General features: G+C 36.7%; 12 protein-coding genes across 17 annotated transcripts; 6 read left to right on the plus strand and 6 right to left on the minus strand.

Moving 5' to 3' along the window:
* Positions 1-14718: 14718 nt before the first annotated feature.
* LOC135724077 (natural killer cell receptor 2B4-like) lies at positions 14719-26985 on the plus strand. The gene is made up of 6 exons (XM_065244467.2): positions 14719-15176; positions 22960-23289; positions 24296-24598; positions 25219-25335; positions 25484-25581; positions 26023-26985. The coding sequence occupies exons 1-6, from the start codon at positions 15116-15118 to the stop codon at positions 26065-26067; spliced, it is 954 nt and encodes a 317-aa protein (XP_065100539.1). The 5' UTR covers positions 14719-15115; the 3' UTR covers positions 26068-26985.
* Positions 26986-40759: 13774 nt separating this feature from the next.
* Positions 40760-41777, plus strand: LOC135721062 (uncharacterized). Its single transcript, XM_065243187.2, has 2 exons — positions 40760-41057; positions 41455-41777. Exons 1-2 carry the CDS (start codon positions 40772-40774, stop codon positions 41775-41777), a joined length of 609 nt encoding a protein of 202 aa, XP_065099259.1. The 5' UTR covers positions 40760-40771.
* A 2794-nt stretch (positions 41778-44571) lies between these two features.
* Positions 44572-46046, minus strand: LOC135721069 (CD48 antigen-like). Its single transcript, XM_065243200.2, has 4 exons — positions 45774-46046; positions 45229-45561; positions 44849-45151; positions 44572-44738 (listed from the first exon to the last, which is right to left on the minus strand). The coding sequence occupies exons 1-4, from the start codon at positions 45817-45819 to the stop codon at positions 44572-44574; spliced, it is 849 nt and encodes a 282-aa protein (XP_065099272.1). The 5' UTR covers positions 45820-46046.
* A 9876-nt stretch (positions 46047-55922) lies between these two features.
* Positions 55923-57002, minus strand: LOC135721419 (uncharacterized). Its single transcript, XM_073813643.1, has 4 exons — positions 56660-57002; positions 56277-56582; positions 56037-56119; positions 55923-55934 (listed from the first exon to the last, which is right to left on the minus strand). The coding sequence occupies exons 1-4, from the start codon at positions 56946-56948 to the stop codon at positions 55923-55925; spliced, it is 690 nt and encodes a 229-aa protein (XP_073669744.1). The 5' UTR covers positions 56949-57002.
* A 747-nt stretch (positions 57003-57749) lies between these two features.
* On the minus strand, positions 57750-65855 carry gls2b (glutaminase 2b (liver, mitochondrial)). Its single transcript, XM_065244463.2, has 18 exons — positions 65536-65855; positions 63681-63783; positions 63017-63135; positions 62563-62692; positions 62293-62372; positions 62052-62215; positions 61873-61931; positions 60664-60696; positions 60451-60509; positions 60303-60369; positions 60124-60174; positions 59332-59508; positions 59128-59259; positions 58950-59042; positions 58753-58814; positions 58593-58669; positions 58151-58214; positions 57750-58060 (listed from the first exon to the last, which is right to left on the minus strand). The coding sequence occupies exons 1-18, from the start codon at positions 65715-65717 to the stop codon at positions 57898-57900; spliced, it is 1815 nt and encodes a 604-aa protein (XP_065100535.1). The 5' UTR covers positions 65718-65855; the 3' UTR covers positions 57750-57897.
* Positions 65856-66131: 276 nt separating this feature from the next.
* Positions 66132-75341, minus strand: rdh5 (retinol dehydrogenase 5 (11-cis/9-cis)). Of its 2 annotated transcripts, XM_065244483.2 has the most exons (6): positions 72777-75341; positions 71379-71444; positions 70960-71285; positions 70593-70851; positions 66776-66939; positions 66132-66636 (listed from the first exon to the last, which is right to left on the minus strand). In XM_065244483.2, exons 2-6 carry the CDS (start codon positions 71408-71410, stop codon positions 66416-66418), a joined length of 1002 nt encoding a protein of 333 aa, XP_065100555.1. In that variant the 5' UTR covers positions 71411-71444; positions 72777-75341; the 3' UTR covers positions 66132-66415. The 2 variants fall into 2 exon arrangements, with proteins under 2 accessions (XP_065100555.1, XP_073669625.1); XM_073813524.1 differs by having other exon boundaries at positions 71379-75341.
* Positions 75342-75486: 145 nt separating this feature from the next.
* Positions 75487-76860, minus strand: bloc1s1 (biogenesis of lysosomal organelles complex-1, subunit 1). Its single transcript, XM_065244484.2, has 4 exons — positions 76697-76860; positions 76259-76331; positions 75854-75986; positions 75487-75772 (listed from the first exon to the last, which is right to left on the minus strand). Exons 1-4 carry the CDS (start codon positions 76755-76757, stop codon positions 75662-75664), a joined length of 378 nt encoding a protein of 125 aa, XP_065100556.1. The 5' UTR covers positions 76758-76860; the 3' UTR covers positions 75487-75661.
* A 1254-nt stretch (positions 76861-78114) lies between these two features.
* On the plus strand, positions 78115-84994 carry tbc1d20 (TBC1 domain family, member 20). Its single transcript, XM_065244487.2, has 8 exons — positions 78115-78554; positions 80703-80888; positions 80976-81056; positions 81123-81309; positions 81402-81503; positions 81611-81752; positions 82811-82995; positions 83668-84994. The coding sequence occupies exons 1-8, from the start codon at positions 78491-78493 to the stop codon at positions 83930-83932; spliced, it is 1212 nt and encodes a 403-aa protein (XP_065100559.1). The 5' UTR covers positions 78115-78490; the 3' UTR covers positions 83933-84994.
* A 148-nt stretch (positions 84995-85142) lies between these two features.
* On the minus strand, positions 85143-93847 carry rbck1 (RanBP-type and C3HC4-type zinc finger containing 1). The gene is made up of 14 exons (XM_065244485.2): positions 93752-93847; positions 93414-93618; positions 93024-93068; positions 92790-92934; positions 92599-92695; positions 92323-92521; positions 92123-92208; positions 90593-90766; positions 89960-90120; positions 89761-89872; positions 87334-87513; positions 87156-87254; positions 86913-87056; positions 85143-86827 (listed from the first exon to the last, which is right to left on the minus strand). Exons 3-14 carry the CDS (start codon positions 93058-93060, stop codon positions 86747-86749), a joined length of 1515 nt encoding a protein of 504 aa, XP_065100557.1. The 5' UTR covers positions 93061-93068; positions 93414-93618; positions 93752-93847; the 3' UTR covers positions 85143-86746.
* An 89-nt stretch (positions 93848-93936) lies between these two features.
* On the plus strand, positions 93937-96542 carry rpp14 (ribonuclease P/MRP 14 subunit). 2 transcript variants are annotated; one of them, XM_065244489.2, is made up of 6 exons: positions 93937-94030; positions 94674-94804; positions 94892-94976; positions 95292-95368; positions 96156-96234; positions 96405-96542. In XM_065244489.2, the coding sequence occupies exons 2-6, from the start codon at positions 94731-94733 to the stop codon at positions 96498-96500; spliced, it is 411 nt and encodes a 136-aa protein (XP_065100561.1). In that variant the 5' UTR covers positions 93937-94030; positions 94674-94730; the 3' UTR covers positions 96501-96542. The 2 variants fall into 2 exon arrangements, with proteins under 2 accessions (XP_065100561.1, XP_065100562.1); XM_065244490.2 differs by lacking the exon at positions 93937-94030 and adding an exon at positions 94036-94148.
* LOC135724460 (hydroxyacyl-thioester dehydratase type 2, mitochondrial-like) lies at positions 96536-97204 on the plus strand. Its single transcript, XM_065244488.1, has one exon. The coding sequence runs from the start codon at positions 96536-96538 to the stop codon at positions 97001-97003; it is 468 nt and encodes a 155-aa protein (XP_065100560.1). The 3' UTR covers positions 97004-97204.
* An 873-nt stretch (positions 97205-98077) lies between these two features.
* On the plus strand, positions 98078-116737 carry pxk (PX domain containing serine/threonine kinase). Of its 4 annotated transcripts, none has more exons than XM_065244494.2 (19): positions 98078-98354; positions 101329-101379; positions 104006-104053; positions 104266-104449; positions 104541-104618; positions 105134-105207; positions 105654-105728; positions 107553-107657; positions 107870-107971; positions 108373-108534; positions 109464-109581; positions 109710-109788; positions 109952-110000; positions 110102-110179; positions 110384-110470; positions 110568-110631; positions 113426-113485; positions 113928-113955; positions 115049-115187. In XM_065244494.2, the coding sequence occupies exons 1-18, from the start codon at positions 98241-98243 to the stop codon at positions 113942-113944; spliced, it is 1545 nt and encodes a 514-aa protein (XP_065100566.1). In that variant the 5' UTR covers positions 98078-98240; the 3' UTR covers positions 113945-113955; positions 115049-115187. The 4 variants fall into 4 exon arrangements, with proteins under 4 accessions (XP_065100566.1, XP_065100565.1, XP_065100564.1 ...); XM_065244493.2 differs by having other exon boundaries at positions 98080-98354; positions 113423-113485; XM_065244492.2 differs by lacking the exon at positions 113928-113955 and having other exon boundaries at positions 98080-98354; positions 115049-116737.
* Positions 116738-117050: the final 313 nt, after the last annotated feature.

The raw sequence follows: 117050 nt of genomic DNA on the forward strand, positions 1-117050 counted from the left end.
ACACGTATACATCAGCAGTTCACTTTAAAATCCACTAAATATTATGGACAGGAAATTACAGTAAGACATTTGGATTGTCAGGATAACAACTTTTTGTCATCTCGAGATCACCAGAAAATTAAGTCATGATTAAGAGAAAACAAGCAAGCAAAAATAATAATAATGCATGGCCTCTCTCAGCTTCCATACAATTTAAACAAAAAAAGACAAATGATCATTTCAAATGAAGGCATTAATTTATTGAATTGTAATTGCAGTGTTTGAAAGTGAGATGGATTCATTCCTACCGAATGCTGTGTTGACCTGTGACTATGTCCTTGATATCGGACTTCCGTCAGAGGATGGGCGCACTGCCGGGGGTTTGAATCCAAGTGGAGGAGTAGAGGAGAAAATCCCAACAAGTAAGATGAAAATGAAAGCAAAATGTGGCTTTAATGCTGATAAGTTTACATACATTATTCTTAATGCACGTGCACAGATAGACACTAGGTGGTGCTTGTGTACCTTTACTCATTTTACTTTTCCTTTGGCACATGACATCACTTCTCACTTAAACATTTGCCAATACAGAAAGCCAAATTTTGACATACAGTTGACATATTTTATACAGTTGAATAAGCAATACATTGACATTAAGAGTTTTAGACACATATTGATCACTTCAGTTAAAGCATTAATTCCATAACATTATTTATTGAATTGCAGTGTTGGGATGGAGATGTGATGATTATGGTGGAATGGATTTCGTCCTTCCTAGCGCCGTCCCTGACATTGTCCCGAACAACGGACATTTGTTGGAGAGACGCGCCGGTTGTTCACATCCACGAGGAGGAGTAAAGGAGTTTACTCCTGCATTTGAGGAGGCGAACAGCCCCAAAGGTCAGATGGAAATTTTGTGTTCTTTACAATCTTTAAATCTGTGCCATGTTTGTTTCTCAAAAGTTTTATTGGCCCTTGCAGATACTGATATCTTATTTTCTAAACTCTTATTTTAACAGCATTATTAATCCAAAAATCATTTCTGTATTTTCAGGAAAAGAATTAGATACTCAATTACATATAGATATTTGATTAAATAGTATCTGGGTGGACAGTTTGTGTTTAATGTGTTTAAAATTTTGTATGTGTTTGTTAAATGTGTGTTAAGTATTGGTTCTTTGTCATTCTCTTTTGTCATAATGAATTTTCTAATAATTCATCATTTGTTTTACTTTTGATTTTTGTTGTAGAAAAATGCAAGAATAAAATCTTCAAATCAATAAAGAAGGCATGGAAGAATATAAAGCACCCATGCCTTCAGAACGATAAGGTGGAAACACTGATACCTTCAGAGGTTTGTTACATCATTACATTTACTACAACAATCTGTCCATTTATAGACATGTTTCCATCCAGGTTTTGTTATCGACCAAGTGAATGTGCGTAAAAAAGCTTTTCTATTCAAATGGCAATAAAATGGTGTCCGTGGTGATGTCACGAATGATGAAAGCGAATTGTCACATACGTTTTTGTGAATCGCAAAATTTGGCCGTGAGCAAATTATTTACCTAATCTGATTTGTGCTCTCTGTAATTTAAAATAAATGTGCTTTCACCAAAGGGACCCGATTATGGGATTTTTTTAAAAATATTTAAACATTAATAAACATGAATCATTTTATGGATAAGTGATTGACATTTCAGCACTTAATGAAGTGAGAGCGGCTTAAGTTTAAGTTCAGTGCAGCTTGTGTACCCTGCGTATAGGGAGGATCGACTCTGGTGGCGCATATCAAAACAGAAAGTTTCAGGCTGCAATAAGAGCGCCCAATGTTTGCTGTGATGTGCGTGATGAAGATCTATCATGTGACATCACATTAATTTGTGTTAAAGCTATTTAACGTAACGTTTTATTTGCGTTTATGCGCTAAAGCTTTTTTGCTAAAAAGCCTTGGATGGAAACATGGCTTCTAAACATATTTCTGTCTGTCTGATCCACCTCTGGTCTTCTCCACAGCTTAATTCGGATTCAGCTTATCCTAATCTAAAGGATGATGCTGGTCTGGCCAGCTCTGAATTAAACCCTGAAATCAAACCGGACAAACGAAAGGCTTTCTTTGGCTGTCTCTGGAGGGGCAAGGTGGAGTCAGTGCCGACTCCACAGCTTAAAGCCGATCCAGCTATCCCTGATGTTAGGGAAGTTGTTGATCCGGCATCTCAGTCAAAGACCTACGTTAGTCCGAAGAAACCGAAACAAAAGGCTTCAAAGAGCCGCAAATGTAACCTCCAGGGAGAAAAAGTGACTGTTGTGCCAACTCAACAGCCCAAGGCCATTTCAGATATTCCTGTTGGCATGGATGTTCCTGATCTGGCCGGCCCCCAATCTAAAACAAAGATTCATCCGGATAGTCGCAAGACATTGAAGCAACGCATCCTTGGATGCTTCCGGAGGGGCAAAGTGGAGTCAATGCCGATTTCACAGATTGAAGCCGATCCAGCTATCCCTGATGCCAGGGAAGTTAGAGATCAGGCAGATTCTCAATCAAGTGTTGGCGTAAAGAAACAAAAACAAAAGAGCCGCTTATTTCACAACCCTTGGAGAAAAAAAGGGAAGAAAGTGAAAAAAGATGCCGACAGTTTTGGTGCCATCGCTGCAGCCAATGCCAGGCTACAGAAAATAGGTGCCATTCCTGCCAATTTCGGGTTAAAAGGTGGCGGAAATCCCGACCCAAATAAAGCTTCTGGGTCAAAAGATCATAAGGTTGTTAGGCCAAAAGCTCTTGGAAAACCCAGAAAGCGCTGCCCAGAAGATGATAAAGTTGTCAGGCCAAAAGAAGGAAAGGACTTTCAACGAGCTGTTAAAGGACTTAGCAAGATGAAACTAGATGATCCAGTGCCTAAAGGTGAGTGTAGTGACTTCATTACTCCTAGGGTGGAAATGGTTTCTTCATCATATTCTGGAAATGTATGCTGTACCTTTCATCTGTGAATATATGAGTGTTAACATGTACTGTAACCTTATAATTTTTCTATGTGTTTTCAGAGACTTTATATTCTAATTATGAACTCTTGAAAAGTAAAGTGATTGGGCACGGTAGCAATGGCAAAGTCTACAAAGGGATCCGTAAATGGGATGGCAGTGAGGTAATGCACTTGTATTTATATCCAACACAATGTTTGCCTAAATTTGTATGTCTACTTGATCTAAATGATGTTTTAAAGTTTGTAGATTCTCAAACTTTAAAGTTATGTGTGCAGTGTCAGGTGAGCCGCTTCAGTCAGCTCAGGAGAAATTAACTAAGTGTTGTTTTTCTCTTTACAGGTTGCCATCAAGCAAATACACAAACATGCCAATGACAAAACTCTTAAAATTGTAAGTAATGAAGTGAACTAGACAGAAAATAGACACTATAGGTATAGTATTTGTTTTATCTAATTCACCATTTTTTCTCCAGCCTGGACACCCCGAACCGCTCATTACAGAAGTGGCGCTATTGCTGAAGTTAAAAGATTCCTTCTGCCCCAATGTCATACAGTTGTATGACTGGTACGAGACAAGAGAATTTTACAATCTCGTGTTGCAGTACCCTCTGGAAAGCGAATCCTTGGGGGATTTTGTTAAACGTCGAAAAAAACTATGTGAAGATACAGCAAGAGACCTCATGCGTCAGGCAGTACTGGCAGTAAAACACTGTCTGGATAATAGAGTTGTCCATACAGACCTCCACGCCAAGAACTTCCTGGTACAGGAATCAACAATGAGCCTGAAGTTAATTGACTTTGGGCTTGGACATCTTCTTAAACATGAAGGCTATAAGTCCTGCGACTTTAGAGGTGAGCTGAATTTTTTTATATAGCCGAGTATTGAAACCGGGTCACCTTTCTTACAAAATGACTCAACATGATGTTTTGTGTACAGGAGCTGCGTGTTGCATCCCGCCTGAGATCCTAACAGGCAGAGTCAATGCCATGCCAGCAAACGTCTGGGCCTTAGGTGCTTTGCTGTTCTTCATGGTGATTGGAACTTACCCCTTTCCTTTCAACAAGTTTTCTTTGGACATCCTGAAGAAAAAAAAGGAGTTATCGAAGGGTGAGTGAAATCGACTTATCAACATGCACACACAAAGTCTGTCTGGCAAGATGTTAGATTTTATTGTGTTTAGCGAAACATTTAGTATGTATTACATCACTGTGCCATCATCTTAACCTAAGGTACTGTCTGTCTGTGACCAGGGTCCCTTTAGATGATAGACAGACAGACTTTTTTGCATTTTTATTAAATGACAACAAAAGCGTCTCTTTATGATTATTATTGTCATGATGACTATCCAGCTCTCTCCTAAAACTTGTACAGAAATCTGTGATCTGTTAAGATGGTGCCTGGCCATGGATCCAAGTGAACGTCCGACCCTCAAGGAGATCTTAGATCATGACTGGTTTAGTCAATGAGTTATTCAGACTGATAAACCGAGTATGAAGAAGAAGAGCTGCTCTTACACAAAATGAGGTAACAGACCGAATAGAAAACGACATTTTGCAGATTACATGCTTTGTCTTTGTGTAGTTAGATTGTTTTAAATGTACATTTTCATCACTACAGGGCGCTAGACACATAAATATAAAAAGGATGAAGCTTAATGACTGAAGGAGAGGGGAATGATGGGAGATGCTGTTTTCACGGATGAGGTAATGAATGAATCTGTTTGATCACATTATTTAATGCCGTCATTGCAAGGCACAACAGCTGTGTGTTAGATGTTGTTTAACCAACACTTCTGCATTTGTCCTCTTGTGTCTCCCTAGTTTCTACAACCGGAAACCAAGAATAGCACAGACATTAAAAGGGCCACAATTACAAGAGAGACGAGCCACTATTTAAAAAAGGAACTTTCTGCATAATGTAAGTACACAACTGCATTTGTCTTTGGATATTCTATTACAAAAATCATACATATTGTGGCTTTAAGGTTCTAGATATACTATGAATATGATGACTACAAATTAAATGTTGACATTTCCTTTTATTCTCATCTTCAGGTTGTATTTCAGCCTCAGACGTCATGACCACAGACCGCTGGCTGAACGTCTGATGCAGATCTGTCTCGTCCTTGAACACATTAAATAAAAATGTTTTAATTCTTTTAATTCTTAATGTTGTTATTTTTTTAAAGTTGTATAATACAGTATCTAATATATAGTTTATCCTCTATAGAATCAGCTATGTCTGTCTCTCTCTCTCTAGGGTTTTATTTTCCTAGTTTAGGGACATTGGCTTAACTTAGATCTCTCCTCTATACATTACATTATCACAATGCTTGATAGTTCAGTTTAATCTGTACTTTGCAACTTTTGTTGCCCCTTTATTTTTATTTTTTTATTAATGTAAAGCTGCTTTGAAATAATTAAACAATTGTGAAAATTGCTACTACAGTATGTAAATAAAAATGAATTGAATTGAATATGGAAGACTTTTCTTTAACAGATGTTTTAATTTGCTTTTTTTACTTTTTTATTTGATCGAACTGATTAACTTGGATTACTTATATACATGTTTTTCATATGCAATATCAAACCCTTGACCTTGGTATAAAATACTGTTAATAAACTTAGTAAATCCAATCACACCCACTGTTAAAACTGATGTTGTTTTAAACCAAATAAATAAGTACACTTGACCTAAACTTTGAAATATACCCTTCATTACTCTGTGTTTTAGTTTAATGCACATTTAAATTTAAACTTAAGGCTACACTAGTTTTAATTTAAAACCATAGAGCAGCACTTTCTCGCTAATGTAAAAGTCTTGCAGTACTCTTTTTTTGCCGGTAGGTGCCCTCCTAAGCACAAACGTGCAACTCTGCTTAAGCTTTTGGCAGTGTTTTAATATTTTGAAACGTTGTGATATTATATCTCTATTGGTAATTTAGAAAGTGAATAAGTAAAGAACATAAGACTTACATCATTATGGGTTTTTTTTCACTGTGGGCATTGTGAAAATGTATTAATAAAACACAACAAGTATTTTACTAAACTATATCAAAACTTGCTGCATTTTCCAGGTTCTGCAGACATGATGATATATACAATAATACAGCTTTTGATAGACTCCAGACGAAATATGGGAAAAGGTGTTTTATAGATAGAAAACTTTGAACTAAACCGCATGCAATATGCCAACCGGAAGTGATGTATTTCATTGTATTCCAATCACAAACTGTGAGGTGAAAATAATTAATCCTTTGTGTTTAACTTTATTAGTAACACTTGAATCCTAAAAAAAAAACTTTTGATTACTGATAAGTAGTAGTATATTAATACGTTTATTTTAACATATAATAAAATAAGAAATATATATCTGACTACTGAACTCTTGAACAAATACCTCGTCGAAAATAACAAATGTTTTGTTTTCCCTTAGTAATATACGTGTTGTTTATTTTGCCTGTTATGTAAATAAAACTACTTTAAAAGGACTTGTTATTTATTTTTAGCGGAGTTTACCGGAAGTGGAAAGGCGGCTGCAGCCCCCGGAGGTCGCATATGCAGGCTGCATACGTCATCAAGTCTGGTTAATTTAATTTTAATGAGCATTACATTCGCAAGTCTTAAGCTTACTACAACAATTTACGATTAGCTTCAAATAACAGTCCACTTTATGATTGATAATATTCTGAAATAAGACTTGATGACGTATGCATAAGTCACGGACAGACGATCAGATAATGACGACTGAAAAATAGCCCTGTAAATAAACTCCATATTTATATTCTGTTGTAAAACCTTGAAGGCTTCATGTTTTTTGCGTTATTCATTTGACTTTGCATTTCTAGATATTTTTATAATAAACAGTTATGATATACATGATTCATGAAAATCCACGTTTTCTCAGTAGCTCATGTTAAACTAAGTGTTGTTTAATTGCAGATCCAGCAGATACAATTTTCCTGGAAATACACCTCGGCTCTCAGTCCCTTGTGTTTTGAAAACAAACACTGCATGTAAAAAATGACGTGGAGGAAGGGGTGAGGGCATATTATGTGTAATGTACAGTGTTGGTTATTGTTTCCTGGGTTGCAAGTTTAATCTTTGTAGGCCTAAAGTCAATCTAAAGTCAATATTAGTGGAGTAAAGGACGTGAAAGTCGAACGCTGTTCACTGGCACAGAAAGTGTGCCCTGGCTTCTGATGGTTTAAGTAGACAGGATGTGGTTTGGCAAGTGAAAAAGTGACAGACTGAGATACAAACATGAAACTCTTAAAATTGATGTGCAAGTGTGATGCATTTCGCCTACAGCACCTTACTTTTTCGTAGTATTACGTACAAAATTTCAACTGTTAAAAAAGAGGAACTAAAAATGTGAAAGAAGACTAGGAGGTGTTAAAAAGAGGAACTAGTTTATGGCCAAAGGTTACAATACTAACCACCTCAACCATAACATTTTGGTTGCTTTTTTGTTGTAATTGGTGTACATCAGAGACAACCGGGATTTCCAAAGGCTAAAATACAGTATAAGCCCTGCCCTATCCAAATGTTTGCTCTTTAAGGAACCAGATGCTCCGTACCGATTAAGTTACAGTCTCCTCCCTTCTGCCAATATCTAAACACATGCATTTGAGTGCAATGCATGTTGCGGATTACAGCTACTCCAGAAGTTTAAAAATAGAAACAACGTAAACAGGAAATGATTGTTAAGACTCTAAGCTATCCATGATAAATATGAAACTGTACTTAGTAGAGAAACAACATCCTCCCATCCTTCTTGATTCTCTTGACTGATGATTTCATATCAGACAATTATGAAAAAGAAAGAAGCATAGTCAGGAGTTCCTGGTGGCCAACGTGGATCTGTAACTTGGAAACGGTGACTATAACGACAAGCAAACCCACACACCTGTTCTGTTATAGATTAAAGCATGAGCAAACAAAAGATGAAGACAAAAAAGGATCATAGCCTTTCTGCTTGGGGAAAACACCCAAAGCACACTTGACAATGCTCCATACAGTATTCTTGTATGCAAACATGGGGTATTGCTCAGCGTAAATCTTTAACACTGCTGGGAAAAAACACGATCTTTCTGATCTGCAGGAAATCGTGGCCTACCAGAACCCCAACGTGTAAAAAAAAACTACAACCAAAAGAACATAACGGTGAGCCGTTTTCATAGCTATATCTTTCTTACAAGAACAGCGGCTATTGCGGCTTTAAGTGTGAGAAAGAGCCAATGTTGTCATTTAGGATGACTTGGTATAAAACACATGTACAGTATATAACCTTGGTGTTGTTATCAGATTTGATCATGGAAACAATGAGCGACTGTTAATTCAAAGTGTTGTGATGGGTTTTTTAACTCAATCTGTGTGGTTTTTCTGTTAATGATTATATTTCATCTGGGATGTTTCAGATGCCATGGCATCAATCCTTTGAGATCATGTTTAATAAACTTATGGTTAATTCACATCAATACATTCTCTATAACATTAATAGTTTTAGGGATTTACTAGTATTAAAGGTGCAGTGTGTAAATTTTAGCAGCATCTAGCTTTTGAAACGCATAGAGAAGCTACGGTAGCCGACACAGGACAAACATGTCATTGTTGGAGACAACTTAAAGGTGCTCTAAGCGAATTCACGCGTTTTAGACCATAAAATTTTTTTTGTTACATACAGCAAACATCTCCTCACTATCTGGTTGCTATCTGACTGCTGATCAAACTGTAAAAAAAAACGCAATCTCTGTAGATAGCCCAGGCTCCACAAACGGCAATAACAACACAGTGGCCAAACCTACACCACGAAACATAACAAAGTGTTCCAGCCAATAAACGACAAGAAGGATTTTGGGTTGTGGGGGTTGGGCACGTTCATGAAAGCACGGAAGGGAGAGGGAGGGGGAGGAGTAAGCTACGCTCCATTTGTTTGAAAACAGTTCAAACATCAACAAAAAGTGACGTCGCACAGATTCGCTTAGAGCGCCTTTAATAGAAAGGTTTGCCTGTTAAGAGCATCTGTAGAAACATGGCAGCACAAAATGGCGTCTTTCATGTAAGGGGACCCTCAGTGTATGTAGATAAAAACGTCTCATTCTAAGGTAATAAAAATATAACGGTTCTTTATGAAAGGTATTTATACACCCCTGATAATTTAGTTTTGTATATTATTTTGCATTTCTGTCAAGAGATCCTTTTAAAAATTACACACTGCACCTTTAAAGATCTCCTAATTTACTTTAATGACCGTGAAGTTGATTATTAATAACAAAATGGAAATTTTATACATACATGTCAATGCATGCTAAAGGACACAAGCATGCACGCTGCATTTTGGCTTTGTCTGATGTGCTTTAGAAGATTTGTATCTCAACAGGAAGTGGTGGTCATTTACCGAGCTGCAGCTGCTGACCTAATTACGTTTTTGTCCATGCTGATAATTTAGTAGACGTTACCTGTTTTAAAATGTTTTTGAGTCATACGCTCTTAAAAATAAAGATTAACATTAGACTCTAAATGGGGTTGAGCGTTTTACTATAGAAGGATATTTTTAATTTCCACAAAGAGCTTTAGAAGACCATTTAAGGTCTGTTTAAAAAAAAAAACTGAAACCATATATGTTAAACTGTTTATAATGTACCATCTTAAAAAAAAATGGAGATAAATAATTACCCAGAAAAAATACATTAGACCACACTAATGGAAACATTAAGCGCTGAAATACTTTGCAATAATGCATCGTTCTTTTGTGGCCTCTGATGTTCGAGTCAGATCATGGGCCTCAGTTTGCGTTGGTTGTTAAAGTAGAAAGGAAAATAAGAGAAAGGGGCTTTGAGTTCAGAGAAAAGCTGAAAACCACATTTAAGGTTAGAATGTAAAGTAAATTATTTTAAGTTGAATTATGATGACGACAGCACTGCACAAAGCAAAGTTTTACGCATGTGCTAGCTATGTAATGACACATCTGTTGGTTTGTTGTAATGTAGGTCAGGATACTGTACTGTTACAAATATAACTAAAGTGGTTTTGTAGTGGGCTCACGTAGCCTATTTGAGCACGAGCGTGCATGAGGAGGAGTGACTCATACTGCACCGTGTAAACTTTAACATAAAGTAGCCAAACATTTCCTTTTTTTAATTGACTTAAAGGTGCAGTGCGTAGATTTTTGAGACATCTAGCAGTGAGATTGTGAATTGCAACCAACGGCTCAGTCAACCGTTCACAGCAACACATAGAGAAGCTACGGTAGCCACCACAGGACAAAAATATTGTCGTCAAAGACAAAATACAGTACAGACAAAACGCGCTTCATAGAGCAGTTTGTCCATTTAGGGCTACTGTAGAAGCATGGCGGCGCAAAATGGCGACTTTCATGTTAGGGGACCGGTTGTCTATGTAGATAAAACGGCTCATTCTAAGGTAATAAAACCAATACAGGTCATTACTTAAGGTCTCTATACACCACTGATAATATTGTTATGTATATTATATTGCATTTCTGTCATTAGATTCTTCTGAAAGTTACACACTGCACCTTTAAGTCTTTCTTCAGAAAAAGCATTGTTTTTAAGACATATATCATATATCATCTGAAGCTCTGATTGTGAATAATAAAGGCTTTAGGACATAGGGATGATCTCGCATACAGGGTCATTTATTTGATACGTGGAAAGTATTCCTATTAGCAGTCATTAAAAATTATAGGCTTTCAAAAAAGATTCTTTGTAGTGAAAAGGGTCAGTAAGAAAGGGTAATAATGAAATAAAAGTTCATAACAGTGAAGTCTACACATGTTAGATCATCTTTGAACATATAGGAAAAACAAGCAGGGCAAGCATGTGACAAAAAGCATGCATGGTTGTGGAGAATGTGATGCTGAGAACGACAAAGTTGATAAATGAGAGAGATAGATTCTCAGTTGCCTGTAATGTGACACTGGGCTGAGGTTTTAAACTACTGTTTACTGTAATTACACACTGGAAAATCACCAAGATCTGCTCTCCCGTGTTATGAAGACAAACATTGCATGCATGAAAGGGCGGAGAGAGAGAAGAGATGCATAATAAACCTTTAGCATGCTTTAGTAGTGTGTTGCATGTTATCACAGTGAATGTGTGTATTATAAAGCAGTTAGAAAATGAGGAACTGAATGAAGTGAAAGAAAAGTAATGTATAAGTAATGTGGAGCTAGCAGATGGTTTATGGCCAAAAACACAACATCAAACACTTGTACCCCATAACATACTATGGTACACCATAACTGCTGTTTAACAGCAAGAGATACTTAGGATTCACAATTTATCCCAAAAGCAATAAAATTGAATATAAGCCCTTTCTTCAACCAAACAGAACTATGCAAATGCTTGTTTTTTTCCAAAGATGTTGATCGGGCAATAAGAGAAGACCATAAACCAGTGGTTCTCAAACTGGGGGCCGTGAGATGGTGCCAGGGGGGCCCCAGTTTTATGACATTTTATAAAATATATTCATTTATCATGAATTCTGTGTAATTAAACCTGAAAAAAATAAGGCCACTAACCAACAGCACTACTTTGTATAAATGTATGTTTTGTTTAATTTAAATGTTAAGTTATAGAACTGTTTTTTGTCATACATTTTCATTGGGGGGGGGCTGCGAAGGAGGGCACCATAGTGAAGGCCGCACAATGAAAATGTTTGAGAACCACTGCCATAAACCATCTGCTCAACACAGATCAAGTTACAGTCTCCGCTCTTCTTCCACACACTTCCTTTAATGGATGTTACAGCTTAAACAGGAAATGACTGTGAAGGCAGGCTTAGACTCTGAGGCTTTGCTGTCTATGATATAAATGATAATGTACTCAGTACAAAAAATACATCCTTCCTAATGGTTTCATGTCAGACAATATGGAAATGAAAGAAACATGGCACAAATGGCGGCCAGTGGGGAACTGTAAGTTTAACGACAGGCGCTAAAACACACAAACCTGTTTGCTTTGCTGCCTGTTATAAATTAAAGCATGAGCAAACAGATGATGAAGGAAACAAAGGATCAGAACAGGACTTGACTGTTAACCAGTGGCGCCTGTGGCTTATTTTCTGAGGGCGCTCGATGCGAAGCTCGTCACAACACATATGTACAGTAGCCCGTCATGTGTGTGGTTTATCATTTCAAAATATGTGTTCAGCGCATCATGTGAACCATGTGCATCATGCGTCTTGTCAAAATAAGTTCCTGCTCAGATGCCTCTAAAGAGTTTATGATAAAACTCTTATGACGCTTGCGCTTCGCCAGATACTGGCATAATCTCATGCGTATTCAGAGTTTACTTTTAGGGGCTGGACACACCAAAGCTTTTACGCCCGCGGCTGGCGCATGTTTTCAATTGTTTCCAATGGAAGCTCGGTGTTTTTCAAATAAGCCAGCAGCTAGCGGTTTTCTTCAGCGCTGAAAACCGGCGCACAGCGTTTTTTCCGCGCTCAGCGCTGAGCACCGAGAGTTGAAAAATGTTCAACTTTGGATGAAAAGCTCCGCTCGTCAATGTTAGTTCTCACGTGGCCGTCCAATCACAGTGCAGGAGGGGTGGGACAAGTATCACAGCAACCAACAGTCTCACAGCTGACGTATCAGAGCTACCAAAGCGCTTAGCTGAAGAAAGCTGGCACTCAGCTAAAAAACAGCTGGCGTTCGGCGTTTTCCAGGTGTTTTCAGCCACGTTTAAAAGTTTTGGTGTACACAACCCCTAAATGGAGTGTCTTGCGAGTGTTTTCTGAACGTGAGCATGTCTTCTATCTATCATAAAACGTTTCGATGGGTGTGCACTAGGCACTTATTTTGACAAGACGCATAATGCACATGGTTCACATGACGCAACAAATGCATATTTTGAAAACACAGGCAACACACATTACACGCCGAACACTTATAATTAATTTGCGCCCCTCAGAAGAGAAGTCACCGGCTGCCACTGCCGATAACATTTCCTTTCTGTTTGGGGGAAACACCCAAAGCACATAAACTTGACAGCTTCCTACATGAACACATGTGGTATTGCTCAGCGTATATCTGGGAAAAACACGTCTTTCTGATCTGCAGGAAATATTTGCCTACCAGAACCCCAAAGTGCAATTTGAAAGTGTGAACCAGTCTCACAGCTACGTATTATAAAGCTAGCACTTATATAGCGTGAGAAAAAGTGTTGTAGGCAGGATGGCTTGGCATCAAGGAAACCATGGAAACAGTGAGCGACTGTAAAGTTGTGAAGGGCTATTAAACTCAATCTGTGTAGTTTTTCTATCCGTTATATAATGTTTGATAAAGTTATGGTTAACTCAATGCTCTAAAGGAAAGCTTAGCCGGTCCTAGACTTCCGGGGGCCCTGCAAAACTTTGTGAGGGGGCCCTCTTGGGCACATTCATAAAAACCCATTCATTGCCTCTGCTTGAATGTATACATAAAATGGTACCTGACAACATAAGTTGTGTTATGTTATAGATGTGTGTTATGGTCATATGGACATAAATAACACCCTAGCATAGGGGGCCCTAGGTTAGGCGTCCTACGCAACCTTGTGTACTTCAGGGGGGATCGGCACTGCATCCACACATCACTGACCGTGCAGTTAATTATTAATAATGAAATGTACATTTTATACAGGGAATCAATTCATGCAAAAGGACACAAGCATGCAACTGCATTTGGTTTGATGTGCTTCTTAAGATTTGTATCTCAAGAGGAAGTGGTGGTCACTCACAGTCTGAGCAGGTGCTTCAGCTTTGACCTAATTACATTTTTGGCTGTCCTGATAACTTTTGTACACTGTAGCTTTGTATTTTAAAATGTATACGAGTTATGTGCTGCTAAAAATAAAGATTAAAATAAGAGCGTTTCTCTATAGAAGAATATTTCAACAAATTTAATTTAGAAGACCATTTATATACTGTTTTTACTGAAACGGGAGAATATAGTCTTTATAATGTAACATCAATAAAAAATAAAAAATAAATAATTATTAAAAATACATTAGACCACATAAATAGCAGCATTAAGCTCTCAAACACTTTGCACGTCATGAATGTGCATCTTTTCTCTATCATAAAGAGACCGCAGTGATCTCTGATCATGGGCCTCAGTTGCGTTGGTTGTTACAGAAGAAAGAAACATACGAGGAAGGGGCTATGAGTTCAGAGAAAAGCTGAAAACCACAAATGGTTAAAATGAAAAGTACATATCATTTTAAAAGTTAGATTGTCATGTGCACATCACATTATAACCACAGACATTAAATATATTGATGGAATAAGGAAGATAATGAATTACGCAAAGCGTAAGATATGCATTCTTATAAATATATGTAATGACATCTCTTTTGGTTTCTTAATGTAGGTCAGGACAATGTAATAAATGTCACAAAAAAAATGTGGCTTTCTAGTGGGTGCACGCACAACAACCCGAGCACGTGCGTGCATGAGGAGGAGTGACATTCATACTACACTATATAAACTTTAACATTAAGTAGTCAAACATTCAAGTTAAAAGAGAGCATAAAAGTCATATAATATTGAACAAATATGCATTTGAGGTTTTTAAGACATTCAAACTGCTTAAATATTGTCTATGAAGGTTCCTTTTTAAATGACTTAAGTCTTTCATCTTAAAAAAGCCTTGTTTTTGAGACACACCTAATCCTTTGAAGCTCTCACTGTGGATAATAACAGGGCATGATCTCACATCACCAGCAGTCATTTTAACAAAAGGTTATTTGTAGTGTAAAGGGTTCTTTACACTATTAAACGCTAAGAAAAAAACGAAAGTAATTATTTTTAAGGAACTTTGACTGAATAGTTTTGAGAAACCAAAAAAAACTCTTTTTTTATTAAGGAGTAGCCTATAGCTCAAAGTTATGGGCGGGACTATTGGGGTTGGACGACCTTGTCTGATGTTGATGCAAAGCTTGGTTCTCATTTTGCACACGAAATTTGCGATTATTTTTTTCAATAATTTGTTAATATTGTGGTAAATAAATATGATGTGTTTCGGTGCATCAATAGTTTTGATGCGGACGAGATTTTATTTATTTTTCTGACTTTTGTGCGATGCTTTGTCCGATGCTTTCAATCTCACTTGGATTTATCATAATGTGGAGATTATTTATCGTTGAGTCATAATGTTGAGCAATAAGACTCTTTACAGGATTACTTCATTATGTCTCTTATTGGTCGTGAATGGTAAGTGTAATGTTTTATTTGTGGCGTCACGTATTGTCGGGTTGTTCTTAAAACAAGTGCCTTATCTTTATCTTCCTCATCTCAATGAAATACCGCTCTTCTCGTCATATAGTTTCTTTTAAAATATGTCGGTTTACGACCCTAAATTACCGCGATAAACGTGATGTTGCGCTGGGAGTGTATCTTTCACTTATCACACGTTTCACACACATTGGTGCCTAATGCAATATAAGTTATTTGAGTAACGTTTTTAGTTTATAGGCTACTAAAACAAGATGCCCACACAGCATACAATAAAAAAATTGTAAAATAACCCATCATTGGCCGAAAAAGGGAGGAGTTTTTCCCTTTATGCTATTGCATAAAAATAACTTTAGTGTACGGTAGTTTGTCAATATGTTTAATCTGTTCTATATTAAATTATTTTGGACTGGTTTCACAGACAATGCTTAGTTAAATCCAGGACTAGACCTTAGTTAAAATAATATGGTTAAGCATCTTTTACAAATATGCTTCAGAAAAGACGTTACTGTATGTATCCAACCCATTCTCAAGAAGTGTGTATATAGCACGCAGTGTGAAAAGTTGTGCAACATATGCAAAATTCAAATTTTTGTGTATATGATATACGCCAGTCCTTCACAGAAATTCTAATGGTTTTCAATGAAATAGCAATAGGAACCCTTAACTTTCACCGTTTAAACCACTACAAAATTCCTTTTTTCTACATTAGGATTCCAGTAGGATTCAATGTTCCCACCAATAGAACCCAACACATACAAGTAGAGACCCACAAAGACCATTATAGTTTCCATTACAACCAAATTAATTCCCATTAAAACCATTAAATCCAATAGATTGTCAATCGACCTATTGTGTTTGACCCATCAAAACCCAATCGACAATGGTAAAGAAACTGAATCTAATAATAAAACAACAAAAAAAGTTCCACCTTATTAAGTGAGCGGGCCGGGAAGGACTGACGTATCGTACGCAAGCAAAATTGGAATTAGGGGTACATTATAAAATTACTTGCTTCCTTAAAAATTTTTGTTCAATCAACTCAGATTTAAAAGTCATTTTAACTTACTTTTATTTATCTTGACTTGTTGAAATAAGTCAACTTAATTTTATAAGTTGTAGCAGCTCATCTCTTGTCAAGATAAATAATAATAAGTTGAAATGACTTGTAAATCTGAGTTGATTGAACAAAAAAATTTAAGGCAGCAAATAATATTTTACAGTGTATGTATTGCACGACTTTCACAAATCATTGGCACTTGCATATTTTAAGATCTGTCAATGCAAGTTATTTTCAGTTGAGACAGCTTAAACATGTGTGTTGGTCTAGGACTATAGCTTTAAACCTTGTCTATGAAACCGGGGATTATATATTAAATTTAATTTGTTCTATATTAAATTGTTAAATCATTGAAATTATCAGTTTTTGTTTAAAAAAATAACGCATAAATCTATCAGTTTGCCTATAATCTATGTCACAATCAGCTGCAAAATAACTCCACATGATGTTTGGTGATAGATTGATATATAAAATGACCAATCATTATTCACATACAGTACTGTGAGATGTCAGATCCACATTAATTATGTCTTGTAAATATGTTTATAAAAGGTTATATAAATATTTAGCATACAAATTTTATATTTAGCTTCACCAATTTTCTGTTTGTAAAGTAAAATAAAATCAACAAGGAAAACAAAAAAGTTTTGAGTAGTCTATATCAAAAAAGTTGTTTTATCCATTGTGGCAGCCCTTGCTCACTAAAAAGGTTGGAGACCCCCGTTTTTAGTCATTTTGAAACCATATCATGATAAAAAATAACTCATAAATTGGCATGAAGTCATTACCCCCCTAGAAATTTTACGTTCCCATAACGTTCTCAGAACGACCCCGCTGGTGTTAAGGACGTTGCCCCGTAAAGTTCCCAGAACGTTATGAGACGGACGTGTTGTGGAGTTCCCTAAAGGGTTGGAGGACGTTATTTGGCAGACCTCCACGGAACATTCAGGACGTTCTGGAAATGTTAAGGGGACCATATTTTATGTACACTTTACATTCCCATAATGTTTTTAGAACGACCCCGCTGGTGTTAAGGACGTTGCCCAGTAAAGTTCCCAGAACGTTATGAGACGGACGTGTTGTGGAGTTCCCTAAAGGGCTGGAGGACGTTATTTGGCAGACCTCCACGGAACATTCAGGACGTTCTGGAAATGTTAAGGGGACCAAATTTTATGTACACCTTACGTTCCCATAATGTTCTTAGAACGACCCTGCTGGTGTTAAGGACGTTGCCCAGTAAAGTTCCCAGAACGTTATGAGACGGACGTGTTGTGGAGTTCCCTAAAGGGCTGGAGGACGTTATTTGGCAGACCTCCACGGAACATTCAGGACGTTCTGGAAATGTTAAGGGGACCATATTTTATGTACACTTTACGTTCCCATAATGTTCTTAGAACGACCCCACTGGTGTTAAGGACGTTGCCCAGTAAAGTTCCCAGAACATTCCGAGATGGACGTGATGTGGAGTTCTTTAAAAGGTTGAAGGACGTTATTTGGCAGACCTTCACGGAACATTCAGGACGTTCTGGAAATGTTAAGGGGACCATATTTTATGTACACTTTACGTTCCCATAATGTTCTTAGAACGACCCCACTAGTGTTAAGGACGTTGCCCAGTACAGTTCCCAGAACGTTATGAGACGGACGTGTTGTGGAGTTCTTTAAAAGGGTGAAGGACGTTATTTGGCAGACCTTCACGGAACATTTAGGACGTTCAGAAAATGTTAAGGGGACCAAATTTTATGTAGAAATTTTATGTTCCCGAAACGACCCCACTGGTGTTAAGGACATTGCCTAGTAAAGTTCCCAGAACATTTAAGACAGAAAATAGCCATAACTCAAACAATATATAATTATACTGTGAAATTGATACGGTTGGTGTGGTGGAAGATAAAGGAGGAGATGGAGATCATGATGAATCCAAAATGATAATCTTTAATTAATATAAAACAAGGAACATGGAAACTGGTACAGCAAAACACACAACACATCACTATAAACAAGAACTGACCTAGACAAACGGAAAAGTGGGGTATTTAGACAATGGAGTGATGAGGGGGATGACTGTCAGGTGAGGATAATAACAAACACAGTTCAGGTGAGAGAGTGAAAAGGATTATGGGAAATGAAGTCCAAATGGATGATGAACGGAAAAACATGGAGAAACAAGCAGGAACAAATTGGGACTGTGACAAAAATGTATCATTGAAAAAAACAGAAAATAATTGAAGTGAGATTACAGGAAAAACAAATAGAAGGTCAAAATCTGGCAAATTAACAGAAGGATAATAAAAACAAATAAATAGCCAAAAAATACAAGAATAACATAAAAGCTAACAAAAACCCACATTAATTAAATTGTTTAAAACAATAAAGATGCAATTAAAACAAAACATTTATCGTTGGAGTGCATAACATGTAATAACAGATTTTAATATACAACAACTGGTTAAATAAAATTTAAAAATAACCCACAAAATATTAAATTTATGTTTACAGATGTGCAAATGTGTATTAGATATATAAATGTAAAAAAATAACACCATGCAATAAGGTCACAAGCTTGATAAACATCAACCTTTAGGAACTTCAATCTCTAGGTCTGGAGCCTGCAGAATAAGAGCATACAAATACAAATCCAGTTAAAAATACATTTACATAAAATGCATAAGTAAGGGCAAAAACACATATTAGAAAACATCACAAATCCAAGAACTAAGATTTTTAACATTCAAATCAAGATAAGATAAAATATGTTGGAAGATGTCAGACTTCCAAAAATATTTTCAAATTACCAACTTAAAGAAAAAAGCAATTACAAACTACAAAAATGTTAAGCTCCAAAACTTGTTGGTCAAGTATTTTTTATTGCCTGCTTCATTATTTGCCATTATTCTTTACTACTTCAAACAATGCAAGCTCCAGTACCTGAAACATTTTTAAAACATGCTGTCACTTTTAAACCAAAACACTTGTGCTTTTGTATCTAATACTAATATTAGGCAAATTAACCCATACAAGAAATTACCTCATACAAAATTTAACAAATTCAATACATTCAATATTGTAATTTAAATCAAATTACACAAAGATAAATAATGAACATGACTGTTATGTTTTTAAATAGTGTATAAAAGTTACACCTTCTTTACCCAGATTGCAGGAAAATACACTTCTTCAGGTTTGACAATGTGTGGTACATGACTTCTGCAAACAAAGCACAATAATCATTACAATTTTTTTGTAAAAAAAGTAAAATAAATGGGTAAGACAAACACTAATTTATGATTCTTAGGTATTAAATTCCTTTACAAAAGTATTTCCAAAAAGTGTCGATTTTTTTGTTTTGTACACAAAACATTTGATCTTCGGTTGGCTTCTTTATGGGCTGAGCATTAATTGATTTTGTAAAGATCGAACATCTTAAAGATTTTTTTAACATCCTCTTTATTAAAATTGTTTAGCTCACTGTAAGCCTACATGTTTATCGTTATACTTTAAATGGCAAATAAGAATATAGCCTAACATAGAAATAAAAAACATCACAGAAAAGAATAGCAAATAAACAGAAAAAACATTCATGTAACTCGCTGTAGAACAACTAGTGAAATCTATGTAGGTTTAAAAAGAAAAGTATCTTAACTTACCTTACAGTATTATATAAAGACAAAACAAAGATCACGCGTCGTCAAGTGTGGCAGTTTGAATTTCATGCGACTTCTGGGTCCTCTTGTAAGCTGTAGCATTATGGGTAAGGTAGTCCTTTTCATAAAGCGGATTGAACGCTGTTGCTGGTAACTGACTACTGTTTCCAAGATGCATTGCATTCTACATCATCATGTTCAGAGAGTACAACATAATACATATTAGTATAGTATTACTTACTAGTATTTTTGTGCTTGTTAACACAATTTAATGTAAAGTCTTATTTAATTGCTATTTGTCTTTGTCTGATGTAGGATAGTGCAGACTGAATCACTCATTTATTTTTCTTCATTCTGAAATCATTTATTTATTACTTTGTTTGTATGGTCCACTGCACATTGACACATCCTTTGTATTAACTGCCTATAAAAATAAAATGCTCTAACTGTAATTTCATATTTTGTCCTCCTAGTGATATCAGGAACATTATTAAATGACCAACAGAGGACCATGTGAGAACATTCTATTAATGTTCCAAATGTCCTCTTTGTAACGTTGCCATGTGACCACAGAATAACCAATATGGAACGTCCCCCTAAAGTCATATCGGGAACATTATTATATGACCAACAGAGGACCATGTAGGATGGTTCTGTAAATGTTCCAAATGTCCTCTCTGTAACGTTCTTATGTGACCACAGGATAACCAATATGGGACGTCTTCCTACAGTCATATGAGGAACGTTTTTATCTGACCAAAATAGTACCATGTTGGAATGTTCTGTTAATGTTCCAAATGTCCTCTCTGTAACATTCTTATGTGACCACAGGATAACCAATATGGAACGTCTTCCTACAGTCATATCGGGAACGTTTTTATCTGACCAACATAGTACCATGTGGGAATGTTCTGTAAATGTTTCAGGTGTCCTCTCTGTAACGTTCTTATGTGACCACAGGATAACCAATATGGAACGTCTTCCTACAGTCATATCAGGAACGTTATGATATGACCAAAATAGTATCATGTGGGAATGTTCTGTTGAGGTTCCAAATGTCCTCTCTGTAACGTTCTTATGTGACCACAGGATAACCAATATGGAACGTCTTCCTACAGTCATATCGGGAACGTTTTTATCTGACCAAAATAGTACCATATGGGAATGTTTTGTTAATGTCTCAGGCGTCCCCCTAAAGTCACATAAGGAACCTTGAACTGCAAGACTTTTATTACCAACAAAGGACGTTTTAGGAAGGTACCTAATGTTCTCTAAAGGTTCAGGTCTTTTCATCCTCTTTAGAGAACTTTAAGGGAACCTTGCGAAAGGTCGCGAGAACGTCACCTTCTACGTGGGTATGCACAACAGTGGAGACCAAGCCTGTAGCAGTTTATGAGGCCAATAAAGTAATTATGAATTTGTGTTTAGTTTATGGAGTTAATCTCATCATTTTTAGGGGGGGGGGGGCTGTGCTGTGAAATTAGTACATTGAACCCAAAGGACCGGGGGTTAAATTGGGATTTGTTATGTGGGGGGGCTCTGCGGGGAGGGGTACTTCAAGGAGTAACATGTTTAATACTGATGATAGCAAAGCCACTGGTGTGTTTCAATGACATTCTGGACCTCTGATAGGATTTGATAAGTTTCAGCTTTAAAGCTGTGCCAGAGGTTGACCCCATATATTTTAAAAAGAGCATCTGAATTTTAAATGATGCAAATCTATGAGTTTGACACCCTATATCCATTTGTTGCACATGTCATTATGCACAATTGGTCAAACTTTAAAAGAAGAATCAACCTCCTTTAATAATTCTAGGCATAAGATAGGCTATCCCATAAGACTAAATTAACAAGAAAAGGTACAACACACAGTACTGTATCAGCAACATGTCTTAGAAATTAGCCATGGAGATTCCCTATGCTGGTCAGCAGCTAAAACAATCATATAGTTAGGTTTGATAATCATAATTTGAATAAAATAATGTATTTTAATTACACAAATCAAACTTTGATTTGTGTAATTAAAATACATTATTTTATTCAACTATACAATAGTTATATCCAGTGTTATCCTTAACATAATGTAATTAGATGAGTGACATACATACTTTAATCCTTTACACGTTTCTTGTCTTCTATGAAGTTTTCTCGACGTGGGCACCATTATTACCTCTCTCTCTCTGTCTCTCTCTCTGTCTCTCTCTCTGTCTCTCTCTGTCTCTCTCTCTGTCTCTCTCTCTGTCTCTCTCTGTCTCTCTCTCTCTCTCTCTCTCTCTCGTCAAATGATCCTGCGTGAGAGCGCGTTCTTGAAGTTCTGAGTTTTTTCGCTTGAGTTGCATAACTTGCGCGAAGACGCATTTAAAGGGAAAAGCGCGTGTTTTCGCGGCAATTGCGGCGCCCAATTCGCGTCATTTTCATCGCCCCGCGCGTGGACGCGCCTGGTTGCGTCTTTGCATTGACTTTGTATGTAATCTGCTCGCGCAAATCGTTGAATTTGCGTTGGTAAGTATGCCCCATAATGAATGAAAACACATTATTCCCTTCGCGTCAGTGCACACGCACCAGCGCACAGGCAAGAGCAGAGCGCGACCTTCAGCCTATGTGCCGGGGCTTAGCCCCGGACGGCCCCGGCCCAATTTAAACCCTGCAAAGGACTCCCTCTTCCTTGACTGGGATAGGTAGCATAAATGAGTGATGGGGCAAAACTGTCACAGGACAAAAAGCGAGAGACGACTACAAACCTCTTCTCACGCTGAGTGTTTGGATTGTATGGTCATGCTCCTCCTGCACCTTGTTTAATAAACCTCAGTAATTATAAAAAAAACCTTTCCAGTCAGCCCCACCTCTCTGTGAGGTAACAAGGAGTAGCTTCTCATCGCATAATGCACAGATGTTACAGCACATGTACAGTTTTTGTGTTTGTCAATTTATATTCAGAAGTGAAATCAAAGTGTGCTTTCAGACTAAATTAGGTCTGAGCCATTATGTTTCCATTACGAAACCCTCTTCACAACGCAATGCAGTTGATCTGATGGGAAAATTCTCAATTGTGTTTCAGGTGTGTTTGGTGTGGATGGAGATGAAGTGAAGTCAGTGTCAGTGATGGAGGGAGATTCTGTTACTCTACACACTGATATTACTGACATACAGACAGATGATCAGATACTGTGGATGTTTGGACCTCGAGAGACTCGTATAGCTGAAATCTATAAGAAAATCATTAATATGTTTGATAATAATGAGACATTTGGAGACAGACTGAAGCTGGACAGTCAGACTGGATCTCTCAACATCACAAACATCAACATCACAAACTCTGGACTTTACAAACGACAGATCCTCAGTAACAGTGGAACAACATATAAGAGATTCAAAGTCACTGTCTATGGTGAGTAAAGTGAATAAGTCTTATCATGTCTGAAATGTTCATTTATTTTAATTATCATTGAGAAATTAGATGTGTTTCTTATTCTGTAGTTTATACATCTCAGAACATTAGAGCTCGATATTATTTTGAGCACAGTGGTAAGCATTAGGCTAACGCTTCTGTATTGTTATCTGATGCTCAGATCTACATGCATTGATGTCCTTTAAAGGTCACGTTCTTCCTGATCCCATTTTTCAAACTTTAGTTAGTGTGTAATGTTGCTATCATAGCATAAATAATACCTGCAAAATGATAAAGCTCAAAGTTCACTGCCAGGTGATATATTTTCTTTAAAAAAATTCACTTTGCAAAGCCTACACCGGACGGACGGTTTGGACTGCAGTTCTCTACTTCCTGCTTTAATGACGTCAATATAAGAGTTTTTGACTAAACTCCGCCCACAGGAATATGTCAGTCACCAGCTAAGCTCAAATGGTTATGGCTATCCTAAGCTGCTGTCCAATCACAACACACTAAACAAACTACACAATCAGAACTTGATACGTATTTCTGAAGGAGAGACTTCATAGAACAAGGAAGACATCAGCCCGTTTTTAGCACAGCGAAAACAGCGCTATACAGATAAGTAAATTATGTGAAAAATACCACATGGTATCACCAGGGGGTGGTGAGAGACCCGGGTTCAAATCCACTGTGACACACCATTGTGTCCCTGAGCAAGACACTTAACCCCTAGTTGCTCCAGAGGCGTGCGACCTCTGACATATATAGCAATTGTAAGTCACTTTGGATAAAAGCATCATCTAAATGAATAAGTAAGTAAGTACGTTTTTTTACACGTGAAACATGAACACACGTTATATTGCGCACTGTAAACACAATTAAAGCTTCAAAAACACAGAAAGAACGGGACCTTTAAGAAGTGAATTCTGACAAATAGAGGGAATTTGCAAGAAAGTGAAACATTTTTATGATGATAAAACTTTACTTTTTCTCTGTTTTCCAGCTCACCTGCCCGTTCCTGTCATCATCAGAGACTCATCACAATGTTCTTCTTCATCATCATCATCGTCAAGTTCAAAATGTTTGTTGTTGTGTTCAGTGATGAATAAGAGAGATGTGAGTCTGTCCTGGTACAAAGGATTCAGTTTATTATCTAACATCAGTGTGTCTGATCTCAACATCAGACTCTCTCTACCTCTGGAGATTGAATATCATGACAACAACACATACAGGTGTGTGGTAAACAATCCCATCACAAACCAAACTCAACATCTCAACATCACTCATCTCTGTCAGACATGTTCAGGTATGTGATGTTCATCACTTGTATTCTATATCATATTAAATAAGTCTCTTGCAAAATAAATTGAGTATAATAATTATTTATTATATATTAGTATAGTAAGTATACTTTTATAATGTTTGTTATGTATGTTTACTGTATGTCCTGTTGGACCTGAGTTTAGCTGATTGCTATGGGTCTATTTATATTTATAGATCTTAATATTTATTTATCACTGCTAACGTTTTGAACAGTAGAACAGGATGACCTGTTATAGTTTTGCCCCTGTTTGTTAGTTTTTGGCATATTTCTATTATTAATTAATCTGTTCATTGTCTTCACCTGTTCCTCACATGTGTCTTGTTTAGTTTGCCCTCTATATACTCTGTCGTGTTTCTCAGTGTGCATGTTGTTTGAAGTTTATTATTTTATTATTAATCTTCTTTCTCATTTTTACTGACGACAGTGAAGACATATATTTACTCTGTTTATGGAAATGTTAAACAGAAGTTGATTTAATCAAGAACCGATATAATGTAGAAATATAAAATGCTTTTTATGTTACCTTAAATAATTCACTTTTTTAAATAAATATTTCTCTTTAAAGATTGATGTTAATTACTTTTTTATTTTTTATATTTTAGATCCTTCTCAAGTACATACATATCTTGCAGGAACTATAACTGCAGTACTTCTGACTGTACTAGCACTCTCTGTCATGTACATTTTCTTTAAGAAACACAAAAGAGACAAGCTAAAAGGCAAGTCATATTCACGTCATGCAAAAATCCTTAATATTCTGTATTAATGTTTAAACAGTAAAAATTTTATATCAGTTGTAGTTCATTTTTGTGTTTCATAGTTATGATTGTGAAAAAAGGATCTTAATTGCTTTACCCACTACTTTAGGAAATAGATTTGTACCAGCTGAACATGAAGTGGAAACAACAGAAGAAGAGGTACATTACGCTGATACAACATTTTGTCAGCAAAATCAACAAAAAAAGGTACGAAACACATCTGTACAGTATGTCAGTACATCACAAAGCACTGTACCCTGTAAACTGTGTGTACAGTACAAATGGTTACATTGATGTGACAACAGTAGTTATTGTGCCAATAAATAAAGACTCTGCTAATGGAAAATCCCCAAAACTCCAGAGCATCTCATGAGAATATGATACCCCAGATCTTATATCAGTATTAATATCAGCGTTTCTGTCATTGGAAGTAACATAACGCAATTGTGAATTACTTTGGAATGACCATTTCAAACATCAAAGTGTTTTTACCACAGGTATATAATACAAAAGTGTTAAGGAGAAATGTCTACAAATAGTTTGCTTTCTGAAGAGCATAAGTTTTTGTGCCATTGTTAAAAAAGTGCAAGCCAAATGTTCACCAGACTCAATGTCATTTCATCTTTCTCTATGTGTGTTTTGTTACAGAGACATTGTGAATCAGAAACTGTATACGCCAGCGTGGTGACATGAGTCAAGTCAGCGGTGATTAACAACCTTCAGTATCTCATTTCAACCGCTTCTGCCTTCAAAAGCAGTTGAGTTTAGCATTAATCTGGCTTTATAATGCTAGAATGTATTTTCTTTGTTATAATGAAGTGCTTTGGCTTTTTGTTGGATTGTCGGAGATACTCGAGGGACTTTCCAACTTAAATCATTTGAATACTTTTTATTTGCATTAACAAACATGCAAATGTGGAAGCAAAAACCAGTTTGTCAAAGACTGTGTTATGGTCTTTCATTTATTATGTTGAAGGCTGTTTTAAGTTAGGCTATAAGGTTAAATTTTCCTTTGCATTTCAAATAAAATGTGACAAGAAGTGTTTTTCCCACCGGTTGATGTATATTTATTTTATATTTTTAATATTGAGGACAGTTGAAATGAGTGGTTGGGGGTGGGGATGTTTTTTTTTAGCTTATTGTATAGACATACAATAAGCTAAAAAGAAACCGACCCGACCACTCTTTTCTTTACTATGTCTGGCAGCAGAGCATCACACGTGTATTATATTACACTCATGCTTCTGCTTTGTTTGCTGATAATCGAAACTACTCATTCAACTGTCTGTTCCTGCTTTTATTTTATTTCAAAACCACAAGATGTTGTCTGCTTTCAAAATCATTTCATTTTTTTATTGCATCAAAGGTTTAAGCATGTGAAGTATGCTATTGTGAATTTTTCTGATTGTGTTTTTTTTCTTTTGTAGTCAAAGTCAAACTTGTCAGAGTATAAACATGCACTGTGTTTTTATGCTAAAAATTGTTTATAAAAATATTAAATATTTAAAAAAAATTCGTCCATATTTCACAATAAGCATCAGTGAGATGATCTCTTTGTTGTTGTATTGTAACTCTGATGGCTGGACTGAAGGATTAAAAATGTTAACATAAGTTTTTGAAAGAGTATTTCTTTTCACCTTTAGTAAGAAGTCAAGTTCTTGTGGAGCTTGACATTGTCATCATAATTTTCATTTTGGTTTTCCACATGAGATACGGTTAGTGCGGCTCATGGTGAGATAATGATGGCAGACATCTAACGTTACATTTATTTTTTTAAACAAGCCAAGCCCTCATTTCCTCCCCCTATTGGCCAAATACAGTTTCAATTCATTGCGTTTAAAAATGTATTAAACCGGAGAAAGAGCACAGCCTGCTGTTAAAAACAAACCATTACAGTTATAACGTTGGCTTCACAAGAATACATTTTTATTATACTGTAAAACCAAGACAAAGAAAAATCTAAAACATACCAAACTAATTATTTAGACTAATTTCACATTTACAACAAAAATTCTATAAACAAATAAATGTTCCTGATCTTTAGATACGTGTTGGGAAAGTCCTTAGGTGTGTTCAACGCAGAGACGATTCTGACCTCCCTGGGGCCCTAAGCAAAATTCTGCTAAGGGGCCCTCCTACCTGACCCGTGAGCCATGGTACCTGACCCGGGCTGTAAGCCATGACCCGTGAGCTTTGACACACATTCACACTTGACACCCCACTGCTCTCACTACATACAAAATATGGTTACTACTATAAATCAAACTCTTAATATTTATATTTTAAGTAGTGAAAACTGAATTCTTGATATCAGAAATTCATATCATGTGAATGTATAAAAGCTAAAATGGCTTACCATACCGTAAAACTGTTTATAGTATGCATAAGAGCAATACTTCATCCCTGACGGTTATTATTTACTGAGGGATGTGCATTCATTTTGACCATATCATTGGCATTATACCCATTCAAATCCATTTTTTCCATTGCATTAACATTGTCATTCATGCAATAAATTGTTGTGTTACAGACAGCCTAAGAGATGCACTGGCAACACTACACAGCTAATTTAGCAAGTCAGATAGAGAGACACAGAATCACATCACATCAACTTAACTTTACTGTTTGCTCTTGTTGACATGACATCAAACTTGAAGAGAACACAAGTTTACCTGATTGCTGTTCTCGCTTTTAACTCTCATTTCGTTTCCTTTTTCTTTTTTCATGGCCAGATGGATAGCTCCGCTTCATATTGTTATCTCAGTGAACAGTAACATGCGCTGTAAAATGAGGCAGGGGGGGCGGGGCCTTACATAATTTGAGGGGCCCTATGCAGCCTGCGTAGTAAGCATATAGGGCCGATCGGCTTTGGTTCAACGTCATGCGGACAGGAAGCTCCGATAGGCGGATGATGTTAAGGTTCCTCGAGAGCCAACCCAGTCTCACCCCATGGCGTCAATATTTGACGACACTTGACCATGCGTCAATATGTTGACGCGGAGGGTATACCTTTCGCGTCACTTTTTGACGAACTGGGGACTTCAATACTATCAGGTACGCGAAATTCTCTTTCCTATTTTCTTACCATTTTCTACCATTTTCGCGTCGGTTTAGGGTTAGATTTACATAATGACATCCCTACCCAAACCTATCCCTAACCCCAATGTCAGTTGACAACTGTTTAATTTCGCGTACCTAATAGTATTGAAGTCCCCAGTTCGTCAAAAAGTGACGCGAAAGGTATACCCTCCGCGTCAACATATTGACGCATGGTCAAGTGTCGTCAAATATTGACGCCATGGGTGTGAGACTGTGTTGCGAGAGCGAGTCTAGAAATCATGCAAGAAGTCTAATTTCGAATCGCTCTTGCTCTTGCGAGAACAGCAATTGGGTAAACTTGTCATTTTAAAACGGAAAATTAAACGCGATTTTCTAGGCCGATATGGCTCTCATTTCGGTGAAATAATCAAGGAATTTACTGCGTACCATGGCTGCAGCAAGCGTAATAATATTACGCAGAGCCTGAAAATAGTCCCCTTGGTAACTTTCAATAGCTGGGTAATATTTTCAGGCACTGCGTGATATCACTACGCCTGCTGCAGCTATGTTACGGCATCAAAGTCCTTGATTGTTACGCCGGAATGAGAGTATAGTTCCTAACCATATCAGCTTAGAAAATTGCAACGTTTATTTTTCCGTCTGTCTTAGTACACGATGTAACTACAAAAGAGTCAAGTTTTAAATTGAAAAAAAAGGAAACTCTTTGTTAATTTTGAGTGCGATGCTAATAGTCTAATCTAGTCTAGTCTAGCCCCCTTTGTGTATGGTGCATTCCTTCGCGGCCCCCCCAAAGAAAATTTATGACAAAAACTTCACATTTTAATTAAACAAAACATTAAATTATACAAAGTAGTGCTGCCTTATTTTGTTTAGGTTTAATTTCACAGAATTCATGATAAATTCATGTATTTTATAAAATGTCATAAAACTGGGGCCCCCTGGGGGCCCCGGACCCCAGTTTGAGAACCACTGGTCTAAAGTGACAGCAACAGGAGACTTAGGATTTAATGTGGTATAAGCTTAAAACTTGACTGCCTGTTAAGATTGCATATGTATAAGAGTTCAAGATTACGTATTTCTTTATGTCTATAAATATACCATGTTTGATGACGTATCCAGCCTGCATATGCGACCTCCAGAGGATGTCATCATAAACTGCTTTGTAAATGTGCATCTTTTATCACCACCAGATGGCACTACTATAAACAAAATAGAGAAGTTAGTGTACACATCATGAGGGGAAAACACATCAATGTTTTTTGTACAACAGTGGTTTTAATTTGATTTAGCATTGGTGGGTTTATTCCTCATTAATATAAAATATCAGCTGATATTTACCCATACATTGCTATACAGTTGATTATTAATGATAAAAATGTAAAATTACAAATAAATGTGATCAATTCCATTCAGAGGAACTCACGTGTACTGTAAGCATGCAGACTGCATTTGATTCAGTCTGTTTGATGTGCTGCAGAAGATTTGCTCAACAGGAAGTGGTGGTCACTTCAGCCATCATGACCTAATTACGTTTATGGCTACATAACTTTTATATGTGGTCAGTTACATTTTTTATTTTAGACTTTTAGGAAAATGTACTGTACATAATAACAGCAATTGTTTTTTGTTTGTTTGTTTGTTTGTTTGTTTGTTTGTTTGTTTGTTTGTTTGACCAAACTGACAAACATCAAGCTCTGAAACTTTCCACATCATACTCGTGCATCTTTCTTGTCTGCATCTCAAAGAGACCACACTGATTTTTTTTGTGGTTAAAACAGACCGTGGGCTTCAGTCTGAATTTGTTAGCAGAGGAAAATAAGAGGAAAGGGCGTCAGACAACAGCTGAAAACCACATTTATGGTTAAACTGTACAAATCAGACTGATGTGAGGACTGCACAACTGTACAAAGTAAATATATTAATGGAAACATTTAGATAATAATTTAGAAATCTGTTCAATGTATAGTTATTGTACACGTGCCAGTTTTAACCCATTCAGTGTAATGCCAACTTTGATGGTTGGTGTTGATGTAGGACAGGAGACCGTGGTTTGCAGTGGGCGCGTGTACAACCTGTGCAGACGCGTGCATACCTCCACCTGCGACATTATATGTTTTTAATCGTCTGGCCTTTATCGCATTATATAAGCTTTATACTTTCGATAAATATAAACTTACACAGGTTTAAAGTAGCAAGTTTACACTAAAACCTTTATGCAAGAAAAATTAACAAGAAAAGTATAAGGAGATCACACTGTACACTCTAAAAAACAAATGGTGCTATATAGCACCAAAACAATTGCTTTGGATCGTAACGATAGAAGAACCATTTTAGTGCCATATAGCACCGGTGAAGAACCAGTGAAGCACCAGTGAAGCACCAGTGAAGCACCAGTGTAGAACCATATAGGGGCCATATAGCACCACATATGGTTCTACATAGCACTATATGGTTCTACACAGGTGCTTCACTGGTGCTTCACTGGTGCTTCACTGGTTCTTCACCGGTGCTATATGGCACTAAAAATGGTTCTTCTATCGTTACGATCCAAAGCAACTGTTTTGGTGCTATATAGCACCGTTTGTTTTTTAGAGTGTATTATAAATTATTATTATATAAATACAGACAAATTAGGAAAGTTTTTGCCATTTTTCATTGATAATAAAATTATGATAATATTATCACAGACTTGTAAATATAATTTAAACTAATAATAATATAGTTCTATAATAATATCTGATAAATGTATCTATCCATGTATGATATTATTATTGTTTAAAACATTTTTTACCAAGCTGCAAGTCTTTATGGGCGGGGCCTCTTGATACTGTTATAGTCCAAGCGCTCATCCGCAAGGTTGAAACTATTTTATTTTACAGATGGCGATTTGGTGAATCTTGTTGTTGTATTTGATCAATATAAATCGCTTAAATGTATTAATAATTTAATCCGGATCTTGTTTATTTTGTCCGTTGAAAATACGAATCTCTCGGGGATTCAGTACCCTTTTATGTGGACTTTATTTCTCTATTCGTCAGAATGTTGAGGAATACTACCCAGATAGCAATTACATTCGGCCCGGATCCGTTTTAAGCCCCTTGCCTCCGTTTCTATCTCAGAGACGTTTTCTGATTGTGAAACAGATCCGTGCCAGATAGAGGTTTCAGCTCAAACATCAGTTCAGTATTTATATCATTTTACAGATCTGGCCCAGATCACTTTTCGCACAGGTAACCGAAAGACGTTAGCTGTGTCTGACACTGATTTGGTCCAGATCTGCAATACGAATCTGAGCCGATACTGACGATCAGGCGGTGCTGGATCGGCGCTGGCACATATCCGCAACCAGAGGTGTAAAATCCATGTGCCAAGAGTAAATGTCCTTTCCAGTATTTTGTTCCAGGATCTGCTAATTAGCCCAATTTTTCAGCAGGAGGTGACCTCCTGGCTCGTTGGTGTTTTAAGCCCTCAACGAAGCCTTCAAGGCAGCGCTGCCTGGAAGGCACTCCCTGTGCCCCGAGCGTTTCAGCCAATCACAGCACTGGTGCTAGATATCGAGCCTTCCGCCAGCTTCTGGAAGTTCGAGCTCACCATTGGTCAGGTGAGTAGTGCAGATATGGTAAGATAGAAATGTGATTGATAATGAAATCCGCTCGAAATGTTTCAAGCGTTTAAGTGACGTGTTTCTGCGTTTTCACATGTTCGCAGCGCCACTTTCGTGCCAGTTTCATGCTGCGTCCGAAATTGCCTCCTACCATACAATAAAGTATACAAAAAGCACTACTTTGTCTACTATATAGTATGGAAGTAGGCGGTTTCGAACGCAGCGTCAGTATTGGTTCCTCCATTTTTTTCTTTTTCAAACCATTGCATGGGATGGGGTTGGATTTGTGGTTTTCGTCTGATTTTTAAACAATTTTCGGGTGAGGATAAAATTGTGTTTGGCATAATGTGGACATCATTTTAAGCATTGGTTATGTTTTTTTTTTGTCAGAATTTAAAACTCTTTTCGCTTGGGGTGTGGATGTCATTTTATGTAACAGAAAGTTGTTCTAATCCCAAGCAACAATTGTAAGATAATTAAATAAAAATGATTAACCAACACGTGTAACTGGCACAAAAAGAAAGTCTTGCCACGGACACGTGAAAACGCAGAAACACGTCACTTTAACGCTCGAAACGTTTCGAGCTGAATTCAATACCGTCACATTCCTATCTTACCATATCTGCGCTACTCACCTGACCAACAGTGAGCTCAAACTTCCAGAAGCTGGCTGAAGGCTCGATATGCAGCACCAGTGCTGTGATTGGCTGAAACGCTCGGGGCACGGGGAGTGCCTTCCAGGCAGCGCTGCCTTGAAGGCTTCGCTGAGGGCTTAAAACACCAACGAGTCAGGTGGTCACCTCCTGCTGAAAAACGGTGCTAATTAGCAAATAGATTGGAACAAAATACTGGAGAGGACTTTTACTCATGGCACATTTTACACCTCTGTCCGCAACAACCCCGAAAAACAGATCAGAAACGGCTTCGGCCCGATGTGCGTTTGGACTCAGGAACGACTCCGGCTCTATCGTTTTGCGGGTGCGGTCCTGTTCCGTTACAGCATCCAGTGGCTATCAGGGTATTTACAAATCAGCTTTATTTTATTTGTTCTTATTGGTCATGAACGGTAAGTCATACATAGTTTAAGTTTGTGAAGTCGGTTTTTGTCTTTGTTCAGAATGATTTAATATTCAAGAGTTGCTTTTATTTTATTATAGTTTTGTACTTTCAGTCATGTGTCAGTCTGGTATTATAACCTCAGTTTTGATAGTAACAAAATTATTTTTACCGTGTAGGCTACAGTATTTATTAAGTAATAGATTCGGTAATCTTCGTTGTATATAGGCTACTTTATAATGTTCGTTATATGAGAAATAAGCTCTTACCCGTTTATCCTAGAAAGTTATTGGTCGGATTAGTTTTACTTGCTACAAGTTTCAGCATTTTTTTGTAGACCTCAGTTGTCATGTAGGTTACCTGCGTTTGTGTTTCAGGTGTGTTTGGTGTTGATGGAGATGAAGTGAAGTCAGTAGTGATGGAGGGAGATTCTGTTACTCTACACACTGATATTGATGAAATACAGAAAGATGATCAAATACTGTGGATGTTTGGACCTAAAGAGACTCGTATAGCTGAATTGTATAAGCAAAGCATTGATATGTTTAATAGTAAAAAGCCATTTGAAGACCAGAGACTTTTACTGGACAGTCAGTCTGGATCTCTCACCATCAGAAATATCAAAACTGAGCACTCTGGACTTTACAAACTACAGATTAAAAGTGACAGAGGAAATTCAGACAAGAGATTCAATGTTACTGTCTATGGTGAGTTTATGATATCAGAAACTCTTTGTTTATGCTGGTTCACTCTTAACACTATTTTTTTAACACTTTTCCTGATATTAATATCTGATAAAGCTCACAAGCTACTTTTAATACCTCATTTATAGATTGATACAAATAAAGTTGATTTTTGTTCCCCAGAGAACCATTTAGTCAACGGTTCTTAAGACGGGACATTTCTCAAGACTTTTTAAAGATGAAAAATAAATCTTTGGTGTCCCCATACATATGTGAAGTTTTAGCTCAAAATATAATATAGATAGGTGTGAACTAAAATGTGCCGTTTTGGGGTGTGTCCTTTTAAATGCAAATGAGCGGATCTCTATACTAAATGGCAGTGTCGTGGGATAGTGAAGATTAAGGGGTGGTATTATACCCCTTTTGACATCACTTTACTTTTTTTTTAAGAATAGGTCTGCGGATGTTAATTATTTTTCATGAAAATATACAGCCAAAACTGGTTCATTTAGCAGCACCTTTATTTTTAGAGAAGTCTAGATTTGTTTTTAGTGAAAATTATATAGTATACATTTTATGGTCATGTTTTTCAGGTTCTCTACCTGTTCCTGTCATCATCAGTAACTCTTCAAACTGTTCTTCATCATTCTCATCATCAAGCTCAAAATGTGTGTTGTTGTGTTCAGTGATGAATGTGAGAGATGTGAGTCTGTCCTGGTACAAAGGAAACAGTTTATTGTCCAGCATCAGTGTGTCTGATCTCAACATCAGACTCTCTCTACCTCTGGAGGTTGAATATCAGGATAACAACACATACAGATGTGTACTTAACAATCCCATCACAAACCAAACTCAACATCTCAACATCAATGATGTCTGTCAGACGTGTTCAGAGGGTATGCAAGTCAATGTCATTTATTAAAAAATGTTCACTTAGGTTTAATTTCTGTGTATTTTTAGGGAAAATTGTTGAATTTTTTGCAGTCTTCATTATTAAAGTTATGTTTGTCAGGATATTTTATCATCCATGTTTATTGTCCAGGGTCTTTGAAGACATTATTATTGTCAAGCCAATTTGAAATATGATTTTGTTTTTTAGAACATTTACAGATGGTGATGCTTGCAGCAGTTATTTCTCTGGCAATTCTTCTGATTGTATTTGCAGTTGTGGTATTCATACAGTACTGGAAGATCAAAAGAGAATCTGAAGAAGGCAAGCGTCAACTCCATCTACTTTAGCCAGCAAAAAAAATCCTCTTAGGATTTATATAAATTATTGTTTGTTTGCTTAAAGGTTTTGAACCAAGTGATCGTGCAGTGGAAACAGAGATACATTATGCTGATACTGTGTTTTGCAGACAAAATGAACAGAAGGTACTACTGTAAATATCAGTTGAAAAGTATGCTTTAAATAATGTAGTAAACAGAAAACCAGAAAATGCATTTTCCACTGCTCTGTTTGAACGTATCATAATCTTAAGTGCAAACAAAACTGTCCCAATGTACAGTATACTACAGTGTTTTATATGAAATCTCAAAACATTTTTTGTTATCTTTCAGAAAACGAATGGTACAGAGGAGATTATATATGGCAGGATTGTCACATGAGACACGGATCAAGTAAACTACACTCACAATTTTTTCACCCTTTTGTCTGATTTTAAACATTGAATAAGGCAAAAGAATTCAAAAAATATATTTTTAGATAAACTTTTGTGGTGGAAGAACTTTCCAGTCTGAAATGAAACAAAAAACAACTTTTTCATTCAGAACTTGATTTGACTGGCATTTTGATGTATACCTGTGTTTTGTATTGCAGAATATAAGCACAAACATTATGAAACATAAACCGGGAAAACATATCCCAAATACATGTAATGTGATAAAATACAATGAAACAAAAGTGAAAAAAACATAGATTTATATAAAGAGGGAAACAAGTTGATCTTTAATTTTTATAAAGTAGCAAAAATCTGGTATTTTTATGATGCATAAATCAAAGAGATGAAGTTATGGATTTTAATTAAAAGAAAAAAATGAAAACAATGGAGATTTTAAATTTTTTTTATCAAGGCATTATATTACTTTGAGGGAAGTGAAATTCACAAATTGATCTTAAGTTAGAATATTATTATCACTAAATATAGACAGAATACAGAATTCAAGTTTATGTTAAACCGGGAAAAGGAAAGGTAGTGTTTGCACAAAGTCTTCTTCAGCTTCTGTACTGGAAAGCAGGCTTATATCATTTTTTTTTACATTTTTCAACTTAAAGTTCATATATATTTGTGTTTGTAATTTGCCTTCTGTTTGGATCTGACATAATAAACCATTAGAGCGACAGCAGCCACACCCACCAGAGCATAAACCAATGAGGGAATCACTCTCTTCAGATGACTGGAAAACTCCACAGAATCTGAGAAAATATGAAAATATTATACAGTGTGGGAGAAGCTTGCTGCCAATCTTGCATTTTGTTAAAATATATACAAAATATCGCAGATAAATATTAACATACCTGAACACATCTGACAGAGTTGAGTGATGTTGAGATGTTGAGTTTGGTTTGTGATGGGATTGCTCACCACACATCTGTATGTGTTTGTATCCTGATATTCAACCTCCAGAGGTAGAGAGAGTCTGATGTTGAGATCAGACACACTGATGCTGGACAATAAACTGTTTCCTTTGTACCAGGACAGACTCACATCTGTCACATTCAACACTGAACACAACAACACACATTTTGAGCTTGAAGATGATGATTAAGGAGATTGTGAAAGGTTACTGATGATCGCAGGAACGGGCAGAGGAGCTGAAAACAAACATATACTGTTATACTACATAGTTTTAACTAGATGAGCAACATAATTGTTCAAATATAAACTCACCACAGACATTAACACTAAATCTCTTGTCTGAATTTCCTCTGTCACTTCGAATCTGTAGTTTATAAAGTCCAGTGGGCTTAGTTCTGATGTTTCTGATGTTGAGAGATCCAGTTTGACTGTTCAGTAATGTGTCTCATGTGACAATGTCTTGTTCAAACATATTATTGTTTTTCTTATAGATTTTAGCTATACGGGCCTCTTTAGCTCCAAACATCCACATTATCTGATCATCTCTCTGTTTCTGTATCTTTAGTTCTCCAACTCAAGTAGTTCTTATGAGTAAAAGATTTGAGCCAATGGCTGCCAAGTCCTTTGTACTGTTATGAGATGAGGAAGTTATCATCAGCATTAACCACAAGATACAATACCAAATATTAAAGCACTAAAATTTGCTCAAGACATTTGTTCTCAAATTTAAGCACTTTTGATGAGAACGCTTCATCGCTCACATCTTTTGTAAAACAGACATTGGATTTGAAAAGTTTTTGTAAAGGTAGAAAGCAAGCAGGTACCCCATTGTAAACACACACAAACCCCACAAGCATATTGTGCAAATTACATCAAAGAGTAACTTCATTTGTTGCTTAGCAAGATGCACTGATGTTGTGGGCAGACGAACATGTGCAAGACGTTTGTATGTGTGTGAGAGGTCGAACAACATCACCCAATGAGATTTTAAACGTTTTTAGTAGCCTATCACAATCTGTTTTGGTAATGTGATTTTAAGATGGTGTTCGTGTGTAAAACAAAGATAAATAAAATAACTTAACTATACAGGTGACTTTTACTTTATTTGCTATTGTTTTAACAAAGCATCTTACATCTTCTGTCTCTTGTAGCCACAACTTCCTTTCCATCTCTGAGACACAAGTGTGTTATGGGTCATTGTTGAACTTTATTCAGAACATGAATATTACACAAGTTATTTACATCAATCCCATATTTACAAGCAAAATAAAATATACACTGCACTATAGAGATGTGTTTAGATTAATCTGATAGTCTTTGAGTTTACAGCAATACAAGCCGATCAAACTCTTCTTTCTATCGATGTCAGTTTGGGTTGACTGTTCAGTTCACCGGCGTCAGTCTGAGAAGTTTCTGAACTGAAGCTCTGCTCGTATTCCTGCAAGATCTTCACCACATCCGTGTGGCCGAACTGCATGGCGTCGTCTCGAGGAATGTTTCCCCACGATGTGTAATAAAAGCATGAAGTAAGGAATAATTGATGAGAGGCCATTGCATTATAAGAAAATAATGCACATTCAAGGTGGTAATGTGGCACCACACAAAGCGGAGTCAATTTTTCCACTTATACCACGGTTACCACAAACACCACTCTGGTGCCTATTTTTAAGACATTTAAAAGGTTAGGTGTAAGGTATTTTTAGGGATTGTGGCGGATATGTGCCAGCGCCGATCCAGCCCCGCCTGATCATCAGTTTCAGCTCAGATTCATAATGCAGATCTGGACCAAATCAGTGTCAGACACAGATAATGTCTTTCGGTTACCTATTGGAAAAGTGATCTGGGCCAGATCTGTAAAATGATATAAATACTGAACTGATGGCAGTTAGATGTTTAAGCTGAAACCTCTATCTGGCACGGATCTGATTCACACTTCTCTAAGATAGAAACGGAGGCGTGACGCATCCCGTGCGTGGTACAACGCTTCATCCACCGGTAGCGGGAGTTTAAATGAGCCCACATTCATCTTTTGGCTTAAACATTTTATTGCAGTCAGTCTTAAAGCCCAATAAACAGTACCTGTTGAAGTCATAGGTTAATCATGTAATTGTAATTTTACTAAAGTTACTATAGTTAACAAGAAAGAGTCAAGTTTTAAATAGGAAAAAATTGGGAAACTTTGGTTAATTTAGAGTGCTATGCTAATAAACTAATCAGATTCAATGGATTATGCTAGGCTATGCTTAATATAATAATGGTCTAGAGTGGCAGCAAAATGATACTTAAGATTTAATGTGGTACAAGCTTAAAACTTAACTCCTTGTTAAGATTGCATAGCCTATGTATAAGAGATCAAGGTTACCTATTACCTTATATATATATAAATAAACCAGGCATGATGACGTATGCAGCCTGCATATGCGACCTCCAGAGGCTGTCATCATAAAAATGATTTGTAAAGGTGTATCTTTATCACCACCAGATGGCACTATAAACCAAATAAAGAAGTTAGCCATCACCACCACCTAGTGTACACAATAATCAATGTTTTTTTTGTACAACAATGGTTTTAATTTGATTTGGCATTGGTGCGTTTATTCCTCATTAATATAAAATATCACCTGATATTTTACCCATACATTGCTATACAGTTGATTATTAATGCTAAAAATGTAAAATCACAAATAAATGTGATCAATTCCATTCAGAGGAACTCACGTGTACTGTAAGCATGCAGACTGCATTTGATTTAGTCTGTTTGATGTGCTGCAGAAGATTTGCTCAACAGGAAGTGGTGGTCACTTCAGCCATCATGACCTAATTACGTTTATGGCTATATAAGTTTTATATGTGGTCAGTTACATTTTTTATTTTAGACTTTTAGGAAAATGTGCTGTACATAATAACAGCAATTGTTTGTTTGTTTGACCAAACTGACAAACATCAAGCTCTGAAACCTTCCACATTATACTCGTGCATCTTTCTTGTCTGCACCTCAAAGAGACCACACTGATTTTTTTTGTGGTTAAAACAGACCGTGGGCTTCAGTCTGAATTTTTTTTTTCTAGCAGAGGAAAATAAGAGGAAAGGGCGTCAGACAACAGCTGAAAACCACATTTATGGTTAAACTGTACAAATCAGACTGATGTGAGGACACACAAAGTAAAGCCTATTAATGGAAACATTTAGATAATAATTTAGAAATCTGTTCAATGTATAGTTATTGTACACGTGCCAGTTTTAACCCATTCAGTGTAATGCCAACTTTGATGGTTGGTGTTGATGTAGGACAGGAGACCGGGGTTTGCAGTGGGCGCGTGTACAACCTGTGCAGACGCGTGCATACCTCCACCTGCGACATTATATGTTTTTAATCGTCTGGCCTTTATCGCATTATATAAGCTTTTTACTTTCGATACATATAAACTTACACAGGTTTAAAGTAGCAAGTTTACACTTAAACCTTTATGCAAGAAAAATTAACAAGAAAAGTATAAGGAGATAACACTGTATTATAAATTATTATTATATAAATACATACAAATTAGGACAGTTTTTGCCATTTTTCATTCATAATAAAATTATGATAATATTCTCACAGACTTGTAAATATAATTTAAACTAATAATAATACAGTTCTATAACAATATCTGATACATTTATCTATCCATGTATGATATTATTATTATTTGTAAAAAAAATTTACCAAGCTGCAAGTCTTTATGGGCGGGGCCTCTTGATACTGTTATAGTCCAAGCGCTCATCCGCAAGGTTGAAACTATTTTATTTTACAGATGGCGATTTGGTGAATCTTGTTGTTGTATTTGATCAATATTTAATCGCTTAAATGTATTAATAATTTAATCCGGATCTTGTATATTTTGTCCGTTAAAAATACGAATCTCTCGGGGATTCAGTACCCTTTTATGTGGACTTTATTTCTATATTCGTCAGAATGTTGAGGAATACTATTTACAAATCAGCTTTATTTTATTTGTTCTTATTGGTCATGAACGGTAAGTCATACATAGTTTAAGTTTGTGACGTCGGTTTTTGTCTTTGTTCAGAATGATTAAATATTCAAGAGCTGCCTTCATTTTATTATAGTTTGTACTTTCAGTCCAGTGTCAGTCTGGTATTATGGCCTGAGTTTTGATAGTAACTATAAGGCTATAGTATTTATTAAGTAATAGATTTGGTAATCTTCGTTGTATATAGGCTACTTTATAGTGTTCATATGAAAATTAAGCTCTTACCCGTTTGGTATTGGTCGGATTAGTTTTATTTGCCACAAGTTTCAGCATTTTTTTGTAGAGCTCAGTTGTCATATCATTAGGCTATCTACGTTTTTTTTTTTTTTAGGTGTGATTGGTGATCGAGATGAAGTGAAGGCTTCACTGAAGTCAGTATCAGTGATGGAGGGAGATTCTGTTACTCTACACACTGATATTACTGACATACAGAGTCAGGATCACATACTGTGGGTGTTTGGACCTCAAGAGGCTCGTATAGCTGAAATCTATAAAAAAAGTACTGATATGTTTGATAGTAACAAGACATTTGGAGAGAGACTTTTAATGAACAATCAAACTGGATCTCTCACTATCAGAAATATCAGAACTGAGCACACTGGACTTTATAAACTACAGATCCACAGTTACAGAGGAAATTCAAACAAGAGATTTGGAGTTACTGTATATGGTAAGTTTATGATATATAGCCTACTTCTCTCAAACACTCTTGGTTCATGCTTGCTCTTAACACTTTTAAACAATTCTCCTGATATTAAAATTTGATAAAGTACACAAACTACTTTGAAACAATTGTGTGCCTGATCAATAGATTGATAAACTCTTGAAAAATAAAGCAACTTTCATTTTTGGTTCCCAAAGAACCATTCAGTCAAAGGTTCTGAAAGGAACCATTTCTTTCTTTACCCTTTTGTAAAAACACAATGGATCTACTGATGTTAATGATTTTTCCTGGAAATATACAGGCTAAACTGGTTCATTTACCATCTTTATTTCCAAAAGTGTACAATTTGAGAAGTCTATAGGTTTATTTTTAGTGAAAATTATTTTATGGTCATGTTTTTCAGGTTCTCTACCCATTCCTGTCATCATCAGTAACTCTTCAAACTGTTCTTCATCATCATCAAGCTCAAAATGTGTGTTGTTGTGTTCAGTGATGAATGTGAGAGATGTGAGTCTGTCCTGGTACAAAGGAAACAGTTTATTGTCCAGCATCAGTGTGTCTGATCTCAACATCAGACTCTCTCTATATCTGGAGGTTGAATATCAGGATACAAACACATACAGATGTGTACTCAACAATATCATCACAAACCAAACTCTACACCTCAACATCAATGATGTCTGTCAGACGTGTTCAAAGGGTATGCAAGTCAATGTCATTTATTAAAAAAAATGTTCACTTACACCCAGCCCTGGGTTAAAAACAACCCAATATTTTTTTAGAGTGTAGGTTTAATTTTGGTGTAAAATGGATGTTTTTTAAGCAGTCTGCTTTGTTAAATTTATGTTTGTTAGATTTTTTTATCATTCATGCACGTCTATTGTCCAGGGTCTTTAAAGACATTATTATTGTCAAGCCAATTTGAAATATGATTTTGTTTTTTATTAGAACATTTACAGATGGTGATGCTTGCAGCAGTTATTTCTCTGGCAATTCTTCTGATTGTATTTGCAGTTGTGATGTTCATACGGTACTGGAAGTACAAAAGAGAATCTGAAGAAGGCAAGCGTCAACTCCATCTACTTTAGCGAGAAAAAAAATCCTCTTATAATTTATATAAATTATTGCTTGTTTGCTTTTTGTTTGCTTAAAGGTTTTGAACGATGTGAACAAGCAGTGGATATAGTCCCCGCAGATGAGGAAGAACTACATTACACTGATCCTGTGTTTTGTAAACAAAATGAACAGAAGAAGGTAATACTGTAAACACAAGTTATGTTTATATATGCACTTTTCCAAGAAAGTGACCTATTATTGGTCAAAAAACAGAAACCCCCATCCTGGCATTTTCCACTGTTCTTTTTGGACATATTATAGGGGCAGTTTCACAGACAGGGTTTAGATTAATCCATTACTAGGCCTTATTTATAGGACATTTAAGTCGTTTTTAAAAACAAACCTTACAAAAAGTGCATCTTGGGACTAAGAGAAGCACTGTCTGTGAAACCACACCATTATATTCTTAAGTGCAAGCAAAACTGTCCCAATGTACGTTTACTACAGTGTTTTATATAAAGTAATTTCTCACCTTTGCATTATCTTTCAGAAAGCTAATGGTACAGAGGAGATTATATATTCCAGCGTCGTCACGTGAGACATGGATCAAGTAAACGGCATTAATTTTCACTTTTTTCTGCTTTTAAACATTTTAAGCAAAATAATTCAAAAACCATCTTTGTAGATTAAATTTTGTTGTGGAAGAACCACAATATGATGAATATGGTGTATTTGCATGTATTGTAGTGTGAAACAAATACAAGCAAAAGCCCACTGAAGCACTGATAAGCACTGTAATGTAGGCACAAAATGTAAGGATTACAGGTGATTTGCAGCTCCATTACAGTGTTTTTGTTTGTTTGTTGCCTTTTGGCTAATTCTGAAGTTGTTTGTGTGATGTAAGAATTGTGTTGACAGTATTGCTGCTTTTTAACTTTTTGAAATAAAGGGAACATAACACTGTGCACATCTTTTTTTCTATTTTTTTATTCGTCCTTTGATCTTGCACCTGGTTTTGTATGTGCGTTTTTTGATTCTTCCTTGTGTAAACAACAAATTAACCTCTTGACGTGACACCAAAGCAAGCCATTATGATGGCTGTATTCTGCACCTGCTGATATTTGACACTGCCCTTTATACTGGCTTATGTTGTTAAAGGGATAGTTCACCCAAATATGAAAATAATGGCATTAATGACTCACCTCATGTCGTTCCAAACTCATAAGGCCCTTAGTTCGTAAGCAGTACATAGTGGTTGATTTAATGTGATAAAAAAACAATGATACCAAAGTGAAATCACTGTAAAAAAAATCCGTAGAAATTACAATGTTATTGCAGCTGGGTTGCCGGTAATTTACCGTAGATTTAAAATTATGTTATTTACTGGCAAGAGTTTGTTCAAAGTTAAATAAATTTTAAATATTAACAAGTCTTTATCTTTACAGAATAAAACTATACAATAACAGCCTCATGCAAAGCATTCTGGGAATCAGAAATCATCATCAACCTTTTTCTGTTTTTTTGCTTCAGATTTTGTTTCCCAGACTGTTTTGCTTGATGCTTTTTTTTAGTTTCACTCTGTAAAGACAAAGACTTGTAACTGTTAAATGTTCATTTAACTTTGAACAAAATGTTGCCAGTAAATAACATAAATTTAAATCTACGGTAAATTACCGGCAACCCAGCTGCAATTTCTACGGATTTTTTTTACAGTAGATTTATTTAAAGAGGGCAACTTTTTTAAAGTAGCAAAAATATGTTTTTTAATGATTATTGTGCATAAATCGAAGAGATAAAGTTATGGATTTGTATTAAAGAAAAATGAAAACAATGGAGATTTTAACACATTTTTTTGCATATAAAATAATTAAGTTGACAACATACTTAAAAGCAAAATGTTTACGGTTGTCATCATATAAAATTATTTATTTAAGAACCAAAATTGGTTTACATCTGTCAAGTTAAAAAGATATGACCTTATAGCGAAAACATTATTAATTACATTTAAAAAACAAATGATCAGCTGTTTTTTTCTGTTAGCATATCCAGTCAATGGTAGAATACTTATTTGAAAAACAAACCTTGCCTGACAAAGCCAGGCCTTCTTTTCAGTGTACACCTCTGACTAAAAAGACCCAGTAAGATTTAACCCTTGGTGTGTCCTTTATTTCATTTGCGAATGTGCTTGATGCTTTTTAATCTAAGATAACAATGCCACCTAAAGGCAAAGTAGACTGCCACTTCCTGAACATTCAACACCTTTTAATTAATTTAAACAAGACCTTTTTGGATTTTATTAAGGTATTTTATTCTTTTGAGGGAACAGAAATTCACAAATTAATAAGGTAAAATATTATTATCACTAAATATAGATAGGATACAGATTTCAAGTTTATGTTAAACCAGGAACTACAGGCACAAAGTCTTCTTCAACTCCTGTACTGGAAAGCAGGCTTATATCATTTTATTTTTTATTTTTCAACTTCAAGTTCATATATATTTGTGTTTGTAATTTTGCCTTCTGTTTGGATCTTACATAACAAACCAATAGAGCGACAGCAGCCACACCCACCAGAGCATAAACCAATGAGGGAATCACTCTCTTCAGATGACTGGAAAACTCCACAGAATCTGAGAAAATATGAATATTACACAGTGTGAGAGACGCTTGCTGCCAATCTCATTTTGTTACAAGTTAAAATAGATATAAAATATATATATATAAATAAATATTAACATACCTGAGCACAGCTGACAGAGTTCAGTAATGTTGAGATGTTGAGTTTGGTTTGTGATGGGATTGTTGAGTACACATCTGTATGTGTTGTTGTCCTGATATTCAACCTCCAGAGGTAGAGAGAGTCTGATGTTGAGATCAGACACACTGATGCTGGACAATAAACTGTTTCCTTTGTACCAGGACAGACTGACATCTGTTACATTTGACACTGAACATAGCAAGGAACAATTTAAACTTGATGATGACGATGATGATGAAGGACATTGTGATGAGCCTCTGATGATGACAGGAACGGGCAAAGGAGCTAAAAACAAACATATATTGTGTATACTACATAGTTTTAACTAGATGAGCTACATAATTGTTCAAAGATAAACTCACCATAGACAGTAACACTGAATCTCTTGTCTGAATTTCCTCTGTCACTTCGAATCTGTAGTTTATAAAGTCCAGTGTGTTCAGTTCTGATGTTTTTGATGGTGAGAGATCCAGACTGACTGTCCAGTAAAAGTCTCATGTGTCCAAATGTTTCATTACTGTTAAACATATCAATGCCTTGCTTATAGATTTCAGCTATACGAGTCTCTTTAGGGCCAAACATCCACAGTATCTGATCATGTCTTTGTATTTCAGTAATATCAGTGTGTAGAGTAACAGAATCTCCCTCCAACACTGACACTGACTTCACTTCATCTGGACCAAACACACCTGAAACTTTAGTTACAGATTGATAACATTGTTACTATAGTAATTCCTGTTCCATGAGTTTAAACATAAGTAAAATGAAGAGAGAAAAAAATTATATCTGTAACGCAAAAGTCAGTCATCGCCATCTTTGGTGTCATAAACTGATGCTTATTGACTGCAAAGTTTTCTCTGACTACAATGACAGCAACACATATTCATTAAAGATAAATGAGTCTTACCTTCTGTTATAAAAAACAAGATGAAGCAGCACAGGTTTGTAAGCATTTTAAGTGTCGTGTATAGGTGTAGTAGTTCTCATGAGTAAATGGTTGCCAAATCCTCAGTACTGTTATGAGATGAGGAAGTTATCATCAGCATTAACCACCAGATACAATACCAAATATTATGAGATCCAGAATACACTCAAATTTGTTCTCAAATGTATCTCAAGCACTTTTGATGAGATTGTAGCAACACTTCATCGCTCACATCTTTTGTAAAACAGACATTGGATTTGAAGAGTTTTACTCATGGTAGAAAGCAAGCAGGTACCCCAATGTACAGACACACAAAACCCACGGGCATATTGTGCAAATTACATCAAAGGTTAACTTCATTTGTTGCTTAGCAAGAAACACTGATGTTGTGGGCAGACGAACATTTGCAAGACGTTTGTATGTGTGCGAGAGGTCGAACAACATCACCCAATGAGATTTTAAATGTTTTTAGTAGCCTATCATAATTTGTAACTTTATTTCAAGGTGGTGTTCATAAAACAAAGATAAATAAAAGAACTTAACTATACAGGTGACTTTTACTTTATTTGCTATTGTTTTAACAAAGCACCTTACATCTTCTGTCTCTGGTAGCCACAACTTCCTTTCCATCTCTGAGACACAAGTGTGTTATGGGTCATTGTTGAACTTGAACATGAATATTATTCATTGTTATTTACATCAATAATATTTACAAAACAAAATAAAATATACACTGTACTTATTACTCTAGATGTGTTTGTATTAATCTGATGTGTCAGAAACAGCACAACATTCACTTGACCTGAACTTTAACATCACATGAAGCAGATGAATGCTACAAAATACTATTGCGCAGGGGCGTGTCTAGAGGGGGGGCATGGGGTGGCACCGCCCCCCCTTGGAATATGATTGGCCCCCCCTGGTGCCCCCCCTCCAATCTCATTGGGCCACCTAGATTTACTGTCAACCTGAAAATGCCCACCGCACCATTGGACCAGAGAGCTGTCAATCACTGTTTGATTTGAGACTCGCGCGAACGCGAAGACGAAGCGAGCACAGTAGTTGCGCGTTTTTAAAACAGGAGGAAAGAGACACCATGACACCCACCACACCATTGGACCAGTTGTCAGACACCCACCACACCATTGGACCAGTTGTCAATCACTGTTTGATTTGAGAGTCGCGCGAACGCGAAGACGAAGCGAGCACAGTAGTTGCGCGTTTTTAAAACAGGAGGAAAAAGACACCACGACACCCACCGCACAATTGGACCAGTTGTCAATCACTGTTTGATTTGAGACTCGTGCAAACGAGAAGAAGGAGGGCGCCCCGCCACAGACGCAACACTGGCACAAATCAAATAGATTTTCCATGATTACCTTTTACATTTTATTTTACTATTTAAAACGGCTTCATGTGCTTTTGCAAGCGCTCAGCAGCGCCTCTCTCTCTCGCGCGTGCACGCTTTCTCACTGCTGCGTGCGGAACCTCGACAGTGCCTCTCTAAAACTGAGTGAAGGAGTTAAAAGTTGGCGGTGTTTTCCACCTGGGTTCCTCCGTTGTCTTTTCACGTAAAAGTTAACAGTTAACAGATGTTACTGACAGAGAAGACGGTTGATCGAGTATTATGACTTAACGAAAGGTTAGTGTTTTCCCACACACACACACCAGGGCTGCGTTCAGCCCCGACAAAACGTTGCACAACGTTTATTAAACTGAAACGGTGATGCATTGAACACCCTGTTGTGATGACGCAAGAGTTGCAACTACGGTAGCTGAGAGGCCATTCTTTGTGTTCTTTTTTAAATGTTTCTAAAGCCTGATGAAATCGTTATAAATGTGTGTTTAATACTGTAAAATACCCTCGATGTTACAATCACTGACCTTGCTGTCCAAAATGAAAGACAACATTCCAACTTGAACCCATTGAGAGAGCTGTCTCTTTACTATCGCGTGGTTTTATACATCTTGCCGCTGATTGGGCCGACATTTCTGACACACCCACCAAACAAGAGAAAACGCTTCTAAAACCTGTTGCATTCCGTTGCACACCGTTTCCAGGGCTGCGTTCAGCCCCGACAAAACGTTGCACAACGTTTATTAAACTGAAACGGTGATGCATTGAACACCCTGTTGTGATGACGCAAGAGTTGCAACTACAGTAGCTGAGAGGCCATTCTTTGTGTTCCTTTTTAAATGTTTCTGAAGCCTGATGAAATCATTATAAATGTGTGTTTAATACTGTAAAATACCCTCGATGTTACAGTCACTGACCTTGCCGTCCAGAATGAAAGACAACATCCAACTTGAACCCATTTTGCGAGCTGACTCTTTACTATCGCGTGGTTTTATACATCTTGCCGCTGATTGGGCGGACATTTCTGACACACCCACCAAACAAGAGAAAACGCTTCTAAAACCTGTTGCATTCCGTTGCACACCGTTTCCAGGAAACATGTCGTTCAACCCGGAAACCGTAGCAAAACGTTGCGCACCGGTGTGAGATTGAACGTGCCCCAGGAAACATGTCTTTCAACCCGGAAACCGTAGCAAAACGTTGCGCACCGGTGTGAGATTGAACATGCCCCAGTTCTCTCTGCACGAGCTCTCTCTCTCCCTCCCTATGGTGCGGTATGCGCGCGCACGCTTAACAGTATTCTCTAATATTTTTGAATTTGCGCTGAATTGTCTGCGCTATACGCGATCTACAATAAAACTATCACTCGCATTTAAAATTAAAAGCGCTCATAAACACAATCAGATGAGAAGAGCAACCCTGCATGAGACACACAGGTAATCCGAAATCACCTCGTATCAGCTCTTCAATGTAAATTGTATCAGACAATGTCGCATTTAAATTAGGATTTTAGCAGTATAAAGTAACAGCTGGTTGGATTAAACACGAGGTGTTATTGGGTCGTGCTTAGTCACTAGCTTAAACTCTTTCTTGTTGTCTGACAACAGAACAGATAATATGTAAAAATCAGTTGTGTTAAAATACAATATAGGCTAATAAACAATGAAAGTCAGATCAGACAGAGTAGAAAAACTAATTTTTAAGTAGGCTAATATTTTCCCAAAATCCTGATATGTCAGAATGTTAACTAATACCAGCTACACGCAATGTAGATAGCCTACTTAAAGGAACAGTTCACTTAATTTAAATGGTCATATACCTTAACTTGTTCCAAACCTGTATGAGTTTCTTTCTTCTGCTGAACTCAAAAAAGAAAAGTTAAGAATGTTGGTAACCAAAATCAGTTGATGGATCCCATTGACTTCATATGTAGGAACAAAATAACATGCAGTCAATGGGGTTCATCAAGTTTCTGGCTACTAAGATTCTTCAAAATATTTTATTTTGTGTTCAGCCAAAGAAAAACTCATACAGGTTTGAAATAACTCTAGGATGAGTAAATTATGACAATTTATTTAAAGTGAACTAGGAACAGAACTGTTGTTTAATCCATGCAAAATACAAAAAATTAATACCATCTATATTAGAACATGTGGCATTGCACAAGATTTTGGGAACCATGCTTAATATTTTCTAAACCAGTATTTATTTTCATTTGAATTTTTTGATTGGCCCCCCTGACTGATTCTTGGTCCCCCCCTGTGCCCCCCCATTTATAAAATCGTGGAATCGCCCCTGCTATTGCGATCAAAAAATCAAAAAACGAGAAAAATCTGAATTGAACTAAACTCATCTGAAACCATCTTGTGTAATAAACGCATGAAGGCAGATTCATGCAGACTCTATTGCCATTAGATTTTGTGTCTTTACCTCTGTTCTGGAGAATGATCTTGTGCTCCTAACTTTTCTATAATGTTATTTACATGTATTATACAAACCTTGTCTATGAAGGCTTTTATTATTCAATATTAGTATTTTACCAAACGCCAAAAATGACTTTTATTGGCTCACTCGCAACGTCATCATAAAACTGCTTTGTAAAGGTGGATCTTTATCACCACCAGATGGCACTACTGTAAACAAAGTAGAAAACTTAGCCATCACCACCACCTAGTGTGCATATGAGGAAAAGACATCAATGTGGTTTTCAGTGGTTTTAATGTTTGCTTCTTTTAGATCTGATGTAATAAATGAGTGGACATACAGCAGCCACGCCCACAACACCATAAATCAATGAAGGTATCACACTTTTCAGTGTCTATATAGCCTAGCTGTATCCTGATGTTAGACCTCCAGAGCTAGAGGGCTCTCCTGATTTTGCCATGTGGTTGATCATTTCAATCAACATTTCAATCAACCAATCAGATTTCAGAAATAAGTTTACAATTTGTTTTAAGTTTAATCTTACAACAAGGACTAGCTGTTTCTAAACCATTGTTTTTCACTTATCATGTCCCTCTGATTTTAGGGTTTGATTATGGTTAGGGTTGGGGTTTGGGGTGGGTTTCGGTTTTATTTAGAAAAATGTTGTCCTTGGGTCAACACAATATGTTGCCCTGAGGACATCAACCACTTGGCAAAATCAGTTCGAGCTGAGGTAGAGAGAGTCTGATGCTTTTGTACCAACCAGAAAAGAGTTACTTCTGTCACAACAAACATTTTGAACTTTAAAAGCTTTAAAAGTTTGTTTGCTTGACCACATAAATACAAACATCAAGCTTTCCATTAGACTTTACACATAAAGGGCGATGTACAGCAAGCAAACTGCATTTGGTTTCTGTTTGAGATGCTGCAGAAGATTTGCATCTCAACAGGAAGTGGTCACTTTTGACATCATGACCGGTTTAAGTTTATGGCTTTTTTATGCTATCATTTTTTAATTTTTCTGGGAATAATGTAGGCTTCTGTATGTAATAACAGGAACTGTTTTGTTTATTTTTGTTTGTTTGACCATACTAATACAAATATCAAGCTCTGAAACACTTTCCACATCATTCTCGTGCATCTTTATCATTTGCTTGCATTTCAAAGAGACCACAGTGATCTCTTATGGTTAAGACAAATCGTGGGCTTCAGTTTGCATTGTTTTTTCTAGCAGAGAAAAATAAGAGGAAAGGGCATCAGGCAACATCAGTTGAAAACCACATTTATGGTTAGACTGTACAAATCAGACTGATCTGAGGACAGCACTGCACAACACAAAATAATCTATATATAAATATATATTGATGGAATAGACAAGATAATAAATTAAGCAAACTGTTCAATAAGGGTGTAGCCTACACGTGATAGTTGAACCTCACTAATTTGTGTAATGTCATTTCTGTTGGTTTGTTTGTTTGTTTGTTTGTGTTTATGTAGGTCAGGAAACTTTAGATTCTGTAACAAATAGTGGGTGTACAACCTGTGCAGATGCATGCAGGTGGAGGTGTAATATTCCAGTGGTCTGACCTTTTTATTATATAATCTTTATACTTTATATAAATAAAGTTTAAAGTAGCAAGTTTACATCTGCAAGCAAAAGTAACTATATAAGGAGATCACAGTGTTTTATTAATATAGAAATATATAAGAGAAATAAATCAGGACAGAAATGTTGCCATTTTTATTAATAATAAAATTTTGACCGCATGTAGAGAGATTTGTAGCAGGCTTGTCAATATAATTTATGCTAAATAAAATGTATCTGTATACAACAGGCCTACATATATAGCCCAATATATGATTTTATGTTTTACTTTATTTTACTTTTTTACGTAAAAAACACAAAATACACTCCTACACTCTTTTTTTAAGGGCGGGACCTTCATTATTTAACTCATGTGCTGCGCTTATTCAAGCTTGGTCCGGCAGTATTTTAGATGTCGATTTGTTGAGTTCTTGCTGTTGTTTGTAGTTAAAATTAATCGCTTAAATATGTTATTAATTACATCAGGATCTTTTGTGTCTTTTCTTCATTGAAAACACAAATATATTTAGATCTCGGATTGCCTGTTTGTGGAGTAGCCTATTTATATTTTCGTGAAAATGTTGAGGAATATTATTTACGAATTATCTTTCTTACATTTTTTCTTTTTTCTCATAAACGGTAAGTCGTCTTTAAGTTCGTGTCGTCTTTTTTCTTTGATTAATTTATGTTTTTTATAATGTTGACAGTTTTGTCCTTTCAGTGTCAGGCTGGTATGACTTTACATTTAGTTGTGACGAATTTAAAAAGTTTTACGGTTTAGTATTTATCAGGAATAGGCTAATACGATAGGCTAATACGACTCGACGATCTCTATATTGTTTATTTCCTAAAGCACGGAATTAATCTTGTATACGTATTTGCAGCATCGTTTTCATTTTATTTTAATGAAATTCGTAACTTCACACTGTAAAAAATTAGCTGTAATTATGCAGCTGGTTGCCAGTAACTTACTGTAGAAGATAAAGACTGAAAATGTTTCATGTTCATTTAACTTTGAACAAATTGTTGCCAGTGAATAACATAGATTTAAAATCTACAGTAAGTTACTAGCAGCTAGTTGCCAGTAATACCCAGTAATACTGTCATTTCTACAGACATTTTTTACAGTGTAACTATTGTTCGCTTTTCAGGTGTGTTAAGTGTTGATGGAGATGAAGTGAAGTCAGTGTCAGTGATGGAGGGAGATTCTGTTACTCTACACACTGATATTACTGACATACAGAGTCGTGATCACATACTGTGGATGTTTGGACCTCAAGAGACTCGTATAGCTGAATTGTATAAGCAAGGCATAGATATGTTTGATAGTAACAAGATATTTGGAGATCAGAGACTTTTACTGAACAACCAAACTGGATCTTTCACTATCAGAAACATCAGTATCGAGCTCTCTGGACTTTATAAACTACAGATCCGAAGTGACAGAGGAAATTCGGACAAGAGATTTAGTGTAACTGTTTATGGTGAGTTTATATTAGCCTATATAATTTTCATAAACTGCCAGCTTATGCAGGTTCACATGTTTCATATACATTAAAATGGCCTATTTGACACAATTTATTTTGATAAGGGTAGACTGTGAGATTTGTTTCAGTGAATAATATGTAGTATCATCATTTTATTGTTTTCAGCTCATCTGCCTGATCCTCTCATCAGCAGAGACCCTTCACAATGTTCTAATTCATCATCATCTTCAGTCTCAAAATGTGTGTTGTTGTGTTCAGTGTTGAATGTGAGAGATGTGAGTCTGTCCTGGTACAAAGGAAACAGTTTATTGTCCAGCATCAGTGTGTCTGATCTCAACATCAGACTCTCTCTACCTCTGGAGGTTGAATATCAGGATACAAACACATACAGATGTGTACTCAACAATCCCATCACAAACCAAACTCAACATCTCAACATCACTCATCTCTGTCAGACGTGTCCAGGTATGCAAGTCAATGTCCATTTGCTAAACAACCCAAACTTTGGTTTAGTTGCAGTGTTCAGGTGGAATTGGTGGGCCGTCTGCATTATTAAGGGCCTATAAAATCGATCATTGTCCAAACATATCTATTATCCAGGGTCTATAAAGATATTTAATGTGAAGCCAATTTGAAATATGAATTTTATTTTTATTTTAGAGCAAAGTCAGAGGACCCATGCAGCAGTTATTCTTGTGGTTGTTCTTCTGATTGTAATTGCAGTTGCAGTTGTAATTATACTGTGGAGGAAGTACAACAGAACACCTAATAATGGCAAGTGTCAACTCCAGCTATACAGTACTTTAAAAAGCATGAATTAAAAAATAGGTATTTTGTTAATGTGTTTATTTCTTATGATTGATATAAATTATTAAGTTGTACCTTTTGTTTGCTTAAGGTTTTGAACCATGTGAACATGCAGCAGTCCATACAGAAGAGGAAGAGGTGCATTATGCTGAAACAGTGTTTTGTAGACAAAATGAACGAAGTATGGTAAGACTGTCAATAAACACAAGTTATGCACCATACCAAGAAAGCCAGGTTTTATTAGTCTAGTAAACAGAACCAGACTATTAAAACCCCCATACAATGGACATGTTCCACTTCTCTTTTTAAACCATGTCCGGGTGGTTTCCCGTACCTGGATTAGACTAGTCCTAGACTGGTCCTAGACTAAAGTACATTTAAAAGTTGTCCAAACTGAAAACAACACACAAAAACTTTTGTTTTGCATCAAAATGCTCACAGGTAATGTTTTTTAGTAAGGCATGTTGTTTAAACTAGTTATATTTCCTAATTAAACTGAGGTTTAGTCCTGGCTTAAGCTAATCTCTGGAAACCACCCCATAATCTTAAATGCAAAACTGCTTACTAAAGTGTTTATATACTGTATAAAAACCTCAACACAGTTCTTTCCCACCATTTTTACATTACAGACAGCTGACGATCCAGAAGAAATTATTTATTCCAGAGTCATCGTATGATACGGATCAATAAGCAGAACTAATTTCACATGAATTTATCTGCTTTACACTTGATTAAGAAGAAGACTTTTAAAACCATTTTTATATTTGGACTTCTTAGGTGGAAGAACCAGCTAGTCTGAAACAGGCAAAACAGAACATTTGCATTAGTTAGAATGTGTGCCTTGTTTTAAAGAGTATTTTGCGTGCACTTTTATTTGCATGCAGCAGTGAGCTCAAAAAAAAAGATGAAGCTCACTCAACCACTGATGTGTTTCTCTTTGTTTGGGGCCTTCAGGTTTATTCAGTCTTTTTGTTTGACCCAAGCATTGTGATGTATTTTATGCAAGCAAGTTTATTCTGTGTAAACTTAAACTGTGCAAATAAACTGCCTTAATGGACACCAGCGCTTCATTAACATAATCCCATGTGTTTTTAAGCAGTGCTGCCTCTAATATGTCTAATATATTATGTGGTTCAAATATCATAGTTAAACCTTTTAGTTCATTCTGTAGTTAACCAGCAATTTCACTGCACGTATACACTACATCTGCATTTTTTCAATATGCAAGGTCATCAAAAACCCATGTTTATCAAACAACATACAGAATTCTTGTAACTGCTGTATTTCCAGAATAAAGGGTGTGGCTTATGAAAAGTGAGCTTAGGTTTAATACTGAAAAGAAAGCATTCGTGGTACATAATAAAGCACTATAAACATGGCCACCGTAGGATAAGTAGGCCAAGTGATCACTGATTTGTTGGCAACTTTTGTGGGACACAAAATAACCAAAAACATAATTGTTTTTAAAAATGACTTTTTGTTTTTTACATAATGTTTTTATAAAATGAAAGTAGAGCAAACGGCAGTAACGCAATTGCTTCAGCTTTGTAAGGATGGATCTTTTGACAGCGTCCATATGAGAAAATGACCACTGAGTCGCTGGGTTTTTTATTACAGAATGAAAGATAAGAACAAACATCATGAAACATAAACAGGGAAAATATTCATAAACAATATAAAAAATACAAATAAAAAGTGGAAAAAAACAGATTTATATTACAAGGGATACAAGTCACTATTTAATTGTAGTTTTATATAGTGACAAAAAAACATATTGATTATTGTAGATAAATTAAAGGGATGAAGTTACAGATCTTAATTTAAGAAAAATTAAAACATGATGATTTTAATCCTTTTTGTTAATGAATGAAACGTTTTGCATATAAAATAACATAGTTGACAACATTCAAGAGCAAAAAGGTCAGGATTTTCAAAATATAAAATGATTTCTTTGAGAGCTAAAGAGTGCTTTACATTTTTTGGGTAAAAAAAATTACTTAGGTTAGCTAAAAATTAATAAGTACATTATCAATAAAATGATAAGCTGTTTTTTTCTGTTAGCATATCCCGTCAATGGCAGAATACTTAATAGAAAAACAAAACTTGCCTGACAAAGCCAGGCCTTCTTTCAGTGTACACCTCTGACAAGGAAACTCCAATCAGATTTAACCCTTGGTGTGTCATTTATTTTCATTTGCAAATTTTTGTAAATGTGCTTGTCGCTTTTGATCTAAGATAACAATGCCACCTAAAGGCAAAGTAGATTGCACAACATTCCCCTAGCATTCAGAACAGTTTAATTCATTTGGATTAGACCTATTGGAAATTCCATTGAGGAAACTTGGAAGCCATGGAAATTCATAAACTGGTCTTACGTTGGAATATTATAACTTTATATAGGCAAAATACAGAATTCAAGTTTATGTTAAACCAGTAACTTCAAGAAAGGGGGTGTTTGCACAAAGCCTTCTTCAGCTCCTGTACTGGAAAATAGGCGTATGTCATTTTTTAACATTTTTCAGCTTCCAGTTCGAATATATGTGTGTTTGTAATTTCGCCTTCTGTTTGGATCTGACATAACAAACCAATAGAGCGACAGCAGCCACGCCCACCAGAGCAGAAACCAATGACAGCATCACGGCCTTCAGATGACTGTACTCCACAGAGTCTGAGAAAATATGAAAATATTATACAGTGTGAGGAATCCTGCATTTTGTTACAAAATAGATACAAAATATTGGAGATTAAAACCACATTTTATTTGTTTATATGTAATGTTTGTATGTAAATAATATAATGAAGCAGTAATATCACTGCTTACTCACCTGAGCACATCTGACAGAGATCATTGATGTTAAGATGTTGAGTTTGGTTTGTGATGGTATTGTTGAGTACACATCTGTATGTGTTGTTGTCCTGATATTCAACCTCCAGAGGTAGAGAGAGACTGATGTTGAGATCAGACACACTGATGCTGGACAATAAACTGTTTTCTTTATACCAGGAGAGACTCACGTCTGTCACATTTAATACTGAACATAGCAAGGAACAATTTAAACTTGATGATGATGATGATGATGATGAAGGACATTGTGATGAGTCTCTGATGATGACAGGAACGGGCAAAGGAGCTGAAAACAAACATTTATTGTGTATACTACATAGTTTTAACTAGATGAGCTACATAATTGTTCAAAGATAAACTCACCATAGACAGTAACACTGAATCTCTTATCTGAGTTTCCTCTGTCACTTCGAATCTGTAGTTTATAAAGTCCAATGTGTGTAATTGTGATGTTTCTGATGGTGAGAGATCCAGTCTGCGTGTCCAGTAAAAGTCTCTGGTCTCCAAATATCTTGTTACTATCAAACATATCAATGCTTTGCTTATATAATTCAGCTATACGAGTCTCTTGAGGTCCAAACATCCACAGTATGTGATCACGACTCTGTATGTCAGTAAAATCAGTGTGAAGAGTAACAGAATCTCCCTCCATCACTGACACTGACTTCACTTCATCTCCGTCAACACCAAACACACCTGAAACTTAGTTAAAGATTAATAACACTGTTATTACATTGACTGCAAAGTTTCCTCCACCTAAAATGACAGCAGAACGTATTTATTAAAGATAAATGAGTCTTACCTTCTGTTATAAAAAACAAGATGAAACAGCAAAGGTTTGAAAGCATTTTAAGTGTCGTGTATAGCTGTAGTAGTTTTCATGAGTGAAAGATTGAGTCAATGGTTGCCAAGTCCTCAGTACTGTTATGAGATGAGGAAGTTATCATCAGCATTAACCACCAGATACAGTACCAAATATTATGAGATCCAGAAGAAAATAAAATTTGTTCTCAAATTTATGAGTCTCAAGCACTTTTAATAACCCTTCATCGCTCGCACCTTTTGTAAAACAGACATTGGATTTTAAGAGTTTTAGTCATGGTACAAAGCAAGCAGGTACCCCAATGTACATGCACACAAACCCACGGGCACATTGAGCAGGATACATCAAAGCACTGATGTTGTGGGCAGACAAACATTTGCAAAACGTTTATATGTGTGTGAGAGGTCGAACAACATCACCTAACATCACCCAATGAGATTTTAATAGTTTTTAGTAGCCTATCATAATCTGTTCTGGTAACTTAATTTCAAGATGGTGTTAATGTGTAAAACAGTTAAATAAAATAACTTAACTATACAGGTGACTTTTACTTTATTTGCTATTGTTTTAACAAAACACCTTACATCTTCTGTCTCTGGTAGCCACAACTTCCTTTCACATGCAAATGTGTTATGGGTCATTGTTGAACTTTATTCAGAACATGAATATTACACAAGTTATTTACATCAATCCCATATTTACAAGCAAAATAAAATATACACTGCATTATAGAGATGTGTTTATATTAATCTGATAGTCTTTGAGCAATCCAAACAGATCAGACTCTTCTTTCTATCGATGTCAGTTTGGGTTGACTGTTCAGTTCACCGGCGTCAGTCTGAGAAGTTTCTGGACTGAAGTTCTGCTCGTATTCCTGTAAGATCTTCACCACATCCGTGTGGCCGAACTGCATGGCGTCGTCTCGAGGAATGTTTCCCCACCTGGTTAAGAGAGATTGATAAGAAAAGTGTATACTACAGACAAGACAGCAAAGCTTAAAGTAAAGTTAGTGAAGAAACAGGACTGTGTACCGGTCTTTCACAAGGGGGTTGACTTGGCACGTCTGTGTCAGAAACAACACAACATCCACATGACCTGAAACACAGCAGATATAGAGAAGATGTTTTGCAGCAAGTCCACAAGGTGGCAGCTATTTTAGTCAAATGAGGGTTATATGGGGTAATACAGATATCTCTAAAATGTTCTTCGAATGCACACTTTAAAGTCTTGTCAGATGTAGTAGTTCCTCCTGGTACTTTCTGCCTTTGTGTCTATTCGCTTCCATTTCCGTCTATTCGCGTCTTTGCATTGAATTTGCATTGAATACCATGATTTTGTACATACTACTCGCCTCGCCTACTTTATAGTATGGAAGTAGGCAATTTCTTAAGCGTAACGCAAGCATTGCATTTTTAAGTATTGATAGTAATAGCACTGCGGCATCTTGGTAATATCTATAATATTTAATGTTACCCTCTGCAGAAGCCACATGGAGAGGCGTACGAGAGTCGTAGTCCTTCAGTTCCATATCCATAGATGAAAGAGCAAACCTGAGGATGAAAAAAGAGAAATATAAAGATAAATAATTTTTTATTAATTAATAATAAAATAATATTTAAATGATTAAAAATACCTCCTCAGAGCAGAGACATCTCCGCTGTGTGCGGCAAACATCAGATTCACCACCGTCTTGTTCTGAAACATTGAATATGCGAAAAATTACATTCATTAAATTTCATTTATAAGTTTATACTTTGTTCAAAAAGCCCCTGATTAGAAAACCCGAAGTAACACGATAACGCATCACCTAAATATTTTGTCCAAACTTACCCTGTCATCACCAAACTGTCTGCGGGGGTCCTGCTTTTTTACGAAATGCCTCAGATTGTCATAATTGTGAAAGTTAAACAACGACACCAGTTCCTGATGAAAAATTCACATTCGCATTTATAGAAATCAATAGTGTGAAGAAATCCCTTAGACATGCAAATCGACAGCGAATGATCACCTGACAGAAGTGGATTCCTCGTACGCTGTTACCAGATTTGTCCAAAGGGGGCGACCAACACATGACGCCCATCACGTTCGGCACGACCAGCAGCACTGAACCCGACACACCTGACTTGGCAGGTAACCCAACCTGATAAATGCACAAACATATTGCAAATATTTGTCATAAAATCAGTTTTCTAAACTTCAGGTCCGTACTTACGTGAAAAGCGAACTGTCCGGAGTAATCGTACATCCCGCACGAGTGCATAAGGCTGAGCGTGTTTCGTACGGCTTCTGTGCTCAGGACTCTCTCGCCCGTGATCGGACAGATGCCTCCGTTAGCCAAGGTCGCCGCCATCACGCTGCCGGATTCGCACGTGACCTCGATGGAGCACAGCTAAGAGAAAATTAATTTAGAGGATTGTGTGACATTTTTAATGAACAACATACATATATACATATACACATACACTCACCTAAAGGATTATTAGGAACACCATACTAATACTGTGTTTAACCCCCTTTCGCCTTCAGAACTGCCTTAATTCTACGTGGCATTGATTAAACAAAGCATTCTTTAGAAATGTTGGCCCATATTGATAGGATAGCATTTTGCAGTTGATGGAGATTTGTGGGATGCACATCCAGGGGACGAAGCTCCCGATGCTCTATTGGGTTGAGATCTGAGACTGTGGGGGCTATTTTAGTACAGTGAACTCATTGTCATGTTCAAGAAAACAATTTGAAATGATTCAAGCTTTGTGACATGGTGCATTATCCTGCTGGAAGTAGCCATCTGAGGATGGGTACATGGTGGTCATAAAGGGATGGACATGGTCAGAAACAATGCTCAGGTAGGCTGTGGCATTTAAACGATGCCAAATTAGCACTAAGGGGCCTTAAGTGTGCCAAGAAAACATCCCCCACACCATTACACAATTGCATTAATGAGAAATTGAACAAGTGTTCCTAATAATCCTTTAGGTGAGTGTACATATAAGCCAGGACATACCTGGAAGTAGAAGTCGAGGGCGTCTATCATGTCCGCCCCAGCAGGGAAACACTGGAAAGGGTGACATTACAGATGAGCTCAAGCATATTTTTTGTTTGCAAATGAAGTGTTTGTTTGCTTTTGGGTAGCTGACGTAAAATAGTCATGCATTAACTATCCTATCAATATTGAGAACACACCTTCTTCTCTTTAAGGTAGTATCCTATTGCAAAGTTTCTGTCTCCGGTCTCCTTCTCTGACTGGAAACTGTTAAACGAACATCAGACGAAAATCAGCGCTAATGAAACGGTTTTCAAATTAAAGTAAACGGGCAAAACAGAGACTCACGTTCCATTGCTGAAGCCTACATACTCTCTGCCTGTCATCTTCTTCACAAACTCCATCACCTGCATAGAAAAGAGCAAAGCTATGGTACTTGACAGAGAAGCCATCAAACACTATAAAGGATAATAAGAATTACACATGCACAAAGGATTTTAGGCAAACTCAATTTTGCAAACGCACACATCTTTATTATGACAAAGTCGGGTTATAACTTACATAGTCAAACTTCTCCGCCTTGTTGGCACGAGGCTGAATAGAAAAAAACATTAGTTGAAAACATTTTTTTTTTTTAGTCTTAAAAATTGATAGTTCACCTAAAAATAAAAATTGTGTCATTTACTTACCCTTAAATTTGTTTTGCTGACCATAAATTAAGAAAATTTATAAAACTGATCTGGGGCACCATTCACTTCCATAGTATTATTTTTCCTACTAAAGTCAATGGTGCCCCAGATATTTCTTCAAAAATACCTTCGCACCAGAAAAACACATTAATACAGATTTGGAACAAATTTACATATTTTCAAAATAGGTCGAACCTGGGTTATTCCGACCCAAAATGCTGGGCTGATTTAACCCATTGTTGGGTCAAATATAAACATTTTCAGGGTTCATTTAACCCAACGGATGGTGTACCAATTTATCACATTGTTTAGAAACCAGGTCAGATTGGCTGGGTCACATTAAAGATACCACTGGGCTGTGAGTCTCCTCCATGACCCTAAATGTGATAACAGTTCATACACACCTACTTTAAAGGACACCTGTGATTGGTTGGATACGGGCCAGACTCCTAATTCGTCTGCGTATATGCTATCACAAGTGAAGACACATGCTAAAATTCTGGGTCAAAGGCTGATCTGAACTCTTGGCCCGATCCATCCAATCAATACATTTACGTATATCACTGTTTGTTTTGGACTTGAGTTCACTGGTAAACAAGAAAATAAATACAAACCTTAAAACTGTACTCCCTTAGGGGCGTGTGCACCAAAGCGTTTATACGCAGCTGAAAATGCCAGGCAGACGCCAACTGTGGACGATTGCCAGTGTTTTATCAGCTGAGCACTTTGGTTGTACTATGCGCCTATTGGTTGTTGTGGTATTTGTCCCGCCCCTACTCCACTGTGATTGGATGGATAAGTGAAAAGTGACATTGACAAGCCAATAGACAAGCGAATGCGGACAAAGCTCTCAGCGCTGAAAAAAAAACGTTAACGTCTTGGTGTACACGCCCCCTTTATGCTCCTTAAAGAACCGTTAAGTACTGCATTTATATACATTTATAAGAAATTACACCATAAATATATATAAAGTCACAAGGTCAGATTTAATGTCTCTTATCATATCTGATCTAAACTGAGTCTCCCTATGTGATGTACAATGGTTTTAACCAATCAGAGCACGGCATGGATGTCTGCTTACCTTTATAAGTGAACTGATGACAATGGCACCAGCGTTGACCATTGGGTTGTGAGGTTTATCTAAGGACATAGAGAGCACCATCAGAAAAAGTAATTTTTTATGATTTACTCCAAATCTCGTCATTAGATTAAGAAACTTTAACCTGGCTTTCATAGACAGGGTCTCATGTGTTCACCCACCATCCTCATCCAGAGAGAGTTTGTTAAACGTGAATCCGCTCGGCTCTTTTCCCACATATCTGTGAACTCCTTCCGTTCCGTGTTCGTGTACAGCGATGGCGTATTCGAGCGGCTTCATGCACGACTGCAAGCAAAACGGCACCTTTGTGTCTCCCACCGAATGCCTTGATAAATAAACAAGCACTTTTAAATGGCAGATCTAAATACTATCCAACAATCCAACTTAAACTTCAGTATTTACCTTTGGCCATCTACTGTGCAGAGAGAGACGCCCCATAAATCAGGACTAAACTTGGTAAGATGGGGAATATACCTTGCCACCTGAAAAAAATGTAAATTTATTTACTATAAATTAGTAGACAAATGGGAACTCTTGTTTAGCTTCGCATTGCATTAACAGTGCATAAGATCATGGGTTTGTACACATACTGATAAAAATGTATAAAAGTGGAAAAAAGCGTCTGCCAAATGCATAAAATGTCATGTAAAATGCAAAGGATAAAGAAAGTACCTGTCCATCTTCATGCTGTTTACACCTGTTGTAAATCTGGTTGATCATACCCATAAATTCCTCAAATTCAGGAATGATGAACTTCCGTCGGAAAGCGAGACTCAGCAGGACAATGTTCCCTCCTACACACCTTTCATGACATCAGCTACTATTAAAATGGTCTATATTTCATTGTTCTGCTGAATACTGAATTCTGCTGAATCAGATCTGGGGCACCATTGACTTCCATTGTAGGAAAATATAATACTATAGAAGTGAATGGTGCCCCAGATCTTTTTTTGTTTTAAAATATCTTCATTTGTGTTTAGCAGAACATAGATATCTATACAGGTTTGAAACAACATGAGGGTACGCAAATAATCAGAATTTTCTTTTTTTTTAATATCCCTTTAACACACGACTCAATGTCTAAATGATGCTCTTACGAAATGAGTGCATGTATAAAAAAACTTACTTTCGGAAGAGCTCGCGGTCCATCATGGCATCAGCAGATTCCCGGACAGCCTGACGGATCTTGTCCATGCAGTCGCGCAGTCTGGGGTCAGATGTAAGAAGGCCGGTGCTTTTTACAGCCTGATAAACAAAATCAAGCTGTTATACACAATTGTGCGTGTTTATTTTGTATACAACATAGAGCTTAATTGGTAAAGCATCAGGTAACTTAGCAGGAGCACAAAGGCCATGGGTTCGATTCCAAAGAAATACATATACTGATAAATCTATACCTTGAAAACCTAATATGCTAATTACTTTAAAGTTGTATTGATAATATACAAAGGTTGCTTATTGATCTTAACCGTGAATGATGACACAAAGCAGTACCAAGGTCTGTCCAAACATGTTGCGTACATATGTTATTATGGTGTAATAAATGTGACTAATATCCCATGTGTATTGATATATGCTTCCCTTTAAACCACCCATTCTGTAACCGAGCCCAAAATACATGCATGAAAAATGCGTCTCAGCTGTCGCTCATAAAGGGTCACGCAGTTACTGTAGCAGACCGGAGGAATGATGAAATCCATGGAGCTGTTGCAGTGACTCTTACAATTCTAGTTTAACCTTTATTGGATTTGGTCCGTGTGTGTGTACAGATGTCCAAGGAAAAAACTTACAGCAATGAAGTGAGATACGGGAATTTTATCAGCTCCTCGAGTTATAGTGTAGAAAAGCATGTCCTCCAAACCAAAGAATAAGCCTTTACCATTCATGTTTCTCCTATACAAAAGAAGAATAGTAAAAGATTGCATATATTAACACTAAACATGCTTTATTCCCATGCAGTATGTTGTAGTATTTACTATAGTAAACTGTAGTAAGTTGCTGTTAATGATAGTTATATATGATAGTACTTTTATAGTATACTGTAGTATTCAGTAGTATTAAGTGTAGTACATTATAGTACTTTAATAGTATACCACTATAGTATTTTATAGCATAGCATAGTATACTGTAGTACATTATAGTACTTTTATAGTATACATCGTATACTATAGTATTTTTATAGTGTACAATTATAGTATTTTTATAGCATACCATTATAGTATTTTATAGCATGCCATAGTATTCAGAAGTATGAAGTATAGTAAATTGATAAACTGTAGTGTACTGTAGTACATCATAGTACTTTTATAGTATACTATAGTATTTTTATAGCTTACCATAGTATTCTGTAGTATGAAGTATAGTAAATTGATAAGCTGTAGTGTATTGTATTACATTATAGTACTTTGATAGTATACTACAGTATTTTTAGTATACCATATTATTCTGTAGTATGAAGTATAGTAAATTGATAAACTGTAGTTTACTGTAGTACATTTAGTACTTTTTAGTATACTGTAGTACTTTTATAGCTTACCATAGTATTCTGTAGTGTTAAGTATAGTAAATTGATAAACTGTAGTGTATTGTATTACATTATAGTACTTTGATAGTATACTACAGTATTTTTAGTATACCATATTATTCTGTAGAATTAATTATAGTAAATTGATAAACTGAAGTGTACTTTAGTACATTATAGTACTTTTATAGTATACTATAGTATTTTATAGCATCCCACTATAGTACTTTTATAGTATGCTATAGTATTTTTATAACTTACCATGGTATTCAGTAGTATTAAGTGTAGTAAATTAATCAACTGTAGTGTACTGTAGCACATTCTAGTACATTTATAGTATACTAAAGTATTCTGTAGTATTAACTGTAGTAAATTTATAAACTGTAGCATACTGTCTTATACTATAGTATTTTTTGTATACCATAGCATTCAGTAGTATTAAGTGTAGTAAATTGATCAACTGTAGTGTACTGTAGCACATTCTAGTACATTTATAGTATACTAAAGTATTCTGTAGTATTAACTGTAGTAAATTTATAAACTGTAGCATACTGTCTTATACTATAGTATTTTTTGTATACCATAGCATTCAGTAGTATTAAGTGTAGTAAATTGATCAACTGTAGTGTACTGTAGTACATTATAGTACTTTTATAGTATACTATAATATTTTTATAGCTTACCATAGTGTTCTTTAGTATTAAGTATAGTAAATTGATAAACTGTAGTGTACTGTAGTACATTCTAGTACTTTTATAGTAAACTATGGTATTTTTATAGCTTACCATAGTATACTAGTATTAAGTGTAGTAAATTGATCAGCTGTAGTGTACTGTAGTACATTATTGTACTTTTATAGTATACCATAGTATTTTATATAGCATACCACTATAGTACTTTTATAGTATACTATAGTATTTTTATAGCTTACCATTAGTCATTTTTAAAAACATAGCGGTATCTTTACTACAGTTTACTATAGTAAATCCTTTACAGCAGCATGTTTACATATGTGTTTGATCATTTTACTTACAGTATGCATGCAGTGCAACTAACGCAACGTAACGACAGTGAGTGCACCATAATACAATACAAATCTACGTGCATGTGTAAATGTGACTTACGTATTAGATGCAAGAGAATCTGCCGCTACAGGTGCGAGAGTCTCGTGGCTCCCGCGTGTCCACGGTGATACACTGAACGATCTCCTCGCGTCATTCATAAACACTGTGCTGTTCTTAACTAAGTCCTTATAAAGTAACCCAACAAACCCACTAGGCAGTCTTAAAATCTTTAAAAATATCATTTTCCGTGTCTCATAAGATATAATGTAAGGTTTGGAAAGATTAAACGCGAGCTGAAGAGAAGTCAGTGTCGCAGAGAAGTAACGGTCTGCATGCGGTTTGTTTCCTGAGTCGCGTGAACAGGTGCGCGCGGTGCCCGATAGGCGCGAGACGCTCAAACAACCGTGTTACGTCATCCAGAGTTCACGGAGTCAGAGATTGCAGAATAACCTTAACTGTACAAATATTGTAAAACAAACAGATCTCAAGGATAGTTTACAAACAAAATAAAGATTAGCAATGTTTTAATCAGCAAATGAAAACACAAATGAAAAAATGCACAATATTCTTAAATATTTTTATTGAATTTTGTTTATACTTAGTAAAATCTCATTAAATAGTTAAGTTGAGCAAGACAGTTTCAACTTTGACAGTTCATAAAATAACTACATTTCACTTTATATAAATATACAAAATAATTGAAATGGTATGTTTTAACAGTTCTCATGTCTTTAAAACTATGTAGGCTAATTAAAAAAAACACAGTTACTGTAAATGCTAAAACCTGTGATTATTATTAATCACCCACTAACTCAAAACAACAACAACATCTCTAAAATTAGGTGCTCCCAAAATATCCAGTGTCTCATAAAGGGATTAAAAGTCAAGAGTAAGAATAGGAATACAATCTGCATGGTCCTAAACTTACTTCATTAGCACACTAGACACTTTTTGCAGGCTTTGGCAGTATCAGCTTTAAAGCAATGTCCACAACACAGGCGGGCATGTATGACAGAGGGATCCATACGAATTTGGCATCCCAGCCTGCACTGTAGCGTGTCCTCGGGTGGGCAGCCAGCAGGGCGTGCTCCATGCAACTGGTCACTTTGCTTAAGTCCGTATCACACACAGCATTCATGATCAGTCTCTGGATCTTGATGTCTGAAGCCACAGAGGGTTAGTAAAGATACATTATTTAGCAAATGGTTTGGACTAAAATGCAGCAAATTGTATGCGAGTCAAGATGTCTTTATGACACAAAAAGGAAATGGCAAATGGTCTATTGTCGTAAAGAACTTACATTTATCCAGGTATTTATCTCCATAACTTTCCTTCACCTCTGTGGGCAGCTGGTTCCAGAGGCGATGCAGTTCTTTCTCGATGGACTCTAAGCTGGTCACCTGAGTCTTGAAGAATCCAGGTTCGATTATACACACTTTAATCCCAAAATACTGGATATCCCTCCTGAAATTACATAAAGGGAAAGACTAAAGAATAAAATTAATGTAAAATGATAGTGGATGGATAAATCGACAGAAAGACAGACCGACCGATTGACAGATAGACAAACGGATAAAAATACAAACCGGCAGACAAAAAGCCAAATGGAAAGGTAGGTAGAAAACAGGCAGACAAATAATGATACAGACAGGTGGACCAATATACAGACACACAGACAGACAGACAGACAGACATGCAGAGAGATAAAGAGACAAATGGACAGGTGGGTAAATAGATGGATTTGTGGACAGATAGACAGGTAAATAGGTAGGTAGACAGGAAGGCAGATAGACAGACAGGTAGATGTACGAACGGACATGTAGGTACTGCAGGTAGGTAGGTAGATAGGTAGGTAGACAGACAGGTAGGTAAACAGACAGACAGGTAGGAAGACAGACAGACAGAGAGACGAGTAAGTGGACAGACAAGTAGGTAGGCAGACAGAAAAGCAGACAAACAGAATGATGGACGGACAGATTGACAGACAGGTAGATGGGTAGATAGACAAAGACAGACAGACAGAAAGACGGATGGATGGACGGAAGGATGCACAGATTGACAGACAGGTAGATAGACAGACAGGACAGATTGACAGACAGGCAAAAAGACAAGTAGACAAACAGACAGACAGACAGACAGACATGTAGACACACAGGTAAACAGACAGACAGGTAGGTAGGAAGACAGACAGACTAACAGAAAGACAGACAGACAGACAGACAGATGCACAAATTGACAGACAGGTGGATGGTAGATAGACAGACAGACAGAAAGACAGACAGGTAGGTGGGTAAATAGACAGACAGCAAGACAGACAGAAAGACGGATGAATGCACAATTTGACAGACAGGTAGATGGGTAGACAGACAGACAGACATTTAGACAGACAGGTAGGTGGACAGACAGACAAAAAGACAAGTAGACAGACAGACAGACAGACAGGTAAACAGACAAACACATGGATGGATGGACAGACAGGTAGATGGGTAGATAGACAGACAAAAAGACAGACAGAAAGAAAGACAGATGGATGGATGGATGGATGGATTGACGGACGGAAGGATGCACAGATTGACAGACAGGTAGATAGACAGACAGGACAGATTGACAGACAGGCAAAAAGACAAGTAGACAAACAGACAGACAGACAGATAGACGGACGGACAAACAGACAAGTAAGTAGACAGACAGAAAGACAGAAAAACAGATGGATGGACAGAAAGGTAGATGGGTAGATATACAGACAGAAAGAAAGACGGATGAATGGATGGATGGATGGATGGAAGGCTGCACAGATTGACAGACAGGTAGATAGACAGACAGACAAGACAGATTGATTGACAGACAGACAGGTAGATGGAAAGAAAAAAAGACAGTTAGACAGAAAGACAGGTATGTAGACAAGACAGACAGACAAGTAGGTAGACAGACAGACAAACAAACAGATGGATGGACAGCCAGACAGGTAGATGGATAGATGGACAGACAGACAGGTAGATGGATAGATAAACACCCTGCAAGTAAGCTTACGATGGGCCTGTATGGGCATAGCCTAAGGGCCCCGCACAGGTTTGCTCACTGGCGAAACGTTGGCCCCTTGGCGCTGGCCCTGAATGGGCAGCCCTCACTTAGCCCCCAGGAAGCCCTCACATAGAAAAATCCCCAGAGTTAAATAAACACTGCTGGATGTATATATTGTCCCAATCTTACAGAATGTTAAAAAGTAACAATGAAGCAGAATTAAAAGCGCTGTTATCCTCTCTCTCACCATCTCTGTCTGAAACCTAAAATTGCATTTTTACATCTTATTGGTAGAGTCATTTTCTTACTTTAGGTTGAGATTTTGTTTCATTTAAAGTCACCACTATGGTGATCAGTGTTTGATTTAGTTAAAATTGACTCGTGACTCTTACATTGTTCAATTGTTTGATTGCTATAACTTTGTGTGTTTAAGACATGTTTGTTATGGCAGAGTGCGATACTTTGGTGGTTGTCAGTTCAGTAAATAAAGTCTAAATATCATCATATAAAAACGTATGTATTCATTTATTGTTTGCACACTTATGAGAAGCATCTTTCTCTGACAATGTGATACTACAGTATGAGATCCAGCTCTCTCTTAGCAGTTTGTCTTTCTGAAGAATTTTGAAACACTGACACTCAAAATTAACTGCTTTACAATGTAGACACACAAATATCAAGAATCAGAGTATGAATCACAATGATGGTGACAATAAAATGAAAAGCTTCATGCTGCAATGCATGCTGGGTATCAACAAATTACAAATCTCATCCAGGACTCCCAGAATGCACTGCGGCATGAATAAATAATGACCTTTTTTACCATTTTCTTTGTCACCATTGTTGAGATTCATACTCTGATTCTTGATGTCTGTGCATCTACATCGTTCAGCGGTTAATGTTTTTGTGCAAACTATCAAAATCCTTCAGAATGATAAACCGCTATGAGAGTTCTGGACCTTACACTGTAGTATTTCATTATTAACAGAAAACGATGCTTCTGATGAGGGGGGAACTATATTAATAAATCTGTTTATTAAATGATTATGTTTGATGTTGTTTATGTATCTACCATCAATACTCAATTACTATTGTCTTTTCTTTGCTATAAGATGTGTTTTAAACACACTGAGATATAGCAGCTAGAAAACACTAGCAAACCAACAGTCATGAGTCAAAGTCCAACTAAAACAACCACTGTTCACAATAATGGTGACTTTAAATGAAATAGCCAACATCTTAACATAAGTTAAGAAAATGACTCTAAGATGTGAAAAGCATTTTTAGGTTTTAGACAGAGATGTTGAGAAAAAGGAAAACAGAGCTTTTAATTCTGCTTCATTGTTACTTTTTAACACTCTGTAAGATGGGACAATATATACATCCAGCAGTGTTCATTTAACTCTGGGGATTTTTCTGTATGAGGGCTTCCTGGGGGCTAAGTGAGGGCTGCCCGTGCAGGGCCAGCGCTAAAGGGCCAACGTTTTGCCAATGAGCAAATCTGCGCGGGGCCCTTAGGCTAGCCCTAAGTGGGCCCATAAAGGGCCATCGTAGGCTTACTTGCAGGGCAGACAGACAGGACAGATTGACAGACAGACCGGTAGATAGATAGACAGACAGACAGACAGAAAGACGGATGGATGTACAGATTGACAAACAGGTAGATGGGTAGATGGACAGACAGACAGACAGAAAGACAGACAGGTAAGTAGACAGACAGAAAGACGAACAGATGGATGAACGATTGACAGACAGGTAAATGGGTAGATGGACAGACAGAAAGACAGACAGACAGGTAGGTAGACAGACAGAAAGACGAACAGATGGATGAACAACTGACAGACAGGTAGATGCAGTAGAAAGACGGATGAATGTACGGATTGACAGACAGAAAGACGAGTAGGTAGACAGACAGAAAGACAGACAGGTAGGTAGACAGACAGACAGACAGACGAACAGATGGATGAACGATTGACAGACAGGTAGATGCAATAGACAAACAGAGAGACAAACAGATAGGTAGACAGACAGATAGACAGACAGGTAGGTAGGTAGACAGACCAGATAAACATATGGACGAATAGACAGACAGATACCTGAGACAGTCTGAGAAACTTTCCACCCCAAACTTTGAGATGCAGTATCCGCCCCCATTAGCTGCGACTCTGCCCAGCACTGATGCCACATTCACTATTCGACCCCGAGACTTTTTGATCAAAGGCAGAAAATTCATGGTCGTCTCTATAACGCCAAACATATTGACTTTGAGGGTTCTTTGAAAGTCATCGATTTTCATCCACTCAGAGGGACCCATGGGAAGGGAATATCCTGCATTGTTCACAAGACCCCAAAGTCCTGGAAAATTTGAAACAAATGTGTCACACATCTTTAGTTTAAATACAAAATATTTATTAGAATAGAATCAGAATATCAAGTCATCCCATACAAGACTCCCTAACAGACCTTTATCTCCAACTTCTTTTTTGGTCCATTCCACAGCCTTCTCAATGCTAGCCGTGCTGGTCACATCCAGTATGCAGGTCTTAAGATAAGGTCCAGTTGCCCTTTTCAAATCATCTGCCCCTTTTTCCGTAAAACACCCGGCTAGGACGCGGAAACCACGTTTGTCTAGGCGTTTACACAGTAGGTTTCCGAAACCAGAGTCACAACCGGTTACAAAGACGTGCTTGTCCTTGACATTGGCTATTTCCAGGTTGTCTCGGCAGAACCACACCAGAGCCCAGAGCAGAACAAATGCACCCAAGCCGTGAATCAATGTAAAATTATTACTGGAATAAAGTACATACAGAATTAAAAAAAATAACCTTCTCTATAGCGCTGTAGGTTTATTATTTGTTAGCATAACATTCCAATGTTCTTACCTTAAGTATTCAAACACTTTTTCTATATCCATGTCTGACTTTGCAAAGATGTTTTGTAAACAAATGCTGTATGGTAGGAATGCAGATAAAGAGAAAAATCCACACACACACACACACACACACACACACACACAATTAGTTTAGAAGGTTGCAGTTACTTTAATAACCACAAGGGGAGCCTCAATTGAAAATCATTTAAATAATAGGGGCAGAATGAATAATTTGCTTTAGATGACTTTCTTCAACAAGAGCTGTGTATTTTTTGCTTCCAAATTGATTAATATAAAAATAGTAAGGGTACACTACAATTTACTCTATATTGTCTATTAAGGTAACCTTAAGGGTCCTTTTGTTTTAAAACGTTGATCCACATGCACAGCTTGCCCACCTATGGTTTTAGATTATGTGGTCATAGCATGCATAAGACTGTAGTTTCTGAGCCCATGAGAAATGTTGAGATAAGACTCTTATGAAACAAAGGGGAACAAGTGTAGAGATTTAGTGGGAGCTGAGAGCGTTACTTTCAAAGTCTGGTTTCACAGAGGTACTATAAGCTTCTCAGTGCCCAAAACCTATTAGCTACAGGGACTTACGGTAATAACAAGGAGAAAGGGAGATGATTGATTTAAACAGACTGGACTCAATGAGACAAAACTAAACAGATGCTGAATTGCATTGCTTTGAGATATGTACAATACTATTGTCTACAATTGTCTAAATTAGTGCTCTCCAACATGGTGCCCACGGGCACCAGGATGCCCGCACAGTGTGTGTGAGTTGCCCGCCAAAGCACATTCTATTAATAACCTCAATATTTTTTTATATATATATCAGCTTGTCTTCTTTTATGCATGTTAACATTTAAATCATGCCATTTCAAGTAAAATAAAATCAACAAGTAAAACCGAAAGTTGTGAGTAGACTATATCAAAAAAGTAGCCCTCCAGATTGTTTTATCTATTGTGGTAGCCCTTGCTCACAAAAAGGTTGGAAACCTTTGGTCTAAATCAATATATATCCACAATAACAGCATTTAAAAAGCTAGTACAAACAAGTGTCCACATATTTTTTACGACAAGAATGTCAAGCTAGTGCATTCATTCTGGAATTAATGTAGGATTTAGATGCAAAATGTATGTTTTTTATATAAAAAATGCCATGCTATCTTTAGAATATTTTTTTAAAAACACTACTTGACTTGGCTAAAAATCATAAGATTTGTCTAAAATACATCTTTTTTCAGGTTAACTTAAATAATTAAAAGTAAAAGACTAAATTATGTTTATTAGTAAATCTATTAAACTTAAAGACCTAATAGACTAAATCAGATCTCATATAATGGTAATTGGGAAAATAAATTAAAACCTTACAAACAATAAAAACAATTATTGGTCTTACCGTTCCGCTTCTTGAATAAAGTTTCACGTTGTGAATGTGTTTGGTTCAGGGATTTGCACTGCGACTGCCTGCTTCTCAGATTTGTTCCTTATACTGATCCTCTAAGACTGAGTCAAAGTTTTGTAAGCAATTGTAGTCTGTCTGCCTCCACCCAGATTTCAATCTAAAGCAGTGATTCTCAAACTGAGGGCCATGAGATTGGGCTGGGGGGGCAGTTTTATGACATTTTATGAAATACATTAATTTATCATGTAATTAAACCTTTGAAAAATAAGTCTACTAACCTATTAACCAACACTACATTGTATAATTTTATATACTTTAATTAAAAAGTTAAGTTTTAAAAAATTATACGTCATAGATTTTTTACATACCATACCTACATACCATACCATACCATACATGTAAATGCTTGTTAAATACAAACATGCATGTGTGTATATTTTTATATACAATATAATAAGACTGACTGCACACATATATTGTGCAAAATCACACTTTTATTATGCATCGCAATTAACATTGTCAGCCCTAATTAAAAAGTAAATTAATTTGCAAATTTAGGTGTATTTTCTGTCTCTGGCTATTGCCGGTATTTAAAATGTAACCACCTCACCAGTCCTGGAGTCAGTTGCACTATAGCTGTGTAGTTGCAACATGAAGGTACACTTATGCAGTTCCATGCACTTCCATGCACATCCATCCATGCACTTCCATGCATATCCATCCATGCACTTCCATGCATATCCATCCATGCACTTCCATGCATATCCGTCCATGCACTTCCATGCATATCCGTCCATGCACTTCCATGCATATCCGTCCATGCACTTCCATGCATATCCATCCATGCACATCCATCCATGCATATCCATCTATGCACATCCATCCATGCATATCCATCCATGCACATCCATCCATCCATCCATCCATGCACATCCATCCATGCACATCCATCCATCCATCCATGCACATCCATCCATCCATCCATCCATGCACATCCATCCATCCATTCATGCACATCCATCCATCCATCCATGCACATCCATTCATCCATGCAAATCCATCTTTTAATTTTTGCGTAAAGCAAATAAGTTTGAATCAGAGATAAGTTGTAATTTACAGCATTTCAACACAAATTCTGCTCATAAATTTAAAGGCTGCTATTGGATAATTAAATGTAAATGTCATATTATGCAACTACACATTACTTTACAGCAGTGCTCACCGACCCTGTTCCTGGAGGGCACCTGTCCTGCATATTTTTTGCACCAGCTATCTGTACATTCTTGCTTAAACGTAAAGTATACACTAAAGCAGTGGTGACCAACCCTGTTCCTGGAGATCCACTTTCCTGCAGAGTTCAGCTCCAGCCCCAATCAAACACACCTGAACCTGGCAATCAAGCATTTCAGGGCTACCTAAACATTAGAGTCAGGTGTGTTGAAACTGGGTTGGAACTAAAATATGCAGAAGGGTAGATCTCCAGGAACAGGTTTGGTCACCCCTGCACTAAAGGCTTAGTAACTACTAGTTAGTTTGAAACTTATTCTGTAGTTTATTTGGTTACAAAATGCAGCTAGGTCATAAGCTCTCCAGAAAGCACGTGTCTCCAATGTTTTTCCTGCAGATTTAAGCTGCACCTGAACCTGCTAATCAAGTTGTTTAGGACTACCTAAAATAAGACTTCAACACAGCTGTCTCTCATTTTTAGCTAGCCCTAAACAACTTGATTAGTAGGTTCAGGTGTGCTGTGCTTGATGCTCAAATCTGCAGGAACAACATTGGAGACCCATGCTTTCTGGAGAGCTTATGGCCTAGCCACATTATGCAGATGAGGTCGTGCAACCAATATAAGTACAGAATTAGTTTTAAACTAACTAGTAGTTAATAAGCCTCTAGTGTGGACTTTACATTCCAGTTTAAGCAAAAACTTACTGATTGGCTGGTGCAACCCTACCTTGGTGTCTAGGCGTGCAGTGGCTATTGACCTTTGTCCACACTCTTCTTTATACTTTCATGACCCCTTAATTTTTTGACTCTTATGTAAATAGAACTGAACCCGTGAGGCTAAAACTTGTGCAAATATGTGCTTTATATAGCGTCACAGAGAGTGCAAACAAAGAGAATTATGGTGGAAAAAATAGCAACACTGTTATGAACACTAAATACCTAAAAATTAGTGAGAATGAAAGGAGATTGCCAAACTTGGACTTTGTCTTATGTCGCATGGATATATTAGTAGCAATGGCCAACAATACGTTGTATGTGTGTGAAATTAGCGATTTTTCTTTTATGCCGAAAATCATTAGGATATTAAGTAAATATCATGTTCCATGAAAATATTTTTTACATTTTCTTCCCATAAATATATCAAAAATGTATTTATCATTAGTAATGTGTTGCTAAAGACTTTTACATTTTTAAAGGTGATTTTCTAAATATTTGAAGTTTTTGCACCCTCAGATGATTTCAAAATTTGAAATAGTTGTATCTTAGCCAAATATTGTCCTAATCTAACAAACCATAGAAAGTTTCAGACGTATAAATCTCAATTTTGATCCTTATGACTGTTTGGTGGTCCTGGGTCACATATATGGATAAAGACGACACATCAGTGCTGTGCCATCCAGTGCAGGCGTTGTTAGGCAATACTAACACGTAACGTATCGGTTGTTCGCAGCAGGATTATAAGTAAAGGTGCAGCAACTTATAATAGTTGTTTTTATTTTTTGTGCTATAGAAAACTTAAATAAAAAAGATATTTCAGAAATAAACAGCTGCAATAATTGCAACACAAACGTCTCCGAAAAGTTTCCGAGGATCAAGGTACCCGGAGCTTCTGTCCACACGAGACATCTCGCTAGCAGTGAAAGTCTTTTTGTTCAGGAGGTCGTGGGCTGAACCGGGCCCTTGTGCACGTACTCCAGAGCTGTCGCGATCGTCCTCATGTCCATCTCGATGCTTCGTGCCCAGTTCTCCACGTCTCCAATTTCCTGTCAAACACAGTCAGCTTGTTATTATCTCCAACAAAAGGTTAATAAATGGCTTTAAGTTTAAAGTGAAAGGCAGTGTACCTTTAAAGCCTGGTTGAAGTTCTCCACCATGCTGATCCACTGAGCTGTCTGCTTTGCAAACTGACCAGCCTGCACCTGCAAAGTCTTCACCTCGTGGTCCAGTTTGCGCTGGTTGACGTAAGCTTGTGCCACCCTGAAAAGAAATACAAATCGATGGAAGACAATATAAGCTCTTCTCATGAGTATCGACTTTTTATTGTTGATACTTAAAGGTGCCTAATTTTCTTCTCCAGTCCTGCTTATATAAATTTGACTTTTACAATAACAATGTTGAATCTTAAGCTGCTTTAACAGAATTCCACACTTGGATTATGACCTCACTAATCACATGCAGCTTTATAATCCCATGCATTAACTAACACCTTTACAGACAATAATAAATGGGCTTCTGTATCAGGAACTCACCCAACATTGAGATGATCCACCAAAGCCTCTGTTAAAGATGTAGCAGCTGCTATGGCCTCTTTTCGCCGCCTCTCTGTGCACATTATTTGTGTGACATTAATACACATTTCACATAATACATAATATCACTAATAAACATCTAAAGCTGTTTAACATATTCCTTTATATAGTGTGTTTTGGGTATATCCAGGAGGATTTAATGGTGCTCTATTGGTTTACATCAACCATATAACATCCTACCAATAGTACCCAACACATTACCATTAGATACCATTATAGTTATCATTGAAGCAAATAAAATTCCCACTATAATCATTAAATCCATTACAATTTATGTGATACGTTTCTATAGTTTTTATCTTAACGTGTTTATGAGAAATATTGTCTGGGCCTTTAAACTGCAGCTAGTCAGTAGTAAAGATCAACAAAAACACAAACCTTGTAATTCTTTCCTTTCGTTTTGCTTAGCTTGGTGTTCTTTTAATAAACGGGACAGCATTTTGGCAATTTATTGACGGAAAAAATCCTTTTCCTGAAATGTTTATGCAGTTACACGACTCACATGACAAGAGGCTCTGAAAACATAAGGAAACCGCGAATGGACAAAAAGCACCGACAGTATTCCAAACGACACTTCAAAATAAAGGTTGTGTCTTTTTTGTTAACCGAGTAAATAAATGTGTAAATAAAACGATATGATTGTGTATTTGAATGTAACTAAAACAATGTGTGTTGTAAAAAAGTAAAATAGCAAGATATAGAAATATCTTAATTATATAAATAATACAAATTTAAATAATAAAAATAAAGAAATATAAAATATGGCCGTTCTCAAACGGAAGGCTGCATCCTCCAGAGGTCGCATTTGTAGGCTGCATACTTCATGATATAATCGAATTTTAACAAGTTATAAAGTAATCTTAAATTGTTGTAATATGGGCTGCATAATGATTAATCGCAACTAATTTTTTGCAGAATAAAAGTTTTTGTTTACATCATATATGTGTGTGCACAGTGTATAATAATTCTGTATATATATAAATACACAAACATGCATGTATAATTTTAAGAAAAAATATATTTATAGATTTAGTATTCATATTTATATATAATATAAATTATATTTAAATATAAAAATATATATACACATGTAAATATTTCTTAAACGTACACATGCATTTGTGTGTATTTATATATACATAATTATTATACAAAGTGCACACACATAATGTAAACAAAAACTTTTATTCTGCAAACAATTAGTTGCGATTTATCGTTTTCCAGCCCTAAACCAACTTGATGACGTATTAACCTGCATATGCAACCTCCGGAGGATGCACCCTTTCATTTGAGAAATGGCCAAAATGTCTTAACACTAGCTTCAAATGAGACTTTGATTTTTTTATTATGGGGAAATACCATATACTTAAGCCAAAATGTTTTTTTATTATTTTATTATTTTATTATAGATATGAAACATTATATAGAGTTACTACTTCGGTTGAAAAATAGTAAAGCAAAACACACTCGATCCCTATGTGAAGTTTTTATGTTATTTGAATGAAGATCTCATACCTGTTTTCCTTCTTTTTATTTTATTTTTTCATTTTATTTTATTATTTTATTTTTTGTTTAATATATTTTTCTATCTTGTATGCTGCAAGGATTATTGTCATGTTAGCTGTAATAATGTGATTACCAAATAAATAAAGAAAAAATAGTCTACAATTCACACTAGCTTGTATTAATATCTTTGCAAATTGGTTGTCTGTTTATATTTAGGATCTCCAAACCTGTTTATGGGGACTTTTATTTTGAACGGTTGCCGAGACGCCTCCTTCTGCTTCTGCTCGCTGTCGAAAAACCACAACTCCCAGAATCCCTCACTCCAACACAAACATCGAACCAGAGGATGCTCCAGCTGCTGCAGATTCTGAACTGACTTTCATGAAATGACGCTGAAACTGTTCCGAGATCCCGGTCCGGTTGGGCAGAGCACGCGTATTTAAAACCTTTGACATGAGTGTTATAGACCGGCGAGGCAGATTGTACGCATCTAACATGAGTTTAAAGAGCTAACGCGGGCCTAAATCTGATGATGTGGCCTCTTAAATTAGCTGTCATGCTAAAGTAAAAGTCTATCGGTTGTTTATATGTTATTAATATATAAAAGTATGTAGCTGGATTAAACGAGTCAAAGCCCGAAGGACAGGGACTGAGGTTAACGACAGAATGAGTTTGAGGAAGTCACGGAGCGTCGGGACGACTTCACCATTGAATGGACTCGGAAAACAAGGTGTGTTTGTTTATTATTAAGGTGTGCGTGTATGATCTGTGATAAAAAAAAAACATTATGAATTAAGCCTTTTGCTATTATACGCCGCTAAAACAATACTTAATTCTAATGGTTTCATTACAAAACCATTATGGACATCAGATATTTACAATTAAAACCGTTAACTTACAACATTTCTTTATGTAGTGTGTTTTGTTTGTATTGCAATACGATTTTATAGTGTACATTTTGTTTCCCATCTTTTAATATAACTTATTATCAGAACATTATCAACAGAGACCATTATGGTTTCCATTTAAATCAATATAGTTCTTATTTAATCCATTAGAATGTCTGCGATGGTTTATATTTTTCTTTCAGCTGGGTTGTGTTTATAAATATCTTAATGCTTATTTTTAATTATTCCTAGTGTTCTGAAATGTAAGACGTATAGACAGATAGAAGTACAGTATGAATATTTTAAACGATTCCAGATTCTGATTGGTCAGATTTGACCGCTGCGACCAACGATTATGTGTATCACTGCGCACCACGCAACGTAAAGTCAGGGACTATTTTATCAGCGGAAGGAAGGCTTTTAGTGATTTTACTTCATGAAAGTTGCGTTAAAATACATATTTTTTGCTTTAATATTTTTAAGTATATGGTAACAGTTTTTTTAAAAGCAGTAAGGGACTCGAGGCTGTGCTATAATAAGTCACGACTGAAGCAGTTGCATTGACTCGTGCCCAACAACGCCCTTTAACTGTGACCAAAATACAGCACAGCCACTAACTTTATTGCTGCATACGTGTTTTATTTGTGTAAAGTTCACAGTTAAACAGTAAGATAATTGTTCTGGGTGTGTGAATTAATTAATATCCACCTCATAATAATCCTTTGATGTGATCTAATTATTTAAAAGGGACATTTCACAATATTTTTTCAAGATTTAAATTAAATCTTTGGTATCCCCAGAGTACGTATGTGAAGTTTTAGCTCAAAATACCATATATATAATTTATTACAACATGTTAAAATTGCCACGTTGTAGGTGTGAGCAGCAATGTGCCGTTTTGGGGTGTGTCCTTTAAAGATGCAGTGTGTAAATTTTATGGATCGAGGATCTATTGACAGAAATGCAAGATAATATACACAACTATATAATATATCAGTGGTGTATAAAGACCTTGCACGATGAAGGCTTTTATTACCTTAGAATGAGCCGTTTTTATCTACATACACTGTGGGTCCCCTTACATGGAAGTGGCCATTTTGGACCGCCATGTTTCTACAGTAGCCTTAAATCGACAAACTGCTCTACAGAGTCTGTTTCATTACTGTTGTCTCAGAAGATGAGGTGTTTGTCCTAGCTGTTATTGTAGCTTCTCTATCCGTTTTGAAAGGGAGGGGTGAGATCTGGACTAAGCTGTGGTTGCAAATCTCGAATATCATAACTAGATGTCACTAAAATCTACACACTGCACCTTTAAAATGCAAACGAGCTGATGAAATGCAAACACTGATCGCCATAATGGTTGTTTGTTAAAATTGAAACTCAATTGTGCTGTCAATTATTACCAGTGTCGTGGTTGGAAAATGGAGTTTAAAGGGTGGTATTATTATAATAAGATCCCCTTATGACATCACAAAGGGAGCCAAATTAAATGTACCTATTTTTTCACATGCTTGCAGAGAATGGTTTACCTAAACTAAGTTACTGGGTTGCTCTTTTTTAAATTTTCTAGGTTGATAGAAGCACTGGAGACCCAATTATAGCACTTAAAGATGGAAAAAGATTTTCATGAAATGTCCCCTTTAAATAAGATTCATCCTCTCCTTTTACAATCTGTGTATTCGTGACACTGTGTTTTATTTTAGATATGTAGTTACGTACTGGAAATCTGTGTTTTTCCAATATAGATTACTTGTTTATTTTGAAACCAGGTCTAGATTTTGTGCCAGATTAAAATACATCTCATGCATAGAAAAATTTTAAATATTTGAAACTGAATGTCCTGCTTGCAGCTGTTGACTTGCAATAAAAAGACTTGCAAAAGAAGGGCAAAGGTAAAAGATATTGGTCAACTTCTGCCATTCCAAAATATTCCATTACTGCAATATTACTGTGGTTTGGTTCAGAGCTGACTCTTGCGATCATGCTAGCAGATGCCGAGTCCAGACGGAAGAGGAAGATGGCCAAGATCGCTCAGGCACTGAACACGACGCCCGTGGATGTGGCCGCTCTGAGGCGTATGGCCATCAGTGAAGGAGGTCTGCTGACCGATGAGATTCGACGTCAGGTTTGGCCCAGGCTGCTTAATGTGAATGTAGACAACATACCTGAAGAACTAGGTAAGATGCATTAAAGTCATCATCATTAGTACTACCGGTAATCCATTTTGGAAAATCGATAATTTTCTTTCACTTCTTATCCGTCAGAGAAGGTAGATCGCGAAAATAACAAAGACTTCAACCAGGTGCTTCTGGATGTGCAGAGATCCCTGCGACGCTTCCCTCCAGGTGAGCTGAACGAACATTGACTGCTTGTTATAAACCCAAATCCGGTACTGAATTATTTGTTTGCAGGGATGCCGGACGAGCAACGTTCAGGTCTTCAGGAAGAGCTGATCGACATTATCCTACGGGTGCTTGTAAACAACCCTCAGCTGCACTATTATCAAGGTTACCATGACATCGTGGTGACCTTCCTGCTGGTTTTGGGGGAACGGCTCGCCACTGCCCTGGTGGAGAAACTTTCCACGCACCATCTCAGGTGGGCCACACACACACTGCATCCTGAACATTTTGACTAGTAATTTTGTATGCGTTTTCTGTATTAATGTCTAGTTTTGTCCTGTATCACAGGGACTTTATGGACCCCACTATGGACAACACCACGCACATACTGAACTACCTGATGCCCATTATAGAACGAGTCAACACAGAGGTGCATGACTTTATGCAACAGTAAGTATATACCTAGCAAGATTATGGGTCGATTCCCAGTGAACACAAATTGATAAAATTTTGTCAAATGATTGTTTGAGATGAGCACGTTTGTATTTTGTCCGCAGAGCTGAAGTTGGCACCATATTTGCCCTCAGCTGGCTCATCACCTGGTTTGGACACGTGCTGTCAGATTTCCGTCACGTCGTACGGTTATACGACTTCTTCCTGGCATGCCATCCTCTCATGCCCATCTACTTTGCTGCTGTGGTACGTTTTCTTTCTCACTGTCTTCCAAAAACTTTGGTCTGATGATCACAATGTTTCGATGCAGAAGTGGGTCAGCGGTTTCCACAGAAGCTATTTTTAGGCATGAATCGTGCCTTGTTGTTGAGTCCGAATAAATAATTGAGGTATTTGTTTCTGGGTTACTTCGTCTGTTGAACAAAAACAGCACCGTGATCTATCGTCTGCAGTCACCGTAACCCACTTGGATGTGTGTTTGCAGTTTTTGACAGGCAAAAAGTTACCCTTAATGGGGTCGCACACCAGACGCACAGCGCCGCACCATTCTAAAAAAAAAATTACACACTGTTTTCTATGAGTGTACGCACACAGGCGCACCACAGAGCGGCAGTCACATAGTTTAACATTAAATAACATCATATTTGTCCCAAATCGTTAGCGATTAACATTGGCTCCTAACGTATATTTTGCATTTTGAAGTAGACACTATTTGACTAAGCTCGCACTATTTAATGTACACTTCCAGTGTACGATACCTCAGAGTTGTCCTAGACGCGACTCAACGCGGCACTGAGCTGCACGTCCGGTGTGCGACCCCCTTTAATTATTGTTTAGTTTTTACGCATACACAAGTGTCCTCGTACAATGTACGTGACGCAAATTTCATCATCAGTATAGTAATTTTTTGTAACCGCACGCAAGTCGCGCATAAACGTATGAAATTAGCACTTCAAAATTTTAAATAAATGTAAAGTGCGTTATAATTATAAATAAAATGTATTATTATTATAGGAGAATGTAGTTTGTATACCAGGAGATTAATTGCATTTTGTCGCAATTTATCCATGTAAATGACGTACGAGTCAAATAAACTGTTCTAGGCTGTGCATTCGACTGCGTGCGTACGTTTGCGTACACGTAAAAAAATTATAAAATGTAACTATTTATAAAATAACTCAGAGGAAACTACTAAACACATTAATTGTATTTTACATTTCAAAAGTTAATGCTGATCAATATAAATTTGGTGTAATATGGTTATCCTGTGCATGTGTGTGTTAAAGAACATTATCTCTCTTCAGATTGTTCTTCATCGTGAAGAGGAGGTGTTGGACTGCGAGTGCGATATGGCCATGATGCATCATCTTCTGTCACGAATCCCAGACGACCTGCCGTACGAGACTCTGATCAGTCGGGCGGGAGATCTGTTCGTACAGTTTCCTCCATCTGAACTGGCCAGAGGCGTCGCCCATCAGCGGAGTCAGGAGTAAGTCTATCTCTTACCATCTTTTGGACTTTTTGTGTGTTTAAAATCGTCTCACTATGTTTATATAACTATTAATTTTCTCTTTATTTAAAACAATACTTTGTTTTCGGGAACCAAAAAATTGGCAAATAATCATCGATTTCACTCCATACTCATACTAGGTCAATATTAAAGATATCAAGGGTTTTTTTCACAGAATTGTCTTTAAATTATGTAGGATGATTTTATATAGAAAACCGTAAATCACAAAAAATGACTTTAAATGGATTTTTTCACCATAGACTGTAAAAAATATGGACGTAGTGTCCGTGACGTCACCCTTAGGTTTGTGAAGAGCATTTTTTTAAGCTTAAAGAAGGCGGTGCTTGCCATCGCCATCTTGGCCGCACTTCATCGTGCATCACTGGCGGAAAACCGAAAATTGGTAAAGTCTTAAGGCCAGCCTCAAGTGGCCAGTCGATGAATTGCAGTTTAAGTCACTTACGTTTCGGCTTCATCACAGAGATTGGAAGGTTGCCCCTTGGTTTTCACAGGGAAATTCAAATTTCTACATACTTTACGATTTATCTGAGCATATTTTTTAGTTTACTGTTTCTTTAAATATCCACAATGAAACTTGTTTGGTCTACATGGAACCTCTAAACGACGCAATTTGTTCTCTGCTTCATTCAGAACGGCCGTTTCTACTTTTAAAGACTTTGAATTGGCGTCAACCCAGCAGCACCCGGACACGGTGCTCAGACGGAGAAGAAAAGAGCGGCAGCTGCAACAGCGCCATCTAGAGGCCAAGCAGAGCACAGTTGCTGTTCGGCCCACCGCGCGACGCTTCGTGAGGCTGGCGGTCATGGGTTTGACTGTGGCGTTGGGTGCCACAGCTTTGGCTTTGGTGAACTCTGCCCTGGAGTGGGCACCTAAACTGGACTTACTCTTCCCATGAAGGAGCCAAGCGGAGTTTTGAATGTGCCTGCGTTTGTTTGGTTCATTTGCCTTTTTTTTAGTATTTATACACGGACTGAAGTCGAACCAATAAATATAATGTGCTAATAGAAATAAAATTCAACAAGATGTTTGGTGGTCGCAGAACAAATTTTTAGGTATATAGTTCATAAAGCCATTTTTATATTGACAAGCGCAAATGCTTTGAAACCATGTACGTAATGTTTGATATTTATGTGCGAGAATGTGCAAAACAGCATTCAAGCAACACGTACATTGTTTGTAAGCATATTCATTCAAAATGGTATTGAACGGTTTACGAATCAGTCCTGTTTGCGTTTTATAAGTGAGGTACGCTTTTGCGTAAACTGTTTGTGCAGGAACACACTCTTAAAAATGAAGGTACTATAGAAGAACAAATTTTGGTCGAATATTTGCATAAAGAACCTTTAACATCCAAAGAACCTTTTTATTTCACAAAACAAGGCATAAAGATGGATCTTTGAAGAACCTTTGACTGAATGGTTCTTTGAGCAACCAAAATGGTTCTATGGAATCGCTGTGAAGAACCTTTTAAGCACCTTTATATTTAAGAATGTAGTTTGATGAAAGTAAAGTTTACGTAGAGATTTGTTCTGCTCGCAGTTCTTATGAATGATGAATGAGACCCCATGTGTATTATTATACTCTATAGGCCTTAAATAAAGAGCCTTAGACTATTGAGACCAAAATATTTTAGGACCCCTTGAAGGCAGAAATATAATTTGTTTTGTGTACGTAAAATCTTATATATAAAAATATATTATAGCAGTGAATGAACACAGTCGTTTTATTGTTTGTATGTTAATTTTTCAAAGTTATTTTTTCACATTTTTTTTCCTGAAACGTCCTTCATCACAGTATTTAATTGAGCAATTAGCAATGCTTATAGTACAATTTCAACAAGTGGATCAAAAAGTATCAGATGGCAATTGAAGGTTTTGTCTAGACGGCGTAACTCCAGATCACGTTAACAGGACATTCTTGCATTGTAAAACAGTGAAAGTTGGATTCAATTTTTTTTACTTTATGCTGCATACACACCAAACGCGAAGCAAAGTGTTCCTCGCTCTAGATTACTCATGGGATTTAACTTCATGTAATGCAAATTTTTCCCTCGAATATTTTCAACTTGCGCGACGACGCAATTGTTTGCGAGTGTTTTTTTGGGGGGGCAATCACGCCGCCTGATTCATGTCATTCGCATCGCCCTACGCAAAGTTGCGTTTATTTGCATCTTTACATTGACTTTGTATGAAATCTACTTGCGCAAATCGTTGTTTGGTGTGTACGCCACATAACAAAATTTACGTTGATAAAGTAATTACATTTTTTCACTTAAAGGAGCATTTCACCCGTAGAAACATTAATCTTTATTGAAAGCGTGTCATATTTGTAGTCGAAATGTAACATACATTTAGAATTTGGTGCCTATCTGACCGAGAAAAGGGGTGTTTGTAGTCTCACCTCCTCAACAAAGATATTGGACTTCCTTCTTTCAATGATGCAAAATGATGATTTTTACATCATTGAAAGAAGGAAGTGCAAAACAGAAATCTGGTTTTCTCCTGTCTCAGCGACAACTGAGAAAATGATGCACGACCATTCAAAATCATGACTGGGGTTCTAACTATACAAAGCTTAATGCAAATGGGTGAAGTCTCCCTTTAAAGTGAGAATTTAAGAAAAAATTAAGTAGATTAAACTTAAAAAAAAATGACTTCAATTGGTAACACTTAAATTTAAATAGATCTAACTTTCACTTTTTACAGTGAATACAGTAAATACAATTAAAACTGATCATTGCCACAATTTTACTTTACAGTAACATCCAAGTAATTTATTATGGTCTTTGCATTTTATATTATTTAAAAACAAACTCACATCCGTGCAGAACTACTGTTCATACATAGCCACCCATGCTTTATTTTGCACTAAAGAAGATGCATCTTATTCTTTTGCACTTTGTTATATTGTTATGATTTGTCTCTAATGCATTCAATCAATGTGTCAGATTTGACCATGTCACTAAAGATGTTTAATAAAAATAACAGAGTGAAAGCGTTTCATTTGGATCAATTCTTGAAGCACGTTATATAATGCAAGTTATGAAAAAATAATTCTTTGTGCTATCTTAAATAATTCATTAAATATTGTAAACAGTTGAAAAAACAATTCCAGTTGTATTTTATTGTAATATCGTTATAATTAAAATGTTTTGGTATGTCAGCAATTTGCATACTACACATTCGATTAGAGTCATTTGTCACAATTTCTCTGCATTAGTCACACGTATGTTTTTTTGTTATTATTTTCTTCCTCTTTTTTTAAGTCTGGATGTACACATTTTTAACATCAACTACAACAGCAGAGCAAACAAAAATTCCCTTGAGTATCCCATTGTGTATACCTGACCAATCATTTCACAGCGCCAATAGATGACAGAAACCTGTTTGATTATCCGTCATTGCACAATTCCCATAGTATGATTTTATAATAAAAAAATAGTAGTGATTTAAGACATAGTTTTTGTAAACACTTCTGTACTCTTATAACTCTTATATAAATTTAATGCAATAAGGCACTTCCTATAGTTAACTTCCTATTAAGGCTCAATAACTTCCGAATTCTGTTGTGGTGACAGTTTATAGTCTGTAATCAGTGTTTGGTAAAAGTTGAGTCTTGTGCCATAGTGGGTTAAATAAATGGAGCATATAGCTTCACAACCTGTGTGTCGCACTGTGTGTGAGGTTTTATGGGGTGTGTAAAAGTGCGTTTAGTGGCAATTTTGGCATTTTGGATGGCAAAGGACTCCATTGACTCGACATTTGCAGCCACCTGATGTATCTCCAGCACCCTGAAGTGACAAAACATTACTGAGTTTTCTTATCACACTAAATATACAGCATATAGTCACTAAATCGTGTGGTTTAGTCTCTGACCTGTGGTCCCCATCGAGCCTGTTTGGTCACCCAGCAGATCTCCGTCTTACACATCAGACAGCAGATCCAATCACAGCCGTCTTTCTTCTGGACGATCACCTTACATTTGGGACAGTTCATCGCCTCACCGCTGGTTAGAAGTTGCTACGGTCAATGAACAAAATTTTAATATATATATTATTTCTATATGACTTTGATTATTAGTATTTGAAGGGCGCTTAAGCAAATAAACTTTCTGCGCACCTCAAGCATCTCTGTGGTCTGGCGGGCTGCGGCGTCATTCTGCGCTCTTACGCGAAGATCGTCCTGATACTCTTTGCAATTCATTCCCTTATGAATGGCCTATAAAAAACCCACACGCTTAAGATCTATATAAAGAGACCTCTAAACATCCATGAAGCTAAACAAGACTGGTTTTTACCTTGCAGAGGAGGCAGTTGGTCTCGTTGCAGATGTCGCACAGAAATTCGTTCACGTCGTCTTCGAAGATGCACCAGCCTGGGCAGTCGGGCGTCTTGCAGTGGTAGCTGTTCTCGCTGCGGGACTCTGCGATGCTTAGCCTCAGTTCCAGAAACTTTTGATAGTCGTCCTGGGTAAGCAGCTGGAGGAAAACATTGAAGTCTATGTTGAAGCGTAGCAGGTAAATCACAATATATAAACGTTGTATAGTAGTGCTTTATAACCCTGCTAAAAACAATAGGAACCACTTCATAAATTCAGTGTAATGGTTTTTATAGGAATTGTATTTTTTTATGAAAGCTATTATTGGTCTCTGTGAATTGTGTTGGGTTCCATTGGTGGATGGGAACCAATAGAAAACCATTAAATACTGCTGGAAGTAGACTCAAAACACATTACATAAAGGAAATGTGTAATGGTAAACAGCTGATGTTAACTCTTTCCCCCCCATTGACGAGATATCCTTAGATATCTTGTCAATTAAGAGAAAACATTTGCATTAAAAAGTGTTCCTGATGAGGTTTGATGTTAATCTGTAATACCGCGATTATCCACTAGATAAATTGGGTGCACTTACCCAATATATAAAAAAACAAAAGCTAATTTTTTTTTTTTTTTAAACTCTGTGTATGTTTTGATAATCGTTCTCAATCTTATCTCTAACAAAAATCCTTCACAAAATTTTTTTTTTGAAAACTACCCATATTTAAGAGTTTATAAGCAGAGAAAAAAATATAGATGGAAGAAAGTTTTTTTCCCCAGTTTTGTTTGTTTGTTTATTGTTTGTTTAAAAGCAGAGGGTCTGTTCTTTCATTTGATATATTTGCACGTTTATATATTTGCATAGTTATATTTTTAGAAGAACAATTTCTCAAAAGGCATTTTGTGAAACTTTTGTGAAAATCACAAAAAAATGCTGGCGGGCAACTTTTCGAAAAATGGCTGGCGAGAAATGAGTTAAAGAGCACATATTATGCAAAATCCACTTTTACAGGGTGTTTGGAAATAAATGTGTGTTGGCAGTGTGTGAGCATAACAAACTTACAATGACAAAAATCATTAGACATGTGTTGATTTTCTTGTTAATGTGATGTCACACTGATAAAGCCCCGCCCATGGCCATTGTCTGACTGAATAAAAGCTTTTCAAAATGTGTTTGTTATTACGTTGTAGCCCTACGTGGCTAAAGATACTATTGTCTCAGACTGTATTCCCAGGAATCAGATCTATTTCTAACCAAAAGCGCTCACTGTCAGTTGTTAAAGGATTAGTTCATTTTCTTAAAAAAAAATCCAGATAATTTACTCACCACCATGTCATCCAAAATGTTGATGTCTTTCTTTGTTCAGTCGAGAAGAAATTATGTTTTTTGAAGAAAACATTGCAGGATTTTTCTCATTTTAATAGACTTTAATAGAGCCCAACACTTAATACTTAACTCAACACTTAACAGTTTTTTTTTCAGAGTCTTATCTAGCAAAACGGTTGTCATTTTTGACAAGAAAAATAACAAATATGCACTTTTAAACCAAAACTTCTCGTCTAGGTCGGGTCCTGTGATGCGCCAGCGTGACCTCACGCAATATGTCATGACGTCAAGAGGTCACAGAGGACGAACGCGAAACTCCGCCCCAGTGTTTACAAGTGTGGAGAAAGAGGACCGTTCCAACGTTGTTGTATGTGGAATGATAATAATTCATGTCTTTGTGTCAGTTTATTGTTTACAATGGTCCGCAAATGTGCGTTTCATATATGTAACACGTGACCTTTCAACGTCATTACGCAATGACATGAGGTTGCGCTGGCTCGTCACACAGCCGGAGGAAGACGAGAAGTTGTGGTTTAAAAGTGCTTTTTTTCTTGTCAAAAATTACCATCGTTTCGCTAGACCCTTATGCCTCGTTTGGAATCGTTTAGAGTCCTTTGAAACTCTGTTGAAAAAAAACTGTTAATTGTTGAATTAAGTATTAAGTGTTGGGCTCTATTAAAGTCCATTAAAATGAGAAAAATCCTGCAATGTTTTCCTCAAAAAACATAATTTCTTCTCGACTGAACAAAGAAAGACATCAACATTTTGGATGACATGGTGGTGAGTAAATTGGATTTTTCTTTAAGAATATGGACTAATCCTTTAAAGGAATGAGGGCAGCAGCTCATTTGCATTTAAAGGTACACATGCGTTTTTTTTGCTCCCACCCAAATAGGGGCATTTTGGGCATGCTATAATAAAGATCTGTGGGGTATTTAGAGCTGAAACTTCACAAGCACATTCTAGGCTCACCTGAGACTTTTATTAAATGGGCGTAATATGTGCCCTTTAATGGTTTTGTAATAGAAACCATTCAAATTTCTATTGTTTTTTTTTTAAGCAGGAAAGTTTCAATCTCACCGATTTGATTTCTCGGTCTTGAAGTTTGCAGTTACATGAATATTCCTGGTCTACAAAAGGACACGTAACTTCAGCGTCTCTGCAGTTCTGAACAGTTCCCTTTAGACATTCCCTGTAGGAAACATGCTAACGTCAGATTTTAGTCTATAAAGTCATTTTAGTTGAACCCTTTTATAAACGATGCCCATTCATATCCTACCTGCAGAAGCTGTGCAAGCACTCTCTTAATACAGCGCCCTCCCCTGGCGAGATGGTGCACAAGCAAATTGCACAGTCCAGTTCATCCGTGTTTCCCACCAGGCTGTGGGCTTCTATTTCCAAGAGGTCACGGAAATTATTCTCCCGTTCTTCCTGAATAGACTATCAATGAAGAGAAACCAGACACAGTTGTGCATTATATTTTAGTATTTTATCTTTTGATGTGATGATAATTCATATACAAACACAATAATCCTTAATTATTTTTATCCAAAGCATTTATGGTATACATTACGTACATAAGTCATTATATAATTATATAATTGCAGGTACATTTGATGTCCAAAGTCATTATATTTTTCTTTTTTAAATGGTTGAATATTTTAATAATTTGGTACTCCTTGTCATGGATCACTTAAATAATTCACTTTCTGTATCTACATCCTGCAGATCAGTATTTCTTTACATTACATTTATACATTTGGCATACACTCTTATAATACATTCAAAGCATACAATATGTCAGTATATGAGTTCCCTGAGAATCGAAATCATGATCTGGTCGTTGCTAGTACAGTAACAGCTTTAACTTAATAATAAGTAATGTCCAATATGTGATGTCCACTCAGCTAACCAGCTCATACTGCAGGCTAGCGAGTTCCTCACACTGAAGTCTTCTGGTCTCCTCTTCATCTGGCTGGTACAGGTCTGGTACTTTGTAGTTGTCGGGTCTGGCCGTGCTACACATCTCACATCCTGGACGGGTGGGTTTATTCACGAATGTGCACCCTGGACAGGACCAGCCGGCCTAAAGTAACATTCATAATATGATCATTCATAGGCAGATAGATAGGCAGTCAGATAGATAGACAGACAGACAGACATGTAGACAGACAGACAGGCAGATAGACAGACAGACATGCAGACAGACAAGCAGATAGATAGATAGACATGCAGATAGATGATAGATCAGGCAGATAGATAGATAGATAGGCAAACAGACAGGTAGGCAGGCATACAGACAGACATATAGACATGCAGATAGATAGACAGACAGACAGACATGAAGATAGATAGATAGATAGATAGATAGATAGATAGATAGATAGATAGATAGATAGATAGATAGATAGATAGATAGATAGATAGATAGATAGATAGATAGATAGATAGATAGATAGACAAGCAGATAGATAGATAGGCAAACAGACAGGCAGGCAGGCAGATAGATAGACATGCAGATAGATAGACAGACAGACAGATAGATAGGTAAACAGACATATAGACATGCAGATAGATAGACAGACAGACAGACAGACAGACAGACAGACAGACAGACAGACAGACAGATAGATAGATAGATAGGTAAACAGACAGGTAGGCAGGCATACAGACAGACAGACAGACAGACAGACAGACAGACAGATAGATAGACAGACATGAAGATAGATGATAGATCAGGCAGATAGATAGATAGGCAAACAGACAGGTAGGCAGGCATACAGACAGACATATAGACATGCAGATAGATAGATAGACAGACAGACAGACAGACATGAAGATAGATAGACATGAAGATAGATAGACATGAAGATAGACAGACAGACAGACAGACAGACAGACAGATAGATAGATAGATAGACATGCAGATAGATAGATAGATAGATAGACAGGCAGATAGATAGGTAAACAGATAGATAGACATGCAGACAGACAGATCGATAGATATACAGGCAGATAGATAGACAGGCAGGCAGACAGACAGATAGATAGATAAATAGATAGACAGATAGGTAGATAGATAGGCAGATAGATAAACAGAAAGGTAGGCAGACAGACAGACAGGTATGCAGACAGACAGACAGGTAGGCAAACAGACAGACAGGTAGGCAAACAGACAGACAGACAGATTGATAGACAGACAGATAAATAGGCAGGCAGATAGGCAGACAGATAGGCAGATAGACAGGCAGGCAAATAGATAGACAGACAGACAGATAGGCAGGCAGATTGGCAGGCAGATAGATAGGTAGACAGACAGACAGAGACAGACAGACAGACAGATAGATAGATAGACAGACAGGCGGGAAAATAGACAGATAGATAGGCGGGCGGAGAGACAGACAGATAGACAAGCAGCCAGATAGACAGACAGGATAGATACCTGAGGTTTGGGAATATTTGCTTTCGGGCGCACATCTGGTGGCCGCTGAGCTGGCCGGTCTTGATTTTCAATGTTTTCTATGATATCTTTATTGAAAATAAAAGTCAACCTGTGTTTAATCTACCCAAAAACTATGAGCTGTCATTCAAGCACCATGTGATTCAGTAAATGTAGTCAATATAGAAGGCCCAGTTCATTACCATCTATGAGTTTCTCTTCCTTATCTTTTCTTTCCTGCTCACGCTTCAGATTGACGGCCTTGGCCGCCATAATGAAGAGGAAGACAGAGTCGTCGTCGTTTCTGATCCCATATCGAAACAAGGTCTCTTTGTCCTGGGCGAGACGCTTCCCGATGACCCATCGCTGGAGGGTCGGGTGGAATCCGTAGTCATTACTGATCTAAAAGTTTACGAAAATTTAGGACTGCAATAGCTTTCAGAGATCACTCATTTATTAACAATATCAAAATTATTCACCTTTTCCTTCAGTTCTGATATTGTTATGTAAACAGGTACCGTCACTGTAATGGGGATGTGGGCATCTGACATGGCATCAGCCACTCCAACCCTCAACCTGCAGTCCATCAGAACATAGCAGAAAATCAAGTAAGGGTTTGATCCTCACCAGGGAGACTTTCAGAACAAATACTTCTGGTTTGACAGCATACCTGATGTCATTTTGGACGTACGCTTCTGGTTTTATTTTGACGCACACGGGGAGCTTCAGATCCAACAGCTGCTCCAGACATTTCATCGCTTCTTCTTTATCGCTGGAGTTGATGGCTTCACTCAGGAGCTGAGCTGCATCCTCCGCTGGTTACATTAATGTTACATTAATATGTTGCTATATGTGGCCAAGCATTGATTAGCATTGCATTAACAAACACATGAAAAACACTTACCTTCTTTTATATTGCTAGAAGCATCTAGGGCAGCCATACCTGTACCTGATCTCAAAAAATAGACATTAATAAGCTTAGGCACTAGTAGTATGTAATTTAATGTAAGTACTGTGGAGACTCATAACATTAATAGCATAAAATGGCAGTACTGATGCTATAACATGCTATAATATTATTCATATGATATTTACATATTTAAAAAATATTTTTTATAAAAATTTGAAAGCACCATACTTTTAGTTATTCGTAAGGATTGAGTCAAATGAATGCATCAATATAAAATGGTCTTTATGTAAAATTGGCATAAATGAAGTTAAACAGTGAAACAGAAAACAAGCCCTCGTGACGCCGAACAACATCGACAGCGAAATAACGCAGCAATGAACTTACCATAGGACTAAAGTTATTTAATTCTCCCTTTCTCTGTTTCTCTATCTTCGTCTGTTTTCTTTCAACTGTGAGCAGGCGATTAAAAACATTTGCTTTTTTCCAAGCTGAATGAACTGTAAATGAAAAGCGAAAGAAGCTGCTTCAGGAAGTTCCGAGGAAACCTCAAGCGTCTCTGAATGAGAGTTGCGCAACTCTCTATCAAAACCTAAGACGAATGCATGCATTTTCATGATATGAAACTTATTTTATAATGTTTAAATAAATAAATGAATGCCATTAAATATATAAAAGTCAAAAATATATAATATATATTAGATTTGTATTATATCATTGCTTACTTTGAATACGTCGTAGTAAAAATATTGCCACATCTTAGCCTTTCTTTCTGCCTTTACGTCATGAACAAATCCTAAGTAAAAATCTATAATCGCATATTTCGCTTATCTGCAACGGGTCAGGCGCTTTGATCTCGCGAGATTTGATAGAGTGCTGAAAAACCGCACGACATCGTTCTCGCGATACTTTGAAGAACGGGCAGTGTGTCGTTTTTCTCGCGATATTTAATTGAGGAAGAAACGCATGTTGGCACGTGAAGGACGCTGGCAGCCTGTTATTGTGTAAGTTTGGTTGGTTTTATAACAGTTATTAACAAATACATGCAATTTGCGTTGTTACACAGGTCTTGAGTCAACAGTTTTACGGGTTTGGAGCTTAAAACTAGTGTAGACCTCACGCGTGAGTTGCAAAACATTGTTCTTTCCAGTAAAGTGTTCATTACTTTAATAATTTACCTTACATGAAGTACAGGATGAAAAACTGAGTTGCGTTTTTATTTACCATGAAACTACATGGCATTAATGTACCATGGTTATTATACCACCCATTGTTGGAAAGTTAATACTAATTCTAATGGTTTTCATTACAAATACCATCAGCTGTTTTCCATTAAAAAATTACAAAATTCCTTTATGTAGTCCTTTATGTGGTTTATTCCAGTAGGATTTATTGGTGTCCTATTGGTTCCCATTTGCCAAATAACATCTCATCAACAGAAGAACCCAACACATTACCAGGAAAAACCACAGAGAGCATTATATTTTCTATTATACAATTCCCATTAAATCCATTGGAACGTCTGTTGTGGTTTATATTGCTTTTCAGCAGGGTCCAAAGTACTTCAAATGTAAATGTTCAACAAACCTTAGTGCAGAACATAGCCCTGGATTAATAAATATCTATCTTTTGTTTATCGAAACGCAGATCACAGACTGTATGAGTAAATGAAAAGTTTACAACCACAGTAGGCTACTACAGGTTATGGAGGAACCCACAACTTATGAGCGACATGTGTACAAAAATGCCTCCGTATATCACTATATGAAGATATCCCTGTAAGTAAATTTTATCAACTATCAACCATTATTATATTATTTTAATACATTGTTTATTTTAATGTAATGTCTTTGTAACTCTCTTAGAATTTTGGAGAATGGAAACAAAAGTATTTCCGCCCCACAGTTTAAACAATTGATCATTTCTGCTCTTAAGGATCTGTATGGAGAGGTAAGGAAACCTATGCACCGTTTATTATATAACTAAGTAAAGTATAAGTAAAACGGGTAGATAAATACCATCAAAGTTCTGGTTCCTGTCTGTAATTCTGCACTATGTTTTGTATAGTCTAGGGGTGCCTAAACTCGGTCATGGAGGCCATTTTTCTAGTATGCTTAGTAAGACCTCAATTACCTGCTTCAGGTGTGTTTGATTTGGGTCGGCGCTAAACTCTGCAGGACCCCGGCCCTCCAGGACTGAGTTTGGGCCCCCCTGCGTATAGACTCTTGTTTCTTTGGTGTAATTGAATATTTTTCTATATGGCAGATTGGAGCTGCTTTTCCATTTGATCTGTTGAAGTTTGATGAGAGCTCACGGACAGCTATATTGCGGGTATACAACAGGTAAGTAGTTTCTCCATCGCATATACATCGCTTCGTAATGTTTACAATGCACAGGAGAGTTTAATCAACGGAAAATGGAGGTTTGGTTTGAGATAAGGAACATTTTTATTTGAATATTACAGGGTTCCCACAAGTCCTTGAAAGCCTTGAAAGTTTGTGAATCTGGGGAAAATAATTCAAGTTTTTGAAAATATACATACATAGATATAGGTCATTGAAAGTGCTTGAATCTTTTTTTATGCAAGAAGTTTTCTGGAAACAAAATCCATATTATTTCCAAGTTAACTAAGGTATGGGAACCCTGATATTAGTTGATAGAGTAGGGCTGGGCGATATTGACCAAACTTCATAATTTTGGGATGGATGGTGTTATGCTATAAAATATCTCCTAAATATAGTCAAAGACTCATGAAATTTCACAATCATCTTTATAAAAACCGTGTATGATCAAAATAAAATGTAAAGAAATGGCCCTAGTTTTAGAGATGTGGGATATATTTTTGCTCTAAAGTTATGAAGCAGAATAACTGTGTTGTTATGAATTTGGACAGTCTAGTAGTTTTTTTTAAAGGTGCCATAGAATGTAAAACAGTATTTACAAAGGCATAGATGAATAATGCTAAATGGACATGTAAAACCATCTCTGGATAATTTTTGCACTTAATAAAGCCACATACTTTCTATGTAGATATCAGAGAATAATTTAACACTTTATTTCAATGCATTCTTTGGCACCTTTAATAAAAATCTTCATTACCTTACATTCCCTGTTGTTTTTTTGCAAAAGGGGGCTGGTGAAATTGTGGAGTGCCTTGACATTGCTGGGATCCTTTCAGGAGGTGGCTTGTGCTTTTAGGGTCATACAGGTGGGTTTTTCCAACTTTACTAAATCTCTTATGTACTTTCAAGTCTTTGCAACTATGGAATTTTGGTACCTTGCATGTTGCATTCTTGTAATAGCAGTAGATGTCAGTAAAGAGCTTGTGTTCAACACATCCCAAAAGGTTATCTAAAGTTGTTTTATTTATTATTTCAGGTGTCACCTTTTTTGCTAGCTTTGTCTGGGAATAGCCGAGAGCTGCAGTTCGGACTTCGTGAGGAGGGCCCACAAAAGACATTATTTGAAAAATGACGTTTATTCTTAGAAGAAATATTTTCAGCAGAAATATGTGTCATGTTGTCAACTCAGCATTTTCTGGCGTACTGACAGTTCCCACACCCCTTACGGTAGGTCACAGGCTGCTTTATGTAGGGGAACGGGCGTCACTAGCAAAAACGTTCAGTGCTAGAGATGTCGCACTTTTTGCTGAGCTGACTGGAGACACAAATCCTCTCCACCTCGACCCTGAGTACGCCAAAACAACCTCTTTTGAGCATCCCATTGTTCACGGAGTGCTGATTAACGGTCTGATCTCAGCAGTTTTGGGGACTAAGTTGCCCGGCAAAGGTTGCATTTTTCTCCATCAGGAAATACGCTTTCCGGCGCCCCTCTACATCGGAGAGGAGGTGGTGGCGGAAGCAGAAGTTAAAAAAATCAAAATGTCCTTCGCTTTCATTTCTGTTTCCTGTGCTGTCAAAGACAAGGTGGTCATGGAGGGAGAGGTCATGGTTATGATCCCGGAGAACTCACAGTGACCATGAGAAACAAAATTTGTTTTTCTGTCCTTCGCTTTAACTGAATGGATGCTGTGTCTTGTGTTTATGAACAAAATGTGCTGCCAGAAAGCACATTTATTTTTGTTCTGTTTAAAGGTAATACTTCTGTTTCCTATATGTAATAATAAACAGATTTATTCTCTGAGGTGCAGTTTTAATAAACTTTGTGTTGAAAAATAATCAGTGTTTTGATTGTGTTGTTATTTTGTGATAATTAAAATATTGAAATTAAGTATTTTTCGTGTTGGGGTAAAATAATGTTCATGTTCTCAAGCATTTTTGCCAACCCATAATTAGTTTGTCTTTTTTTATGTTTACTTTTTATCTATAAAAGATGTTTAACGTACAAAAACATAGAGATGCTTTGCCAAAAGTGTATTATCGAAATGATGAAAAGGCAGTCGAGTCACTCGCTGCGAATGGTCACGTGATTTCCTCCTCAACCATTAGCTTCATTGCTAGCGGGGACGCAAAGACACCTAGCTTGTTTTTCCACATTATAACGACTAATAATGTAAGCAAGTGCATACATGAAGCCGATAGCCCTAAATGTATAAGCATATCACATTTATAAAATACTGAGCATCGCAAGAAAAGATGAAAGAGTCATTTTAGCAATGAGCCCATGTTGTTTCCTGTTTGAGCATAGCGTTTTTTTATTTATAAACGTGATAAGGTCAAATATTAATACAAATTAGTCCGTTGTACAGTCAGGAAAATACGTATAATACAGTATAGTACAATACAGTAAAGTGTAAAAAAAATTAAAATGCCATATTTAATTTATTTGTTTAAATGCGGTGTCAAAAAATTAGATATCAGTAGTGCGAACTTGAAGAAAACAAAATAAAACACACCAGGAAAAAAAAATAGTGGTAAGCAGGCGGCATTTAATTAAACTTGATCACTTTTATAGTAAACAAATCGAAAGTGCGCACTGCGGACTAATCAGCGTATAACATCAAAGTACCGCGAGAGGGATGGGAAAGCATCGCTCTCGCGGTACTTCGACGTCATACTCTAATCGGTCTGCGCAGCACTCCAAGGAATCAAACACGCCTTGTGATTCGCGTTTCCCACGTTGTCACGCAGTGGAGAAGCGCAGTGGAAGTGAAGTGTTTAATCGTCACGTCCCTTTACCGACCGGGGCGGGCTCTCGGTTACACCGAACCCAGCGCAGTGGAATTGAAGCTGTTTCGTGTTGTTTTCCTTTGGGATGGCGTTCATGGAGCAACAGACGCCGCCGCTGTCCGGCAGGAAGCCGCCGCTGGACGACACCGTGCCGCTGATCGCCGTGATCGAGACCACGCAGAGTTTACAGTCGCACACGGTAAACGGAACCACCGGAGAAGCTTTGATCGGTTGTTTATATCCGGGCTGAGACCCGGGGGGTGTCGTATAGACGGTTCTGGATCCGTAAACCCTTTAATGTAGGATACATTACAAATATATACAGTTAAGGACGACAACGTCAATATCAAAGTTAATACTAGTGTTTAAATTCCAACTTTACGCTTCCTTTTGTTGATTTAAATGTTGTTGATTGTTAATCGATTGTGATGTTTAAGTTTATCTTAAAATATATCATTATCAAGTATAAGATGACATTTTTTGACATTTACAGTTAAATGTAAATTGACAATAGGCTGGAAAATAATTTTTATTTTAACCGTACTGTCAATGTAAACAAACATGCATGAATGAAGAAGTCATGAAATGTGTCAGCATTATAAAATCCTTTTATTTAAACAATCTTTTGAATATGCATAAATTTTGAATGAAGTGATATACGCGTTTACAAAAAAATATTTAAACGTTTATGACGCTTTATATAAAGATAAATCTCATATGACACACAAACCACCCTTAAACTGATCTTGTGGCTTCATGCATGTATATAAAAAACGATTCTTTGTATTACTGCTGCAAGAAATGTACTCGTGTTGTGAAAGCAAAGCCACATGAAAGCCCATCGCTTCCCCCTCCCTCATTTGTCATCTATTCACTTTTCATTACCCTGGAAATGAAACTGCTATGTAATCACTTATCAGCTTTTCAGTTTCGGTAACAGACAAGTTTACATTAACAACCTGTAGATATGTTTTTATTGTCATGTTCATCCTTATATATTTTGCATCCTGAAAGAATGTGAATGCATGTAAAGACATGAAACAACAGTTAACGGAAATGATCAGTCATATAATAGATTTCCACTGAAATAGTCATGCTCCTGTCATGCATGATGGAAACTGTAAGGGCAATAAAAGCCTTTACCCTATGTTTAAGTGTTAAGAGAGTGTCAGGTGACATTTTCAAGGAGAGTCAAACATTAAAGTGTATGAGTAACATAATGACGGGGTCATTGTGAGGGGGCAGATGAGATTCAGGGGCCGTATTCACAAAGAATTTTAAGGCTAAAAGTAGCTCCTAACTGGCGAATTTAGGAGCAACTCCTAAAAATAATGGGCGTGTCACTCCTAACTTTAGGACTCCTAATTTTTTTCACTAAAAGTAATTCACGAAGCATTTTAGCCCAAAAAGTAGCACCTAAGTCTGGGACAGCTTAAAAGAAGTCGAGAGGACTCCTAACTCACTAAGACCTATTCACAAAGGATCTTAAAATGCCTTAGGTGCTGATCCTCCTTAACATGGACAGTTTCACCAACTCAAAAGCATTGCACATAACACTTAAAAGCACACTTTAATGTAAGCATGTTGTTTATGACATTTGTTTCATAATTCATTACATTCATGACAAGCAGGAAGTTTTTTAGAATTACATGAAACAATAATGATATTAAATATTTAATATTATAGGCATACCTGTTGCCATGCTAGTCTGTTTAAATGCTGAAATCTCAACCCTCTACTGCGATTGTAATGTCTCGCATTCGTCCGGGGTCCGCGACATAAGCGGGAATGCTGCATTGATCTGCAACAAATCCTCTCCCCAGTGATGCGCGGGTTGATACGAAATGAGCGGATGCATGCGGTCACCCGCGGTCACGAGTCATCCAAAAATATTTTTTATGATATTCGGGTCGCGTTCGGTCGGGTCGTTTGAAATAAAGATGCCAATTAACTATTAAACAATTACTACTTAAAAAAAATGCGGGCCAGGGAGCGGGTCGGGTACACTATTTATTTTTTGCGGTCCGAGTTGCGGGCGGGTTAGTTGAAAACGTTGGTCGGGTGCCAGTTGCTTTGTACATTGACCCGCGCATCCCTTTTTGCGCATGTCTCACGCTTAGTTTTGCTTGATATCTCAGTGCCGAATTTCCCTTTTATTACGTTTTTCCAGCACTAACTGGGCCAGCAGCAGATCCTGCATCCATTTGGGCTTTTTTTTTCGTTTTGGCGAGTTCATAATCCACCATCATTTATTTATTACATTAGGCAGGCTTCTTTAATATGGGCAACATTTCCTTGCTTTAAGTAGTCTTTTTAGGATAATAGGATGTACATTAATCAAGCAAGTGTTAATGCAATGTCGTTTTTTATTATTAGGCAATTGGCGGTTTTCATTTGTATTAGGCTACCTTGATTTAATTTAATTTAAATCACGACTTTTCTTTTATATATGCATTTCGATGGCATTACTATTATTATTTTGTATAAGACACAGACATATTTCGATATTGTAATTCCATGATTTGGTGCGTCTGTGTTATTTTCCGCATGACAGCCCTGTCATCTAACAACCAATCACCGTGGTCATTGCGAGGCAGCTCGTGCATGAGAATTGACGTCATCCGTAGCAACGAAGACTCACTCTTAGTTTAGGAGTTATCATTTTTCCTTACTAAAAGTAGGTCTGAAAGGCGTTGTGAATAACTTTTAAGAGAAAACTCCTAGCTAAAATCTTTTAGTGCGATTTAGGAGTACTCTTAGTGATAAGATAAAATGCTTTGTGAATACGGCCCCTGATGTGTAACTTGTACACTGCAAGTCTTTGGACTTCCTGTTTTTTCACAGTTTTCCTGTGAAACCCACAAAATTTGTAAATCCGTGATTGCTTGAATAGACAGTGTTGTAAAGGAACGACCGAAATGAGCTTTTTAGGGCCCGAAGGTTGTTCTTCGAAGAAGTTATCATTTTTATTATTTATGGTTTTATTCTTTCGTGATTGAAATGAATTCCGATTATAAACCATGACCTTTATCATTTTTATTAGCATGGCAAAGAAATGCATTTTGTTCATGCATTAAGAAAGGCCATCAGACTGGTTTTCGGTGGACTAACTGGTCAAGTTTGATGATGGTAGAGGTTTTGTAAACAGGACTTTTTGATTCCTCTGTTGACAGGAATACATCATTCGTGTACAGAGGGGGGTTTCCACAGACAACAGTTGGACTGTAAGTTGAACTGGAAAATACTTTACGCAAGTATGAGAACGGTTTTAGCTACGCAATCTGGATTTCATACATTGCATTCTGTATGTCTGTCTGTCTGTCTATTTTTCTGTGTGTCAGTCTGTCTGTCCATCAACATATCATGATTTCACCTAGTATGATGTGATCCTGAATCAACAACATTGTTGGTCCTGGATCAACATTTTTATTATCCAATCAGATTGCAGGATTAGGGTGTATGTTAGATTTAGGATTGGGTTAGGGGCTTTTTATAAAATCTTCTCAAACTATTATTTCACACTAATTTAAGGGTTAAAACATGGCAAGGGTTTGAGTTACGGGTATGTTGGGGTATTTTTGATCAAATGTTGATTCAGGACATTTTACTTTGTGACCCTGTCTGTCTACCTACTTGTCTGTCCAATCTATCTATCTATCTATCTATCTATCTATCTATCTATCTATCTATCTATCTATCTATCTATCTATCTATCTATCTATCTATCTATCTGTCTGTCTACAGTATCTATCTATTAACGTGTCTGTCTGACCATCTGTCCCTATCTGTCTAGCTATCTGTCTGTCTATCTATCTCTATCTGTCTGTCTGTCTATTTGTCTATCTATCCATGTCTGTCTATATGTCGTCTGTCCGTCCATCACTCTATCTGTCTGTTTATTTTTGTCTATCTTTCTGTATGTCCATCTGTCTATCTACCTACAGTATAATTTTACTTGTCTGTCTGTTTGTCTGTTTGTCTGTCTGTCTGTCTGTCCATCTATATCTATCTATCTGTCCATCAATCTGTCTGCATGTTTGTCTGTGTGTCTATCTATCTGTCTGTATGTCCGTCTCTGTCTGTCTGTCCGTCCGTCTATCTATCTACCTACAGTTTCTATCTACTTACATGTCTGTCTATCTCTGTTTTTCTGTGTGTGTGTGTGTGTGTGTGTGTGTGTGTGTGTGTGTGTGTGTGTGTGTGTGTGTGTGTGTGTGTGTGTGTGTGTGTGTGTGTGTGTGTGTGTGTGTGTTTGTGTGTGTGCATGCGTGTTTGTCAGTCTGTCCATCTCTCTATACTACCTACCCACCTACCTACCCACGTGTCTGTCTGTCTGTCTATTTGTCCATCTGTCTGTCTGTCTATCTCGGTTTTTGTGTGTGTGTGTGTGTGTGTGTGTGTTTGTCTGTCTATATGTCATCTCTGTCTGTCTGTCCATCCCTCTATCTGTTTGTCTTTCTGTCTCTCTATCATCTTTCTGTCTGTCTGTATTTATATGTCCGTCCGTCCGACTGTCTGTCAATCTATCTACCTACAGTATCTATCTACTTGCCTGCTTGTCTGTCTGTCTGTCCATCCATCTCTATCTATCTATCTGTCCATCTCTGTCTGTCTGTCAATCTCTGTGTATTAATGTCTGTCTGTCCGTCCATCTATATCTATCTATATGTCCATCTATCTGTCTGCATGTTTGTCTGTGTGTGTGTCTATCTATCTGTCTGTATGTCCGTCTCTGTCTGTCTGTCTGTCTGTCCGTCCGTCCATCTATCTACCTACAGTTTCTATCTACTTACATGTCTGTCTATCTCTGTTTTTCTGTGTGTGCGTGCGTGTCTGTCTGTCCATCTTTCTATCTGTTTGTCTTTCTGTCTATCTTTATGTCTGTCTGTACTTATTTGTCCGTCCGTCCGTGCACCCACCTACCTACCTACCTAACCAGTTGTCTGTCTGTCTATCTCGGTTTTTGTGTGTGTGTGTGTGTGTGTGTGTGTGTGTGTGTTTGTCTGTCTATATGTCATCTCTGTCTGTCTGTCCATCCCTCTATCTGTTTGTCTTTCTGTCTGTCTGTATTTATATGTCTGTCCGTCTGTCAATCTATCAGTCTGTTTCTTTCTGTCTATCTTTCTGTATGTTCATCTGTCTATCTACCTACAGTATTATTTTACTTGTCTGTCTGTTCATCTTTGTATGTCTGTCTGTCTGTCCATCCATCTCTATCTGTCTGTCTGTCTGTCTTTTTTTCTTTCTGTCAATCTCTGTGTATTAATGTCTGTCTGTCTGTCTATCTATTCACTACAGTATCTACCTACCAACAGTGTCTCTATGTCTGTCTATCTATCTCTGTCTGTCTGTCTGTCTGTCTGTCTGTATGTCTGTCTACTTGTCAATCTCTGGCTGGCTGTCCGTCTATCTGTCTGCCTGTCTGTCTATCCATCCATGTCAGTCTTTATGTCATCTGTCTGTCCGTCCATCTATCTATCTATCTATCTGTTTCTTTCTGTCTAGCTTTCTGTATGTTCATCTGTCTATCTACCTACAATATTAGTTTACTTGTCTGTCTGTCTGTCTGTCCATCTATGTCTGTCTGTCTGTCTGTGCATCCATCTCTATCTATCTATCTATCCACTACAGTATCTACCTACCAACAGTGTCTCTATGTCTGTATGTCTGTCCATATCTCTATCTGTCTGTTTGTTTGTTTGTCTTTCTGTCTATCTCTGTGTACTAATGTCTGTCTGTATATCTATCTCTCTGCAGTACCTACAGTATCTACCTACCTACAGTATCTGTCTGTCTGTCTCTCTCTGTTAATGGAAGGTTTTTTAATTGATTTGATGTCTTGATTTTTAGGTCATCAGAAGATACAGTGACTTTGACATGCTGAATAACAGTTTACTGGTGAGTGCAGCGTTCGCTCAATCCCGTGTCCAAAACACCTTTTCCCATAAACGTCTTTCATCGCTGCTCTGATTTAAAAGCAATGCTTTGACATCGCAAATGGCCCTTCGCTTTTGCTGACTCATCAGAAAGGGCTTTTAACTTTACCCTTCCCGTCTGTCAAAAAATAACTTCAGTTTGGCTCTCCCATGCCCCACCCTCCGTTTTTATAGATCTGTGGTCTGAACCTGCCACTTCCTCCTAAGAAGCTGATAGGAAACATGGACCGAGAGTTTATAGCCGAACGTCAGAAAGGTCTTCAGGCTTATCTAAACTACATCACGCGTCATCACGTCCTGTCCAGCTGTGAGATGGTCAAGAAGTTTCTGGACCCCAATTACTCGGCAAACTACACGGGTATAATGCACTTGTTATTGTGTATAATATGTTCTAAAAAGAGCTAAATTGTATATTAATTATTTTTAAATCCCCTCTTTACTTTTTTCAGAAATAGCCTTACAGCAGGTGTCCATGTTCTTTAGATCCGACCCAAAATGGGAGGTTGTCGAACCTTTAAAAGACATCGGTGAGTAAAGCTGACTTAAATCAGGGTGACTTTCTTGCTAGTCTTACTGTTACTATGGTAACAGCAACTCCTCTGATTGGTCCATGCACTACGTCACTAGTTGAGCACCATTTAGGCTGAAATTAAACCAACGTTTGTTGGGCTCAATGATAAACATTATTGCTAAAAATCAATTTCACTAATCAATTTATTTATTGCAGATTTATTTCCAAGGAATCATACTATTAGACGGCATACTAAAAGCTATAAAGATTAGCTTTAAATGACAGAACAGCTATAAAGTTAATGATCTACGTTATATTGATTTGCTTGTTATGATGATGACACAGTTTATTTTCAGATCCTGGTGTCAGATGGTGCAGATGTGGGTGTTCATGACATCTCGATATTTGAGACTCATGGGAAATATTTCCCATATTAAGTTTTACCCTTTTGAGGAAACTTTGGTCTCTCTTAAGATTTATAATTTACAGTCACAAATTAAGATGTAATTGGTTAACGTTTGTGTTTTATAGGCTGGAGGTTACGAAAGAGGTACTTCTTAGTCAAAGACAAAGATCAGCCCAAAGACAAACAAGTTTTAAGTTGGGTGAGTTTCGCATACAAACAAAATACAGACCGATATGCATGAAACCTTCTTAGTTTTAGATAATCTAGGACTTTGACATCAACAGGTTTAATTCTCATTGGGGCGGTTTCCCAGACAGGGTTTAGATTAATCCAGGACTAGGGCTTAGTTATATTAGGACATTTAAGTAGTTTTTACAAACAAAAAGAATACTGATTTGCATATTGAGACAAAAACAATGACACTAATATATGTTATGATACGTCTTAGATGTTTTTAAATTAAGCCAGCTCAAACACGCAACTAGAGTAAGCCATCTCCGGGAAACCACACCATTATTATGTAACCCTTAATGTAGACCATGCTTTGTTTGTAGAAACAATACTGTATTTTATTCTATAGTTAGCCACATGTTTGTAAAATTTCATGACCATGTTACTTGCAGTAATGCATTTTTTAAATTCTAGGTTGATTTGGGTCCAGATAAATTCTTATCGGACAAAGATCTCCAGTCGGCAATGAAGCTACTTTCTAGTTTGTCTGTAAGTCTTTTTTGGCCCATAAACTTTTGTGTATATCTTTAGCATTAGTAAATCTTTATTTTAAAATGTGTACTGTGCCTTTAAGACCCTGACCTCTGTTATGATTATAGACTTGTGTTTTCTGAAGAAAATGTAAGAAGAATTTTCAATAGGAAAACTGACGTTCACAATTATTAAATTTCTTTAGAAAAGTCGCCCCATTTGGCGGCCATCTTTGCAACACCTCCGGGCAGTTATTTCTGTCTAAAGTCCCATCCACCTTAATGTGGAAAGTCAGGTATTTTTCTATAATCACAATTAAACAACATATTTCTGACCCACAAATTTAACGTGACATCAACCGTATCATAACTTCTGTTTAAATTGTGCTATAAAACACATTTTTCAAGGTCATTTCAGCTACTGCGCATGCGTACAGGTTGTCAAGCGCCCCATGCGACACTTTATTGAGCATTGTATAGTCCCCTGTTGGTCAATTTGCAATGGATTTGGGGTGTTTAGTCTTAAGCCAAAAGAGTCAAGTCAAAAACCAAGCAAAATCAGGCAGAAATGCAGCTGTAGGGCATGAATAACCTCATACTTTGTTATGAAGCTGAACGATGATGATAAAGATAAAAACATAGCATTTAAAAATCACTTTACATTTTCTCGGTCCTATTAAACACACATTGATCCCAAATGGCAATATGTTACAGACACCAGACAGACAGTCTGCTGATGGTAGATGAACAGCCCCTGTCTTTGTGCGCGGACCCGAATGTTTGGATGATTTGTTTGAGATTGTCATGCGCCATGGTTGTTTTTCCTGCTTGGCTGGTTTTCTGCTTTGACTTTATCAATTGTACTGTAATATTCAACAGATCTCACAAAAAGTCTGTGTTTCCAAATTATTAAACTACTGTATAGAAAATAGAGACTTGGGAGGTGTGGTATTTTGATTTTGAATTATAAAAAGTACATAGAAATGTAGAAAAAAACATTCAAAACACTTCAGCAACCAAATTTTAGCTTAAGCGTGGCAAACCTTTTATGAAAAGTCAAAATTTGTTATTTTGTGTTTTTAGTAGGGATGCACCGATAGGATTTTTTGGGGCGATACCGATTTAAACAGACAACTTCTGGCCGATGCCGATACCGACATTAAACACTTGTATACAATACTATACAGTTGGTCTATTAGCTAGTTTATTTCTGCATCAAATTATTTTTACTGAACATGGATTGGATCTAATTAACATTCAACTGACCAACATAATAAGAGAGGCACAAATTAAGCTAAAACAAATATAATAAGACAACATGACAACCTTCTAAGGTGGTTTTTGCTATTTAGCATTTATTTTATTAACAACATTAACTCATTTTTTTTTTACATATAATGGATATCTTTATGCAGTTAATTAATAAACAATCGGTATCGGCCTTTCTCGTGCTATTGCCGATATGCCGATGGTTTCAAATTCATCAAAAATCGGCCGATAAATATCGGCGGCCGATACATCGGTGCATCACTAGTTTTTAGTAAACACATTTACAATACAAAATGCACAAAATTTTTATTTATCTTTGAAGATTAACAAAATGTGTATAATTGTCTTTAACTTTTGTTTGTTGCTTATTTTTTGCAATAATCCAAATCCAAATGGGAAAAATTTATGTTTTTTTTCTATGGACCAGAAAAATACAAAAGTACATTTTGCTTACAAAAATACATCATCCCTGCGGCCCTCTATTTACGTTTTCTTCAGAAACTGAAAAAAAAAAATAGTTTATTTGGAGTTTGTATGTTTCTTACTGCAGCTGTTTTTTGTTAACATTGTATAGCATCCAAACATCTCTACAATCAGTTTCGCCACCCCAAGCGAATCGTCTGCACTGATAATTCGGGTTTTCAACGAGAAAGGAACTCTTAGGGATTACATCTGCAATGTAAGTTGCTATTTTTCACATATCTTATTCTTTACTATAGTCTTAATACGTCAAAGGGATTTATTAAACATATTTTTTGTTGTAGTTTTTAGTCGTTAAAAAAATCGTTAAATATTTTCTGTCACTATAATGTATATAACATGTTATTTATTTATTTATTTTGTTATTTATTTGTTTGTTTGTTTATGATTTTTTTTTTTTCAATTTGTAAGGTGAAGCCAAAAGAACCCTTTCTGAAGAAGTACTGCAATCCCAAAAAGATCCAGGGTCTGGAGCTGCAACAAATCCGAACATATGGGAGACAGATTCTGGAGGTCTGTTTTGATTCAGCGCTGTATTCATACTCCTCTAAAATTTTCAGTTTTTTGCGCAAAGCTGTTTCAGGTTAAATCATCAATGTTCTTGTATATGTTATTGGGTTAGCTTGAAAAAAGTCATTGGTTTGAATCCAGGGAACAGGCATGTTGATAAAAAATGTCACTTTGGATAAGTGTCTGCCAAAGGCATAAATGTGAATGAATCACACAGACTTTGTTTTGTAGATAAACAGTTATCTAGTGTAATTACTCATTAACACTTCAAATCTCTTTCTATACTTGTTATGCAACATTTTTCTTAAACTTTAAATCCCAATCATTATTTTTCCTACCTGATATTACCGGCTGGAATTGCAAATCTAATTTTTGTTTTTTTTTAATTTTTTGTTTTGTCACAGGCGCTGAAATTTCTTCATGATAAGGGTTTCCCATACGGACATCTACATGCATCTAATGTTCTTATAGAAGAGAACACATGCAAACTGTTGGATATAGAGAATTCAGTACTGGGACTGCCGTCATATTATAGACCATATTTCACACAATTCAGAAAAATAAATGTAAGCTCCTTTTACTATATTTTTACCGAATACATTTAATAAAAGGTGCCGTGTGTAGATTAAAGCAGCATCTAGCGGTAAGATTGCAAATCACAACCAATGGCTCAGTCCACTGCTTACCCCTTCCTTTCGAAACACATAGAGAAGCTACGGTAGCTGCCACAAGACAAACTAACTGTCATTGTCTGAGACATCGTATGGATGAATCGCGCTCTGTAGAGCAGTTTGTCCGTTTACGGCTACTGTAGAAACATAACGGCAACTTCCTTGTAAGGAGACCCACGGTGTATGTAGATAAAAACGATAACGAAAAAGATAACGGTTCATTATGTAAGGTCTTATAACATAGTTATGTTTATTATAATGCATTCCTGTCAATAGATCCTCCTAAAATTTACACACTGCACCTTTAGGTTATTAAGCATTAACCCTTTCCCCGCCATTGCCGAGTTATCTTGTCAATAAAGAAAAAATGCTTCCCTGCCAATTACGAGTTTTTACGACAATCCATATTTCCATTGTTATCCACTAGGTGGTGCTCTTACCCAACTTATAAAACACTGAAGCATCCACTGATCCAAAAACAGTGAAAACGATGTATGTTTTGATCATCGCTCTGTATCTGATTTCTAACAAAAGTCCTTCACAAAAATGCAATTATCTCAGCTTTTTGCTTAACATTTGGTATTTTTGAAGAAACCTACCCATATTTGAGAGGTATTTAAAAAAAAAATTTAACCAGAGGATCTGTTCTTTCATTTGATATATTGTATGTTTATATATTTAAATGAGAACATTTTTTGGAAGGCTTTAAACTTTTGTGAAAATCACAAAAAAATGCTGGTGCTGGAGGGGAAAGAGTTAATGATACATAACTTACACCAATCCAAAATTATATTTGATCAAACTGCTGTTATTTTCTGTATTAGACAACAGAAAGCATTGATGTTTATTCGTTCGGACACTTGCTTTATGAAATGACGTATGGACGCCCGCCGGACGCTGTTCCCGTGGATCAGTACCCTCCCGCTCCGTTCTCCTCTGTAGGTCAGTACCATTTTCTGATTTTTTTAAATGCTTATTTTTATAAAATGCTCACTTGGATCAGAACCAACAGGTTGTTTGAAAGAAGCACTTTCTGAATTAAATATATGATTATTTTATTTACACTGCAGTCTCTGTACTTCAATCCATCTTGTCGACGGAAGCTTGCAAAACAGGAATGCCAACCGTTTCCCAGCTTCTACAAACCCAGTGAGTTCTTCCTGTCAGGCCTTCAGGAGTGAATCTTTAAAAATCTAAATTTGATGATTTCTGAAATTAACTTAAAAGAAGTAAACGTTAATGTTGTCATTGTTCACAATTATTTTTAATATTATGAAGAAACTGTTGCTCAGTTTAACTTTCGTCATAACAGGTTGTTCAACGACGTGCTGCTGTTTAACATGGAGAAACCTCAGTTTAAGGTAAAAGACAACAAATTTTGAGATGTAGAGGTTTAAAATAACTTCTATCTAGGTACCAACTTAGATGAAACTAACTTTTGTACCCTTTTTTTATTCTGCAGATCAGTTCGAAATTAAAGGAGGCCCTGAAATCATCTAAAGAGTGCTTAGAGAAACGTCTTGTGGAGGAACAGAGGACGGTCAGTTCATCCATGTCTTTAAAAACTACACTTCAGTCTCTCAAGTGCAATTTCAATTTGATTTAGTGACTTCGGTGTAAAGGAATGCAATATTTTCCACCTCCCCCTGATGACGCCTGAGTCAGAAATTGTTAATATCGCAGTCGTTCAACTTTTCCTAGAAGTCTCTGTTCAATAACGTTACTGAAACTTTGCTTGTTTCAGATCCACCAGCACAAGAGGTTGTCGCGAGCGCAGTCACACCACGGATCTGAGGAAGAGAAGAGAAAAAGAAAGATATTGGCCAGAAAGGTGAACGAGTTTGACCGCTTTACCATCAATGGGATTCGCACAATAAATGTGAGGGTTGTGTTTTATTCTGAAACCAACACGACTATTTTGGTTCCAGAAATCCAGGCAGTCGACTTACGAAAATGAAGAGGATCTCTCTGTGAAATACAATAATAACTCTGGTATGTTATGTGACATTTTAGCATTCACAAACTAAAATGATCACCACAGGTGAATTGCAACGTTTGTTTCAAATTTACAAATAAATTTAGACAAAGATGATAAAATAAAAGCTCAAATTTTACTGATTTAATGTGTTTTCTTTTTGGAAAGTCTAACTAGCGAAAACATAGCTAATGCCAGCCTTCACTATCCTACAAAAACTCACTACTGGGTGATCATCTTAATAACTGTTTCCATGGTAACAACAGTTTTCATTATATCCCTGGTGCTTCAGGATTGTGGGTAAGCTGCTAGCTAACATTAACTAGCTCTCCCCCGCTAGCAGTGTAAATTGTCGTTTCCATTGTAACTGATTTCTTAGATTGACATTTTGTCGCAGGATTGTAGTTCGGTAGCTAGCTAACTAATAAACTGAATAGTGTTTCGATTACTGAGACCTGGGATTGACACTAGGATAGACCTGGTGTGCTAATATTACCTAGCTCACAATAAACGGAATAGTGTGCCGATATTTCCTAGCTTCTAGCCTGCAAGGCACAGCGCAGTGTAAATTGCTGTTTCCATGGTAACTGATTTCTTAGATTGACCTCTTGCCACAGGATTTTTGGTAGGTAGCTAGCTAACGTTAGGTAAATGTTAGTTAACCTTCTTTAGCTCACAATAAACTAAACAGTGCGCCGATTACAGAGATCAGGGATTGACCTGTCATTTAACGATTATAGGTAAACGGTGTGTTAATATTACCTAGCTGTTAGCCTGCAAGGATTAGTGCAGTGTAAATTGTTTCCATGGTAACTGTGATTTCTTAGATTGACCTTTTGCCACAGGATTTTTGGTAGGTAGCTAGCTTACGTTAGGTAAATGTTAGTTAACCTTCGTTAGCTCACAATAAACTAAACAGTGCACTGATTACAGAGACCAGGGATTGACCTGTCATTTAACGATAATGGGTAAACGGTGTGCTAATATTACCTAGCTGCTAGCCTGCAAGGATTAGCGCAGTGTAAATTGTTTCCATGGTAACTGTGATCTCTTAGATTGACCTTTTGCCACAGGATTTTTGGTAGGTAGCTAGTTAGAGGAGTAGTCCACTTTTAAGATGGGGTCCATTGACTTTTTATAGTAGGAAAAAAAATACAATGGTAAGTCAATGGGCCCCATCTATAAAGTGGACTACTCCTTTAACAGGTAAATGTTAGCTAACCTTTGTTAGCTCACAATAAACTATAGTGTGCCAATTACAGAGACCTGGTAAACGGTGTGCTAATATTACCTAGCTGCCTGCCTGCGAGGCTTAGCCCAGTGTAAATTGCTGTTTCCATGGTAACTGATTTCTTAGATTGACCGTTTGCTGCAGGATTTTTGGTAGGTAGCTAGTTAACAGGTAAATGTTAGCTAACCTTTGTTAGCTCACAATAAACTATAGTGTGCCAATTACAGAGACCTGGAATTGAACGCTTATGGGTAAACGGTGTGCTAATATTACCTAGCTGCTAGCCTGCGAGGCTTAGCCCAGTGTAAATTTCTGTTTCCATGGTAACTGATTTCTTAGATTGACCGTTTGCTGCAGGATTTTTGGTAGGAAGCTAGTTAACAGGTAAATGTTAGCTAACCTTTGTTAGCTCACAATAAACTATAGTGTGCCAATTACAGAGACCTGGAATTGAACGCTTATGGGTAAACGGTGTGCTAATATTACCTAGCTGCTAGCCTGCGAGGCTTAGCCCAGTGTAAATTTCTGTTTCCATGGTAACTGATTTCTTAGATTGACCGTTTGCTGCAGGATTTTTGGTAGGTAGCTAGTTAACAGGTAAATGTTAGCTAACCTTTGTTAGCTCACAATAAACTATAGTGTGCCAATTACAGAGACCTGGAATTGAACGCTTATGGGTAAACGGTGTGCTAATATTACCTAGCTGCTAGCCTGCAAGGCTTAGCCCACTGTAAATTGATGTTTCCATGGTAACTGATCTCTTAGATTGACCGTTTGCTGCAGGATTTTTGATAGGTAACTAGCTAACGTTAGGTAAATGTTAGCTAACCTTCGTTAGCTCAAAATAAAATAAACTGTGCCGATTACAGAGACCAGAGATTGACCTGTCGTTTAACGATTATGGGTAAACGTGTGCTAATATTACCTAGCTGCTAGCCTGCAAGGATTAACGCAGTGTCAATTGCTGTTTCCATGGTAACAAATATTTTTCAGATTGATATCTTGCTGCAGGATGGTAGGTAGGTAGCTACTAACTATGTTGCAACGTGATCTCACAAAGTTCTGTGGTATAGTCACGGAATATTTTGCTCATTTATACGTGTCATCATCACGGATCTCCGCATTTTTCCGTGGCCGTAAAATAAACCGAAGCGACAATGGTAAGAAAATAGGACAAAACAGTTGAGTAACAAATCCGTGACAATGACACGGAAAAGTAAGTCTGTGGTACGGCCATGGGAAAAAATGCGGAGATCTGTGACAATGACACGGATAAATGAGCAAAATATTCCGTGACTATACCATGGAAATTCGTGAGATCAGGTTGCTACATTAGTTAAATGTTAGCTAACCTTCGCTAGCCCGCTATAAGCTGAATAGTGTGCCGATTATAGAGACCTGGGATTGACCTGTCAATCATGATTTCTTTCTTCAATGAATCTTGTGGCAGTTTTAGGACATTTATTACTTTTATTTAGCATTATATTACATTGAAATACAAATATTTTGCTTAGTCACTGCCTAAGAGCGTTCAACATTAGACATTGTACATTTTGCATTCATACTCTGTTTTGTAGCAGGTTCTGGGGCCAGCTCTCCTCCCACCTGCCCTTCCTCACCCACCCCACAACCTGGATCAGGTATATCTCATTTATAAATCAATCTGTCCATACTTCAACATCAGAAGACTTTGTCTTTATTAGTTTATCCACATTACATACAGGTCTGTATTTTATATTTGTGTATGATGTGGTAAAATGCTTTAGATTGTAACTCATAATGTCTTGTATAATGTGTTCACACCACCACTTTATTTCCTGCCTTTCAATTACTGATCAGTCATAACTCATAACTTAATCAATCATTTTTAATCTTTCTTATCTCCGAAATTAATCATTGGGTTACCCATTCCTCTCGAAATTGGTTGCAATCTGCATTCATCTTACCAGATCATGATCATCATTTTCAATACGATGTGTCTAATGTGATTAGTAATTTGTGTCTCACTCTCTCTCTCTCTCTCTCTCTCTCTCTCTTTCTCTGTCTTTCTCTCTATCTTTCTTATGCTGTCTTCAAAACTAGAGCATGCACCATTTTGAACATGTGTGGGGTAAAGTAATTCAATAATAATAATAATAATCTATTACCACCATAAAGTTGCAACTTACTACCCTTTCTCAGTAGTACGCAATGATTTCTCCAAAACAGATTAAGGCATGCGGTGGTTTTAGTCTACCGAGAAGGGTTATGCAACTTTGAAACTTCACAATCTGCAATCGTCTGCTGGTGAAAAATAAATAATTCATTCTGGACTTGTAGGTTATTTTTAGACACTATCATGCCAATTTGATCGGGATGTTGTGGATTGTGATGGTTATTTCTTCTCATGTATGTATGTATATTTCGGTATCTGATATTATAATAGTCATCCAATTTTTTTTTATAAAGAAAACAAGTGCACTTATGGTGGAGATGACATTTAAAACACGTAAACAATAGTTACTAGTGCTGCACGATATATTGAATCCACAGGAGTATCGCAAGCGCGCATACCGCAATACACATATAGCGATGTTTTGCAGTAACGTAAAGATTTTAATACTTCAAAAAGACGCTTTCTTATATTGTTATATAATTTTCCGTTTTTAAAATATAATTAATTATTGAATTTAATATAAATACTGCACCGCATACCGAATCAGTATAGCGTACAATTCTGCAAGTTATCGCACATTCCATTAGTCTTCAATATCGTGCAGCCCTAAAAGTAACATTTCACTGATTGGTTAAGAAGGCATGAGGTATGCTATCCATCGCTTATTTCCCTAAAGGTGATTGGTCAGTAAATGCACCTTGTATCCAATCAGCATCAAGCTACTTTAAAGCCAACATGAATTGAAAACTGACTATATTTCATTTGTTAAACGCATTCTTGATATTATTTTGCATGATTGATAAGTTTACGTTCTTATCAATTCACAAATAAAAAAAAATTGTATTCTGTTCCACTTTCTGTTACGAAAGTATAACGTGCAACAAATACTATTTGTGTTGGCTTTAAATGTTTTCACATGTGGTAAGTGTATCATTATAACTGGCATTTTTGCGTTTTGCATCTTCCTGTTTACATACTATAGAGAATTATAGGTATGTAAACAATGTATGTTTTTTAAAATGCAACCTGTTTCCTTTGAATAACACAGGAGCACCTCCGGCACCTCCTCTTCCTCCTGCTCCACCTGCTCCACCACCTCCAGGGTTCGACTCCAGCACGCCATCCCTCACACCCCCCAGTGCCAACGGCGTGGGCCGGGGTGCCCTTCTCAGCTCCATCCAGTCCTTCAGCAAAGGCAAACTTAAAAAAGCAAAAACCGTTGATCGGAGCAGTGCGCGTTTGTGAAGAAAAGTCGAGAGCGTAACTGCAGCGAGTTCGTCCTTGTGTCAGTCCACTTGAACTCTTTTTTGGCTTTTAGCAGCATCCGTCTACAGTGAAAAATGATTGTGTTTATATTTAAACGTCTTTCATGTTTGTCAGCTTGTTTGTTTTATTCACTTTCCATAGTAATTTGGACATTAACAGTCAGCGCTTTTGTTATGCTGCTCATTGTAACCTAAACAGTTCTGCTTGGACCAGCTGTTGTATAAAAATTAGACTTTTTAAAGACGGACACAAGATGGAGAACAAGGCCGGCACATTTATTTAAGATAAACGAAAACTGGATTTTATTGTTGTTGGTACATAAAACTTGCTGCAGAGTTATATTTTTAATGCTTTCATAGTGAATTGAATCTTGACATTTTAATTCAACGACTTGCAATATTATGCCTTTTGGTTACCTATTGTTGGCTCATTTTGAAGGGTTTGGGGTGAGGATTTTTAGCGTTCGCCACATTTACCATTGTGCCTAAAAGCTGAGAGCTTTCTTTGTTCTCTTTGTAATTCTGAGCTACATTGTTCGTATTTTCGAAAAAAGTTAAATTTGTATTCTTGTTCGGCAAGATCACAATCGATACGTTGCACAAATAATAACATTAAGAAGAAATGCATTTATTTTTAAGCCCCTTGCATGATGTGATGCGCTGTATGAGACGACAAACATAGTTAAAGTGACTTTTGCCAATGTGATGTCAATTGTGCAACGCAATCCTATTGGTCGTTATAATTTTAAGTCACCTGTTGAAAGAAAGGAGCCTCCTAAATTCACCAGATCCAGTTTCTGCCCTAGAATAATGTACAGTGATGCACAGTAGATCACCTTTAACGTCATCTTTTGCTCTTGTAACAGTAATCCCATTTGTATATAGATTCATGAAAACATGACGGTTAAATACAGCTAGTCTTTGCTTTGTTATTATCGTGGGGGGAAATTGAATAATGTTTCATTTTCGCTGCAGCACTTTACCGCTGAATATTTAGCAGTGGTCCTGAAAAGACTAAATAAAGTTTACAGAGTTTATGTCAGTATGGGGACAATGTCAGTTTTTGAATACGTTTAATAATGAAGATATCTGCCCTCTGTACTGTTGCCACAACTAATGTTAAAAGCACTGGAGGTGAACATCCTCAAAATGCTTTAAAAAATGTCCCTGCCTAAAATGTGTATTGGCAATATTTTAAAAGAATTATATTGTTGTGTTTTAGTTGTGAACATTGAAGTAAAGACAAACACAATGGAACCGATCTCATGTGATTTATTCACTTTTATGCATCATATGATATAAAATAATATATTATTAATGATTTAGACAAAATAATAAATGCACTTTGAATAAAGCTACATAAATTAATGTAAATATATATATAAATATATACATATTTATAGTGTTTTTATATTACTATGTATATTTATAATATATGTGTATTTCTTAATAAAATTCTCTATAACCTAACTATCTACCTACCTATGTATTTATGTTTCTATTTAACTAAATAACTAATATATTTATAATATTAAAATATAAAACAACACAATTAAACTGGCTTTATAAAGTTCTTTGTCTTTTTGTCTGTCTATAATGTATATATGCATTTAACTATTATATTTATAATATTAAAATTAATAAATAAAAATAATTAAACAATTTATATTAAAAGTAGGGCTGTCAAAAGATTGATCGTGATTAATCGTATACAAAATTAAATTTTGTGTGTGCATTATATATTTGTGTGTGTATTGTGCGTAATTATTATATATATATATATAT

Source organism: Paramisgurnus dabryanus, chromosome 24 (assembly GCF_030506205.2).
Source record: "Paramisgurnus dabryanus chromosome 24, PD_genome_1.1, whole genome shotgun sequence".
In the NCBI taxonomy this organism is placed as follows: Eukaryota; Metazoa; Chordata; class Actinopteri; order Cypriniformes; family Cobitidae; genus Paramisgurnus; species Paramisgurnus dabryanus.

Bases quoted from the DNA above. Each gene is read 5' to 3' on its own strand.
- LOC135724077 (XM_065244467.2), top strand. From the start codon at position 15,116: ATGTTGAGCAATAAGACTCTTTACAGGATTACTTCATTATGTCTCTTA. The intron at 23,290-24,295 runs GTGAGTAAAGTG...TCTGTTTTCCAG, and splicing joins ATTCAAAGTCACTGTCTATG to CTCACCTGCCCGTTCCTGTC. The intron at 25,336-25,483 runs GCAAGTCATATT...CCACTACTTTAG, and splicing joins CAAAAGAGACAAGCTAAAAG to GAAATAGATTTGTACCAGCT.
- LOC135721062 (XM_065243187.2), top strand. From the start codon at position 40,772: ATGGAGGGAGATTCTGTTACTCTACACACTGATATTACTGACATACAG. The intron at 41,058-41,454 runs GTAAGTTTATGA...CATGTTTTTCAG, and splicing joins ATTTGGAGTTACTGTATATG to GTTCTCTACCCATTCCTGTC.
- LOC135721069 (XM_065243200.2), bottom strand. From the start codon at position 45,819: ATGCTTACAAACCTGTGCTGCTTCATCTTGTTTTTTATAACAGAAG. The intron at 45,562-45,773 runs GTAAGACTCATT...CTGTAACTAAAG, and splicing joins CTTGTTTTTTATAACAGAAG to TTTCAGGTGTGTTTGGTCCA. The intron at 44,739-44,848 runs GTATGTTAATAT...ATATTTTCTCAG, and splicing joins ACTCTGTCAGCTGTGCTCAG to ATTCTGTGGAGTTTTCCAGT.
- LOC135721419 (XM_073813643.1), bottom strand. From the start codon at position 56,948: ATGGAGGGAGATTCTGTTACTCTTCACACTGATTTTACTGACATACAG. The intron at 56,583-56,659 runs GTGAGTTTATCT...GTTTGTTTTCAG, and splicing joins ATTCAGTGTTACTGTCTATG to CTCCTTTGCCCGTTCCTGTC. The intron at 56,120-56,276 runs GTGAGTAAGCAG...ATATTTTCTCAG, and splicing joins TCTCTGTCAGATGTGCTCAG to ACTCTGTGGAGTACAGTCAT.
- gls2b (XM_065244463.2), bottom strand. From the start codon at position 65,717: ATGATATTTTTAAAGATTTTAAGACTGCCTAGTGGGTTTGTTGGGTTA. The intron at 62,216-62,292 runs GTAAATACTGAA...TTATTTATCAAG, and splicing joins TGCACAGTAGATGGCCAAAG to GCATTCGGTGGGAGACACAA. The intron at 60,697-61,872 runs GTAAGCAGACAT...TTTTCTATTCAG, and splicing joins TCATCAGTTCACTTATAAAG to CCTCGTGCCAACAAGGCGGA.
- rdh5 (XM_065244483.2), bottom strand. From the start codon at position 71,410: ATGGATATAGAAAAAGTGTTTGAATACTTAAG. The intron at 70,852-70,959 runs GTCTGTTAGGGA...CAAATTTTCCAG, and splicing joins AAAAGAAGTTGGAGATAAAG to GACTTTGGGGTCTTGTGAAC. The intron at 66,940-70,592 runs GTATCTGTCTGT...ATGTAATTTCAG, and splicing joins AGTTTCTCAGACTGTCTCAG to GAGGGATATCCAGTATTTTG.
- bloc1s1 (XM_065244484.2), bottom strand. From the start codon at position 76,757: ATGCTGTCCCGTTTATTAAAAGAACACCAAGCTAAGCAAAACGAAAGG. The intron at 76,332-76,696 runs GTTTGTGTTTTT...TAATGTGCACAG, and splicing joins CGAAAGGAAAGAATTACAAG to AGAGGCGGCGAAAAGAGGCC. The intron at 75,773-75,853 runs GTACACTGCCTT...TGTGTTTGACAG, and splicing joins ACTTCAACCAGGCTTTAAAG to GAAATTGGAGACGTGGAGAA.
- tbc1d20 (XM_065244487.2), top strand. From the start codon at position 78,491: ATGAGTTTGAGGAAGTCACGGAGCGTCGGGACGACTTCACCATTGAAT. The intron at 81,057-81,122 runs GTGAGCTGAACG...ATTTGTTTGCAG, and splicing joins CCTGCGACGCTTCCCTCCAG to GGATGCCGGACGAGCAACGT. The intron at 81,504-81,610 runs GTAAGTATATAC...TTTTGTCCGCAG, and splicing joins GTGCATGACTTTATGCAACA to AGCTGAAGTTGGCACCATAT.
- rbck1 (XM_065244485.2), bottom strand. From the start codon at position 93,060: ATGGCTGCCCTAGATGCTTCTAGCAATATAAAAGAAG. The intron at 89,873-89,959 runs GTAGGATATGAA...TGTTTCCTACAG, and splicing joins TGCTTGCACAGCTTCTGCAG to GGAATGTCTAAAGGGAACTG. The intron at 86,828-86,912 runs GTCAGAGACTAA...TTGTCACTTCAG, and splicing joins AGGCTCGATGGGGACCACAG to GGTGCTGGAGATACATCAGG.
- rpp14 (XM_065244489.2), top strand. From the start codon at position 94,731: ATGGAGGAACCCACAACTTATGAGCGACATGTGTACAAAAATGCCTCC. The intron at 95,369-96,155 runs GTAAGTAGTTTC...TTTTTGCAAAAG, and splicing joins ATATTGCGGGTATACAACAG to GGGGCTGGTGAAATTGTGGA. The intron at 96,235-96,404 runs GTGGGTTTTTCC...TTATTATTTCAG, and splicing joins GTGCTTTTAGGGTCATACAG to GTGTCACCTTTTTTGCTAGC.
- LOC135724460 (XM_065244488.1), top strand. From the start codon at position 96,536: ATGTGTCATGTTGTCAACTCAGCATTTTCTGGCGTACTGACAGTTCCC.
- pxk (XM_065244491.2), top strand. From the start codon at position 98,241: ATGGCGTTCATGGAGCAACAGACGCCGCCGCTGTCCGGCAGGAAGCCG. The intron at 105,729-107,552 runs GTAAGTCTTTTT...AACATTGTATAG, and splicing joins AGCTACTTTCTAGTTTGTCT to CATCCAAACATCTCTACAAT. The intron at 109,789-109,951 runs GTGAGTTCTTCC...TCGTCATAACAG, and splicing joins TCCCAGCTTCTACAAACCCA to GTTGTTCAACGACGTGCTGC.